The sequence below is a fragment of the Sinohyriopsis cumingii genome, chromosome 4, assembly GCF_028554795.1.
Source record: "Sinohyriopsis cumingii isolate HCF-2022 chromosome 4, ASM2855479v2, whole genome shotgun sequence".
Lineage (NCBI taxonomy): Eukaryota > Metazoa > Mollusca > Bivalvia > Unionida > Unionidae > Sinohyriopsis > Sinohyriopsis cumingii.
The window spans coordinates 92,620,729-92,739,601 of NC_142964.1; the positions used below are offsets into that span (position 1 = coordinate 92,620,729).

Below are 118,873 nucleotides of genomic sequence, written 5' to 3' on the forward strand. Positions count from 1 at the left end.
CGAAAATACAAGGCCTCCCATATGGTACGATCTAAGTGTTCGCCGATGACTTTGAAAGTGTATGAATATGGAGCAGAGATGTTAGAGGTAGCCATAGTGCAAGGAAGATCACTTTTGACACGAAAACAGACAAGACAAGAGGTTTTCTTTTCAGGACATGTTAATTTTAAAATGGAACATCACGAAAGACAAAAATGCATAAAAGTCAAAGGGTTAAATACAGTAATACAAAACACATCAAACACGATCAAAGTGGAATATCAACTAGTAACTGTACAACACGTGTTTGGTAACCATGATGTCATAGGGACAGTGTGTAATGTTCTTAGAGTCTCTATATCGGGGACAGTCACATAGGTGTCCTCCAGGAATGGTCTTTCGGGAATGTCCATGACACTCATGTCCTGAAGGGATTGGTTGTCCTCGGTGACGGGTTCTTCTAAGACAGGTTTAAAAGTGAATGTGTTCCCTGGACGCATGAATTGAGGATCACAATGTTTTGACATAATTGGCATTCATACTCATCTGTCCAGTGAGGGTGTAAGTCACAAGCTACACACACATCGTCATACACATATTCATTACCTAAATGTAGACGAATCTTTTTTCCCATACAGTTGGTATACCAGGTCCAGAGCTTTGAAAAATTCCACACTGATTCATGTTCCCGTCAAGGCCCTTTCTTCTTTGGTGTGCTGACAAGGCTCGTCTTGGTTGCGCGTTTAGGCAAAAGTATGGCACAAAGGAAACATCAGTTTTCCTTTGCAATGATGAGGTAAAACGGGATGGTACAAGTAGGTTGGAGGCAAAACGTTGCGTTTAATCAAGCCTGTGTATTGTCGAATGTTGGCCAGATCGATGTGTTCTGTCAGCAATTGTAGGTGCCCTGTAATATACCAATGATATCGTCAGATTTACAAGCGATGATAGTAATTTTTCCAGTTTTTAAAATATTACAATCATTTGACCAAGATTTTGTTTTTATGTTGTCATTACGTGCACCTATTTAATATTTTGTTATGAGACTTTGAAAAATAAAATACTGTTGGCTTGGTTAACCCTGAATCACATAGAGTGGACCAATAAATATAGTAAGAAAGTTTTATAATAATATGTAGATGACCTCAATACATTTTTAGTATGTTACAGAAAAGTTTCCAATTGTTTTATTGCTTTACGGTTGGGGTCATTTTGAGAGAAAATATAGACTATATACCTGAGGGTGGAGTATATGGTCATTTCAGGCCGAACCTGAGAAGTATGTCCTGTACATATTTGTATAAACTGTCTATATACACAACCGTTGGCTATATAGGTACTTTTAGATGAATATAGTACCTTACGTTTATAGATTTGGTACAGGTTGTAGTTAGTCCTAAAATGAAGGACCTCGACCTGATATTTATACAGGGTCGAGCACAGGCACTTTATTTATGTTAACTGGTAAGTGTACGCATTAGTTTCCCTTAAATTAAGTGCCTACGGGCTCAAGGTCTTACATTGCATGACCAGGGGTATGGTGTATGCATACAACAAAAGAAAAATACCGTAAATAAAATACTTTGCGTGCTGCAAGAGGTGAAAGCGAAACATACCAATTTTTAAGTGAGAACAATCGAATATCAGTAGACATACCAAAATATGCTTGCTTCTGAGCGCAAAGAATATATTTATATGAATTTTTCAATTAGGCCCTAGCTACACACATTTTTTAAACCCATTCACTTAGTACAACATTTGACGAAAGGAGCCACATCACATTACATAAAGTTTCACTTACTATTTTCCCACAAAATAATTAATTTTGATCGACATAATTGTATTATAACAGCACAAAGAAATCATCCGCACACTAACTTGTTTACACTGATACAATACCATTGGCCATTTTGTTTTGGGAACGGTCAAAGTTGACAAATACTCGTACCTTTCGAACCTTAGTCAAAAGTATAACAAGGGACCAGTCTAACCACACACAACATCGAGTCTAAACTGAAAGTAGAATACATGATTTATTGTTCCAAGTTTCAAACTGAGAATTAAATCATGTAAAGCCCTCACATTACTCACTGCAGCAGTTAATCAAGGACACATTTATAAAAAGCTACGTCATATCTATTTTCAGTGCCGACTATTTCAGTAACTAATGGGTGCAATTATATAGAAGTTGATTTTGATGACACATACATTCAAATGTCTTTTACTTACTTTATTTAAATCTTCATACACATTTATTCCTTCCTTGCACACGACCATACACATATATGCGACGGTATCAATGTTATAGTAGTCTGGCCCTTTTTGCCGAGGTCAACCTAAAGGTGTCATCCATAAGAAGCCTTTGTTGTGCACTGTGTAGTCACAGTGAAAGCAAAATGTAGCTGTTGAACAATATTCGTCCTAACCTGGTATGAAATGGTAAATTAAACGTTCTTTCTATTTTGACCCTGTTTAATACCATGCTACTATTGTGAAATTCCATAACAACCAATGAGTTTCCAGGACATTTTGATCATAATTTAAATACTGAGCAATGTATACTATTGAAGAGACTATGGGTAACCTATATAAGCAATAAAGTTTAGAAGAACAATCAATCTTGAATAAAAGGTGAATAAATACGCCTACAAGGCTACATACCAACATTCAAATAGCTGATATGAGGGTGAACAGACCACCTTTTCAAAAAGTCCATTCGCTAAAATAAAGATTCCAACAAAAATGAAAATGCAAGATATATAACGCCAAAAGAAAGACTTCTAACCGACAGAGGTCTCTCTAAATTGGTTATTTTACCTTTCATGCTTGTGCGTTTGCGTCTCGTTTACCTAACCGAACGTTCACTCTTGGACGTCACCTTCCTTGCTGCTATATGTATCGATTTATTAAATCATTATTATATCAATAATGATCCTAACTAACGAAACTCATACAGCTAAACAAAAAAGCATCAAAGAAAGAATTTCACAAGTTTGTTTGAAATGGTGTACAGTGCAATTAAGATTGTGACAGGAAAGGTCTGGTGCGAGACGGTGTCATCGCAGTATTCTAAGAAGTTTTTGTCACTTGGTATTTTGTTTTCCTTGAGGATATATTTTGCAACACTAAACTTTGCATCAGCCGCATGTGGTTTCCATAGAACAAACAGCAAAACACACGCACTAAGTTACTGAAAATAAGCTCATGTAAAAGTCTTATTCCAACCCATTTATATATGTCTTTTCAAAGTAAATTAGATACCAAACATTTACTCAAGGAGGAGGGTAGAGAAGAACAACAAAGATGGACTGCTTTGAGTTTTCATTCAAAACAGGATCATTTATTTTTGTACTCATGTACGTTTTACCTTCCCAACTAAAATTAGAGACAAGTGCGTTTCCAAACAAATCAGACAGCCTATGGTCTAAATCGCTCACTGTTATGGATCACTGCCAACTCACCTCTGTCTGAGTCGGCTCATAGTCTCAGACTCGGAAAATATGGGTATGCGAGATAGCATGCTGTTAGCTTATCATGCGTAAGTGGTTCTTTTTTGGGATTTCCCAGGTTTTTCCTCCACCATTTATACTGACCACCAAGTATAGCAATAATTGTGCTGAAAAATTGAATTAAACACCGTAACAACAGTAAAACAACAAATGATATTATTCTTTCAAGTTATTTCCAAGTCAGTATTTTTTCTCCAAAAGAATCACAAGTTTCCCAATCAAAATTAAATGGATAATCCCAACCACTTACTGAGCAGAACATTCGATTATGTAGAAGTGAATTAATACAATGTCAGCAAAATGTTTGGTTTAGACCAACCAGTGGTGTTTAATATGATTTGAATATGGGTACTAGTTGGATATAGATGATGTTAACAGCTGATGCATAATAGTGTCCATAATGATTCCTCTCAGTATTGCATTGGTAGAGTAAATGGTTATAACACTTCATACATAGAACACAGTCTGATTACGGGAAAATATGGGGTCAAATGTCAAAGTTCCAAAAATGATATTGCTCTCTTAATACCACACAATGTAAAATAGTCCACAATTGTTTGTTTCTTTGTTGCAAACTCAAGTTGGCAATGGATGCACCGATAACACAATACACCACAACGTCAGACAAAGACAATTGGCTAAGAAGTCACTAGCAATTTACCTCTAGGGCTTTTAAGCAAGACCACGTAATGAGCGTTGAGACTGATGATAAGATGAGCTCTACTTTGTTAAAACATGTGAGTACAAAAAGCCATACATACACAAACATATACAAACACTTTGTTATGGGATAGTTTTTCGTTAAGAGAAGAAAACAAACACAAACGCATACTAACGTACACGCACATACAAACAAAAGACACACAAACAAAATACACACACAAACGAACGTGTGTATACAAAAACACATACATACTCTCAGCAGAGACACATTTCCGTTAAGGGAAAAGATGCTTGTTAACGGAAAGAAGCAAACTCCGAAACGTACACACCCAAACAAAATACACACAAACATAGGTGTATTCATATACGTATGAGGACCGTCACATAGGACCATAAGAAAGAATGAAAGTATATGATATAGATTTGAATTTAAGCTTAACTGCAACACAGGCAATATCTGTATTACTTTATTGTTGCCGTATACTTCTTTAAACATTATGCGTACTACTGCCATCATCATGAGGACGTCCTTGTGAGAACTAATTACACACAATCAAAGACAACCATCAACTTGAGAACCCGAATGTGTTTTTCTTATTGCGCCTGTCATGCAAAAATATGATATTTATTTAAAAGCTTAGGAACTAATGTATTCTGCAATTAAACTATAGACATAAATATACATGTAAATATATAAGTTTAAATCTTATTAAAATATAAGTTTAAAATATTTGGCCAAAAACAAAACCTCAGGCACTGTTTTGCAACTTTGTGGCCTATTTTATTGATACAATACAACATTACCATCAAGTTGGGAAAGGTGAAATAGCATTATAGCAAACATATGCATCATGTCTAGATAGTGCAAAATAAAATCTTAAGAATATCAAACATATCTAAATTGTCGATTTCTCTATTAAAACAAAAAATGAGACTTCTAGAAATGTACGTTGACAGCAAAGTAACGCATGTCAATAAGTCAGTTTGCCCAATGCAAATTGACTGAAACTGATGTTGGTGTGTGTGTGTGTGTGTGTGTGTGTGTGTGTGTGTGTGTGTGTGTGTGTGTTTGCCCAATGCAAATTCACTGAAACTGATGTTGGCTTGTGTGTGTGTGTGTGTGTGTGTGTGTGTGTAACTGATACGATACAATATAAATATATAGTACCTGTTGTCAAAACTTGCTTCATATATTCATGCTATGTCACGGATTACAAAATGTAAATTATACATTTTAACAGGGATAGACTGGTTATAGAAACTGTGGGCCATTATGTAAAAGAAGATTGCCATATAGGTAATCATACACAAAGGTGATGATATATGTACTTTTGTGGAGATAGCAAAGTATGAAAATTGAAATCGTAAAGAATTACTAACTGTACACGACATCTCAAGTCCTAATAACAATAATACGAGGGTTTATTATATTCTGCATCAAACTGATGACTTGTGCCAGTAACTGATGGCATTATTTGCAACTATAATAATTATACGAGTTAGGTGTTAGGGTGAGCATAAAATAAGATTCAGTTATTTTTTATTCCTACTTTCTGACCACCTGACATCATCAATATTCCATTGTTTACATGTAATACATTGCATTGAAACAGTTTCAGATCACATATCGTAATAAGTTCATGATCTCTCCTCCAAGAATATGAAACTAACAGGACCAAAGCAACAGTATTCTGTCCATATTAGACATCAGATGAGCACCATTTGTGTTTAGAACAGACTAGACATTATACGTTTTTTCCGTGACGACCCGACGACTATGTAACTTTCTATTATGGGTAACAAAACGATTTTCAAGATGCCTACCATGGTGTCCATATTTAACATCAGATCGGCTACATTTTAACTTAGGACCGAGACATTTGAAAACGTCTGTTGGTGTGAACCTCATATTGGTACGACTATCCACTCAGAAGTAGCGAGAACAATATTGTCAAGATGGATGCTGTGTTGGCCATGTTCAGTGTTTCAAGGGCATGATTTTCATTTAAAACCAATTAGATTACGTGTGGTAAGCTTTCATGGCAATCCTCAAGGTCGAGTCGTACCAGCAGACGATGCTTCTTAACAATGTGTTATCTTCATAGTTTTGTATGATAAATCCAATGAGCATAATGCACTTAAAGTGATCGTGCATATGAATATCTGAACATTTTCGCTGCATTTTATTATAAAATACATACGCGGAAACAATGCATTACCAGAGAAGAATTTGGCAAGTGCTAGAGATTGAGGGTTGAAAAAACCTCGGTGTCCAACTGGGGGTTCACCAGAAATGTGAGGGTCAAACAAGTACTGAAAAATTATATCAGCTTGAAATAGGATGTTGCAACTTGCACAACATTCGCAATCTCTCTTTCTCTCTTTCCAAAAAAAATACAAATAAACTAACACACACAATTATCACACAAATGCATTGTCCATTCAAAGAATTTTGTTCTTAGTTCAATGTTCTTTTAGTTTAAAGTCGTACTTTTAACAGTCTCCTTATAATCTCTTTGTATCAATATTATAGACCAGCAAATAACATAGAAGCCAATACAAAAAGACAATCAAACATTTTCCACCAAATGGCAGTTAATTTATTGCCTGTCTTAATATGTGTACTATCGTCGGTTTCGTTGTACTTCGTCCTAAAACACATTTATCCAAAATCAAAGAGGCTAATCAGTAATCGTCTCTTTATTAAGTTACACCTGAACTGTTAGACCTTTTCGGTATTGCAGAAAAGTTATAAACCAACAACATCTGCAACGGATCTCTTGACTTTGTAATAAAATAAAAAGGCATTTGTCTCTGCAAGTTTACCAATTCCTTTGTTGTGAATGTCTTGGGTGATAATGTATTCTCCAGATATCTTGTGGCAAACAAGGGCAGATTGTTTTTTAATTCTTAAGCCCTGTTATGAAAGGATATTTCACTTTTGCAGTCTTAATAATCACGCAATCAGAAGTCACACCGGTAATCCTTATGGATGGACTGTATTCCAGTCAAGGGAATTATTTTCTATATTTTCCATTAAAGTTAGAGCAACACTCCGTTTCAATCTTAAGATCACATGTTAGTGCAACAATCACTGAGGATAAACATCTGAACGACATCTTGCTGAACTCAATCTAAATAGCATGGGAGATATTTGGAAGCTACTCTGTCATAGCATTGCTTATGGTAATCTGGTTCCGCGTATCGTGTGCTCCATATAGTGGAGAGCAACACAGGGTACATACGAAACAGCCAACCAGATATACATATAATGCTTCATACACGATGCCATCCCTCATCCAAAGCATTGGATATTAAATGAATCCTTATCGCATTAGCAAATCCTTTGCATTAAAAAAAAATGCGCAGCATCAAAACGTGTCCGCCAGTTTTCTCCAGTGTAAATCCCTGACGCACAATTGTGAACAATTGAAAACATTAATGTACTGAATGTCTGCTGTCTGTGACCAGAGAGTCTCTGTTTGTGACCGGAGTGTATGTGTCTGGAGTGACCAGAGTGCCTCTGCCTGTGTCTGGAGAGACCAGATTGTATGTGTCTGAAGTGACCGGATTGTCTAATGTTCGGAGTGTTCCGATTTATTCCGAGTGTCCGTAATCTATAGCGCTGTGAAGCTGGACAGTAGCAGCCGTTGAGCTGAAACACTTTGTACGTAGTGTATCTCCAAACATGTAATTTGTTAGCCGTGGGCTAATTTTGGGGTTCGTAAAACTCAGTGTATCTTATGGGACTGTACAGATAAGTTGTATATCTGTCCCTCTGTTTTATCACCATAATTTCGCTACCTGAGTGAATGCATTTTACTACATGAGTAAAATTTTACATCCCTTACAACCTGAGTAAACTGTACCCATTGTTTCTTTGTAAAGTCTTTGTGAACCATTCATCCCTTGTCTTTGTATTTGCTATATACACCATATGTGTCCAAGTCCCACAAATGATAATTGAATCATCTTGTACAATTTTCTCTGTATGCAAATTGACCTCTTCTTTCCCAACAATTAAAAGTATGTTCATGTACACTTCATATAGTTAAGTGGCATGTGGTTTCCAACTTTGCTCAGGCTAGTTGTTAGTCTGAATGACATTTCTGTCAGCTGGTACAAAATGTGTCACTGGTTCAGAAACTTGCACAAGGAAGCACATGGCATTACATGGTACTGTATTCATAATAAACTATGGGTAGTCCCATTTCCCGATTTGAACTGGTCTTCAGAACATTAGACTGGCTTTAACTGGAACGACTAGACTCGAGCATTGGCGTATTTAAATAGGATGTAAAGAACACTGCAAAGCTGCGTAGGTTTGAGTCTCGGATTCGGCCAATATGGGTATGTGAGAAAGCTTGCCAGTAGCTTCTCGAGGGTCGGTGGCTCGTTCCGGAGATTTCCCGGGTTCGTACGCCACCATTAACTTGCCGCCATGTATAGCCTATCGTGTGCTGGAAAATGGCGTTAAACTCTGCAACAACAACAACAACACAACAAAGATGTTTTGGTCCTGAGACAGGGGTTATCATAATTAAAACTAGACATAATTGTTGACACAATGGTAACAACTGATAATGGAGCGTAGCATTGTATTTGTACAGGAGTTTGATCACTATTGTCAACTAACTTAAAAATACAGATTTCAAATGACATAAACATCTGTACCATAACGTGGCATATTTTATTTTATCATGAGGTGCAAAAAGAAATGGTCTTTGTCTTGGTTAGTCATTTTCTAAAGCACATATATATAATCAAATTAAAACATATAGTACTAGTACATACTGTTTTAGCGCAATTTACATATCATGCACATGACTTTAATGTAGAACATCAAGTCGATATTCAAAATCCTTCTCAATGTCGGCTGCTAATTTTTTACTTTCCAAAATGATAATTATTTGTCACATTATTTTCCATTATTTTGGAGAAATACATATATTTACGTTTTAAAAAAATTACACGATGAACGAGGACACTATTTGAATTACATAATCCATATACATGTCGATTTGGAGTATAACACAAAGCCGAGACTATCTATTCCAAAAGTACCAATTTATAGGGCAGCAAATATGTATGATCTGTTTGCATTTTGCAGATAAAGGCATGAGTTTTTTGTGCTTTAATATAGCTTTTTATTTCGAATTTGTAATATACTTTAATCTGGCTCCATTGATACATTGCCATAATAGGTTTCTTCTTATTTGCCTCTTCACATGCTGCTTTTCCTGGTACTGAATCAGTTCTTCGAAATTGTCCAAGTTGTATTTCCACAGCTACCTTCTCCTCCATGGACCATGGTAATCGAATCATTTTCTTCCTTTTTGCTCTCACACTTGACTTGGAGTTTTTACTTAAAAAATATATTCTCTTTTACTTTCAGATCTTACATTCCTCAAACATTGATACCATTGGAAACAGGAATTCTTCAAATGTTCACCATATAAGGGCTGTTCCATTAAAACATACACAGAACCCAGAGAAGGCACTTTTAAAGTGGTTACTCACCCAAAGGTACAATTTAAATTTTCTTCTCATTTTAATATGAACTCTGTCAAATGAAAGTGTTATGGCATATATTTTTATAACACTGGGTTCCATGTTTATATTTATATTTATATTCAACAACCCTAAGCAATGTAAAGAAACCAATACATTAACATTAGGGTCTTAATTTCACACTGACAAGCATATTATTGTAACACACCATTAACTAAATATGATTATATATATTGGAAAAAATTGTTTTGACATAAGATGAACTCAGTTTAATATTGTGGGAGATAGTAATGACCAATTTTTAAAAAATAATATTGACAGTACAGATGTTGACATTGACAGTGATTTCTTTATTTTCATGTAGAAAGCTTGTAGCTTGCAATAAATATATTTCTGATGGTTCTATAACGTTCTGAATAAAATTATTTTGACACAACAAAAGGTCAAGGCATTCTAGTATTATACATTTGAATAACATGTTATGATCATGTAATTTCAACCTACAGATGTATTACTAAGTGGATATCCTTAATCCAAAAGCTCCTCTTCCGATACAGATTATCACGGGTTCTTGCAATCAGTTCTTTGTGGTAACCATCAAGAAATGCATTCACAGCCTAAGTGGTTTTTCTAATCACTTCTTGTTGTTTGTTTAAAGCATTGTACATCAATTTATTTCATGTGCTAAACTCCAGAGTCAAGACGTTTAATATATTATCTTCACAAAATTCTGCTGTTATGTAAATTTAATTTGCATTCATTTTTAAATTTGTATATTTCATTACACTTTATTGTAATATACCATCGTATGTTGGACTTGACCTTGTCGAAAATTGAGTTTATCATCTGTTTGACCTGAACTGACATTGTTTAATTTTATTGGAAGACAAATAATACATAGTTAAATACTCTGTGCGTGTAAATGCTTTATATCAGGATCATTATTAACAGAATAAGCTTCATTAGGAGCTGTTGTAACAGATTTTCTTAGGTGTTTCGTTGTTACTGTAAATACCTTTATAATACATTTCACAGCTGTGTCAGTGTCCTTTACATATGTTTTATGGTCCCCGATTGGCTAGTGTCTAAAGCACTCACAGTTCCGGGTCACTGCCGTCTCACCTCTGTCTACGTGGGTTTGAGTCTCAGGCTGTGCTAACGTAGGTACTTCAGATAGCTTGCCAACAGCTTATCGTGGGTCGATGCTTCTTCTTAAGATTTCCCAGGGTACTTCTTCTACCAGTTACACAGGCCGTCAGGTATAGCCTATCTTGTACTCCAAATGGCATTTAATCCTTCAAAACCAACATTTGTTATGTATGAAAATAATACGATCTTAAATCTGATGATGAAAGCAATGTTTCTTTAAAAGTCAATTTCCAATAATCTTTCAACAGAATCTTGAAATGTAATATAATCTCACTTATATAATTTAGTTCCTTTGAAGATAATCAAGGTAATGGTAAGAATAATAATACATTGAAATCAAAATCTTCTCCAGTAACTTTCGCTTGAATCGTTACTTACATTTTAACTGTCAGTCACAGTATTTTTGCATCCTATGTGTATGACTCATAGTTAAATTTAAGTAATGAGGTCATGTGCATCAAGCTCATTCATTGGTGGAACGAGATACAAGCAATATGTCACAGAATCAAATAACGAACATTTATTTTGCGCGAAAATAATAAACAATTTTATAAAGAATATATTTGCTTCTTAGCAGTTTGATTAAGTATGTCTTGCCATCTTCCGAGAGTTAGGTGCATTAGGTAGAAGAAATAAAATCAATGCACACATAAAATAACGCGCCACAACATACCTCACTATATCTGCTTCGCCGGGCTTAAAATATCGCACTTTTCGCCGGCGTCACCAGTTTACCATTCTACAAAATTATTTCTTTTTAAAAATCAATCATAATACAAGTAAGTATATATATGAGCCGTATTTATCGGTATACGAATTTTACTGTAACATTGCACATAAGCTAAGTTCTGACAGGATGATCACATGCCTTCTGATAGGCGTATGGTTAGCAATCCAACATACCGATGGAGGAAGCCCGCACATTGTGAGAACTATACATACGGAGGGTAACTGCCTGTCAGACATTAGGGACTTTGTGAGAAATTTCAAAATAACACGTAGATCATTTTCAACCATTTTCCGCAAAATCAGTTTTTGAGGACTGGTGTGTAAGTCCTAATAATGTACTCAATTCCTCAATATATTGGCTTGCTTCGTAGCTCAGGTCCTCGTAAATATGCCAAGACACACACAAACGTACGCGCTCACACATACAAACACAAAAAAGAAGTACACACGCAAACGCACACGCGCACACATACACACACATAAACTAAGTCGTGTATACTAAGACATACATACACACATTTTTCGTTAAGGAATAAGTTGTTTGTGAAATGAAAGAAACAAACACATAATCACATACAAACGTACTTGTGCACACAATTATAATGCACATACAAACAAAATACACACACTCACACACACACAAGCTAATGCGTGCATGCAAAAACACATATATGCACGCACATACACTACCTCTGCGTTTAAGGCCAATTGTTTTTTTGTTAAGGATAAGGAGACATATTCACAGTCAAACGGTACGCTTGCAAACAAACAAAGACAAAAAAACAAACACGAACAAACAACAACAAAAAGCAGCAGAGACTAAGTGACTGACCTGAATACGCCCGACTGTAGGTAGGTGGGTCGGTAGGTAGGGAGGTAGGTAGTAAACTGAATTTGACAGGGAGAAATAGAATTTTATAGGGACAAACAAAGACCAATGCACACACACACCAAATATTGTGCATACCTTCCAATGTAAACGAAGAAGATGACATTTCACAAAATAGACTATCACTTACACCACAAAAGTACCAACCATCTCATTAATTATAACATGTAATACCCCACATAACACTCTATTCCAATTTTGTATATATCTCAGAATGTAAACGAAGAAGATGATATCTTAAAAAAGACAATACGGTATACCATAAACATAGTATCCATCACACCATTATGCTATCTAATATATCATACTCACTATCCAAGATGATTTTTAGTCGCTTAGAATGTAAGAGAAGGAGATGAAATCTCATTAACAAAAATCATATCTTACAAAACAATATACTATCTATTTGACACACAATACCATCCCTTAAATCATATTCATTATCCCAGCGTCCTGTGTTCGCTTAGAGTGTAAGAGAAGTATCTAAAATCTCACATAATAGACTATCTCTTAGACTAATTAAAATAATATGTGGACAAAGGCGTAGTGTCTATTTATAGTCACAATTTGCAGGAAATTCCTATGGAAAAATCCAATACATATGTATGGTCTTAACTTGGGTGACGATTCTGTTTAAAAAACAGTATATATTTACAGCTCGTCCTATGGAAAACCCTAGAAAATATGTATATCCTCAACAGTTCTACCTTTAATGATGTCATTGCACAGGACACTAGGGAGAAATGGAAACAGTTTTTCAAACGGATGAGCTGAATACGCGCTACTGTAGGTAGGTAGATAGGTGAAATTAATTTGATAGGTACAACGGGAGTTTTATAAGGACAAACAAAGACCAAAACATACACGCACGCACGCACACTCTAAACAGCATGTGTTAGCTTAGAATGTAAACGAAGAAGATGAAATTTCACAAAATAGACTATCCGTTAAATAGACTATCCCTTACACCACAAAATTACCATCGATTACATTCACCATAACATCCATTATACTATTATACTCACTATCTAAACGCCCTCGCTCTGTTTAAAAAGTAAGAGAAGGAGATAAAATCTAACAAATTATACATGGATTAGTGTTTTCTGTTATATTGTTCATTTCACATAGCATTGAGACTGTTATCCTACCTATTGCTAAATGTAGCTAACAGTATATAATATGTTTCACACGAAGTATTTAAAACTAGTTAGGTAGCTTTAGCTACATTTAATGACGCTGATTTAAAAAGGCATTGAGCTAGGCCTGCATAAAGGATACAATTGACCATGATGTATGGAACGAACAAGCATAATACCAAAAAGCTCGTCATCATATGCGTTTGTCTTTGTCTCTCTCGAATTGTTTTTGTATTGGATTTAACTTAAGTTACTACGTTTTTGTTATATATTTGTTGATGTTGTTGTTTTTGTTTTTGTTTCATTTTAGTACAAATACGTATACGTCAGGCACAGCAGAATACAGCAAGAGTTTTTTTTTTTTTTAAAGTTGTTCTGAGTGCGTGGAAACCTTGACTGAGACGACTGGTCTGTGATGACTAGACTTAGACAAGAAAAGAAAGGTTAGCAAAACAAGTAGATTTCTCTGTCGCATGGGTGGGAAATAAAACAAAACGGTATCCTCCTTTACACTGATCAGATTTATTCCTGAATTAAATATAATTAAACAGTTTTCTCGGGTGATTACACTACATAGTGAAAAGACATTCCAAACTAGTGTTACTAACAAAATAGACAGTATAAATTTTACTTGTTATAACATTGAAGATGTAGCCAATTACTGTTGACTGAGATATATATGAAAAATGTTATAGCGATGAATGGGTATATACTAAACAATAGTATATGGAATACCACATTATAGAAGGAATCATCAAGAGTGGAAGAAGATAGGACAGGAAAACATTGCCCTATAAACGAATAAAGTTATATAATGCAAGGCATTAAGTTGTTTTGATTCAGATTATATTGTGATAGATTTGATAGAATAATTCATGTACAACAGAGCGGAAGATATTATATCCGGAAATGAATCATAATGAAACTAATTGTAACGTTGAAGAGCTGTAACAACATTAATTAAAACAGATTAATATGACATCAATTCAATCCTAGTGAAGATAATTATATGCGCGATGTAAGTGCTATTAACATAGTACAGCTCGGTCTTCTTCAACTTTCATTTTATGTTGTATCCCTCGAGTCCATTTGTTGATTCTTTAGCTATGAACGTTATAAGCGAATCAATCTCCAGTGCATCCTGGAATAAAAAGAAAATTTATTATTTTGCTTATGCATTTATTTCACGAATTTATTAAGCAAAATGCAATAGAATCATACATTTTAACAATTGCTATAACGGACATTACAGTGATATCCATTGTTCATATTAATGAATCCCCAAAAATTGTAAGATTCTAGTGATGCCTGATATGCGACCTAATATGGCCTTTTGACAAATAAAGCGGAATGCAGTTTTCCCACAAGGACATATTAAAGAGAAAGCCTGATAATACATTCTTCAGAATGTTACCAGTGATATATATTATTCAAAATTCTTTTAAATGTTGGTGGTGATAGTGTATTCTTCAAAATGTTGGCGGTGATAGTGTATTCTAAAAAAATTTTGGCGGTGATAGTGTAGTATTCAAAACGTTAGCGGTGATAGTGTATTCTAAAAAAATGTTGGCGGTGATAGTGGAGTATTCAAAACGTTAGCGGTGATAGTGTATTCTAAAAAAATGTTGGCGGTGATAGTGTATTCTTCACAATTTTAGCAGTAATTGTGTATTATTCAAAATGTTGGCAGTGATAGTGTATTCTTCACAATTTTAGCAGTAATTGTGTATTATTCAAAATGGTGGCAGTGATAGTGTATTCTTCAAAATGTTGGCGGTGATAGTGTATTCTAAAAAAATGTTGGCGGTGATAGTGTAGTATTCAAAACGTTTACGGTGATAGTGTATTCTAAAACAATGTTGGCAGTGATAGTGTATTCTTCACAATTTTAGCAGTAATTGTGTATTATTCAAAATGTTGGCAGTGATAGTGTATTCTTCACAATTTTAGCAGTAATTGTGTATTATTCAAAATGGTGGCAGTGATAGTGTATTCTTCAAAATGTTGGCAGTACAACCCTATAAAATAAGGTTACCCTACTCGCACACAGCTCATTCCGCAAGGCCCGGAACATTAGCATACAGTTATATAGAACCAATTATATATTGCATGTATTTGCTTTGAAAGCAAACTCACCTTTACTAGCAGTTCTTTCAAATAACCGTTTTAAACAATATCACTATTTCACAGTAACTTCATATTAAAGTGAGTTTAGTTTTTTGAAAACGAATGATTGTCTAAACTTCTAACCTATCTGACTATCCAGTAGCCCAGACGATTCTACCTACATAAATACATTGATAGTACATACATGACCTAAAAGGATATTCCGCCAAATGGTCACATGCTAATGGACAATAGATGCCAGATGAGAGACAATGGACCATTACATAAGGTCTTCAAGTCTGTTACCATTGGAGTTTGAATCTGAAGCCAAATTTGGCACGATTGTGTAACGAATGCTACTTACAAACCTCTTATACAAGCGACTAACACTTTAGACATAATGTTTCGAAAACTTTTGCGTGGGATTACATATCACACACCCGTGGAATAGTCGTTATCTTTCTTCTCAAACTCCAGTGCTAAACGATATTTCTGGATCTGCCTTCCTATTATGTACCTTCCATTCCATCCACTATTAAATTTCAAAATCAACCATTAAACCGTGTACTATTGAGGGCTTAACAACAATAAGGAAGGATTTGGTAGTTCTCTTAAGCTTAATACACCAAATAACAATTCCAAAGAATGACATGTCTTGTCTTTTCCACCTATGCATAATAAAAAAACGAAATTGGAGCTTGAAATTAACGCTAGTATGTCATCATATATGTACCCTCTATAACAAATAGACTTATGACATTTCATGACTGTATTATGAAACAGTGTAACACAAGCGTTTATGTCTGTATTTATATAAAAATGTCACACAAGTTTTCATGACAGTTTTAAGTACCAGTGTCACACAAAATTTCAGGAATGTAGTGTACAAAACGTTTCGTGACTGTTATGAAACTGTCACAACTTAATCACTGTATTATGTTATACTGTCACACACGGTTTCATGTCTGTATTATGTAACAATGTCAGAAGCAATTTCATAACGTTATTACTTAACAGTGGCGTAAAACGTTTCTTGACTGTATTATGTAACAGTGTCACACACACTGAAAGTAAGTAATGCAAGAATTCATGTGGACGTCTAAATTAATGACAATTACGTTGGGAGATTGATACCTATATATCGCCACTGCTTCACATGAGAGGGAAAATATGTCACATATTATTACATTCTGAATTAATAATACTTACATTGTAAAGCTTTGGATTTTTCTTATCTCCCTTAGGAACAATATATATGACCGGGAAACTGAAATATGACAGAGATAAGAGATGTTCAAACCAAGCAAAAAGGCAAACAATAATTTCAACTTTGAAATAAAATGAAACCTTTGAGATAACACATTTCAGAAATCCTTCGGATTCACCGTTAACAGGAAATATTCCGCAAAATATTCAATGTGACCATCCAATGGTAGAATACACCTTTCAGAAGCACGAGGCACTAATACAATATGAATAACATAAAATATTTATTTTTGGAAGCCGAGTCAAATTCATTTTGTCTTTAATCAAATGTTTACTATAGGACTTTCATTGTAGAAGGAAGATATGCATAGATTTTCAGTTTCAAACGTCATTATTAAACATGATTTAGAAAGAGATAAGCATGTGCAATATTTCGTACAATATATACAGAGCACACTAAATCTCCACTAAAGAGTAAATTCAATTCCTTAATTTGGTCGATTCATGATCAATAGGTGTCTGAAGACAGTTCTTGAAGAGTTTTTGATTTGTAGTAATGGCAGTTATATTTGATAACACCTTGGCAACAACTGTATCAATTGACATAAAATGTATGGTGCAACACAGTAGATATTATCTACATATTTTTAATCAGAAACTAAACCATTTTACCAATTATAATTTAGTTTCTAAATCAACTTAAATTGCATGATGTTTTTTACATATGTTATCACGTGATCTAATCATATCGTCTGTTGTCAAAACATGATACTCGCCTTAAATATTCATAAGGCTTTGGCAGCTCATTAACCGTGACATCCATTTTGGCAATTGTCAGATTTGTCACATTCTTCAACTGTAAAAAAAATTTAATTAACTGATCTGTACTGTATCGTATTATCTTCTAAACTATAACATGGACTTAAAGTTAAACAAATCAGTCATAGAACAATGTTTATTATTTCACCCGAATTTCATAGCTCCACCGATGATGCATTCACTAAGCAGGCGAGTGTGGTATTGTGAGGACAAAAACGTATGCAGTCTTTCTTCCACACATATTATATTATACGGATTTTCATTATTTTACTTCATTATCATAAGCAGTCTATCTAAACACTATGGTTAATTAATACGCACATTATATTGCTGATAGGCAAATTCATCTCGAATCCTAGTAATGTATAAAGATTCCTGGTTCTCGCAAAATATCTGATTTATATGCGATGATTTCACCTTTATATAGAAATGTAATATGACGTTGATCATATCAGTACGGAACATTCCGATTGTAAAAATCCCTGACAGTCAGACACAAGATTAGCTTATGAATATGCAATAATATTGCCTCGATGATTTTGACAATATGAAAACAAGTACAAAAAGTGTGGTCAAAGTCTGATCAAAAGTAGAGTTTGTAAATTGCTGACAAATGTGATACCATTTTACATCATTAGTGTGCATGCATATCAAACTCGTACTCAACCAATATGCTGATGGCACCGATCAAATTGCAAAGTAAGATCACAGTCTTATGAATATATAGTCTCTAATGTTTACAGTATCTCCATACCAAATATAAACTAATCACCTATTGATGCATAAGTCTTGCTGATAGAAAGAATCAAGCAACATCACTACGCCTTTTTACAATTGTACAAGTATGATTACAGTCTGGTGAGAACACAGTATATTCCTTTGGTAAGAAGCTCGTCCAGTTATATGCAAAATCACCTCTCTAATATATGTAGATCGTGTTCATAATAAACATTTCATATCAGAGGTAAAGCTAAATTATTAATATGCCTGGCTACCTTGCATAACTGTACTCATCCCAGACCTTAATGGCTTAAGAATATTGACCATGATTGATCAAATATAGGACCAGAGGGACAGTTAGGAAATTGGTAATACGACTAGTCACTCTCATAAAAATCAAGTATTTAGTATATACAGATTACGTGCATTAGCAAGTTCATGCAGGTTCTTGCTCATATAAAGCTATATCTTTTTAATCTTGAGCACAATATAAAAACTATGGCTACGAGATTTCTGTCAATCTGAAATAAGATCACCTCACAATTATGTGTGGATCCTAGTCACATTCGAAAGTGTCCGATCTCTTGATGGATTCAGTACTGCATGAAAATTACGTTTTTACTGTGGTTACAGCTTAACGAAGTTGATGCAAGACCATCACATTAGTAATCGTGAAACTCATTCATGTTAATTTATCATCTTAACAAATCCTTTACGATTATTCAAAATCGGGCTAGCATTCTGGCCTATACAGTTGCATCAAAGTCAAACAAAGAGGCAGAATATCTCATTGCTGGAGAAATGTCCAACTTGGTTCATATAGCATGATATAAGCAAACGGTTCAATGTCCTATCCAAGCAAAAAGGATAAGAAATATAGCTTTCTGGGTGAAGACAAGCTCTACAAATTACATGATATACCACCTTATTATTGTGCAGGATCTTGTCAAACATGTGAATGATATTAAATCATAATGCATGTTTGATTGCATATCAGAAAAATAGGTTCTAGTCTTTTAGAAATCAGCTATTGATGGACTAACGATATAAGATGAACAGACCATAGACGATGTACGCAGACCTGTTTCATAAGCACTTTTAACCTCATAACCAGTGCAGCTAATTACATAGGTATATGTACAACATCCAAAAGAACATGTACCCTGATTATCCACATGCTGATCAAGTGGCATATTATGTACATATTTGTCTCATTACAGTTTGACCATGTACACCACATGGTACACACGAGTGCATTCTCCAACATTGATGATGACAGCATAGTTCAAATGTGACGAAAATCTCCAATATTTCTTGCAGCTATATTATCGAAATAGAGACTGTGTTCCCTAATAAACTAGAATTATAGCTTGCAACAACCATTTATACTGTAAACAAGAATTGTGTTCATCTCTTATGTTGCACATGCTGGTACGACATACTTTGTAGTTCGAAAGATAAATCTGTCTCGACCATACACTACTTCGTAACCTACCCATCATTATTCATATACTTTAAAACCCTTATTCGGGATTTACGTTTCGAAACATGAGAATATAATAAATGATATTAGGCTCGTCATTAATAGGTGATACACAAATCATCTGTTAGTAAAATGTTTGAGTACAATAAGAAATGTAACTAAGTGATTTGACTTTATAAATTGCTTGTAATCTGTTCATAATTTGACAAAAATGTGTTCGATGCATGAAAAGATTTTTCAAACATTGGCTACCTGGTATGTTCATTTTCCAACTGATTTGCAACACTAATATCCTCTACACTCAATTGTATACTAGCATTAATATCAAACAAGTTTTAAAATCCATGCATCAAAATCATTTTGCAATTTTTGGTATGTGAACAAAAACTACATTTTTCAAAGATTAAAAATCGTTACGTGTCTCACTTATTTCCAAATATTGTATGCTTGTAGAAAATTCAGTAACTGTTGTGTATTCAGTATCTTCATACCTTTTCAGCCAGTTCCTGGTATTTAGGTTCGAAGGACCTGCAAAGTGGACTCCATGGGGCATAAAGCTGTATCAGAACATCCTTGTCCTCATTATTGACTATTTCATCAAAGTTTTTAGCAACTGTCACCTGGAAACAAAACCGTCCAAATGCAAAGTATTGTGCCATAAGATAAAGGCTGATTCCTTTATAGAATAATATCTATCTATATATATGTATATGTATAATGTTCAATTATTTGAATAACGACATACATTTACAGTCCACCTCCCATAATAATCACACAAATACCTCTTGTATCCAGTTAGGTTTTGAATTTACCTCCATTTTAACACCCACTTCCATCATGCAAACAAAGTTGTTAGAGACAAGATTGGTCTAAATATTAATACCGGTATAACTTGTTTATTAACTTTTGAAGTCTCCTTATGACAAATAAAGAGGTGGCCAACACTACAGTCGATTTCAGATAATGAAATGATACCAATCAGAAACTTGATGCGACACTCACACCAATAAACATGATACATATGAAGTGGTCTTCATCATTATGGCTTATTTCTTTTTACATCCCAATGCAAAAATATTGAGCACTAGAAAAGAGAGCAATGTATATTTGGCGATAATGCTTAAAATGTTTATGAAGGTGTGCATTGTAAGGTCTTTGGGTCCCATCGGACCACAAGTTTTCTTCTCCGAGATCTCAACCTGACACTCAAGCATTAAAGTCCAGAAAACTTGTTAATTATTAACAATTCAGATTTCGAAGAACATCAGCTAGAATTTACGCATCTAAATTTAGTAATACGTTTTGATGTTGTGTGTTGTTAAAACCTTCAAAATTTAATTTCCTTAAAAGGATTAAAATATTCTAGCAGGAGATATAATGATACGCATTTGCATTCTGTTATGATGGACCCAAGCTTGATTTGTATCATCTAAATTTCATTCCGTCTGTGAATCGACATTTTCTCCGCTACGAAGATTTAAGTCCTGTGAATATACAGTTGCTATGTTTAATTGCATTTCTTGAACAATCAAGGTAAAGTCATTGATACCTTAGTATAAAGTTCGAGAACGTACCATCATTCTTGGAGTGCAGCCCCATTAATATGACTGAACGACTTCTATGAATTGAGATAATATATATATATATATATATATATATATATATATATATATATATATATATATATATATATATATATATATATATATATATATATATATATATATATGTGTGTGTGTGTGTGTGTGTGTGTGTGTGCTTTGAGATTATAAATATGAACCCTTCATCCTAATTTAAACACAATCAATGCCGAGACGGTAAGCCACAATTCAATATATCACCATCTCTAGTTATATACAATGCTTTTAGGATTAACAAAAGGTTAAATGACTAACATTTTTCAAATGCGACATAATACAAAATTTTGTTTATCCAAATTATATAAGAACTTAAGAAACGACTTCCTTGAACTTAACCTTTTTACCTCCAGACCTAGAAGAATAATTATACAATTCACGTATCTTTAGTCCATGTATACATGGCAACAAAAGATAGAACAGCCATGTACGAATAAACAGAGTATAAATGGGGTTGTCTGGCCAGGATTGATTGATAATATAAGACTTATTTAGGAATATATCTTTTGAAAGCTTATCCGAGCTGTAACTGAAATAACAGAAGCTATTTTATTGCTGAGATTTCAGTCCTTTAACATATGTATATAAATCACAAGCAATCAGATATTAAAAGTTATTGAGTTGTTAATTTGGTGTTTGCCTACGTTTACTATTGGAACAGATAATTGTAACGTGAGTCAAATACCTTTTTGATCTTAACTGAGTAGTGATATTCGTTCACTTCTGAAGAAATCAAACTCCGTTGATGATCCTCTGATGACGAGATGAGATACTACTCTTTCAACATCCTTTGACCAAACGTTTGTTTGGAAGTATGAATGGATATTATGAGCGCTATATATTGCGTGATGATGAGTCGATAATATATCTGCACAGTAATGCCAACGTGGCAAGAAAATATTAAAACTATGAACAATTATTGTCTTGGATCAAAGTTGTGCTGCGAAATGACATATAATTAAATCAGAGGAAATCATTTCTGTAAATTTCATGAAAAGCTGGAAATCAATATGGTTTCACACAATTTACGGTATATACTGATATTTCGTTGTGCTTTAATTTAACTTTTTTTTGTAACAAACGACTTTAAGATTTGACTCGCATTAATGATGAGAAAGCCGATCAATTTCTCCAACGGTGATCCATAAATGGTTATCACTCCATTTTAGACGTGTTTCTAATATCTCGTTCAATGAAATCGGTAGAACATTGACCCTCGTTCGGTATCAGCTTGATCACATTATAGGCAATTATAACATGTTGTCCAAATATGGTTTATAATGCAGATTGTTTTATATTGCATGGAAACAGATTTTTGTCGGGCTATAGAAGAATATTTTGATGCATAATGTAACCTGATTTGCCCATTGTACTAATGTTTTTCTTCTACCTATCTCTAGCAATGATTATTAGATTTGAAACAAACTGGGAAATCTTGCAATTATGACAATCTGGTTTTTGTGGGCGTAATAAATTGGAATATCTAAGATGTCGTATGTGCTCAGTAAAACGTTAGTATCCCTGCTGTTATTAATTAATACGCACACCATGTCATATATATCGAAAGTGAGACATTGTGTTTTCGAAATGCATGAGCCAATAACAGCAGGGAGCAGTCGGAATTTAACAGGTGAAACCTTGGAGCTCAGCACATATAATATACTATACACCTGTAAGAAACGCGTTATCATTTTCGAGTACTGAGCTTGATTTCTAGTTTGTTTTGCTTTGTACCTTGACAGGCCCGTCATTTGAAGCAGGAATAGGCTCAGATAACAAGTATTGTTCTAATTTTTCATCCAGCAGGTCGTTTACAAACTTTTCTAGATTCTCCTCTCTGTAATAATGATAATAAAATAATAATAATAATAATGATAGGTCAATACGAAGACTGATGTAGAAATGACATGACTGTCTAAAAGGCTTAACATAAAATGTTAAAATGTTCAAGACGATATAGCTGCCAAAAATAGTGAAATATATCTCGATAATCACATATGAGATTAAATGCTCATGAAATCAGGTATCATTTTAGAAAAGTCAAATAAAATTGGAATAATCGTTTTCAAACGGTTGACAAGAAATTCAAGAAGTACTAGCCTTTAGTACATCACGGTTCAATAAACAATGTTCACATAAATTTGCACTGAAGTATGCTACGTGATTCATGAGTCAGGCTAATTAGAGTAACATTCCATCCGAAAATATGAAGTTGATTCACAGGGTCATGACGTATAAAACACCTCACAAGACCATTTCTAGATCTAAGATACAATTTTGTTTCAGAATTTCATGGAAATATTTTGAATTATTCTTGAGCTGTGCTTATTAGAAGCAACATTTTCAGTTTCCACCTGCGTAAACAATTTGCCTAGAGAAAGGCATACGAATGTTCAAACTATGTAAAACCCCATTAAAACTATTTCGACAGTATTCATGCCAAATAAAATCATCTAAGCACATTTGACAAACAGTATTTATACCAGATAACATTATCTAAGCACTTTCAACAAACAGTAGTCATAACAAATAGCATCATCTAAGAACATTCGACAATCATCATCATCATCATCATCATCATCAATCCTTAACGCAAGTGATTGTTTTGGCACCACAATTGACTTTACAACCAAATGTCTTCATCTGTCCCTGTTCTCTACTGCCCTTTAATAATATACATATCCCATGTCTTTCCCCTCTTTAATGTTGTCTTCCCACCTATGTTTATGGCTGCCTCTTCGCCTCAACTCTCGTACTGTGCCTTGCAAGACTGGTTTTGCCAGTCCAGAATAGTATGAGACATGACCGTACCACTTTAGTGTAAGCTTTTTCACAGTGGTCAAGTGGCCTTCGTATGATACGATGGCTCGTATGATCTTGATGTGACCTTGCTTGGGTAACTGATCAGATTGATGGGTAGGTAGTTTTGGCATAGATGTAGGTTTAATTTATTGGGGAGCACGAAGACCAATGATTGAGCCTAATTATCGATTGCTATGGGCATTTACAATTTTAGCCAAGGACTAGACTTAGTAATGAAGAGAACACGTCGAGTCTAATGGCCACGATATATATAGGAAATGCGAACTTGTTTATCAACATGCGTAGCTTTCGCCGTGACATCACAGCGCACACCATTAAATCTGGAAGTTACTGATCACACCGTTCGGTTGATATCGTCCAAACATGTCAACATACATGTGAACAACGACCTTCCAAAGAAATATAAATGAATGAGGATCCAAATAAAGTAAATAATTACCATTTAAAGGTATGTAGAATTAAATTCTTAAAGCAATGATATCCATTACTGATATAATTCCTGTTAAACGCATACGTGACCCATATGAACATAATACGGTTAATGTTCACGAGCCATAACTATAAGCAAAATACGGCTGAGAAAAAAACACAATTAAACCCACATCTAGGTCAATGATAGACCCTACATATCAAGTTGTTTCAGAGTATAATAATATTAATGAGCTATGTTGGTTATAAGGTTCTTCTTTAGTGAAAATTTAAATTTGGTGAAAAAAGGGCAGTGTCCCTGTCATAATCAGTCCTTACTAGATACGATCGTTAAAAGAGATATCTAAGTATCACCGGAAATTCAATTACTAAACAACACCCACTTATTTCTAAATCTGGTTAAGCTATGCTGAGTAAAAGAAATATGATGAAGTATGGAAGATGGAGGGACATGAATATATATTACTATAGAGCTTTCCGGTTTTGATGTATACTCTAAGTACAACTATAACTAAAATAGCATTGTCAAGTCCATTCTCGATCCACTCAACTGAAAGAATGCGCTTGACTACTATGATTTGTCTTTGAGCAGGTATTTTAGTTCTTTGCTTAGAAACGATGTAAGCTATACGTCGTGTCACTGTATCACTAACCTTATCTAAAATCATAAACATTGTCGAGACAATTAGTTTTATAGATAGTAGGGTAGGTGTAAGGAAGTTCATACAACTGTGAATGATCTGCAAATTTAATATCTGGATAATCAGTGTTTAGCTGTATTAAACACAATCAATCGTCACATTCTACCTTTAGACTCTAAATCAGGTTCTGATGGTGAGTAAAATGCTTACGTGAACTCATCAGACATGACATATTTTCTGTCCCTTGTGTCTCTGGCAGTAACAACTGGTTTGTCTCGTGGAGTAAACACCGGCCTGTTGTTTCTAAGTTCAGTGAGTCCAAACGTCCCAAGCTCATGAACCCAAACCTTGTGGTTGCTGATGGCAAAAGTAACCTCTTTCCCTTCATCCTGAAAGTCCTTAGCCACTTTCAGTACTCTTTAAGTCCAACAAACAACATGTTAAAACCTTTTTGAAATATACTTATATAGTCAGCTGTTCAAAAGTACAAACATGATGATGGTTAAGTAATTGGCATGTTAGACCTGTCTGAATGTTTAATACATTAATATCGAGGTTTAAAAAATGGTTATTTATTTTAATATGTATGTATGTATGTATGTATGTATGTAGACATAGTATGTTCTTCACTTTGTCCTTGATCGTTAGATTGTAATGTAAGATAATTATGATTTATAAACAATGTGTTGACACTGCCTTTTGAAATGAGAATGTGCTTGGAGCAAATATATTTAAAATTTATTGTAATTTTCCATTTGAACGACTAATAGCTAGGTCAGGTGATCATTTGTATATAAATAGGGTCTTATAATATTACGTACGATCTGACTATGACATCATATTTATTTGTATTCAGTTATAATTGGAGAGGAATTACGTGTCTAAATTTAATATAACATGGAATTATAAGTGCTCATTGGCATTTTGACTGAAACACTGCTTTTGGATTATCGTTTCTACATATTGTGTATGTCACAATACAAATATCAGCGTGGAGAAACACTTCTGATAGTAGATTTTAATTAGCTTCACAGTGTCCTATCGGTGGCTGGGTTGTTTATATATACTATTATTATAGGTTTCAATATATATCGATGGGAAAGATTAATTATGATATCACTTGTTTACAGAACTCTATTTGGTAAATCAACGCGTTATAATTGTCATGGAATTGAGGTCTTTAAATGTCTTTCAGGGTGAAGCTTTAGTGCCAAAAAAAAGGATTGGCTAATAATTCAAATATTTTGTTAAAACAGTCCATGATCTAATATTAGTTTTAACAATAATGTGAAAGACATTAAAAATAGTGTTGATTAAAAATTCCAAAGTGTATGAGCAATAACATTTTATACAGCGAACAAAGATGTATACAAACCTGTTTCTCCAATAGATCGTATCATTTTCTTTCTCAACGAAGTTCACATCATAATATACCACAACAAGAGGTTTCTTAAATTTTTCGGCATTTTTCTCAGTACGCTCAGAGCATAGACCAAGGCTGCAAGAAGTAAATAAACTAGAGTTAGTACATCGAAACAGATATTGCTTACTGAGGTTGTCGGGGACAATAGCCATGTCCATAACGGAGTAAATGAGATAAACCCATAACACCATAAAATACGGATAGGTATAAGATGCCATGCTGTTACCACATTCATCATAATACATTAAATGCATGTTATATATCTATATTTTGTTTGTTTTTGATTGATTCAGATACATTTCTGATAGTGTCAATGTTTCATTTCAGACTGTTGCTGCATCAGTAAATTCAGGATATGGAATTGATTCGGTACATGCTATTCATTTGTACTGACATTTGAACCCTTAAAACAGTTTTCATTTAATTGACAATAATGTAAGTTACAAGGTAATTGGGAGTCTTCGGGATAATATTCATGGTGTCTTCAATTCACGATGACTGGTCTGAGATATGCCATTCCCAAACAAAATCAAATGTGTTGATATTATGCTGATATTATGATGATATTAATTAAATTTACTGTCTAAAGTTGGGATAAGATGAAACTTTGAAGTAAAATTTAAACATAAGGTACTACATTGAGAAATGTATCCTAAGAATTAAAATATGCACATGGAGTTCAAAGATGTGAAAAAAGTATCAGAAGAAAAAACAATATAAATGACATGAAATGCTGGCAAATGTTCCTCGTTGAAAAGGTTTTGACATTTCGTCAAAACGGAGAAAGTTCGCGAAGAATAAAAATAGTTCCGTGCGTAATAGTGTAAAACTGAAATATGACTTTGCATAATTTGTTCCCTTTCTTGGTAGGTAACGTTTGCCAGTCAAATTCATTCCAGATCAACATTTGGCACGTGTATCTTTAATAAGTGGAGTCTAGCGTATTTAGGACTATCTGTATATACCAAGTAAAATCAATAAACCATTGAATAAGATCGTTACACCTTATTGTCTTAATCTCTGCGATTACATTTATTTCTTTGTTTATTAGCTTTATGATATCATAAGATTGTTGTCTTCCATGACCGTTGTGTAATCCGAATTTGTTTTTGCTTCCTTATTTCTATAATTGTTGATTGTACCGGTTTGGCCGGTATTTCTTAGGTATTATATTTGGTTTTGTTGATGTTAGCAGTAATGAAGATTCTACTGCTTTTTTACTCTTCTTTCCTTCTCCTAATTTTATGTTTTACTTATTCATCGTTTTCGTTTACTTCTTTGCTGCTTCTATTTTCTTTACATTTTCCTTAACGGCATTGTCCTTGCTGTTTTTTCTTCTGCCATATTTCGTACTCTTTCATCTTTATTTGTTTTCTTTTTATGCTGTTTCCTTTGTTTTTTCTGCTATTAGGATAGCATTCTTATCCTTTCTTCTCTGTTTTCTTTATCTGCCTTTTCTTCATTTTGTTTTTCTTCCCTTTGTTAATCGAGGTTAGATTTTATTCTACTTATGATACTGAAACAATGTTAATATCTTTATCGAAGTCTACGATATTGGAAAGTCATTCTCGTTAATCCGATTGTCTTCCATCCGCTTGCGATGCACTAGATATGTAGCTAGTTTAAAAGTGTATACTTCTTTGCTATCTGATTAGATGGAACCATATCCAATTCACAGCTGGCTAAAGCAAGCTAAATTTTGAAATGAATGAAACACTTGAAGAAAACAAATCATTGCAAGTAATAAAGGTTAATCATATTACTCATACGACGCGATCTGACACTGGATCTGTCTATCATCCTAAATGAATCCCTTATGTACACAGGATACATACCACACGTTTTTCGTAAATATAAGGGAGCAGCATAAATCTTGAAAAGGTTCAAATACAATATTTTACCCCCTCCCAATAAATCTCTAAATTCTTGAGAGATAGAGAGCTATAGCCCTCCCCTTAAGGAATAGGTAGATGCGCCCCTTAAGGGAGTAGGTACAAATTCCCTTAACGGAGTACGTACTCGATAGCGGTCTCGCATACAACAATATGACACAACTAAATTCTATCTTTCTATTTCAATTTTATAGTCAGTGATGTTTTCTATTTCCGAAAAAAAAACGAGAATCTGGGAGAAACGGAATGTCCACAATAACGCGGACTCCATTTAATTTCTAACGTTTTCCTAACATAAACAGTTTTTGTTTATTTTCATCGTGAAAATAAAATAGAAACAGATTTTGAACATGACATGATAATTCCATGGGTGAGTTTGACTGTGCAATCAAGATGAGAAAAACACCTATAAAAATGGCATGAGCAAATGTCTTGCAGCTCTTATTAGTCATACGTATGATGCTGCTTGACTCTTTTGCCCATTTTGTGAGCTAAAACACTGTAAATATGTCTATGAGATATTTTCCGATTGCTAATAAAGTGGTTATTTAAAACCTGAATACCTTTCCTTTTGAATCCAAGCTGTAATATTGTGCACAGATGCAACATCATCATACTTTCTCGCAGGTTCTTCAAACTCATTTTGCAAAATCTTTGGCTGGAACAATACAATTTCACTGAAAAACAGAGTAGTTATCAGTTACAAAATTAATGAGTTGTTAGAATGTGCACGTTAAAGATATGTCTCAAAAAAGTGATAATGCAGGCGAAAGAAGTATTGTCGTAACTGTTCAATGGAAGCCAAAGATTCAAGGTAAAATTTACTTTTTAATTTGAGGCAAGATCTTTTCCAAAGCCGGGAGCTACCCAAATGAATACGAATCCACTATTTAGTCCGGTAAGTACTAAAATATGTTTTGCTGACAATTATGATGTCTAACTCAGTACTAGATATACGTAGTCTTTATATTACACATGTCTGCTAATCAGTAAATAGTGAAAGTTAATGACTAGCACGAACTACAAATGTAGTGTAAAAACAAAGAGAAAAGGGAGGAAAGACTTTTTGAGTAAGGGCTCTTCGTGGGTATTTAACTTTGAAATGTATGATTCTTCAGATGATCATAGCTTACTCTGCATATTTCCAATTTAATTTGTAAATACGTTCAATACTAATCTTTAATTTAGGTCTCTCGAATCATTTGACAGTGACCCTATCTAACTACCACCTAGATTGGCAGATAACTTTAAGCATAGTAGACGAACATTGTAGCCTGAGTGGTCTGGATTTGCGAGGTGGTATTATAATGCATTAGGTATTATGATCGGGTGACGTATTTGAATAAGGATAATTGGAATGTATCAGTGGTCAAGAAATCGCTATTTAAAACGAATTACAATGTTATTAGAATAGAATGATTGGATATAATTATACCCTGGTAACAGTTTAGATTGTTGAATATATTCTTTACTGAATGCACTGTAAGATAAATTTCGTTTCTTGTCATTTGCCGTAACTGGCCAACAAAGACATGTTCATGATTTACTGGAAATTGGGCATCAACAGAACTCGAAGTTTGAAAGAAAACTGAAAGTACCATGTTCGTTATTTGAGAGGCGAGACTGAAGGCTTGCAGGGATCCAGTCTAAACTTATATCAGGATCTGTAATACAACCAAACTGAGCTTAATCAGTTCTTGCTGCAATTGAATTAAATCCCTTCCTGCTCAATGTGGACCGACACAATTGTGTAATTTTGCAATTATAACTTTCTATTATATAGGCTATATGATTCGCTATAAATAAATTCACGGGTACATGGTTAATGAAGACAAAAGGGTTAAATTGTCATTAAGTGGAAAGTTCTACACTTACTCGTTATAACTATAATTGTTTCTGATAGCTTGTTCTGTGGTATGGGAAAATAATATTTCACCCCTTATAGCGTGCGCTACCTTCAGGTAGATTTTTGCCAATTCACTCTCGCTATTGCTGAAGAAACCTGCAACATAAAATTTAAAAAACAAGACCTATTAAATCTTAAACATTTCAATCACTCTGTTGTTTTTTTACGTGGGTTCTTATTGTATAAATATGTTTACATATTTTAAGATAAACCTATGTAAATAACAGGCTGCATAAAATGCTAAAGAACATTAATTATGGACACTTCCTCTGTGTTTAGAAAAGTATACTTTAAAGTAACCCGTAGTCTATTATATTTTCTGCACAACGGATATACTAAATACAGACGAAAACAAATGTATTGGATGAACTAAAATTGTAGATGTGTATTAGCCAGCAGAATATAATTATCAGTTTTAATAAAATATAACCCTAGTTGACTTTTGTAATTAGAGAAACATAACCGTGGTAATACGAAATAGATGATATGGCGCTATGATGCTGTTGATAGGAAACGCCTTATATAAATATAGGTCGCATTTTCACATTTCAACTTCACTTAAATGTTTTCAATATAAAGTCTGATAATATATATATTTTGTTGTAAATATGGACCACCAGCAAATGCTATCACTGTTAAAGGTGTGCTCATCGACTGCTTTACATTATCATTAATAGGTCGCCGGTCTTTTGGGATTAATTTCAAGCATGTCATATTCGTTGTGCTTTTCTATGTCCCAATTTTATGAAGATGAATCGACTCTGGTTACCTCTTCACTGTCGATCAATTGTGCACGTAAATCTGTATCACAAGCAAACTTAAACAGCTTAACACATGTGAGGATAAACAGCCAATGTAACTCTATATACACCTTCTGTATTAATAGAGGGTCATAACACGTGTATCGTGAAAGGTACATTATGTACATCTTGCCAATGTTCAATAGTCATATCTGTATAGAAAGTTGGATAGCTGAAACCACTTTTCTTCAGCTTGTCACAGTGACCGTTAAGTTTGAGATTTTCATCCCTAATGCAAAACCTTCTTTCTTACTGTATGTGGAAGCATTACAAACATTTATACAGGTATGTGAAATTAGGAGAGTGTTAATGTGCGGAGAACATTTGCTTCTTTCAATCAAAATGATATTGACAATTAAGCTACTGGTCATAAATTAGAAGGATTTTGTCAGTTAAATTAAAAAGATTTTGTCGTGCCCCACTGTTCATTAATGGGTCAGTGATGGTATCCTGCAGATACTAAATTAATTATTCAAAGACACTTATGATACACAGACTACAGCAATCATAATATAAACGTTCTGCCTGATGGAGGGCATGTAAAATATAGCTATCACACGGAGGTCATTTAGAAGTTAACAGTCTCCGATATAGCACCTATTGTTTTGTCAATATAGGTGAAATTCGCTCACACAGATACCAACTATAATTATGTACATACCTATCACTGAAAAGGCGTTATGTTTTAATAGGTTCTCGACAGCTTCAACAGTTTTCAGTTCTGTAGATGCAGGAATGGCCTTGTTTTGCATGTTCTTCACAATCAAATCTGATAATAAAACGTAAATATAACGCTATGATAACATTTCTGATATGTTGAAATTAAAATGCTGTATAAATATTTGCGTATTGATTACAATCCGAAGAAAATCTAACGATCCAATAATAAATAAAGTGCTTGTCTTGAACACGAAAAACAATTAAAGTATTGTTACGAGCATATGCTCTTAAAATGAATTATAAAAAAGAGCGAAAAGCAACAAGCTTTGTAAAATAAAACAAATACTTTATTTCCCTACTCTATAAAATAAAAATGCAATATCTAGGAACGTACGGTATTACGAATTAAATCCCAAATAATCCTAGAACACAGATACCGAGTCCTAATAATCTATAGTCCTAAATAAAAGATATCTGAAGGTGATTAGTGTCGCCTATATTAAACAGATAATGTGGCACAACTACTAACGAAGCCCAGTTTATGACAAGGTCAAGTACAACAATGTTACATTACAATAGAATTTAATGAAATAAAAACATATAGTAAAAACTAACACAAAATGCAAATCAAATATAATAGTATGCAGATATAAACTGTAGTAATTATGCAAAATACTACAGTTAGAACGACTTTGCAATATGTAGATAACGCGCAGATAAAATATACTGCAAATGTAATACAGCTACAGAAAACAAGGGAGTTTTAAATTACCAAAAAGGAGGTGGAAATTTAACCAATGATTAATCGGCCATACGATAAAACAATTGTTGTTGGTAAAGCTGCCCGCTTTGACGCCATTTTTTTCAGCACATAATTTGCTATACATGGCGCTAGTATATTTGGTGTAAAATCCTAGGTAGAACCACCACGACCATGGGAAGTTATTGGGAAGCTGTCTTAGATTCCCACGTTGGCCAAGCAGAGACTCGGACCCAGGCAAACATAGGTGAGATGTGTTAGTCATCTATAAAGTTTAGCCCAGTTGGTAAAAGTTGTTTTCATGATTTACGGCATGATCCAAATGCATAGACATGTAAACCCTTTCTTCAGGAATGTTGTCAAAAATTTATTTTAGACATTCTATCATAAAATAAGTATTGTGAAGAATTCAAAAAACTTAAATTCTTCAAGTCTCATTTTGACTGTTATTTTGAAAGAGATAGAGATGTCTGTATCGATATTTGTGTAACTAATGCATAAACTTCTAATGTAATAAGTTAATCATTAAAATAATGATGAGTATTAACTGTGAAAATATTCTAAAGAAAATATTTGACAGGCTGGTAGTTGATAATATTATGGCTTTTTCGTGTTTTCCTTAAACTTTAAAATTAATGATTAGTTTCAACATGTCTTTAGTCCAGTAGTCTACCACTCATGTCGTCATCAATAAAATGGTATATTCGATCATTTTATATCGAAATACGCTTGGTAAATTCCAAAAAGCGCCTAAGAATAAAAAGCAATACAAACAAAAACAAATCTTTTCTAGAGATAAATCTCTAAATGTAGAGAAGTTACATAAAGACATATTGCGCAAAATATGTACTAAATGCGCACATGAATTAATCAAAATTTTATCCGATTTTGTTTGCAAGAAGTTATTTCCTGCAGTTTCAGATATACGCTTTGATAACTTGATAATATTAATTTGGTAAAATAATTTTTTATGGATTAAAGTTTCTATTTATACAGACCTTAAATAGTTTTAGCAATACAAATGTCAAAATATTAGACGAATTAAAATTAAAAAGATAAGAGAAACGGTAACACTTTCTGCCTCTCTACCTGTGGTAACTTCGCCGTTATAATCCTCTACATCACCGTTTCTAAACACTTTAAAAGTGGGATAGTTCTGAACACCAAATTGTTCACAGGTTGCAGTATCTACAGTACAGTCCACCTATAAAACAATAATTCAACATGTAATGATATGTATCGATAGTCCACCTACAGAACAAGGATTGAATATGTGACGAATAATCATTCAACATCTAATGATATGTCTTAACAGTACATTCCACCTATAGAACAATGGTTCAACATGTGAGGATGTGTATGGATATAATATTCCACATATAGAAAATGATTCAACATAATTACTGACCAGTCTTCGGGGATCCTATTTGTATTTTAGACAAAAAAAACAATTTGCATTATATCATATCATCAATCTACATATACAACAATGACAAATTGAGCATTTGGATGAACACCGACATTATCTAGGAGTTATATTGCAGAGAATGCTGTAAACAACTGTAGTTTATTAACTGTGCCTCCTCGGTTTAATAGAACCAGCTCTCTCATTTACGTATTTTACGTAGTCAAATAAATCAATACAGCAAAGTGAAAGTCACCAGAATACAAGGTCTTTTCTTCCAGCCAGGTTAGAGATATTACCTATATACCCAGAAGGTCAATCATACAGAGCTGAGCAAAGTTACATTTTGTAATATCGTGACGTGGTCAACATTTCCTTAGAGACAAAACTTAACAAACGATTATCAAGCAGAATAACCGATCATCATTGGAAACAAATCAAATGATTCACACTAAACATTCCTAACATTCCTTGTTGTGGCCTATAATATCTGGCAACAACCGATCGACACGAAATAAAATCTTTGCAAAGATTGAATTAAATACATTAAATGATGTGGGTCACATTTAACCGTTTTCAGTAAATGCATAATGCTTAAACTCCACAATGAAGATGTGATTACTACTACAGTTGCCATACAATGCATCTCTGCATCATCACTCACATAAGAGAACAATTCCATTTCGATCTTAGTGGCAGTACAGAATACAGAATACTTTAGAAAATTAAGTATTGTAACAAGGAGCAATAACAATCCAGTTTTACTACAGTTACATGGAACTGTAATGTATAATAAAGGATAAGGAAATACAAAATGAATATATACGCGGTGCAAACTGAATGCAAACGAAACTATATATTCGAGTTAAACAAATGAAACATATATATGTAAAACATTAAGTAATGAATTTTGAGCAAAACTAAAGCGAAATGAAAGTGCAGGATATGATTGATATTTAGGATACTCATGATTAATACATTGACAATAAGACACATTTTTGTCATTACAGTCTCTTTTTTTAAATAATAAATGTCATAGATACCATTGACAATAATTACCTATGTACTATAAATCAGTAGTGATTTTAAATGTCGTTGAGGGTATAATTTTTATTTATTTGTACATTGACCAATATATTTTAACTGTATGCATTTTTATTTCAATAGGGTAAACAGAAACCATAATTTCAATTCGATAGTATTGAAAATGGAAGTGTTGAAAAGTAATGTAATATAACGAAAATAACAGGAAGCAATCAATGGAATCAATACACAGAATTTGCTACTGGCAGAAGGAGCGACAATATCAAATTATAGCATAATATATCTTATGGTGGAAACATAAAGATTAGCTTACATATAAGTGTCGAACTGTTACATTTCTATTTGTGTAACAAAGCAAACGAAATCTTCAGTTTCAGTGTATGCGTCGTAAAGTATGTTTGCATTTCTCACAGTGACTACGAGCCCCACAAGCACCAGTTACCTTGATAAAATAAACAGTTACACACCACGCAAAGACCTGCCTCGCTGCAATTGAAGAGAACTAAACGCTTCAGTGGAAAATAAAAGTTCACGCCGGACTGGTGATGCTAGTGTTAAAAGGCATACAAAAATGATGACAAACAAACGTGCTTTAGTGTAACATAGTACAAGGAAAGTGTCAAAGAGGTCCAATATTTTTTTTTATATTTAGGAAAATAGTATTTACCTTGATGAGAGGAATTGGCGGGTCATTGTCTTTCAGTATTCTTGCGGCTGCTTCGTACGTTGGATCTAGTTCTTTACATTCCTCAGACCTATAGTAGAGACAAGGTTGAGATTAGAAACTGTATGTTGCATATGTCCTTAGTAAGAGTTGCCCATGCCAGTATATATCAAAGGAACAGCAGTGGTTTTCTCCATGCTAAATGGTGTATCATGCCATTAACTAGACGACCAGTAAAGTACTTAAATCGTAAATGGAGTCAAGATTGCAAAGTACTTTCTTTTGTTCTTATATAAGCTATATGTGGCTAAATGCGTCCACAGTTTAATATTCCTTGCAATGAATTAACAATCGGGACACGATTCAAACGGAGCAAGTTCGTCATCTTGTATTTTGTCGTAGGAGCAGAAAGGTTGCTATGAAACGTTCTCTCTTATTCGTCGTGATTAAATAAAAGGGAACGATAATTCTAAGTCCCTTTGCAAATATAATATTAGACCCATCGGGTAACAAAAGATCCTATAACACAATTGCAGTCAATCCGATTAATCTGCAACAATATACGCCCAACGCATCAATGTTTAAAGAAAAACGACATTTTACTTTGCAATTATTAGACAAATATATCTTGAAACATTTATATGATGGGCCTTGCCCCCCCCCCCCAAACTACAATACGCATAAATTGGATCATTCACAAAAATTACAAATTGAAAATATTGCAGCTTACCATGCACGAAAAGGGCCGAGAGTAAAACAATCAGTTCAGATTAGGAGCGAATTTGACTACTCTGAGTCCTAAGCGATAGTCCCACCTATTCAGCGTTAAACACAGTGTCATTTTTAAACAGGTGCTGGGAAGATTACTCATTATATTTTAATTTAGTTCTGTGTTTTTCGGAGCAATAACGGTATAGATCTGCTCCTTGTTAATAACAAAACCATTTAATTTGGGAATTTAATCTGTGCAATGGGATATATTAATGTGTGTGTGTGTGTGTGTGAGAGAGAGAGAGAGAGAGAGAGAGAGATAGAGCGCGAACCAATGGATATCTCCACATTCAGATCATACTCTTTTGGTGCATTAGATGAAAAGATATAAGCTTCATTTCGGGTGGGTCTCTGTTACGTTTGTGTGGGCAGCAATGATGAGGAAACGTGACGAAAATATTACATGAATATTCATGATATATTTGTGCGTGTCTAAATTCGTTCGCTTGGGCTAGCGTTCGGTTAAATATCACCAAAATATAAACAAGATGCTTTAAATTAGTGAGGATCTATGTTCGACGGATTATCAGCCGAGGAAAAAGGCTTCACTGGCGAAACACATATATATCGACGATTGTACCGAGGACAGTGACTCGTAAATCAAACCTTAAATTGGATAAAGGTAATAATTGTTTAAATAATATTGGAAATATGGATTTATCATAAATCTTTAGGAAATACGATTAATATATCAATTATGTTTAACGTTTTAATTACACTTATATGTGCAATATCTATATATGTGTTCTTCATGCTAGTCGTGTATTGAAATGGCTGACAAATAGTAATATGTAGTACTGAGTGTTATATAAAACCCAGAGATACACACTACTCTCAGAAGCCAAATATTTCAAAACACATTGTGCATACTTATACTTGGCGTGTTTATACATTTGTGACAGTTTCTATACACGTAAATGATACCAAACGTAACAGCGCATCGTCGGCCTCTGATTAGTCCAAATATTCGCCATTACTAAGTTGTAAAGTGTCATGTAAGTAATATATAAGCTGGGCCTATATCTAGACAATACATTGGAAAAACCTTAAGTCTGATCAGCATTAATAGACGGGTCCCGCTATAACTATATTTTACAAGCATTTCGACATTATCTTCGTTAGCAAAAAAATAAAAGGCACAACATTCTTTAGCCTTAGAGGAAGCGCACAGACATATAGAGAGTGAGAACAACACATGGACATATCTTAATTTACAATCGAACTGCATTCCCGTATGCGTAGATTTAAACTATATTTGGGTAGTCGCGTGCATCATCTTTGTGGTCAGTACTGTCGTGTGAATGTCTGAAAATAATTCATGAAAATGCATGGTACATTTGTGCCTGTTTATGAGTTTGTTTGATTTGTTTACCGTCTGGTCAAATATTGACGCAGTATTAATACCTTTAAAAATTATAACCTTTTCTCAAAGGATAATCAGCGGAAATCATAATAATAAAACTTCATTGGCAAAGCAAACTTATATGAAATAAAACCTAATAAAAGGCAAAATGGATTGATGATGGAAATATGGATTTTCATAAATGTTTAGAAAAATACAATTAATTTACAAATTATCTTTAACTTATTTTAAATTGCACTTAGATGTTTGATATCATTATTAGTTTCAGAAGTAAGATTTTATTGAGCAAATGTTGCTTTTATATTTGAATAAGCAAGGAATACTAGGTAAAGAATATATTCCATTACCGAAACTTTTCAGTTCAATCATAATTAACAGCACCATGTAACATTTATCGATTAAGACAGCTGATCAAAGTATTTTTAGTTCACCTTTTCCTGCAGCTGGGATATTGTACTGTGCCAAATTCTAATCAATGTACCATTTTGTCATTTCATGTTTGACTTGTGTAAATACTAAATTAAATGCCAATTTATTTTCAATACTTCCTTTTGATATTTACCGCTAAAATAACCTTACGACTAGTAGGACACAGAAACCAGCATTATCTTTAAAGGTTCAAAACTTTAAAAGATACATCGCATTTTTCCCTTTAAAAGGAAAATATTTTAGACACGATTATTGATTACGCAGGTTAATCAAGCCATCTTTATAATAGATATGTGAACTTATTACGGCGCGAAGAATTCAACTAGAGCCCAGTCATGTGTCTGACCCTTGGATGCAATATCACTTTTGGAATGCGGTAATTCATCACCAGCAAATATTAGCGAAATAAAATTTGCTTAATAAACTATACGTTTCAAGCTTGTATGGGCGTGGTTCCAAGTTTGTGTGAGCTTCTATTCACTTAAATGTTACCTAACTAGTGTCATATCATTGCGATGACACCTTCTGATTGGTCCACAAATTCCTCCCTACTGAGTTGTAACGTCTTGTAAAAGCTGGGCATAAGACTAGACAACAAACTTAAAAGGCTTAAATCTAACTTACGATAACACGAAGGGTCACGCAATCAATACGCTTTTTCAATCAAGAGTCTTTCGACACTCTCCTGTTAAAAAACAAACACAAATTTATTTATTCTTAAGAGAAGAAGTAGTAGGACTGTGATATGGACTTTTGTTTAACGTAGTTTTAACAATTTCTGAGTCATATCGCAACGATGTCTGCAGTGTGGCAGTTTATAATGATGTCTAGCACTGGGGCATCATGCCGCAGACATGTAGCACGATGTCCCACCCAGTCACATTATCCTGACACTAGGCCGACCAGTCCTAACACTAACCTCTTAATGATGAGCCCCAAGCGATGCAGATGTTAGTACCATTTTTATAAGTCTTTGGTATGGGATCGAACCCACGACCTCCCGCGTCCGAGGCAGACGCTCTAGCCACTAGGCCATATATATATATATATATATATATATATATATATATATATATATATATATATATATATATATATATATATATATATATATATATATATATATATATATATATATATAGCGAGAGAGAGAGAGAGAGAGTGAGCGAGAAAGAGAGACGGAGACAGAGAGGTCAAAATTGAAGATTCAGTTAGATATTTTCGTGTTCCGTCATAGTGGTTAGTATTTACGTGTGTAAAATCCTAAATTAATTCATAAATATTCTTGATACATTTATCAATGCGAATATGTTTCTTTAGCTTTGGTTACCTATGGTAAAATAGCACCTCATTTTCAATATGGGGTCTTTAATGAATGAAAATCTATTTTCGAAGGATTTTCAGTCCGGGAATAATAAGAAAAAATACATTGGCTAATGAGCCATAAATCGATAATTGTATCCAGGTTAATTAGTCTTATATGAAATCTACCACTGAATTGAAGGCAAAAGCAGTTGAAATAATTTTGGAAATATGGATGTTTCATAAATGATTAGCAAATACAATTAAATTACACACTGCCTTTCACTTCTTTTCAATTGAACTTAGATGTTTTACATTGCTAGTTTAAAATCTACAATAACCCAGCAACTAGTAGGAGCCAGAAATCAGTATTCATTTAAAAAGGCTCAAAACGTAGCATTACGTTTAAGCTTCCCTTTAAAAGGAAAATATATTGAAAACTAGATAATGTCCCGTCTTCAAATTGATATATGTCTTATGGATGCTAATTTTCTTTTCATTGTTCTTAAACAGCCATCTTCACTATCCATATATGTGCTCCTCGTGCTAATCGTGTATTGAAATGGCGGAAAATAGTACTAAGAAATATTTAGTCTTAAATAACTCCTACGTGACTATCCATAAAGGAAATGACAAATGTTTTACTTAACAATACAGTTTTGGTGTGACAAAAGAAACCCAGGCTATTTTTACAAGAAGTATGAGAGCTTACCAAGGTGAGAAGAATTCAACCAGAGCCAAGTCATGTGTCATAATCTTGGATGCAAAGTCATTGTTGGAATACTGTAAAACATCACCAGCAAATACTAGCGAAATAAAACTTGTTAAACAAAGTAAAAGTGTCATGCTTGTACGTGCGTGTTCCAAGTTTGTGACAGCTTCTCGTCTTATATGCTACCTAAGGATGACAATATCAAAGCGTTGTCGGTTTCTGATTGGTCCAATCATTCTTCCTTACTGAGCTGTACAATCTGGCATAAGTTCTTTATAATCTGGGCCTAAGGCTAGACAAATAAATATATCTGCTTAAGTCTGACCTGCTACGAACAGGTCACACAGAAAATACGTTTTCGACTCACGGATGCAAAAATATAAGTTTCATTTGATTGGTCGTTTGTTACGTCCTAATCGGCAGTAATGACGAGTGAAAGGTGCGAAAATAATTCGTGACCATTCATGATACATTTGTGCCTTTGTATAGTTTTCTTGGCTTGGGTTACTGTCCGGTCAAATATCTAAACATTATCAATATGGTGTCTTCAAATAGTGATCTTGGCAAAGCAAACAGATATTGGCGACTGTACCCATGTTAATGCTTCTTATATGAAAACTATGTCTTAATTAAAGACATGCATAGTTTCAATAATGTTAGAAGTATGGAATTATCATAAATGTTTAGCAATAACATTAATTTACAGACAACCTTAAATTGCAGTTAAATCCCATTTATGTGTTAGACTTTGTTAGTTTAAGAAGTAAATTTAATCTTCAGAAAACGTTGCCTTTAAATTTGAATCAAAAATGATTATTATGCAAAGAATATATTCGCTTACAGAGATATTTAAGTCCAATCCCAAACAACAGCACCATATAAAATGCACGGATTTCATCAGTATGTCAAATGGTCAAAGTATTTTATTTTTTTCTTGCAGCTAGTGGTCTATATTGTATCAACGTTTGATTTGTGCAACTATTACATTAAATGCATATTTCTAATCAGTATAGCCTTTGTCATTGAACATTTCAATAACCCTACAAATAGTACTAGACAAAACTCAGTATTATTTTTACAAGGCTCAAAACTTTTAATTAATTTTCATTATTCCATTAAAAAGAAAAATATATTAAAATTGAAGACATTCCCGTCTTCAAATTGATATGAATCTTATGGAAGCGAGTTTTCATTTATTTTTGCTTAAACAGTCATGTTCAATATCTACATATGTGCTCTTCATGGTAGTCGTGTATTGAAATGTCGGCAAAATGTAACATGAAACCATGAGTCTTATATAAGTATTTGTTCCTAGTCGTTACACAGAAACTTCTGAAATAGTTTTGAACAGTGAATATATTGATCAATATATTGACATAAATCATAATGACCGTTTGCTATATTGATTCATAAAGATAAAATGGCATCATTACAATAGGTAGGTGACCAGTGTTGAATTGTTTATGAGTGATAAAGCGTATTTATTGCGTGACCCGTCGTGTTGCGGCGGGTCAGAGGTAAACATTTGCACATGTTCTTCTAGGCCCAGCTGAAGTAGTACTTATACAAAACTCTACCAATCCAGTGGGGTTGCATTATTGAGCCAATCGGAAGCAGACAACACCTTGATTTCTTCCTCTTTAGCTTGTTAAGTCTTAAGGGGGCAGGGGCCAGTTTCTATGTACAAATTCAATGCCTCAATTAGAGACCTAATATATAAAATCATAAAAAATCAAATATACAAGTGACATCATTGACTTTATGAGAAGAAATGCCCAGACGACACGATTCAATAATGTGAAATTACAAGGCACAGATTCCATGGTGTGTGGACAATATTGTGTGTATTTTCTTCATCAACGCAGTCTTTGATATTCTTTAGAACATTTAGTGACATAATTTGATCGTCACTCCTCCAGAAACGATGACAAAGTAGATAGATGGTTTTGTGACCATTATGGTTATATTTTGTCTTTAGGTAGGAAACGTAGTGCACATCAATGGCACACTGACTTTCCGTTTCTGGACGTCTAGCTTTACTTCACAACGTTGTCAACCTTGTCAAAAAGAGATTTATATATGAAATATATTTGTTTGTTTTCTTGTTAATTCTTAAATATTGTTTGCATTTGGACATGTGGTTGCAATGCAATAATTGCTGCACGGGGTGGATATCAGCAAGTGACTGAATCGTAGGAGTGCCGCTTGTGATCAGAATGGCCTCAGTTTTATCATCATTGCTTTAAACATGAGTGAGAATAGTCGCACCACACACTGATGCCTCTTAGTTGGATTGAAATGCCCCAGCTGCATGGATCATACTTAGAGTACCACGATCAGAGCACACCTCCCCGCTGCTCTGTACCCTACACTGGCTATCCATTCGATCCAGAATCAAACACAAAATTTGTTCTCTGTGCTACATTTCACTGTTGAACTCTAGTCCAACATACCTATCCGATCTCACCCACGTGTACATACCAGCAAGATACTTACTCTTCTCTTCTGACAATCGTATACTCATTATTCCCACTATGAAAACAAAGTCATATGGACAGCGTTCTTTTGCATACCAAGGCCCAGCAACGTGGAATGAATTGCCCACTGAACTTAGACACAAAGACACAGTGATCACATTCAAGAGGGCTCTCAAAATTCACTTATTTCGACAGCAAGAACAAACTTAAAGACCTAATAATGTTTCCTAGCATGTTTTTTATTTTTTGATGTTTTTCTAATTTCATGGTGTTTGTTTTTGTAATAATCTTATTATATGTTTTTTTTATCTTAAAGGTGTTGTCTAATGTTGTAAAGCGCTTAGCGCTTCTAAAGATTAGGCGCTATACAAAGTCCTCATTATTATTATTATTATTATTATTATTATTATTATTACATGCTCTAAGAGAGCGAAAATCACTATAATTTAACTGATGATGATGGTGATGAAGTCTGACTATCATGCAGTATTTAGTAACCGAACAGAGCGGCCGTGGGTTTAGCCGCTCTCAAGAAGTGGCTGACCCAATTCCTCGATACTAGTTTGCTAATCTGATGCGCGTGACCCACTGCCAAATCCAAAATCCAACCACAACAACAACAAAACATATACAGGAATCCGCAGCCCGCCAAGGAGCCCGCCAAGCAGTTTCGACCTGCATAAGTGGTCCAACAGCCCGCTATCCAGCCCGCCAAGCTGTTTCGACATGCAGAAGAGGACTAGCAGCCCGCCAAGCGGAAACCTTCATTACGTTACACACCATAATTTCACCACAGTTAGTCAGGAAATTTAAGGTAAATCAATTATTGGTATTAAGCCTTCGGGTATACATCTATTTGTGCTATTTGAAAATCACTATTCTTTCTATCTCTTGCTCTTAATCTTTTAACAAATACGTTATTGCAATTGTTTATAATTGTCAACTTGTAGGAAATACACAGATAGTACAGACCCACCATATTACAGTCACACTCTCGATAGTTACTAGATCTCAGATTAAGATGAACATAAATAGATACACAATAAGGAAAGCCAAAAACTTGCTAAAGAAAATTATCAAGCTCAACAACTCCAATGTAAGCAGTCCAGACATTTCAGGCAAAATTGGCGAAAATAAAGCAAGCAATGGCACCAGTACCACTCCAAATACCAGACAAGACTGCCCTCTTAATTTCCATACGATCCTTGGTCATTTTACTTCCAGTCTTATTGCATGTCTAGTTGTAGAGCGCCCATTGGATGTTGGGAGTCGCATCTGGGGTCAACAAACATCTAGAACGGGACGGAATTAACGAACTGTCCCAAATTTCCCAAATATCCCAGGGTTGCCGGACCTTTCTAATTTTTTGCTGGATTTCATTACAACAGACAGAACCCTGACCGCCCGTCTTACGCAATTGACCCACACACACTCTTACCCGCTACTCCACAACTGACTCACACTTATCAAAATCCGCGCAGTTATCCTCACCCACTAACTTGACTCCAAGTTATATTAAATATAGGAAATATTAAAGATCAAGAAAGGCAAAACACTCATAAATGGAATACCTAAGGCCAACAAAACAACAGTAGAAACAAGCAAGCCAGCAACAATAATCATAAAACCAACGAAAACTACAATCAAGCCACAAAGAAAGAATCGATATCGACCCAGGCAACAAGAGGAAATAAAAACGTAAATGAAGGGACAACCCATCATACCAAACCGAATATCCAGATAGAAGGGGAGACAAAAACACAACATAGAATTAACCGTATTCATCAACAACAACAGCTCCAAACAACTGAACATAAGCACATCTAGTATGTTGCAAGTCCTAACAAAATCCCACGATGGAGTCTTTGAAATTATTTGACCTAAAACCAACTACATCATAGTCAGATGCAGCACATCAAAACAATTTGTCAATTATGTGGAACTAAACCAAAAAGGACCGACTAAAGTGAATGTCACAAGACACAAAGCACTCACCAAAAGAACCCCAAATACCATACCACAGGCCTGCACAAAGACTGAGAAAAAGAAGGATAAACCCAATGCCACTCCAAAAAGCAGCAGTCCACAAAAATCAAAGACTGGTTATAAATCAAATACGACTTACAAAAAAGGTTATCAAACTACATCAAACATTCAACCTTTTCAAGTAACAACGACATTGCATTGGAATTAACAAACCGGGAGCCGACATAACAGGTCCCTCCAGTTTTGATCAAGCAAAGGACACCCGACCAACATTATCTTACTCGATTTTATTTCAACTACACCACTCCTAGTCTATATTGATGGGCACCCGCTACTGCCATATAACTTCAACCCACGATTCTGTAGCCACTGCAAATCATGGGGACATCAAGCCAACAGCTGCAAAAACAAAAAAGGATGTGACACTTGCGGCGGAAATCATAGCAGCAAATGCACATACACTGGTCAAACATGTGCTAACTGCAACGGCCCACATCACCCGATCTCCAAAGATTGCCCCGCACACCAAAATGAAGAGACCATTATAAGACTCATGATTGAAAATAATTTGGCAAAAGCAAATGCGAAAACCGTTCTGCTATCGAATCTCCCAAAGCAGGAAAAGAAGTTCAAACCACACAACCTGCTATATAGTTCTGGTGCGTTGTAGCCGATGTGGGTTAACTCAGGTTTGTTTAGGGCGTTTTTGGCTGCTTGATCTGCAATTTTGTTCCTTGGGTTGTTAATGTGAGATGGGACCCCCAAGAATTGTAACGTTTGACCTTGACTTTTCATGTTGTTAATTATCAAGTAGGTTTCTCTAAGAAAGTTGTCACGTCCCTTAGAGTTACCTGTTTCAAGTGTTCGGAGTACTATAAGTGTTTCCCTTACTATTAGTATTTTCTGGGTTTCCTGTTTGTGTGCTATATTTACTGCTTCGAGTATGGCCCAGAAGTCTGCTGTGTATACTGAACATTTGTCTGGGAGTCGGTATCCTATTTCATTCTTCATTTCCGGTATGGTTAGTTCTGCAGCAGTTTTGTCTGGGTTATTTGATTTAGACCCGTCTGTGTATATTTTGACAGTCTGTGTATGAGTTGTCCAATATATCGAGGATGTTTTATCGTATTTCTAATGGAAATTCTTCTTTGCATCCGAATGATGTTGCTATAGTGTTGACCGTTGGTTTGTCCCTTGACCACGGGGCCAGGTCCGGATATCGTATTGGTTCTGCGTACGGATAATCGAGTTGTAGTTCTTTGCATAATGTATGGATACTATTTCCAGATGGCCGGAGCGGGACGAGTCTCCGGCTAGTGGGATATTGTATTTGTCGATGATGTTTCTTGTTGGATGGCTTCAATTATGTATCGACATGCTGGCGGAGTATTTAAGTATAAATTCTTCTCTCCCTAGTCTTAGTGGTGTTTCACCTGTAAGGATTTGTAGTTCTTCTTTTGATGTGTTTTTGAGTCTAGCTGTGCATTTTTGTAATGCTTTTGATTGGATTCTATCAGGGCGTTTTAGTAATGTTGGTGTAGCCGATGCGTAGATTTGGCATCCATAGTCCATTTTAGATCTAATTAGGGTTCTGTACAGCGTCACCAACGTGCCTTGGTCTACACCAAATTGTGAGCCGTTCATTTTTTCAAAAGATTTAGGTCTCCACAGAATTTCCGTATTAGGTCTGTTATGTGATGGTTCCATGTAAGCTGTTGATCATAATACATGCCTGAAACGTTTGCGAATCTTTCAAATTTCATTTGTTAGCCTTGGATATATAGGTTGGGTGGTTCTATTTTATAGCCCTTATGGGTGGGGGATAGAATTCCAGTTGTTTTCTCTTTGATAGATTAAACACCCATTTATCGGCTCCTTATGCCGATCTTGTGTAGGTTATCTTGTAGTAATGTTAGTAGTTGTTGGCTGTGTGGGTTGCCTGCTTTCCATAGACCATTGTCGTCAGCAAATTGTGATAGGTCTATTTTTCTGAGATTGGTGGAACATTCTAGATGGTTTATCATAATGTTGAATAGGGTCGGACTCATTACACTTCATTGTGGGGTGCCGTTCTCTAGCACGTGTTCTTCTGAGTACTGAGCTCCTATTCTGGTTATGATGTGTCTATCTTTTAAAAATGTTTGTATCCATTTATGCATGTTGCCACTGATTCAATAACGGTTCAATTTGATAATGAGACCATCAGTCCAGACTGAGTCAAAGGCTTTCTCAAGGTCTAAGTCTATATCGTTTTTCCTTTTAGAATTAAAGGCTAGTTTGATACTAGACTCAATCCTTATTAGTTGATCTAAAGTGAATATTTTATTCTGGAAGCCACTTTGGTTTTCTGAGAAGATTATTACTTTCAAGGTGATGTTTGAGTCTGTTGTTGATCATCGTTTCCATCAACTTGCATGTTGTATATGTAAGGAATATCGGTCTGTAGAATGATATTTCAGTGGGATCCTTGTCTGCCTTGGGGATAGGGATGACTATAGCCTGTTTCCAGTTTAGGGGGATTCGTCCAGTCTGCCATGATTGATTTATGAAGTTTAGTATGACTTGTTCCATATTTGCTGGTGTTTTCTTATATATCTCGTATCCGAGGTTGTCTTCCCCCGGGGAGTGGATTTTTTTAATATATATCTAATTGCTGTTTTCCATTCGTCCAAGCTGTATGGGTTATTTAATCGATGTTCATTGGATCCAATTCGGTAAAGAGGTGCGAATTTTTACACTCTGTTGTTTTTCTATGTTCTTGGAATTTAGCTGAGTGGTTATTGTTTTTACTCATTCCAGCGAAGTGTATTGCTAGCTTTTTAGCTTTGTCTTTTTCAGTTATTGCACCTTTAATGTTTGGAATGCTGTTACTATTTGCGCCTCGCATTGCTTTTAGTTTCTTCCAAACTTGTTTCGAATTACTTTGATTAATTTCAACGGTAGAGCAATATTTTTGCCAAGATATGTCCTTTTGCTCTTTTAATGATGTTCTTTACTTGTTTAGCTATTGTTTTATAATCAGATGAAAGACCGGTATGGCGAAATTTGTTAAGGGCTTTCTTTTATTCCTTGATTTTGTTTGTGCAGTCGTCGTTCCACCAAGATACTGGTTGTTTATTGATAGCAGCATTTTTGGTACCAGTGGTGGGTATACTTTGAGTTCCGGCTGTGTTCATTTTTTCAAGGATATTTTTAATATATACATCGATGTGGTTGTCCCGTATGCTGGCTATAGTCACTCCGGTAAGTAAAGAGTTAAATGAGTGCCAATTGGCTTTATCTAGTCTCCATTGGGAGACTTTAGATGACGTAGTAACATGGGTAACACAATTTATAGTGATAATAATGGGAAACTGGTCGCTGCCCAACGTGGTATCTCCATATACTTCCCATTTAGACACAGATGCTAGTTTGGTTGTGCAGATTGTTAAATCAATTGCAGATATTGAACCGTCTTCTGGTGAAATTCTGGTTTTTGTACGATCCTTAAATATAACCAGATTTATGTTGGTGGTCCATTCTTCGACCAGTTTGCCTCTTTTGTTTAAGTGCTTTCCTCTCCATCTTTTTATATGGGCGTTAAAATCGCCGCATATCATATACTCTTTTGTTGTGCTGATGAGTTGAGCATAATTGAGAGGGGAGACGCTAAATGGTTTGCCGGGTCGTAAATATTAAAACTTTCAAAGATGGATTGCCCGGTATGGACGAGTATTGATTGATACTCAAGGGTAGTATGTTTATTCCGGTCATTAGTGGTTATGGGGTGTTGCTGAAATGATGTATTCGGGAGTAAATCGCTGACACAGATGGTTACCCACTTTTTTTATTTTCTTTCATTGCGAAGTTACTGGCTGAATATCCCGGGATATTTGGTATGTTTTTAGTTTGTTGATGGATAAGTGTTTCTTGAATTAGTATCAGATCTGATTTAATTTTGGTTTTTGTATTTTGATCATTAATACTGTTTTATTGGTGTTTAATCCCCGACTATTCCTTTGCCAGATTACTATATTTTTTTCTAGTTGTATCCATTTATGTTGTTAGGTTTTATTGATGTAGATTCTTATAATTTCAAATCAGTGTTTGGTTTGGAGGTGTTTTTCCAATAAGTCCGATAGTAACATAAAGAATGGAATACAAGGTATGTGGTGGTTTCGAAAGACATTGGAGATCCCCACCATGAGGTCTTTAAATAGTGAATAATTATATCTTGGGTGAATTCATCATGTTGTGGCGTGCTTTTGTTCCTGCATTGCTTTTTTTCCCCGCTACTTGCATTGCCTGGTGGAAGTGGATTTGTGATCTCCGATTTGGATTGATTTCGAGCTTCTTATCTAATTTTATTATTAGTGATGTTATCTGGAGCCACTTGTTTTGGTTTAGTTTCTACATGTTTTTGGTTTGTGTTTGAGGGCAGACGGGTGGTTTTAGTTCTCAGCTGGTTTATCGTGTGTGTAAGGGCATGGGTATGGATAGGTTTAGAATTTTCCTCCATTATAGCAAAATGCCTCAGTTCCCTTGATGATGAAGACGTTAGGCATGAGGCATGTTTTCAACATATGCCCAAAAATTGACGAACAAAGAATAAAATTGATTGATTAATGCTCTTTAATCAATTAATTCGCCATATACCTACCCCGAACACCTCCACCAATTTAACCCAAACCGCAACCAGACGATTGATGCCATGTTGATTTTCCTTAAGGAAATTGAAACAATCATTAAGTTATAAGCCTAATTACATACCTCCACACACCTAGACTGACCGAAATTATAATGAGTGCATAAGGAATAGAAATTGAATAATATTAATAATAAAATTAATTTAAAAAAAGTATACATTATGTACCACGCACGGCCGCCGGGCTGTACGCTACCACTCTTAGTGCGGGTGGGTGAGTAAGTGTGGACAGGATTAGCATACGGTTTACTACCCAATCGGGGTCAGTACCTTCAGTGCGCGGGCCAATGCTACACCTGCACCTATCACCTACCTCAGGGCATGAGCTGTCCAGATGTTTGGGCCATCGGACGGTGTAATGGGTGGCTTATTATTATGACTTAACTTACTACTAACAACTTTTGCTATATTTCTATTCTACTACTATTTCACTGCTTTTACTTAAAGCATGATGAATCACAATAACAAGTAGTGATTACAAATAGCCTACAACATTAAAGATATAAGGTGGCTTAAATCCCAGCCATCAGGACCCGCTGCAGAAGGCGGCAACAAAAGGATTATAAATTTTTGGAAAATTAAAAATAATACCCCCAACTTATACCTATAAGGTGGCTAAAATCTCAAGCCATCATGACCAGTTACACAATGTGGCACCAAAATATATATAATTAAGAACTAGGACCCAAAATAGTGAACTATAAGGTGACTAAAACCCAGTCATCAGGCCCCTTCCCCCGAACATGATGGAAATAATAATTATTTTCTTAGATATCCCAAATCAAAATAACGCAACGCAGTCTGACTCTCAATTGATAACTCATCCTTCTATGAAGATGTGATCAAGACTAGCCAAGCTGACAGAAGCTCACGTGAATTTACATCGTGTCATGCAAAATCTGATACCGAAGCCTGAAGAGATAGAGAATTTCATAATGTTAAAGGTGAATGAAAACCTGATACAAGAGCTCTTCAGAGAGGAAATCAAGAAAGAAATGGAAGAATGGACGGAGTAGTACAGACTTCAGAAGCAGAGAGAACAACAGCAACAGCAGTAGGAATCAGACAGTGGTTTTGTCGACTGCCGTGTAGACACAAAACAGATCTCCTTCTCTTTCAGAAGAAGCAGACCCTATTTTGTTGTAAAGCTTGTCAACATACGAGTACGCAATCTTAACCAATAAAAGATTCACATATCTCCTCCTCCACAAAAGCAGCCCTTTTCAGGGCTTCCTAATACACTAGAAAAGAGATACCAATTCAATAGCCAATGGCATATTAGTAAATTAAAACATAGAACATATGAACATTGTATACAATTAAAATATGTTAATAAAATATATTATGTTGGGAATCCTTTTTAGAAAAGATATAGAGAACTATTAAGTAGATAGGTGTAATGGAAGAAGGAGAAAATGGAAACAAGTTTTAAAACACAAATGCACAAGTTAATTTGACAAAGGAAAACATATTATCAACTCGTTAGGTATGCCTTACACAAACACGATGAAATCGCCTTGACTTTCTCGCAAGAGGCTGTACCTGTCGATTGCCACGCTTTATAACACCACATGATCTTTTTAGGTGGACGATCTATCAAATGATGTTTATGTTCGATCAGTCGTTTGATAACGGTTTTGCCTTAACCACTAGGCTCAGCCATTAACATATTAAAGCGATGGCGAAAATACAAGGCCTCCCATATGGTACGATCTAAGTGTTCGCCGATGACTTTGAAAGTGTATGAATATGGAACAGAAATAGTAGAGGTAGCCATAGTGCAAGGAAGATCACCTTTGACACGAAAACAGACAAGACAAGAGTTTTGTTTTGTTTTTTTTCTTTTCAGGACATGTTAATTTTAAAATGGAACATCACGAAAGACAAAAATGCATAAAAGTCAAAGGGTTAAATACAGTAATACAAAACACATCAAACACGATCAAAGTGGAATATCAACTAGTAACTGTACAACACGTGTTTGGTAACCATGATGTCATAGGGACAGTGTGTAATGTTCTTAGAGTCTCTATATCGGGGACAGTCACATAGGTGTCCTCCAGGAATGGTCTTTCGGGAATGTCCATGACACTCATGTCCTGAAGGGATTGGTTGTCCTCGGTGACGGGTTCTTCTAAGACAGGTTTAAAAGTGAATGTGTTCCCTGGACGCATGAATTGAGGATCACAATGTTTTGACATAATTGGCATTCATACTCATCTGTCCAGTGAGGGTGTAAGTCACAAGCTACACACACATCGTCATACACATATTCATTGCCTAAATGTAGACGAATCTTTTTTCCCATACAGTTGGTATACCAGGTCCAGAGCTTTGAAAAATTCCACACTGATTCATGTTCCCGTCAAGGCCCTTTCTTCTTTGGTGTGCTGACAAGGCTCGTCTTGGTTGCGCGTTTAGGCAAAAGTATGGCACAAAGGAAACATCAGTTTTCCTTTGCAATGATGAGGTAAAACGGGATGGTACAAGTAGGTTGGAGGCAAAACGTTGCGTTTAATCAAGCCTGTGTATTGTCGAATGTTGGCCAGATCGATGTGTTCTGTCAGCAATTGTAGGTGCCCTGTAATATACCGATGATATCGTCAGATTTACAAGCGATGATAGTAATTTTTCCAGTTTTTAAAATATTACAATCATTTGACCAAGATTTTGTTTTTATGTTTTCATTACGTGCACCTATTTAATATTTTGTTATGAGACTTTGAAAAATAAAATACTGTTGGCTTGGTTAACCCTGAATCACATAGAGTGGACCAATAAATATAGTAAGAAAGTTTTATAATAATATGTAGATGACCTCAATACATTTTTAGTATGTTACAGAAAAGTTTCCAATTGTTTTATTGCTTTACGGTTGGGGTCATTTTGAGAGAAAATATAGACTATATACCTGAGGGTGGAGTATATGGTCATTTCAGGCCGAACCTGAGAAGTATGTCCTGTACATATTTGTATAAACTGTCTATATACACAACCGTTGGCTATATAGGTACTTTTAGATGAATATAGTACCTTACGTTTATAGATTTGGTACAGGTTGTAGTTAGTCCTAAAATGAAGGACCTCGACCTGATATTTATACAGGGTCGAGCACAGGCACTTTATTTATGTTAACTGGTAAGTGTACGCATTAGTTTCCCTTAAATTAAGTGCCTACGGGCTAAAGGTCTTACATTGCATGACCAGGGGTATGGTGTATGCATACAACAAAAGAAAAATACCGTAAATAAAATACTTTGCGTGCTGCAAGAGGTGAAAGCGAAACATACCAATTTTTAAGTGAGAACAATCGAATATCAGTAGACATACCAAAATATGCTTGCTTCTGAGCGCAAAGAATATATTTGTATGAATTTTTCAATTAGGCCCTAGCTACACACATTTTTTAAACCCATTCACTTAGTACAACATTTGACGAAAGGAGCCACATCACATTACATAAAGTTTCACTTACTATTTTCCCACAAAATAATTAATTTTGATCGACATAATTGTATTATAACAGCACAAAGAAATCATCCGCACACTAACTTGTTTACACTGATACAATACCATTGGCCATTTTGTTTTGGGAACGGTCAAAGTTGACAAATACTCGTACCTTTCGAACCTTAGTCAAAGGTATAACAAGGAACCAGTCTAACCACACACAACATCGAGTCTAAACTGAAAGTAGAATACATGATTTATTGTTCCAAGTTTCAAACTGAGAATTAAATCATGTAAAGCCCTCACATTACTCACTGCAGCAGTTAATCAAGGACACATTTATAAAAAGCTACGTCGTATCTATTTTCAGTGCCGACTATTTCAGTAACTAATGGGTGCAATTATATAGAAGTTGATTTTGATGACACATACATTCAAATGTCTTTTACTTACTTTATTTAAATCTTCATACACATTTATTCCTTCCTTGCACACGACCATACACATATATGCGACGGTATCAATGTTATAGTAGTCTGGCCTTTTTTGCCGAGGTCAACCTAAAGGTGTCATCCATAAGAAGCCTTTGTTGTGCACTGTGTAGTCACAGTGAAAGCAAAATGTAGCTGTTGAACAATATTCGTCCTAACCTGGTATGAAATGGTAAATTAAACGTTCTTTCTATTTTGACCCTGTTTAATACCATGCTACTATTGTGAAATTCCATAACAACCAATGAGTTTCCAGGACATTTTGATCATAATTTAAATACTGAGCAATATATACTATTGAAGAGACTATGGGTAACCTATATAAGCAATAAAGTTTAGAAGAACAATCAATCTTGAATAAAAGGTGAATAAATACGCCTACAAGGCTACATACCAACATTCAAATAGCTGATATGAGGGTGAACAGACCACCTTTTCAAAAAGTCCATTCGCTAAAATAAAGATTCCAACAAAAATGAAAATGCAAGATATATAACGCCAAAAGAAAGACTTCTAACCGACAGAGGTCTCTCTAAATTGGTTATTTTACCTTTCATGCTTGTGCGTTTGCGTCTCGTTTACCTAACCGAACGTTCACTCTTGGACGTCACCTTCCTTGCTGCTATATGTATCGATTTATTAAATCATTATTATATCAATAATGATCCTAACTAACGAAACTCATACAGCTAAACAAAAAAGCATCAAAGAAAGAATTTCACAAGTTTGTTTGAAATGGTGTACAGTGCAATTAAGATTGTGACAGGAAAGGTCTGGTGCGAGACGGTGTCATCGCAGTATTCTAAGAAGTTTTTGTCACTTGGTATTTTGTTTTCCTTGAGGATATATTTTGCAACACTAAACTTTGCATCAGCCGCATGTGGTTTCCATAGAACAAACAGCAAAACACACGCACTAAGTTACTGAAAATAAGCTCATGTAAAAGTCTTATTCCAACCCATTTATATATGTCTTTTCAAAGTAAATTAGATACCAAACATTTACTCAAGGAGGAGGGTAGAGAAGAACAACAATGATGGACTGCTTTGAGTTTTCATTCAAAACAGGATCATTTATTTTTGTACTCATGTACGTTTTACCTTCCCAACTAAAATTAGAGACAAGTGCGTTTCCAAACAAATCAGACAGCCTATGGTCTAAATCGCTCACTGTTATGGATCACTGCCAACTCACCTCTGTCTGAGTCGGCTCATAGTCTCAGACTCGGAAAATATGGGTATGCAAGATAGCATGCTGTTAGCTTATCATGCGTAAGTGGTTCTTTTTTGGGATTTCCCAGGTTTTTCCTCCACCATTTATACTGACCACCAAGTATAGCAATAATTGTGCTGAAAAATTGAATTAAACACCGTAACAACAGTAAAACAACAAATGATATTATTCTTTCAAGTTATTTCCAAGTCAGTATTTTTTCTCCAAAAGAATCACAAGTTTCCCAATCAAAATTAAATGGATAATCCCAACCACTTACTGAGCAGAACATTCGATTAGGTAGAAGTAAATTAGTACAATGTCAGCAAAATGTTCGGTTTAGACCAACCAGTGGTGTTTAATATGATTTGAATATGGGTACTAGTTGGATATAGATGATGTTAACAGCTGATGCATAATAGTGTCCAGAATGATTCCTCTCAGTATTGCATTGGTAGAGTAAATGGTTATAACACTTCATACATAGAACACAGTCTGATTACGGGAAAATATGGGGTCAAATGTCAAAGTTCCAAAAATGATATTGCTCTCTTAATACCACACAATGTAAAATAGTCCACAATTGTTTGTTTCTTTGTTGCAAACTCAAGTTGGCAATGGATGCACCGATAACACAATACACCACAACGTCAGACAAAGACAATTGGCTAAGAAGTCACTAGCAATTTACCGCTAGGGCTTTTAAGCAAGACCACGTAATGAGCGTTGAGACTGATGATAAGATGGGCTCTACTTTGTTAAAACATGTGAGTACAAAAAGCCATACATACACAAACATATACAAACACTTTGTTATGGGATAGTTTTTCGTTAAGAGAAGAAAACAAACACAAACGCATACTAACGTACACGCACATACAAACAAAAGACACACAAACAAAATACACACACAAACGAACGTGTGTATACAAAAACACATACATACTCTCAGCAGAGACACATTTCCGTTAAGGGAAAAGATGCTTGTTAACGGAAAGAAGCAAACTCCGAAACGTACACACCCAAACAAAATACACACAAACATAGGTGTATTCATATACGTATGAGGACCGTCACATAGGACCATAAGAAAGAATGAAAGTATATGATATAGATTTGAATTTAAGCTTAACTGCAACACAGGCAATATCTGTATTACTTTATTGTTGCCGTATACTTCTTTAAACATTATGCGTACTACTGCCATCATCATGAGGACGTCCTTGTGAGAACTAATTACACACAATCAAAGACAACCATCAACTTGAGAACCCGAATGTGTTTTTCTTATTGCGCCTGTCATGCAAAAATATGATATTTATTTAAAAGCTTAGGAACTAATGTATTCTGCAATTAAACTATAGACATAAATATACATGTAAATATATAAGTTTAAATCTTATTAAAATATAAGTTTAAAATATTTGGCCAAAAACAAAACCTCAGGCACTGTTTGCAACTTTGTGGCCTATTTTATTGATACAATACAACATTACCATCAAGTTGGGAAAGGTGAAATAGCATTATAGCAAACATATGCATCATGTCTAGATAGTGCAAAATAAAATCTTAAGAATATCAAACATATCTAAATTGTCGATTTCTCTATTAAAATAAAAAATGAGACTTCTAGAAATGTACGTTGACAGCAAAATAACGCATGTCAATAAGTCAGTTTGCCCAATGCAAATTCACTGAAACTGATGTTGGCGTGTGTGTGTGTGTGTGTGTGTGTGTGTGTGTTTGCCCAATGCAAATTCACTGAAACTGATGTTGGCTTGTGTGTGTGTGTGTGTGTGTGTGTGTGTGTGTGTGTGTGTGTGTGTGTGTGTGTAACTGATACGATACAATATAAATATATAGTACCTGTTGTCAAAACTTGCTTCATATATTCATGCTATGTCACGGATTACAAAATGTAAATTATACATTTTAACAGGGATAGACTGGTTATAGAAACTGTGGGCCATTATGTAAAAGAAGATTGCCATATAGGTAATCATACACAAAGGTGATGATATATGTACTTTTGTGGAGATAGCAAAGTATGAAAATTGAAATCGTAAAGAATTACTAACTGTACACGACATCTCAAGTCCTAATAACAATAATACGAGGGTTTATTATATTCTGCATCAAACTGATGACTTGTGCCAGTAACTGATGGCATTCTTTGCAACTATAATAATTATACGAGTTAGGTGTTAGGGTGAGCATAAAATAAGATTCAGTTATTTTTTATTCCTACTTTCTGACCACCTGACATCATCAATATTCCATTGTTTACATGTAATACATTGCATTGAAACAGTTTCAGATCACATATCGTAATAAGTTCATGATCTCTCCTCCAAGAATATGAAACTAACACGACCAAAGCAACAGTATTCTGTCCATATTAGACATCAGATGAGCACCATTTGTGTTTAGAACAGACTAGACATTATACGTTTTTTCCGTGACGACCCGACGACAATGTAACTTTCTATTATGGGTAACAAAACGATTTTCAAGATGCCTACCATGGTGTCCATATTTAACATCAGATCGGCTACATTTTAACTTAGGACCGAGACATTTGAAAACGTCTGTTGGTGTGAACCTCATATTGGTACGACTATCCACTCAGAAGTAGCGAGAACAATATTGTCAAGATGGATGCTGTGTTGGCCATGTTCAGTGTTTCAAGGGCATGATTTTCATTTAAAACCAATTAGATTACGTGTGGTAAGCTTTCATGGCAATCCTCAAGGTCGAGTCGTACCAGCAGACGATGCTTCTTAACAATGTGTTATCTTCATAGTTTTGTATGATAAATCCAATGAGCATAATGCACTTAAAGTGATCGTGCATATGAATATCTGAACATTTTCGCTGCATTTTATTATAAAATACATACGCGGAAACAATGCATTACCAGAGAAGAATTTGGCAAGTGCCAGAGATTGAGGGTTGAAAAAACCTCGGTGTCCAACTGGGGGTTCACCAGAAATGTGAGGGTCAAACAAGTACTGAAAAATTATATCAGCTTGAAATAGGATGTTGCAACTTGCACAACATTCGCAATCTCTCTTTCTCTCTTTCCAAAAAAAAATACAAATAAACTAACACACACAATTATCACACAAATGCATTGTCCATTCAAAGAATTTTGTTCTTAGTTCAATGTTCTTTTAGTTTAAAGTCGTACTTTTAACAGTCTCCTTATAGTCTCTTTGTATCAATATTATAGACCAGCAAATAACATAGAAGCCAATACAAAAAGACAATCAAACATTTTCCACCAAATGGCAGTTAATTTATTGCCTGTCTTAATATGTGTACTATCGTCGGTTTCGTTGTACTTCGTCCTAAAACACATTTATCCAAAATCAAAGAGGCTAATCAGTAATCGTCTCTTTATTAAGTTACACCTGAACTGTTAGACCTTTTCGGTATTGCAGAAAAGTTATAAACCAACAACATCTGCAACGGATCTCTTGACTTTGTAATAAAATAAAAAGGCATTTGTCTCTGCAAGTTTACCAATTCCTTTGTTGTGAATGTCTTGGGTGATAATGTATTCTCCAGATATCTTGTGGCAAACAAGGGCAGATTGTTTTTTAATTCTTAAGCCCTGTTATGAAAGGATATTTCACTTTTGGAGTCTTAATAATCACGCAATCAGAAGTCACACCGGTAATCCTTATGGATGGACTGTATTCCAGTCAAGGGAATTATTTTCTATATTTTCCATTAAAGTTAGAGCAACACTCCGTTTCAATCTTAAGATCACATGTTAGTGCAACAATCACTGAGGATAAACATCTGAACGACATCTTGCTGAACTCAATCTAAATAGCATGGGAGATATTTGGAAGCTACTCTGTCATAGCATTGCTTATGGTAATCTGGTTCCGCGTATCGTGTGCTCCATATAGTGGAGAGCAACACAGGGTACATACGAAACAGCCAACCAGATATACATATAATGCTTCATACACGATGCCATCCCTCATCCAAAGCATTGGATATTAAATGAATCCTTATCGCATTAGCAAATCCTTTGCATTAAAAAAAAATGCGCAGCATCAAAACGTGTCCGCCAGTTTTCTCCAGTGTAAATCCCTGACGCACAATTGTGAACAATTGAAAACATTAATGTACTGAATGTCTGCTGTCTGTGACCAGAGAGTCTCTGTTTGTGACCGGAGTGTATGTGTCTGGAGTGACCAGAGTGCCTCTGCCTGTGTCTGGAGAGACCAGATTGTATGTGTCTGAAGTGACCGGATTGTCTAATGTTCGGAGTGTTCCGATTTATTCCGAGTGTCCGGAGTCTATAGCAGCCATGAAGCTGGACAGTAGCAGCCGTTGAGCTGAAACAGTGTACGTAGTGTATCTCCAAACATGTAATTTGTTAGCCGTGGGCTAATTTTGGGGTTCGTAAAACTCAGTGTATCTTACGGGACTGTACAGATAAGTTGTATATCTGTCCCTCTGTTTTATCACCATAATTTCGCTACCTGAGTGAATGCATTTTACTACATGAGTAAAATTTTACATCCCTTACAACCTGAGTAAACTGTACCCATTGTTTCTTTGTAAAGTCTTTGTGAACCATTCATCCCTTGTCTTTGTATTTGCTATAGACACCATATGTGTCCAAGTCCCAAAAATGATAATTGAATCATCTTGTACAATTTTCTCTGTATGCAAATTGACCTCTTCTTTCCCAACAATTAAAAGTATGTTCATGTACACTTCATATAGTTAAGTGGCATGTGGTTTCCAACTTTGCTCAGGCTAGTTGTTAGTCTGAATGACATTTCTGTCAGCTGGTACAAAATGTGTCACTGGTTCAGAAACTTGCACAAGGAAGCACATGGCATTACATGGTACTGTATTCATAATAAACTATGGGTAGTCCCATTTCCCGATTTGAACTGGTCTTCAGAACATTAGACTGGCTTTAACTGGAACGACTAGACTCGAGCATTGGCGTATTTAAATAGGATGTAAAGAACACTGCAAAGCTGCGTAGGTTTGAGTCTCGGATTCGGCCAATATGGGTATGTGAGAAAGCTTGCCAGTAGCTTCTCGAGGGTCGGTGGTTCGTTCCGGGGATTTCCCGGGTTCGTACGCCACCATTAACTTGCCGCCATGTATAGCCTATCGTGTGCTGGAAAATGGCGTTAAACTCTGCAACAACAACAACAACAACACAACAAAGATGTTTTGGTCCTGAGACAGGGGTTATCATAATTAAAACTAGACATAATTGTTGACACAATGGTAACAACTGATAATGGAACGTAGCATTGTCTTTGTACAGGAGTTTGATCACTATTGTCAACTAACTTAAAAATACAGATTTCAAATGACATAAACATCTGTACCATAACGTGGCATATTTTATTTTATCATGAGGTGCAAAAAGAAATGGTCTTTGTCTTGGTTAGTCATCTTCTAAAGCACATATATATAATCAAATTAAAACATATAGTACTAGTACATACTGTTTTAGCGCAATTTACATATCATGCACATGACTTTAATGTAGAACATCAAGTCGATATTCAAAATCCTTCTCAATGTCGGCTGCTAATTTTTTACTTTCCAAAATAATAATTATTTGTCACATTATTTTCCATTATTTTGGAGAAATACATATATTTACGTTTTAAAAAAATTACACGATGAACGAGGACACTATTTGAATTACATAATCCATATACATGTCGATTTGGAGTATAACACAAAGCCGAGACTATCTATTCCAAAAGTACCAATTTATAGGGCAGCAAATATGTATGATCTGTTTGCATTTTGCAGATAAAGGCATGAGTTTTTTGTGCTTTAATATAGCTTTTTATTTCGAATTTGTAATATACTTTAATCTGGCTCCATTGATACATTGCCATAATAGGTTTCTTCTTATTTGCCTCTTCACATGCTGCTTTTCCTGGTACTGAATCAGTTCTTCGAAATTGTCCAAGTTGTATTTCCACAGCTACCTTCTCCTCCATGGACCATGGTAATCGAACCATTTTCTTCCTTTTTGCTCTCACACTTGACTTGGAGTTTTTACTTAAAAAATATATTCTCTTTTACTTTCAGATCTTACATTCCTCAAACATTGATACCATTGGAAACAGGAATTCTTCAAATGTTCACCATATAAGGGCTGTTCCATTAAAACATACACAGAACCCAGAGAAGGCACTTTTAAAGTGGTTACTCACCCAAAGGTACAATTTAAATTTTCTTCTCATTTTAATATGAACTCTGTCAAATGAAAGTGTTATGGCATATATTTTTATAACACTGGGTTCCATGTTTATATTTATATTTATATTCAACAACCCTAAGCAATGTAAAGAAACCAATACATTAACATTAGGGTCTTAATTTCACACTGACAAGCATATTATTGTAACACACCATTAACTAAATATGATTATATATATTGGAAAAAATTGTTTTGACATAAGATGAACTCAGTTTAATATTGTGGGAGATAGTAATGACCAATTTTTAAAAAATAATATTGACAGTACAGATGTTGACATTGACAGTGATTTCTTTATTTTCATGTAGAAAGCTTGTAGCTTGCAATAAATATATTTCTGATGGTTCTATAACGTTCTGAATAAAATTATTTTGACACAACAAAAGGTCAAGGCATTCTAGTATTATACATTTGAATAACATGTTATGATCATGTAATTTCAACCTACAGATGTATTACTAAGTGGATATCCTTAATCCAAAAGCTCCTCTTCCGATACAGATTATCACGGGTTCTTGCAATCAGTTCTTTGTGGTAACCATCAAGAAATGCATTCACAGCCTAAGTGGTTTTTCTAATCACATCTTGTTGTTTGTTTAAAGCATTGTACATCAATTTATTTCATGTGCTAAACTCCAGAGTCAAGACGTTTAATATATTATGTTCACAAAATTCTGCTGTTATGTAAATTTAATTTGCATTCATTTTTAAATTTGTATATTTCATTACACTTTATTGTAATATACCATCGTATGTTGGACTTGACCTTGTCGAAAATTGAGTTTATCATCTGTTTGACCTGAACTGACATTGTTTAATTTTATTGGAAGACAAATAATACATAGTTAAATACTCTGTGCGTGTAAATGCTTTATATCAGGATCATTATTAACAGAATAAGCTTCATTAGGAGCTGTTGTAACAGATTTTCTTAGGTGTTTCGTTGTTACTGTAAATACCTTTATAATACATTTCACAGCTGTGTCAGTGTCCTTTAAATATGTTTTATGGTCCCCGATTGGCTAGTGTCTAAAGCACTCACAGTTCCGGGTCACTGCCGTCTCACCTCTGTCTACGTGGGTTTGAGTCTCAGGCTGTGCTAACGTAGGTACTTCAGATAGCTTGCCAACAGCTTATCGTGGGTCGATGCTTCTTCTTAAGATTTCCCAGGGTACTTCTTCTACCAGTTACACAGGCCGTCAGGTATAGCCTATCTTGTGCTCCAAATGGCATTTAATCCTTCAAAACCAACATTTGTTATGTATGAAAATAATACGATCTTAAATCTGACGATGAAAGCAATGTTTCTTTAAAAGTCAATTTCCAATAATCTTTCAACAGAATCTTGAAATGTAATATAATCTCACTTATATAATTTAGTTCCTTTGAAGATAATCAAGGTAATGGTAAGAATAATAATACATTGAAATCAAAATCTTCTCCAGTAACTTTCGCTTGTATCGTTACTTACATTTTAACTGTCAGTCACAGTATTTTTGCATCCTATGTGTATGACTCATAGTTAAATTTAAGTAATGAGGTCATGTGCATCAAGCTCATTCATTGGTGGAACGAGATACAAGCAATATGTCACAGAATCAAATAACGAACATTTATTTTGCGCGAAAATAATAAACAATTTTATAAAGAATATATTTGCTTCTTAGCAGTTTGATTAAGTATGTCTTGCCATCTTCCAAGAGTTAGGTGCATTAGGTAGAAGAAATAAAATCAATGCACACATAAAATAACGCGCCACAACATACCTCACTATATCTGCTTCGCCGGGCTTAAAATATCGCACTTTTCGCCGGCGTCACCAGTTTACCATTCTACAAAATTATTTCTTTTTAAAAATCAATCATAATACAAGTAAGTATATATATGAGCCGTATTTATCGGTATACGAATTTTACTGTAACATTGCACATAAGCTAAGTTCTGACAGGATGATCACATGCCTTCTGATAGGCGTATGGTTAGCAATCCAACATACCGATGGAGGAAGCCCGCACATTGTGAGAACTATACATACGGAGGGTAACTGCCTGTCAGACATTAGGGACTTTGTGAGAAATTTCAAAATAACACGTAGATCATTTTCAACCATTTTCCGCAAAATCAGTTTTTGAGGACTGGTGTGTAAGTCCTAATAATGTACTCAATTCCTCAATATATTGGCTTGCTTCGTAGCTCGGGTCCTCGTAAATATGCCAAGACACACACAAACGTACGCGCTCACACATACAAACACAAAAAGAAGTACACACGCAAACGCACACGCGCACACATACACACACATAAACTAAGTCGTGTATACTAAGACATACATACACACATTTTTCGTTAAGGAATAAGTTGTTTGTGAAATGAAAGAAACAAACACATAATCACATACAAACGTACTTGTGCACACAATTATAATGCACATACAAACAAAATACACACACTCACACACACACAAGCTAATGCGTGCATGCAAAAACACATATATGCACGCACATAGACTACCTCTGCGTTTAAGGCCAATTGTTTTTTTTGTTAAGGATAAGGAGACATATTCACAGTCAAACGGTACGCTTGCAAACAAACAAAGACAAAAAACAAACACGAACAAACAACAACAAAAAGCAGCAGAGACTAAGTGGCTGACCTGAATAGGCCCGACTGTAGGTAGGTGGGTCGGTAGGTAGGGAGGTAGGTAGTAAACTGAATTTGACAGGGAGAAATAGAATTTTATAGGGACAAACAAAGACCAATGCACACACACACCAAATATTGTGCATACCTTCCAATGTAAACGAAGAAGATGACATTTCACAAAATAGACTATCACTTACACCACAAACGTACCAACCATCCCATTAATTATAACATGTAATACCCCACATAACACTCTATTCCAATTTTGTATATATCTCAGAATGTAAACGAAGAAGATGATATCTTAAAAAAGACAATACGGTATACCATAAACATAGTATCCATCACACCATTATGCTATCTAATATATCATACTCACTATCCAAGATGATTTTTAGTCGCTTAGAATGTAAGAGAAGGAGATGAAATCTCATTAACAAAAATCATATCTTACAAAACAATATACTATCTATTTGACACACAATACCATCCCTTAAATCATATTCATTATCCCAGCGTCCTGTGTTCGCTTAGAGTGTAAGAGAAGTATCTAAAATCTCACATAATAGACTATCTCTTAGACTAATTAAAATAATATGTGGACAAATGCGTAGTGTCTATTTATAGTCACAATTTGCAGGAAATTCCTATGGAAAAATCCAATACATATGTATGGTCTTAACTTGGGTGACGATTCTGTTTAAAAAACAGTATATATTTACAGCTCGTCCTATGGAAAACCCTAGAAAATATGTATATCCTCAACAGTTCTACCTTTAATGATGTCATTGCACAGGACACTAGGGAGAAATGGAAACAGGTTTTCAAATGGATGAGCTGAATACGCGCTACTGTAGGTAGGTAGATAGGTGAAATTAATTTGATAGGTACAACGGGAGTTTTATAAGGACAAACAAAGACCAAAACATACACGCACGCACGCACACTCTAAACAGCATGTGTTAGCTTAGAATGTAAACGAAGAAGATGAAATTTCACAAAATAGACTATCCGTTAAATAGACTATCCCTTACACCACAAAATTACCATCGATTACATTCACCATAACATCCATTATACTATTATACTCACTATCTAAACGCCCTCGTTCTGTTTAAAAAGTAAGAGAAGGAGATAAAATCTAACAAATTATACATGGATTAGTGTTTTCTGTTATATTGTTCATTTCACATAGCATTGAGACTGTTATCCTACCTATTGCTAAATGTAGCTAACAGTATATAATATGTTTCACACGAAGTATTTAAAACTAGTTAGGTAGCTTTAGCTACATTTAATGACGCTGATTTAAAAAGGCATTGAGCTAGGCCTGCATAAAGGATACAATTGACCATGATGTATGGAACGAACAAGCATAATACCAAAAAGCTCGTCATCATATGCGTTTGTCTTTGTCTCTCTCGAATTGTTTTTGTATTGGATTTAACTTAAGTTACTACGTTTTTTTATATATTTGTTGATGTTGTTGTTTTTGTTTTTGTTTGATTTTAGTACAAATACGTATACGTCAGGCACAGCAGAATACAGCAAGAGTTTTTTTTTTTTTAAAAGTTGTTCTGAGTGCGTGGAAACCTTGACTGAGACGACTGGTCTGTGATGACTAGACTTAGACAAGAAAAGAAAGGTTAGCAAAACAAGTAGATTTCTCTGTCGCATGGGTGGGAAATAAAACAAAACGGTATCCTCCTTTACACTGATCAGATTTATTCCTGAATTAAACATAATTAAACAGTTTTCTCGGGTGATTACACTACATAGTGAAAAGACATTCCAAACTAGTGTTACTAACAAAATAGACAGTATAAATTTTACTTGTTATAACATTGAAGATGTAGCCAATTACTGTTGACTGAGATATATATGAAAAACGTTATAGCGATGAATGGGTATATACTAAACAATAGTATATGGAATACCACATTATAGAAGGAATCATCAAGAGTGGAAGAAGATAGGACAGGAAAACAATGCCCTATAAACGAATAAAGCTATATAATGCAAGGCATTAAGTTGTTTTGATTCAGATTATATTGTGATAGATTTGATAGAATAATTCATGTACAACAGAGCGGAAGATATTATATCCGGAAATGAATCATAATGAAACTAATTGTAACGTTGAAGAGCTGTAACAACATTAATTAAAACAGATTAATATGACATCAATTCAATCCTAGTGAAGATAATTATATGCGCGATGTAAGTGCTATTAACATAGTACAGCTCGGTCTTCTTCAACTTTCATTTTATGTTGTATCCCTCGAGTCCATTTGTTGATTCTTTAGCTATGAACGTTATAAGCGAATCAATCTCCAGTGCATCCTGGAATAAAAAGAAAATTTATTATTTTGCTTATGCATTTATTTCACGAATTTATTAAGCAAAATGCAATAGAATCATACATTTTAACAATTGCTATAACGGACATTACAGTGATATCCATTGTTCATATTAATGAATCCCCAAAAATTGTTAGATTCTAGTGATGCCTGATATGCGACCTAATATGGCCTTTTGACAAATAAAGCGGAATGCAGTTTTCCCACAAGGACATATTAAAGAGAAAGCCTGATAATACATTCTTCAAAATGTTACCAATGATATATATTATTCAAAATTCTTTTAAATGTTGGTGGTGATAGTGTATTCTTCAAAATGTTGGCGGTGATAGTGTATTCTAAAAAATGTTGGCGGTGATAGTGTAGTATTCAAAACGTTAGCGGTGATAGTGTATTCTAAAAAAATGTTGGCAGTGATAGTCTATTCTTCACAATTTTAGCAGTAATTGTGTATTATTCAAAATGTTGGCACTGATAATTTATTCTTCACAATTTTAGCAGTAATTGTGTATTATTCAAAATGTTGGCAGTGATAGTGTATTCTTCACAATTTTAGCAGTAATTATGTATTATTCAAAATGTTGGCAGTGATAATTTATTCTTCACAATTTTAGCAGTAATTGTGTATTATTCAAAATGGTGGCAGTGATAGTGTATTCTTCAAAATGTTGGCAGTACAACCCTATAAAATAAGGTTACCCTACTCGCACACGGCTCATTCCGCAAGGCCCGGAACATTAGCATACAGTTATATAGGACCAATTATATATTGCATGCATTTGCTTTGAAAGCAAATTAACTTTTACTAGCAGTTCTTTCAAATAACCGATCTAAACAATATCACTATTTCACAGTAACTTCATATTAAAGTGAGTTTAGTTTTTTGAAAACGAATGATTGTCTAAACTTCTAACCTATCTGACTATCCAGTAGCCCAGACGATTCTACCTACATAAATACATTGATAGTACATACATGACCTAAAAGGATATTCCGCCAAATGGTCACATGCTAATGGACAATAGATGCCAGATGAGAGACAATGGACCATTACATAAGGTCTTCAAGTCTGTTACCAGAGGAGTTTGAATCTGAAGCCAAATTTGGCACGATTGTGTAACGAATGCTACTTACAAACCTCTTATACAAGCGACTGACACTTTAGACATAATGTTTCGAAAACTTTTGCGTGGGATTACATATCACACACCCGTGGAATAGTCGTTATCTTTCTTCTCAAACTCCAGTGCTAAACGATATTTCTGGATCTGCCTTTCCATCATGTACCTTCCATTCCATCCATTATTAAATTTCAAAATCAACCATTAAACCGTGTACTATTGAGGGCTTAACAACAATAAGGAAGGATTTGGTAGTTCTCTTAAGCTTAATACACCAAATAACAATTCCAAAGAATGACATGTCTTGTCTTTTCCACCTATGCATAATAAGAAAACGAAATTGGAGCTTGAAATTAACGCTAGTATGTCATCATATATGTACCCTCTATAACAAATAGACTTATGACATTTCATGACTGTGTTATGAAACAGTGTAACACAAGCGTTTATGTCTGTATTTATATAAAAATGTCACACAAGTTTTCATGACAGTTTTAAGTACCAGTGTCACACAAGATTTCAGAAATGTAGTGTACAAAACGTTTCGTGACTATTATGAAACTGTCACAACTTAATCACTGTATTATGTTATACTGTCACACACGGTTTCATGTCTGTATTATGTAACAATGTCAGAAGCAATTTCATAACGTTATTACTTAACAGTGGCGTTAAACGTTTCTTGACTGTATTATGTAACAGTGTCACACACACTGAAAGTAAGTAATGCAAGAATTCATGTGGACGTCTAAATTAATGACAATTACGTTGGGAGATTGATACCTATATATCGCCACTGCTTCACATGAGAGGGAAAATATGTCACATATTATTACATTCTGAATTAATAATACTTACATTGTAAAGCTTTGGATTTTTCTTATCTCCCTTAGGAACAATATATATGACCGGGAAACTGAAATATGACAGAGATAAGAGATGTTCAAACCAAGCAAAAAGGCAAACAATAATTTCAACTTTGAAATAAAATGAAACCTTTGAGATAACACATTTCAGAAATCCTTCGGATTCACCGTTAACAGGAAATATTCCGCAAAATATTCAATGTGACCATCCAATGGTAGAATACACCTTTCAGAAGCACGAGGCACTAATACAATATGAATAACACAAAATATTTATTTTTGGCAGCCGAGTCAAATTCATTTTGTCTTTAATCAAATGTTTACTATAGGACTTTCATTGTAGAAGGAAGATATGCATAGATTTTCAGTTTCAAACGTCATTATTAAACATGATTTAGAAAGAGATAAGCATGTGCAATATTTCGTACAATATATACAGAGCACACTAAATCTCCACTAAAGAGTAAATGCAATTCCTTAATTTGGTCGATTCATGATCAATAGGTGTCTGAAGACATTTCTTGAAGACTTTTTGATTTGTAGTAATGGCAGTTATATTTGATAACACCTTGGCAACAACTGTATCAATTGACATAAAATGTATGGTGCAACACAGTAGATATTATCTACATATTTTTAATCAGAAACTAAACCATTTTACCAATTATAATTTAGTTTCTAAATCAACTTAAATTGCATGATGTTTTTTACATATGTTATCACGTGATCTAATCATATCGTCTGTTGTCAAAACATGATACTCGCCTTAAATATTCATAAGGCTTTGGCAGCTCATTAACCGTGACATCCATTTTGGCAATTGTCAGATTTGTCACATTCTTCAACTGAAAACAAAATTTAATTAACTGATCTGTACTGTATCGTATTATCTTCTAAACTATAACATGGACGTAAAGTTAAACAAATCAGTCATAGAACAATGTTTATTATTTCACCCGAATTTCATAGCTCCACTGATGATGCATTCACTAAGCAGGCGAGTGTGGTATTGTGAGGACAAAAACGTATGCAATCTTTTTTCCACACATATTATATTATACGGATTTTCATTATTTTACTTCATTATCATAAGCAGTCTATCTAAACACTATGGTTAATTAATACGCACATTATATTGCTGATAGGCAAATTCATCTCGAATCCTAGTAATGTATAAAGATTCCTGGTTCTCGCAAAATATCTGATTTATATGCGATGATTTCACCTTAATATAGAAATGTAATATGACGTTGATCATATCAGTACGGAACATTCCGATTGTAAAAATCCCTGACAGTCAGACACAAGATTAGCTTATGAATATGCAATAATATTGCCTCGATGATCTTGACAATATGAAAACAAGTACAAAAAGTGTGGTCAAAGTCTGATCAAAAGTAGAGTTTGTAAATTGCTGACAAATGTGATACCATTTTACATCATTAGTGTGCATGCATATCAAACTCGTACTCAACCAATATGCTGATGGCACCGATCAAATTGCAAAGTAAGATCACAGTCTTATGAATATATAGTCTCTAATGTTTACAGTATCTCCATACCAAATATAAACTAATCACCTATTGATGCATAAGTCTTGCTGATAGAAAGAATCAAGCAACATCACTACGCCTTTTTACAATTGTACAAGTATGATTACAGTCTGGTGAGAACACAGTATATTCCTTTGGTAAGAAGCTCGTCCAGTTATATGCAAAATCACCTCTCTAATATATGTAGATCGTGTTCATAATAAACATTTCATATCAGAGGTAAAGCTAAATTATTAATATGCCTGGCTCCCTTGCATAACTGTACTCATCCCAGACCTTAATGGCTTAAGAATATTGACCATGATTGATCAAATATAGGACCAGAGGGACAGTTAGGAAATTGGTAATACGACTAGTCACTCTCATAAAAATCAAGTATTTAGTATATACAGATTACGTGCATTAGCAAGTTCATGCAGGTTCTTGCTCATATAAAGCTATATCATTTTAATCTTGAGCACAATATAAAAACTATGGCTACAAGATTTCTGTCAATCTGAAATAAGATCACCTCACAATTATGTGTGGATCCTAGTCACATTCGAAAGTGTCCGATCTCTTGATGGATTCAGTACTGCATGAAAATTACGTTTTTACGGTGGTTACAGCTTAACGAAGTTGATGCAAGACCATCACATTAGTAATCGTGAAACTCATTCATGTTAATTTATCATCTTAACAAATCCTTTACGGTTATTCAAAATCGGGCTAGCATTCTGGCCTATACAGTTGCATCAAAGTCAAACAAAGAGGCAGAATATCTCATTGCTGGAGAAATGTCCAACTTGGTTCATATAGCATGATATAAGCAAACGGTTCAATGTCCTATCCAAGCAAAAAGGATAAGAAATATAGCTTTCTGGGTGAAGACAAGCTCTACAAATTACATGATATACCACCTTATTATTGTGCAGGATCTTGTCAAACATGTGAATGATATTAAATCATAATGCATGTTTGATTGCATATCAGAAAAATAGGTTCTAGTCTTTTAGAAATCAGCTATTGATGGACTAACGATATAAGATGAACAGACCATAGACGATGTACGCAGACCTGTTTCATAAGCACTTTTAATCTCATAACCAGTGCAGCTAATTACATAGGTATATGTACAACATCCAAAAGAACATGTACCCTGATTATCCACATGCTGATCATTACAGTTTGACCATGTACACCACATGGTACACACGAGTGCATTCTCCAACATTGATGATGACAGCATAGTTCAAATGTGACGAAAATCTCCAATATTTCTTGCAGCTATACTATCGAAATAGAGACTGTGTTCCCTAATAAACTAGAATTATAGCTTGTAACAACCATTTATACTGTAAACAAGAATTGTGTTCATCTCTTATGTTGCACATGCTGGTACGACATACTTTGTAGTTCGAAAGATAAATCTGTCTCGACCATACACTACTTCGTAACCTACCCATCATTATTCATATACTTTAAAACCCTTATTCGGGATTTACGTTTCGAAACATGAGAATATAATAAATGATATTAGGCTCGTCATTAATAGGTGATACACAAATCATCTGTTAGTAAAATGTTTGAGTACAATAAGAAATGTAACTAAGTGATTTGACTTTATAAATTGCTTGTAATCTGTTCATAATTTGACAAAAATGTGTTCGATGCATGAAAAGATTTTTTAAACATTGGCTACCTGGTATGTTCATTTTCCAACTGATTTGCAACACTAATATCCTCTACACTCAATTGTATACTAGCATTAATATCAAACAAGTTTTAAAATCCATGCATCAAAATCATTTTGCAATTTTTGGTATGTGAACAAAAACTACATTTTTCAAAGATTAAAAATCGTTACGTGTCTCACTTATTTCCAAATATTGTATGCTTGTAGAAAATTCAGTAACTGTTGTGTATTCAGTATCTTCATACCTTTTCAGCCAGTTCCTGGTATTTAGGTTCGAAGGACCTGCAAAGTGGACTCCATGGGGCATAAAGCTGTATCAGAACATCCTTGTCCTCATTATTGACTATTTCATCAAAGTTTTTAGCAACTGTCACCTGGAAACAAAACCGTCCAAATGCAAAGTATTGTGCCATAAGATAAAGGCTGATTCCTTTATAGAATAATATCTATCTATATATATGTATATGTATAATGTTCAATTATTTGAATAACGACATACATTTACAGTCCACCTCCCATAATAATCACACAAATACCTCTTGTATCCAGTTAGGTTTTGAATTTACCTCCATTTTAACACCCACTTCCATCATGCAAACAAAGGTGTTAGAGACAAGATTGGTCTAAATATTAATACCGGTATAACTTGTTTATTAACTTTTGAAGTCTCCTTATGACAAATAAAGAGGTGGCCAACACTACAGTCGATTTCAGATAATGAAATAATACCAATCAGAAACTTGATGCGACACTCACACCAATAAACATGATACATATGAAGTGGTCTTCATCATTATGGCTTATTTCTTTTACATCCCAATGCAAAAATATTGAGTACTAGAAAAGAGAGCAATGTATATTTGGCGATAATGCTTAAAATATTTATGAAGGTGTGCATTGTAAGGTCTTTGGGTCCCATCGGACCACAAGTTTTCTTCTCCGAGATCTCAACCTGACACTCAAGCATTAAAGTCCAGAAAACTTGTTAATTATTAACAATTCAGATTTCGAAGAACATCAGCTAGAATTTACGCATCTAAATTTAGTAATACGTTTTGATGTTGTGTGTTGTTAAAACCTTCAAAATTTAATTTCCTTAAAAGGATTAAAATATTCTAGCAGGAGATATAATGATACGCATTTGCATTCTGTTATGATGGACCCTAGCTTGATTTGTATCATCTAAATTTCATTCCGTCTGTGAATCGACATTTTCTCCGCTACGAAGATTTAAGTCCTGTGAATATACAATTGCTATGTTTAATTGCATTTGTTGAACAATCAAGGTAAAGTCATTGATACCTTAGTATAAAGTTCGAGAACGTACCATCATTCTTGGAGTGCAGCCCCATTAATATGACTGAACGACTTCTATGAATTGAGATCATAGTTATAAAACCACCACATTACTCAGGTAATGTGTGACCAATGTAAGATATATATATATATATATATATATATATATATATATATATATATATATATATATATATATATATATATATATATATATATATATATATATGCGTGTGTGTGTGTGTGTGTGTGTGTGTGTGTGTGTGTGCTTTGAGATTAAAAATATGAACCCTTCATCCTAATTTAAACACAATCAATGCCGTCACGGTAAGCCACAATTCAATATATCACCATCTCTAGTTATATACAATGCTTTTAGGATTAACAAACGGTTAAATGACTAACATTTTTCAAATGCGTCATAATACAAAATTTTGTTTATCCAAATTATATAAGAACTTAAGAAACGACTTCCTTGAACTTAACCTTTTTACCTCCAGACCTAGAAGAATAATTATATAATTCACGTATCTTTAGTCCATGTATACATGGCAACAAAAGATAGAACTGCCATGTACGAATAAACAGAGTATAAATGGGGTTGTCTGGCCAGGATTGATTGATAATATAAGACTTATTTAGGAATATATCTTTTGAAAGCTTATCCGAGCTGTAACTGAAATAACAGAAGCTATTTTATTGCTGAGATTTCAGTCCTTTAAGATATGTATATAAATCACAAGCAATCAGATATTAAAAGTTATTGAGTTGTTAATTTGGTGTTTGCCTACGTTTACTATTGGAACAGATAATTGTACCGTGAGTCAAATACCTTTTTGATCTTAACTGACTAGTGATATTCGTTCACTTCTGAAGAAATCAAACTCCGTTGATGATCCTCTGATGACGAGATGAGATACTATTCTTTCAACATCCTTTGACCAAACGTTTGTTTGGAAGTATGAATGGATATTATGAGCGCTATATATTGCGTGATGATGAGTCGATAATATATCTGCACAGTAATGCCAACGTGGCAAGAAAATATTAAAACTATGAACAATTATTGGCTTGGATCAAAGTTGTGCTGCGAAATGACATATAATTAAATCAGAGGAAATCATTTCTGTAAATTTCATGAAAAGCTGGAAATCAATATGGTTTCACACAATTTACGGTATATACTGATATTTCGTTGTGCTTTAATTTAACTTTTTTTGTAACAAACGACTTTAAGATTTGACTCGCATTAATGATGAGAAAGCCGATCAATTTCTCCAACGGTGATCCATAAATGGTTATCACTCCATTTTAGACGTGTTTCTAATATCTCGTTCAATGAAATCGGTAGAACATTGACCCTCGTTCGGTATCAGCTTGATCACATTATAGGCAATTATAACATGTTGTCCAAATATGGTTTATAATGCAGATTGTTTTATATTGCATGGAAACAGATTTTTATCGGGCTATAGAAGAATATTTTGATGCATAATGTAACCTGATTTGCCCATTGTACTAATGTTTTTCTTCTACCTATCTATAGCAATGATTATTAGATCTGAAACAAACTTGGAAATCTTGCAATTATGACAATCTGGTTTTTGTGGGCGTAATAAATTGGAATATCTAAGATGTCGTATGTGCTCAGTAAAACGTTAGTATCCCTGCTGTTATTAATTAATACGCACACCATGTCATATATATCGAAAGTGAGACATTGTGTTTTCGAAATGCATGAGCAAATAACAGCAGGGAGCAGTCGGAATTTAACAGGTGAAACCTTGGAGCTCAGCACATATAATATACTATACACCTGTAAGAAACGCGTTATCATTTTCGAGTACTGAGCTTGATTTCTAGCTTGTTTTGCTTTGTACCTTGACAGGCCCGTCATTTGAAGCAGGAATAGGCTCAGATAACAAGTATTGTTCTAATTTTTCATCCAGCAGGTCGTTTACAAACTTTTCTAGATTCTCCTCTCTGTAATAATGATAATAAAATAATAATAATAATAATAATGATAGGTCAATACGAAGACTGATGTAGAAATGACATGACTGTCTAAAAGGCTTAACATAAAATGTTAAAATGTTCAAGACGATATAGCTGCCAAAAATAGTGAAATATATCTCGATAATCACATATGAGATTAAATGCTCATGAAATCAGGTATCATTTTAGAAAAGTCAAATAAAATTGGAATAATCGTTTTCAAACGGTTGACAAGAAATTCAAGAAGTACTAGCCTTTAGTACATCACGGTTCAATAAACAATGTTCACATAAATTTGCACTGAAGTATGCTACGTGATTCATGAGTCAGGCTAATTAGAGTAACATTCCATCCGAAAATATGAAGTTGATTCACAGGGTCATGACGTATAAAACACCTCACAAGACCATTTCTAGATCTAAGATACAATTTTGTTTCAGAATTTCATGGAAATATTTTGAATTATTCTTGAGCTGTGCTTATTAGAAGCAACATTTTCAGTTTCCACCTGCGTAAACAATTTGCCTAGAGAAAGGCATACGAATGTTCAAACTATGTAAAACCCCATTAAAACTATTTCGACAGTATTCATGCCAAATAAAATCATCTAAGCACATTTGACAAACAGTATTTATACCAGATAACATCATCTAAGCACTTTCAACAAACAGTAGTCCTAACAAATAGCATCATCTAAGAACATTCGACAATCATCATCATCATCATCATCATCATCATCAATCCTTAACGCAAGTGATTGTTTTGGCACCACAATTGACTTTACAACCAAATGTCTTCATCTGTCCCTGTTCTCTACTGCCCTTTAATAATATACATATCATATGCCTGTCCCCTCTTTAATGTTGTCTTCCCACCTATGTTTATGGCTGCCTCTTCGTCTCAACTCTCGTACTGTGCCTTGCAAGACTGGTTTTGCCAGTCCAGAATAGTATGAGACATGACCGTACCACTTTAGTGTAAGCTTTTTCACAGTGGTCAAGTGGCCTCCGTATGATACGATGGCTCGTATGATCTTGGTGTGACCTTGCTTGGGTAACTGATCAGATTGATGGGTAGGTAGTTTTGGCATAGATGTAGGTTTAATTTATTGGGGAGCACGAAGACCAATGATTGAGCCTAATTATCGATTGCTATGGGCATTTACAATTTTAGCCAAGGACTAGACTTAGTAATGAAGAGAACACGTCGAGTCTAATGGCCACGATATATATAGGAAATGCGAACTTGTTTATCAACATGCGTAGCTTTCGCCGTGACATCACAGCGCACACCATTAAATCTGGAAGTTACTGATCACACCGTTCGGTTGATATCGTCCAAACATGTCAACATACATGTGAACAACGACCTTCCAAAGAAATATAAATGAATGAGGATCCAAATAAAGTAAATAATTACCATTTAAAGGTATGTAGAATTAAATTCTTAAAGCAATGATATCCATTACTGATATAATTCCTGTTAAACGCATACGTGACCCATATGAACATAATACGGTTAATGTTCACGAGCCATAACTATAAGCAAAATACGGCTAAGAAAAAAAAACACAATTAAACCCACATCTAGGTCAATGATAGACCCTACATATCAAGTTGTTTCAGAGTATAATAATATTAATGAGCTATGTTGGTTATAAGGTTCTTCTTTAGTGAAAATTTAAATTTGGTGAAAAAAGTGCAGTATCTCTGTCATAATCAGTCCTTACTAGCTAAGATCGTTAAAAGAAATATCTAAGTATCACCGGAAATTCAATTACTAAACAACACCCACTTATTTCTAAATCTGGTTAAGCTATGCTGAGTAAAAGAAGTATGATGAAGTATGGCAGATGGAGGGACATGAATATATATTACTATAGAGCTTTCCGGTTTTGATGTATACTCTAAGTACAACTATAACTAAAATAGCATTGTCAAGTCCATTCTCGATCCACTCAACTGAAAGAATGCGCTTGACTACTATGATTTGTCTTTGAGCAGGTATTTTAGTTCTTTGCTTAGAAACGATGTAAGCTATACGTCGTGTCACTGTATCACTAACCTTATCTAAAATCATAAACATTGTCGAGACAATTAGTTTTATAGATAGTAGGGTAGGTGTAAGGAAGTTCATACAACTGTGAATGATCTGCAAATTTAATATCTGGATAATCAGTGTTTAGCTGTATTAAACACAATCAATCGTCACATTCTACCTTTAGACTCTAAATCAGGTTCTGATGGTGAGTAAAATACTTACGTGAACTCATCAGACATGACATATTTTCTGTCCCTTGTGTCTCTGGCAGTAACAACTGGTTTGTCTCGTGGAGTAAACACCGGCCTGTTGTTTCTAAGTTCAGTGAGTCCAAACGTCCCAAGCTCATGAACCCAAACTTTGTGGTTGCTGATGGCAAAAGTAACCTCTTTCCCTTCATCCTGAAAGTCCTTAGCCACTTTCAGTACTCTTTAAGTCCAACAAACAACATGTTAAAACCTTTTTGAAATATACTTATATAGTCAGCTGTTCAAAAGTACAAACATGATGATGGTTAAGTAATTGGCATGTTAGACCTGCCTGAATGTTTAATACATTAATATCGAGGTTTAAAAAATGGTTATTTATTTTAATATGTATGTATGTATGTAGACATAGTATGTTCTTCACTTTGTCCTTGATCGTTAGACTGTAATGTAAGATAATTATGATTTATAAACAATGTGTTGACACTGCCTTTTGAAATGAGAATGTGCTTGGAGCAAATATATTTAAAATTTATTGTAATTTTCCATTTGAACGACTAATAGCTAGGTCAGGTGATCATTTGTATATAAAGAGGGTCTTATAATATTACGTACGATCTGACTATGACATCATATTTATTTGTATTCAGTTATAATTGGAGAGGAATTACGTGTCTAAATTTAATATAACATGGAATTATAAGTGCTCATTGGCATTTTGACTGAAACACTGCTTTTGGATTATCGTTTCTACATATTGTGTATGTCACAATACAAATATCAGCGTGGAGAAACACTTCTGATAGTAGATTTTAATTAGCTTCACAGTGTCCTATCGGTGGCTGGGTTGTTTATATATACTATTATTATAGGTTTCAATATATATCGATGGGAAAGATTAATTATGATATCACTTGTTTACAGAACTCTATTTGGTAAATCAACGCGTTATAATTGTCATGGAATTGAGGTCTTTAAATGTCTTTCAGGGTGAAGCTTTAGTGCCAAAAAAAAGGATTGGCTAATGATTCAAATATTTTGTTAAAACAGTCCATGATCTAATATTAGTTTTAACAATAATGTGAAAGACATTAAAAATAGTGTTGATTAAAAATTCCAAAGTGTATGAGCAATAACATTTTATACAGCGAACAAAGATGTATACAAACCTGTTTCTCCAATAGATCGTATCATTTTCTTTCTCAACGAAGTTCACATCATAATATACCACAACAAGAGGTTTCTTAAATTTTTCGGCATTTTTCTCAGTACGCTCAGAGCATAGACCAAGGCTGCAAGAAGTAAATAAACTAGAGTTAGTACATCGAAACAGATATTGCTTACTGAGGTTGTCGGGGACAATAGCCATGTCCATAACGGAGTAAATGAGATAAACCCATAACACCATAAAATACAGATAGGTATAAGATGCCATGCTGTTACCACATTCATCATAATACATTAAATGCATGTTATATATCTATATTTTGTTTGTTTTTGATTGATTCAGATACATTTCTGATAGTGTCAATGTTTCATTTCAGACTGTTGCTGCATCAGTAAATTCAGGATATGGAATTGATTCGGTATATGCTATTCATTTGTACTGACATTTGAACCCTTAAAACAGTTTTCATTTAATTGACAATAATGTAAGTTACAAGGTAATTGGGAGTCTTCGGGATAATATTCATGGTGTCTTCAATTCACGATGACTGGTCTGAGATATGCCATTCCCAAACAAAATCAAATGTGTTGATATTATGCTGATATTATGATGATATTAATTAAATTTACTGTCTAAAGTTGGGATAAGATGAAACTTTGAAGTAAAATTTAAACATAAGGTACTACATTGAGAAATGTATCCTAAGAATTAAAATATGCACATGGAGTTCAAAGATGTGAAAAAAGTATCAGAAGAAAAAACAATATAAATGACATGAAATGCTGGCAAATGTTCCTCGTTGAAAAGGTTTTGACATTTCGTCAAAACGGAGAAAGTTCGCGAAGAATAAAAATAGTTCCGTGCGTAATAGTGTAAAACTGAAATATGACTTTGCATAATTTGTTCCCTTTCTTGGTAGGTAACGTTTGCCAGTCAAATTCATTCCAGATCAACATTTGGCACGTGTATCTTTAATAAGTGGAGTCTAGCGTATTTAGGACTATCTGTATATACCAAGTAAAATCAATAAACCATTGAATAAGATCGTTACACCTTATTGTCTTAATCTCTGCGATTACATTTATTTCTTTGTTTATTAGCTTTATGATATCATAAGATTGTTGTCTTCCATGACCGTTGTGTAATCCGAATTTGTTTTTGCTTCCTTATTTCTATAATTGTTGATTGTACCGGTTTGGCCGGTATTTCTTAGGTATTATATTTGGTTTTGTTGATGTTAGCAGTAATGAAGATTCTACTGCTTTTTTACTCTTCTTTCCTTCTCCTAATTTTATGTTTTACTTATTCATCGTTTTCGTTTACTTCTTTGCTGCTTCTATTTTCTTTACATTTTCCTTAACGGCATTGTCCTTGCTGTTTTTTCTTCTGCCATATTTCGTACTCTTTCATCTTTATTTGTTTTCTTTTTATGCTGTTTCCTTTGTTTTTTCTGCTATTAGGATAGCATTCTTATCCTTTCTTCTCTGTTTTCTTTATCTGCCTTTTCTTCATTTTGTTTTTCTTCCCTTTGTTAATCGAGGTTAGATTTTATTCTACTTATGATACTGAAACAATGTTAATATCTTTATCGAAGTCTACGATATTGGAAAGTCATTCTCGTTAATCCGATTGTCTTCCATCCGCTTGCGATGCACTAGATATGTAGCTAGTTTAAAAGTGTATACTTCTTTGCTATCTGATTAGATGGAACCATATCCAATTCACAGCTGGCTAAAGCAAGCTAAATTTTGAAATGAATGAAACACTTGAAGAAAACAAATCATTGCAAGTAATAAAGGTTAATCATATTACTCATACGACGCGATCTGACACTGGATCTGTCTATCATCCTAAATGAATCCCTTATGTACACAGGATACATACCACACGTTTTTCGTAAATATAAGGGAGCAGCATAAATCTTGAAAAGGTTCAAATACAATATTTTACCCCCTCCCAATAAATCTCTAAATTCTTGAGAGATAGAGAGCTATAGCCCTCCCCTTAAGGAATAGGTAGATGCGCCCCTTAAGGGAGTAGGTACAAATTCCCTTAACGGAGTACGTACTCGATAGCGGTCTCGCATACAACAATATGACACAACTAAATTCTATCTTTCTATTTCAATTTTATAGTCAGTGATGTTTTCTATTTCCGAAAAAAAAACGAGAATCTGGGAGAAACGGAATGTCCACAATAACGCGGACTCCATTTAATTTCTAACGTTTTCCTAACATAAACAGTTTTTGTTTATTTTCATCGTGAAAATAAAATAGAAACAGATTTTGAACATGACATGATAATTCCATGGGTGAGTTTGACTGTGCAATCAAGATGAGAAAAACACCTATAAAAATGGCATGAGCAAATGTCTTGCAGCTCTTATTAGTCATACGTATGATGCTGCTTGACTCTTTTGCCCATTTTGTGAGCTAAAACACTGTAAATATGTCTATGAGATATTTTCCGATTGCTAATAAAGTGGTTATTTAAAACCCGAATACCTTTCCTTTTGAATCCAAGCTGTAATATTGTGCACAGATGCAACATCATCATACTTTCTCGCAGGTTCTTCAAACTCATTTTGCAAAATCTTTGGCTGGAACAATACAATTTCACTGAAAAACAGAGTAGTTATCAGTTACAAAATTAATGAGTTGTTAGAATGTGCACGTTAAAGATATGTCTCAAAAAAGCGATAATGCAGGCGAAAGAAGTATTGTCGTAACTGTTCAATGGAAGCCAAAGATTCAAGGTAAAATTTACTTTTTAATTTGAGGCAAGATCTTTTCCAAAGCCGGGAGCTACCCAAATGAATACGAATCCACTATTTAGTCCGGTAAGTACTAAAATATGTTTTGCTGACAATTATGATGTCTAACTCAGTACTAGATATACGTAGTCTTTATATTACACATGTCTGCTAATCAGTAAATAATGAAAGTTAATGACTAGCACGAACTACAAATGTAGTGTAAAAACAAAGAGAAAAGGGAGGAAAGACTTTTTGAGTAAGGGCTCTTCGTGGGTATTTAACTTTGAAATGTATGATTCTTCAGATGATCATAGCTTACTCTGCATATTTCCAATTTAATTTGTAAATACGTTCAATACTAATCTTTAATTTAGGTCTCTCGAATCATTTGACAGTGACCCTATCTAACTACCACCTAGATTGGCAGATAACTTTAAGCATAGTAGACGAACATTGTAGCCTGAGTGGTCTGGATTTGCGAGGTGGTATTATAATGCATTAGGTATTATGATCGGGTGACGTATTTGAATAAGGATAATTGGAATGTATCAGTGGTCAAGAAATCGCTATTTAAAACGAATTACAATGTTATTAGAATAGAATGATTGGATATAATTATACCCTGGTAACAGTTTAGATTGTTGAATATATTCTTTACCGAATGCACTGTAAGATAAATTTCGTTTCTTGTCATTTGCCGTAACTGGCCAACAAAGACATGTTCATGATTTACTGGAAATTGGGCATCAACAGAACTCGAAGTTTGAAAGAAAACTGAAAGTACCATGTTCGTTATTTGAGAGGCGAGACTGAAGGCTTGCAGGGATCCAGTCTAAACTTATATCAGGATCTGTAATACAACCAAACTGAGCTTAATCAGTTCTTGCTGCAATTGAATTAAATCCCTTCCTGCTCAATGTGGACCGACACAATTGTGTAATTTTGCAATTATAACTTTCTATTATATAGGCTATATGATTCGCTATAAATAAATTCACGGGTACATGGTTAATGAAGACGAAAGGGTTAAATTGTCATTAAGTGGAAAGTTCTACACTTACTCGTTATAACTATAATTGTTTCTGATAGCTTGTTCTGTGGTATGGGAAAATAATATTTCACCCCTTATAGCGTGCGCTACCTTCAGGTAGATTTTTGCCAATTCACTCTCGCTATTGCTGAAGAAACCTGCAACATAAAATTTAAAAAACAAGACCTATTAAATCTTAAACATTTCAATCACTCTGTTGTTTTTTTACGTGGGTTCTTATTGTATAAATATGTTTACATATTTTAAGATAAACCTATGTAAATAACAGGCTGCATAAAATGCTAAAGAACATTAATTATGGACACTTCCTCTGTTTAGAAAAGTATACTTTAAAGTAACCCGTAGTCTATTATATTTTCTGCACAACGGATATACTAAATACAGACGAAAACAAATGTATTGGATGAACTAAAATTGTAGATGTGTATTAGCCAGCAGAATATAATTATCAGTTTTAATAAAATATAACCCTAGTTGACTTTTGTAATTAGAGAAACATAACCGTGGTAATACGAAATAGATGATATGGCGCTATGATGCTGTTGATAGGAAACGCCTTATATAAATATAGGTCGCATTTTCACATTTCAACTTCACTTAAATGTTTTCAATATAAAGTCTGATAATATATATATTTTGTTGTAAATATGGACCACCAGCAAATGCTATCACTGTTAAAGGTGTGCTCATCGACTGCTTTACATTATCATTAATAGGTCGCCGGTCTTTTGGGATTAATTTCAAGCATGTCATATTCGTTGTGCTTTTCTATGTTCCAATTTTATGAAGATGAATCGACTCTGGTTACCTCTTCACTGTCGATCAATTGTGCACGTAAATCTGTATCACAAGCAAACTTAAACAGCTTAACACATGTGAGGATAAACAGCCAATGTAACTCTATATACACCTTCTGTATTAATAGAGGGTCATAACACGTGTATCGTGAAAGGTACATTATGTACATCTTGCCAATGTTCAATAGTCATATCTGTATAGAAAGTTGGATAGCTGAAACCACTTTTCTTCAGCTTGTCACAGTGACCGTTAAGTTTGAGATTTTCATCCCTAATTCAAAACCTTCTTTCTTACTGTATGTGGAAGCATTACAAACATTTATACAGGTATGTGAAATTAGGAGAGTGTTAATGTGCGGAGAACATTTGCTTCTTTCAATCAAAATGATATTGACAATTAAGCTACTGGTCATAAATTAGAAGGATTTTGTCAGTTAAATTAAAAAGATTTTGTCGTGCCCCACTGTTCATTAATGGGTCAGTGATGGTATCCTGCAGATACTAAATTAATTATTCAAAGACACTTATGATACACAGACTACAGCAATCATAATATAAACGTTCTGCCTGATGGAGGGCATGTAAAATATAGCTATCACACGGAGGTCATTTAGAAGTTAACAGTCTCCGATATAGCACCTATTGTTTTGTCAATATAGGTGAAATTCGCTCACACAGATACCAACTATAATTATGTACATACCTATCACTGAAAAGGCGTTATGTTTTAATAGGTTCTCGACAGCTTCAACAGTTTTCAGTTCTGTAGATGCAGGAATGGCCTTGTTTTGCATGTTCTTCACAATCAAATCTGATAATAAAACGTAAATATAACGCTATGATAACATTTCTGATATGTTGAAATTAAAATGCTGTATAAATATTTGCGTATTGATTACAATCCGAAGAAAATCTAACGATCCAATAATAAATAAAGTGCTTGTCTTGAACACGAAAAACAATTAAAGTATTGTTACGAGCATATGCTCTTAAAATGAATTATAAAAAAGAGCGAAAAGCAACAAGCTTTGTAAAATAAAACAAATACTTTATTTCCCTACTCTATAAAATAAAAATGCAATATCTAGGAACGTACGGTATTACGAATTAAATCCCAAATAATCCTAGAACACAGATACCGAGTCCTAATAATCTATAGTTCTAAATAAAAGATATCTGAAGGTGATTAGTGTCGCCTATATTAAACAGATAATGTGGCACAACTACTAACGAAGCCCAGTTTATGACAAGGTCAAGTACAACAATGTTACATTACAATAGAATTTAATGAAATAAAAACATATAGTAAAAACTAACACAAAATGCAAATCAAATATAATAGTATGCAGATATAAACTGCAGTAATTATGCAAAATACTACAGTTAGAACGACTTTGCAATATGTAGATAACGCGCAGATAAAATATACTGCAAATGTAATACAGCTACAGAAAACAAGGGAGTTTTAAATTACCAAAAAGGAGGTGGAAATTTAACCAATGATTAATCGGCCATACGATAAAACAATTGTTGTTGGTAAAGCTGCCCGCTTTGACGCCATTTTTTTCAGCACATAATTTGCTATACATGGCGCTAGTATATTTGGTGTAAAATCCTAGGTAGAACCACCACGACCATGGGAAGTTATTGGGAAGCTGTCTTAGATTCCCACGTTGGCCAAGCAGAGACTCGGACCCAGGCAAACATAGGTGAGATGTGTTAGTCATCTATAAAGTTTAGCCCAGTTGGTAAAAATTGTTTTCATGATTTACGGCATGATCCAAATGCATAGACATGTAAACCCTTTCTTCAGGAATGTTGTCAAAAATTTATTTTAGACATTCTATCATAAAATAAGTATTGTGAAGAATTCAAAAAACTTAAATTCTTCAAGTCTCATTTTGACTGTTATTTTGAAAGAGATAGAGATGTCTGTATCGATATTTGTGTAACTAATGCATAAACTTCTAATGTAATAAGTTAATCATTAAAATAATGATGAATATTAACTGTGAAAATATTCTAAAGAAAATGTTTGACAGGCTGGTAGTTGATAATATTATGGCTTTTTCGTGTTTTCCTTAAACTTTAAAATTAATGATTAGTTTCAACATGTCTTTAGTCCATTAGTCTACCACTCATGTCGTCATCAATAAAATGGTATATTCGATCATTTTATATCGAAATACGCTTGGTAAATTCCAAAAAGCGCCTAAGAATAAAAAGCAATACAAACAAAAACAAATCTTTTCTAGAGATAAATCTCTAAATGTAGAGAAGTTACATAAAGACATATTGCGCAAAATATGTACTAAATGCGCACATGAATTAATCAAAATTTTATCAGATTTTGTTTGCAAGAAGTTATTTCCTGCAGTTTCAGATATACGCTTTGATAACTTGATAATATTAATTTGGTAAAATAATTTTTTATGGATTAAAGTTTCTATTTATACAGACCTTAAATAGTTTTAGCAATACAAATGTCAAAATATTAGACGAATTAAAATTAAAAAGATAAGAGAAACGGTAACACTTTCTGCCTCTCTACCTGTGGTAACTTCGCCGTTATAATCCTCTGCATCACCGTTTCTAAACACTTTAAAAGTGGGATAGTTCTGAACACCAAATTGTTCACAGGTTGCAGTATCTACAGTACAGTCCACCTATAAAACAATAATTCAACATGTAATGATATGTATCGATAGTCCACCTACAGAACAAGGATTGAATATGTGACGAATAATCATTCAACATCTAATGATATGTCTTAACAGTACATTCCACCTATAGAACAATGGTTCAACATGTGAGGATGTGTATGGATATAATATTCCACATATAGAAAATGATTCAACATAATTACTGACCAGTCTTCGGGGATCCTATTTGTATTTTAGACAAAAAAAAACAATTTTGCATTATATCATATCATCAATCTACATATACAACAATGACAAATTGAACATTTGGATGAACACCGACATTATCTAGGAGTTATATTGCAGAGAATGCTGTAAACAACTGTAGTTTATTAACTGTGCCTCCTCGGTTTAATAGAACCAGCTTTCTCATTTACGTATTTTACGTAGTCAAATAAATCAATACAGCAAAGTGAAAGTCACCAGAATACAAGGTCTTTTCTACCAGCTAGGTTAGAGATATTACCTATATACCCAGAAGGTCAATCATACAGAGCTGAGCAAAGTTACATTTTGTAATATCGTGACGTGGTCAACATTTCCTTAGAGACAAAACTTAACAAACGATTATCAAGCAGAATAACCGATCATCATTGGAAACAAATCAAATGATTCACACTAAACATTCCTAACATTCCTTGTTGTGGCCTATAATATCTGGCAACAACCGATCGACACGAAATAAAATCTTTGCAAAGATTGAATTAAATACATTAAATGATGTGGGTCACATTTAACCGTTTTCAGTAAATGCATAATGCTTAAACTCCACAATGAAGATGTGATTACTACTACAGTTGCCATACAATGCATCTCTGCATCATCACTCACATAAGAGAACAATTCCATTTCGATCTTAGTGGCAGTACAGAATACAGAATACTTTAGAAAATTAAGTATTGTAACAAGGAGGAATAACAATCCAGTTTTACTACAGTTACATGGAACTGTAATGTATAATAAAGGATAAGGAAATACAAAATGAATATATACGCGGTGCAAACTGAATGCAAACGAAACTATATATTCGAGTTAAACAAATGAAACATATATATGTAAAACATTAAGTAATGAATTTTGAGCAAAACTAAAGCGAAATGAAAGTGCAGGATATGATTGATATTTAGGATACTCATGATTAATACATTGACAATAAGACACATTTTTGTCATTACAGTCTCTTTTTTTAAATAATAAATGTCATAGATACCATTGACAATAATTACCTATGTACTATAAATCAGTAGTGATTTTAAATGTAGTTGAGGGTATAATTTTTATTTATTTGTACATTGACCAATATATTTTAACTGTATGCATTTTTATTTCAATAGGGTAAACAGAAACCATAATTTCAATTCGATAGTATTGAAAATGGAAGTGTTGAAAAGTAATATAATATAACGAAAATAACAGGAAGCAATCAATGGAATCAATACACAGAATTTGCTACTGGCAGAAGGAGCGACAATATCAAATTATAGCATAATATATCTTATGGTGGAAACATAAAGATTAGCTTACATATAAGTGTCGAACTGTTACATTTCTATTTGTGTAACAAAGCAAACGAAATCTTCAGTTTCAGTGTATGCGTCGTAAAGTATGTTTGCATTTCTCACAGTGACTACGAGCCCCACAAACACCAGTTACCTTGATAAAATAAACAGTTACACACCACGCAAAGACCTGCCTCGCTGCAATTGAAGAGAACTAAACGCTTCAGTGGAAAATAAAAGCTCACGCCGGACTGGTGATGCTAGTGTTAAAAGGCATACAAAAATGATGACAAACAAACGTGCTTTAGTGTAACATAGTACAAGGAAAGTGTCAAAGAGGTCCAATATTTTTTTTTTATATTTAGGAAAATAGTATTTACCTTGATGAGAGGAATTGGCGGGTCATTGTCTTTCAGTATTCTTGCGGCTGCTTCATACGTTGGATCTAGTTCTTTACATTCCTCAGACCTATAGTAGAGACAAGGTTGAGATTAGAAACTGTATGTTGCATATGTCCTTAGTAAGAGTTGCCCATGCCAGTATATATCAAAGGAACAGCAGTGGTTTTCTCCATGCTAAATGGTGTATCATGCCATTAACTAGACGACCAGTAAAGTACTTAAATCGTAAATGGAGTCAAGATTGCAAAGTACTTTCTTTTGTTCTTATATAAGCTATATGTGGCTAAATGCGTCCACAGTTTAATATTCCTTGCAATGAATTAACAATCGGGACACGATTCAAACGGAGCAAGTTCGTCATCTTGTATTTTGTCGTAGGAGCAGAATGGTTGCTATGAAACTTTCTCTCTTATTCGTCGTGATTAAATAAAAGGGAACGATAATTCTAAGTCCCTTTGCAAATATAATATTAGACCCATCGGGTCACAAAAGATCCTATAACACAATTGCAGTCAATCCGATTAATCTGCAACAATATACGCCCAACGCATCAATGTTTAAAGAAAAGCGACATTTTACTTTGCAATTATTAGACAAATATATCTTGAAACATTTATATGATGGGCCTTGCCCCCCCCCCCCCCCCAACTACAATACGCATAAATTGGATCATTCACAAAAATTACAAATTGAAAATATTGCAGCTTACCATGCACGAAAAGGACCGAAAGTAAAACAATCAGTTCAGATTAGGAGCGAATTTGACTACTCTGAGTCCTAAGCGATAGTCCCACCTATTCAGCGTTAAACACAGTGTCATTTTTAAACAGGTGTTGGGAAGATTACTCATTATATTTTAATTTAGTTCTGTGTTTTTCGGAGCAATAACGGTATAGATCTGCTCCTTGTTAATAACAAAACCATTTAATTTGGGAATTTAATCTGTGCAATGGGATATATTAATGTGTGTGTGTGTGTGTGTGAGAGAGAGAGAGAGAGAGAGAGAGAGATAGAGCGCGAACCAATGGATATCTCCACATTCAGATCATACTCTTTTGGTGCATTAGATGAAAAGATATAAGCTTCATTTCGGGTGGGTCTCTGTTACGTTTGTGTGGGCAGCAATGATGAGGAAACGTGACGAAAATATTACATGAATATTCATGATATATTTGTGCGTGTCTAAATTCGTTCGCTTGGGCTAGCGTTCGGTTAAATATCACCAAAATATAAACAAGATGCTTTAAATTAGTGAGGATCTATGTTCGACGGATTATCAGCCGAGGAAAAAGGCTTCACTGGCGAAACACATATATATCGACGATTGTACCGAGGACAGTGACTCGTAAATGAAACCTGAAACTAGATGAAAGGTAAAAATTGTTTAAATAATATTGGAAATATGGATTTATCATAAATCTTTAGGAAATACGATGAATATATCAATTATGTTTAACGTTTTAATTACACTTAAATGTGCAATATCTATATATGTGTTCTTCATGCTAGTCGTGTATTGAAATGGCTGGCAAATAGTAATATGTAGTACTGAGTGTTATATAAAACCCAGAGATACACACTACTCTCAGAAGCCAAATATTTCAAAACACATTGTGCATACTTATACTTGGCGTGTTTATACATTTGTGACAGCTTCTATACACGTAAATGATACCAAACGTAACAGCGCATCGTCGGCCTTTGATTAGTCCAAATATTCGCCTTACTAAGTTGTAAAGTGTCATGTAAGTAATACATAAGCTGGGCCTATATCTAGACAATACATTGGAAAAACCTTAAGTCTGATCAGCATTAACAGACGGGTCCCGCTATAACTATATTTTACAAGCATTTCGACATTATCTTCGTTAGCAAAAAAATAAAAGGCACAACATTCTTTAACCTTAGAGGAAGCGCACATACATATAGAGAGTGAGAACAACACATGGACATATCTTAATTCACAATCGAACTGCATTCCCGTATGCGTAGATTTAAACTATATTTGGGTAGTCGCGTGCATCATCTTTGTGGTCAGTACTGTCGTTTGAATGTCTGAAAATAATTCATGAAAATGCATGATACATTTGTGCCTGTTTATAAGTTTAATTTGATTTGTTTACCGTCTGGTCAAATATTGACGCAGTATTAATACCTTTAAAAATTATAATCTTTTCTCAAAGGATAATCAGCGGCAATCATAATAATAAAACTTCATTGGCAAAGCAAACTTATATGAAATAAAACCTAATAAAAGACAAAATGGATTGATGATGGAAATATAGATATTCATAAAAGTTTAGAAAAATACCATTAATTTACAAATTAACTTTAACTTATTTTAAATTGCACTTAGATGTTTGACATCATTATTAGTTTCAGAAGTAAGATTTTATAGAGCAAATGTTGCTTTTATATTTGAATGAACAAGAGATACTAGGTAAAGAATATATTCCATTACTGAAACTGTTCAGTCCAATCATAATTAACAGCACCATGTAACATTTATCGATTAAGACAGCTGATCAAAGTATTTTTAGTTCACCTTTTCCTGCAGCTGGGATATTGTACTATGCCAAATTCTAATGAATGTACCATTTTGTCATTTAATGTTTGACTTGTGTAAATACTAAATTAAATGCAATTTATTTTCAATACTTCCTCCTTTTGATATTTACCGCTAAAATAACCTTAAGACTAGTAGGACACAGAAACCAGTATTATCTTTAAAGGTTCAAAACTTTAAAAGATACGTCGCATTTTACCCTTTAAAAGGAAAATATTTTAAACACGGACGAATTAACCGTCTTCATATTGATTACTCAGGTTGCTCAAGCCATCTTTATAATAGATATGTGAACTTATTACGGCGCGAAGAATTCAGCTACAGCCCAGTCATGTGTTTGACCTTTGGATGCAACCTCACTTTTGGAATACGGTAATTCATCACCAGCAAATAGTTGCGAAATAAAATTTGCTGAATAAACTATACGTTTCATGCTTGTATGGGCGTGGTTCCAAGTTTGTGTGAGCTTCTATTCACTTAAATGTTACCTAACTAGTGTCATATCATTGCGATGACACCTTCTGATTGGTCCACAAATTACTCCCTACTGAGTTGTAACGTCTTGTAAAAGCTGGGCATAAGACTAGACAACAAACTTAAAAGGCTTAAATTTCACTTACGATAACACGAAGGGTTACGCAATCAATACGCTTTTTAAATCAAGAGTCTTTCGAAACTCTCTTGTTAAGAAACAAACACAAATTTATTTATTCTTAAAAGAAGAAGTAGAAGGACTGTGATTAGGACTTTTGTTTAACGTAGTTTTAACAATTTTTGAGTCATATCGCAACGATGTCTGCAGTGTGGCAGTTTATAATGATGTCTAGCACTGGGGCATCATGCCGCAGGCATGTAGCACGATGTCCCACCCAGTCACATTATCCTGACACCAGGCCGACTAGAACCCACGACCTCCCGCATCCGAGGCGGACGCTCTAAAAACTAGGCCACCGGTGCGGGTAGAGGTAGAAGGATATATATATATATATATATATATATATATATATATATATATATATATATATATATATATATATATATATATATATATATATATATATAGATAGATAGATAGATAGATAGATAGATAGATAGTCAGAGAGAAAGAGAGTGAGCGAGAAAGCGAGAGAGAGTGAGAGAGAGACAGACAGACAGAGAAAGAGAAACAGAGAGATCAAAATTGAAGATTCAGTTGGGTACTTTCGTGTTCCGTCATAGTGGTTAGTATTTACGTGTGTAAAATCCTAAATTAATTCATAAATATTCTTGATACGTTTATCAATGCGACTATGTTTCTTTAGCTTTGGTTACCTATGGTAAAATAGCACCTCATTTTCAATATGGTGTCTTTAATGAATGAAAGTCTATTTTCGAAGGATTTTCAGTCCGGGAATAATAAGAAAAAATACATTGGCTAAGGAACCACAAATTGTATCCAGGTTAATTCCTCTTATATGAAATCTCCCACTGAATTGAAGGCAAAGCAGTTGAAATAATTTTGGAAATATGGATGTTTCATAAATGATTAGCAAATACAATTAAATTACACACTGCCTTTCACTTCTTTTAAATTGAACTGAGATGTTTGACATTGCTAGTTTAAAATATACAATAACCCAGCAACTAGTAAGAGCAAGAAATCAGTATTCTGTTAAAAAGCTCAAAACGTAGCATTACGTTTCAAGCTCCCCTTTAAAAGGAAAATATATTGAAAACTAAATAATGTCCTGTCTTCAAATTGATATATATATCTTATGGATGCTAATTTTCTTTTCCTTGTTCTTAAACAGCCATCTTCATTATCCATATATGTGCTCCTCGTGTTAATCGTGTATTGAAATGGCGGAAAATAGTACTAAGAAATATTGAGTCTTAAATAACTCCTACGTGACTATCCATAAAGGAAATGACATAAATGTTTTACTTAAACAATACAGTTTTGGTGTGACAAAAGAAACCCAGGATATTTTTACAAGAAGTATGAGAGCTTACCAAGGTGCGAAGAATTCAACCAGAGCCAAGTCATGTGTCAGAATCTTGGATGCAAAGTCACTGTTGGAATACTGTAAAACATCACCAGCAAATACTAGCGAAATAAAACTTGTTAAACAAAGTAAAAGTGTCATGCTTGTACGTGTGTGTTCCAAGTTTGTGACAGCTTCTCGTCTTATATGCTACCTAGGGATGACAATATGAATGCGTTGTCGGTTTCTGATTGGTCCAATCATTCTTCCTTACTGAGCTGTACAATCTGGCATAAGTTCGAAATATTCTGGGCCTAAGGCTAGACAACTAAATATATCTGCTTAAGTCTGACCTGCTACGAACAGGTCACACAGAAAATACGTTTCTCGACTCACGGATGCAAAAATATAAGTTTCATTTGATTGGTCGTTTGTTACGTCCTAATCGACAGTAATGACGGGTGAAAGGTCCGAAAATAATTCGTGGCCATTCATGATACATTTGTGCCTATGTATAGTTTTCTTGGCTTGGGTTACCGTCCTGTCAAATATCTCAACATTATCAATATGGTGTCTTCAAATAGTGATCTTGGCAAAGCAAACATACTGGCGACTGTACCCATGTTAATGCTTATTATATGAAAACTAAGTCTCAATTAAAGACATTCATAGTTTCAATAATGTTAGAAATATGGAATATCATAAATGTTTAGCAAAAACATTAATTTACAGACAACCTTAAATTGCAGTTAAATTCCATTTATGTGTTAGACTTTGTTAGTTTCAGAAGTAAATTTATTCTTCAGAAAACGTTGCCTTTAAATTTGAATAAACAATGATTACTATGCAAAGAATATATTCGCTTACAGAAATATTTCAGTTCAATCTCAAACAACAGCACCATTTAAAATGCACGGGTTTCATCAGTATGTCAATTGGTCAAAGTATTTTATTTTAATTTTTTCTTGCAGCTAGTGGTCTATTTGTATCAACGTTTGATTTGTGCAATTATTAAATTAAATGCATATTTCTAATCAGTATAGCCTTTGTCACTGAACATTTCAATAACCCTACAAATAGTAGTAGACAAACTCAGTATTATTTTTCCAAGGCTAAAAACTTTTAATTACTTTTCATTATTCCATTAAAAAGAAATATATATCAAAAGGGAAGACAAATTGATATGAATCTTATGGAAGCGAGTTTTCATTTCTTTTTGCTTAAACAATCATGTTCAATATCTATATATGTGCTCTTCGTGGTAGTCGTGTATTGACATGTCGGCAAAATGTAACATGAAACCATCAGTATTATATAAGTATTTGTTCCTAGTCGTTACACACAAACTTCTGGAATAGTTTTGAACAGGGAATATAGTCATCAATATATGGACATAAATCATAATGACCGTTTGCTATATTGATTCATAAAGATAAAATGGCATCATTACAATAGGTAGGTGACAAGTGTCGAATTGTTTGTGAGTGATAAAGCGTATTTATTGCATGACCCGTCGTGTTGCGGCGGATCAGACGTAAACATTTTCGCAAGTTCTAAGGCCAAGCTGAGGTAGTACTTATACGAGACTCTACCAATCCAGTGGGGTTGCATTATTGGACCAATCGGAAGCAGACAACTCCTTGATTTCTTCCTCTTTAGCTTGTTAATTCTTAAGGGGGCAGGGGCCAGTTTCTATGTATAAAGTTAATGCCGCAATTAGTGACCTAATATATAAAATCATAACAAATCAAATACACAAGTGACATCACAATTTTCCATAGTTTTGGATACCTATATTACAACAAAGCATACGATTAGTATTCACTTGACCAGGGAAGTTAAACGTAGATCATAACAGACGTTGATGCACTCCAAACTCAAATTTGTACCTGCATTTTTCATATATGAAGGTCGTTTTTGACACCATGTGATGATCACAGCGAAAACAATCCCTTTTCGTAGATGACAATTCGGCAAAATAATGTGTACTAAACAGGCTGATGTAATTGAAAATAGTTGTCATCCAAGCCGTTGTTTTAGATATTCTACTTGACCCAAACCAATGCGTTTACTGCTATGGGAGGCAAGGTCTTCTTCCTAGCCAACTATTGGTATTTCAATAGCAACAAACGGCAGAGTAACTTTGGAATGTGTACATGCCTGACATAGATTTCAAGAGCAACTCATGCCCGAAACACCTAGGTCAGAAATATATATATATATTTAAATAGTAAACAACAATAGCTGAAAGAGTAACATCTAGGGGCCAATTTAGGATACTGGACCCTGTCACCATAAAAGAGTTGTCACAATCAAGGAAACACATGTGTACAAGCATGAAGTTTTTTTTATTAGTAAACAAGTTATATTTCTCTAGTATTTGCAAATGATGTTTACGTTATTCAAACAGATACAGATTCTTGGAGCTAAATGTGAGAGCTGAGCACCAAGTGGGGACCAAAAGTGGTGTACCTACCCCAAAACAAGTACGACTGCTACCCCCACTATAGCTACTACCCCTCCATGAGAGCCACATGTCAGCACTCTCATAAGCGAGAAGGAGAAGACACTGGATCGCTGGGCGGAACACTTTGACTATGTTCGCAACAAACCCTCTTCTATCAACGATGAAGCGATCAACCGTCTACCCCAAGTGGAGATCAACACGAGATAGGCTGACACTCCAACAGTGCTCGAAATTCACAAGCCCACTGAGCTCCTCTGTAGTGGAAAAGCTCCAGGAACCCACACCATTCCAGCTGAGATCTACATGTCTGGTGGGCCCAACCTAGTAGGAAAACTAACATAAATGTTATTTGGGATGTGGAAGCATAAACGCATACACCAGGAATTCGAAGATGCATCCATCGTCCGCATTCACAAACGCAAATGCAATCGTAAATCCTGCGACAAGCATAGAGGAGTCGCCCCTGCATCAGAGGCAAGATCCTCGCCAGGCGACTGCTGACTGTTGAACAGATTCACAGGGCACCTTGATCATGGCCTACTGTTAGAAAGTCAGTTTGACCTCAGAAAGGAGAGAGGCACCATCGATATGATTTTTGATGCTAGGCAGATGCAAGAAAAGTGTCTTGGACAGGCACCTATCACGTTCACCGCAAAGTTGTACATCTTCAGTATTTAGCAGTCAACATTGCTATAAAAGGAGATCTGGTACAAAATATTCCTTTCATCAAAGGGAAATTCACGGTGAAACTCTATTTTCGAAAACGATTTTCTTACGACTGGTAAGTCATGTATCCAGTGTACCGAGGCGTCGATCGTCAGCGCGAACATGGTTTAGGAGATATGTTGAAATCGGTCTTTCGTTCGGTGGCTCCTGTTGTGGTGACACGAGGATACCACGCATTGAAAGATGCCGCTTTGACGCACGGTAAAGAATTTCTCCAAAATGTCATCATCGACAAACAAAACCCTAAGCTGTCTTGAGAGCAGGCAAAAATGTCTTAGGCCAAACCGGCAAATACATTCTGGGTCGGTGACAAACTATAATAAATGCCTTGGACATTACTGAGTCAGACATTCCTGCTTCCCTGACGCCATATCAAGGAAAACGCAGAAAGAGACGACGAAAACAGCGCTTCAGAAGCCTTGACACTGATAACATTAGAAAGACAAAGAATAGAATAACCGTCCCAGACTTTGACGATTTGGATTATTAAAAAGTCACAGAAATAAATAAAATGATGCGCCGAGAGTCTAGCGCATGTTCCAAGTCGGAACTGGATCTGTTTGCCATGCCACCAACCATGATGACGATACAAGGAACCCAAAAGGTCGAATTTCATCCCGTCTGCTCTTTGACGGAATCATCTCGCATCGAGTATGAAATCAAAGGACAGCCTGACGATAGCATCGATCTGAAAAGTAGTTACTTGTATTTGAAAGTCAAAGTGATAAAAATGTACAACACCACTCCAGGAACCAATGCTAGAGTAACTCACGTCAACAATTTAATGTATTCCTTGTTTAGCGGAGTGGATTTGTACTTGAATAACAAACTCCTAAGCATTAGCATGGATACTTACCCTTACCGAGAGTACCTGGAAAATCTCTTGACGTACGAAAATGAGGTCAAGAGAAATCATCTGGATGATTGCTTGGTATGGAAACCTGACAGAGTGGGTAAGAACAAGTTTAACGACACAGCAAATGCAGCAGATGATGACGAAGATCATCACAATGTGGCCTTTAACAACCGTCGAAAGGAAATCCTGCAAGGACGTAGTTAAGAACTGTTGGATCATTTGCATTTGGACATGTGGTTGCAATGCAATAATTGCTGCACGGGGTGGATATCAGCAAGTGACTGAATCGTAGTATTACCGCTTTCCATTTGACGGCTAATTTGCAGAGTACAAAACCATCAGTATCTGGACGACGCATGGAGTCTCATCTCGGAAGAAGCCCTATTGCATCAGTGGTATAAAGACTTGCGTGATCATTCCGCTCCTCCATTGATGCCCCTACAGATCCATCCCATCGAAGCTCTCTTGGCTTAGAGTGCGGAGACGAAACGAAGAAACGGTTACATGTCAGACATTTTCAAGCAAACAGTCAGGATTGAATGGATAACGTATCATTACCTGTAAACACAAACAAGAAAAAAACAAAAAAAAAAACACAACCTATGGATATCTGGGAACTTAATTGCCTTCTGAACCACAGTTCGTACACTTCTTTTTGGAATCGTGAAATGTGTGAAAAAGATGAACTGCCTCTTCGCAAGATTCAAGACTATGAAGCTTATGTCATCAAAACGGACGACAGTCATCTTCCAGAAACACACAGGGTAGCTGCCTACTTTCCTAAACTTTCGTATGGGTTACCACATTTGGAAGACGACATCATCGACTTTATGAGAAGAAATGCCCAGACGACACGATTCAATAATGTGAAATTACAAGGCAAAGATTCCATGGTGTGTGGACAATATTGTATGTATTTTCTTCATCAACGCAGTCTTGGATATTCTTTAGAACATTTAGTGACATAATTTGATCGTCACTCTTCCAGAAACGATAACAAAGTAGATCGATGGTTTTGTGACCATTATGGTTATAGTTTATCTTTCGATAGGAAACGTAGTGCACATCAATGGCACACTGACTTTCCGTTTCTGGACGTCTAGCTTTACTTCGCAACGTTGTCAACCTTCTCAAAAAGAGATTTATATATGAAATATGTTTGTTTGTTTGTTTTCTTGTTAATTCTTAAATGTTGTTTGCATTTGGACATGTGGTTGCAATGCAATAATTGCTTCACGGGGTGGATATCAGCAAGTGACTGAATCGTAGTAGTGCCGCTTGTGATCAGAATGGCCTCAGTTTTATCATCATTGCTTTAAACATGAGTGAAAATAGTCGCACCACACACTCATGCTTCTTAGCTGGATTGAAATGTCCCAGCTGCATGGATCATACTTAAAGTACCACGATCAGAGCACACCTCCCCGCTGCTCTGTACCCTACACTGGCTATCCATTCGATCCAGAATCAAACACAAAATTTGTTCTCTGTGCTACATTTCAGTGTTGAACGCTAGTCCAACATACCTATCCGATCTCACCCATGTGTACACACCAGCAAGATACTTACACTCCTCTTCTGACAATCGTATACTCATTATTCCCACTATGAAAACAAAGTCATATGGACAGCGTTCTTTTGCATATTCACAGCATGCTTTTTATTTTTTGATGTTTTTCTAATTTCATGGTGTTTGTTTTTGCAATAACATTATTATATGTTTTTTATCTTAAAGGTGTTGTCTAATGTTGTAAAGACCTTAGAGCTTCTAAAGATTAGGCGCTATGCAAAGTCATTATTATTATTACTATTATTATTATTATTATTATTATTATTATTATTACATGCTCCAAGAGAGCGAAAATCACTATAATTTAACTGATGATGATGGTGATGAAGAAGTCTGACTATCATTCAGTACTTAGTAACCGAACAGAGCGGCCGTGGGTTTAGCCGCTCTCAAGAAGAGGCTGACCCAATTACTCGATACTAGTTTGCTAATCTCATGCGCGTGACCCACTGCCAAATCCAAAATCCAACCACAACAACAACAAAACATATACAGGAATCCGCAGCCCGCCAAGGAGCCCGCCAAGCAGTTTCGACCTGCATAAGTGGTCCAACAGCCCGCTATCCAGCCCGCCAAGCTGTTTCGACATGCAGAAGAGGACTAGCATCCCGCCAAGCGGAAACCTTTATTACGTTACACACCATAATTTCACCAAAGTTAGTCAGGGAATTTAAGGTAAATCAATTATTGGTATTAAGCCTTTTGTATACATCTATTTGTGCTGTTTGAAAATCACCATTCTTTCTATCTCTTGCTCTTAATCTTTTAACAAATACCTTATTGCAATTGTTTATAATTGTCAACTTGTAGTAAATACATAGATAGAACAGACCCACCATATTACGGTCACACTCTCGATAGTTACTAGATCTCAGATTAAGATGAACACAAATAGATACACAATAAGGAAAGCCAAAAACTTGCTAAAGAAAATTATCAAGCTCAACAACTCCAATGTAAGCAGTCCAGACATTTCAGGCAAAATTGGCGAAAATAAAGCAAGCAATGGCACCAGTAGCAGGTTCATTCCAAATACCAGACCAGACTGCCCTCTTAATTTCCATACAATCCTTGGTCATTTTACTTCCAATCCTATTGCATGTCTAGTTGTAGAGCGGCCATTGGATGTTGGGAGTCGCATCTGGGGTCAACAAACATCTAGAACGGGACGGAATTAACGAACTGTCCCAAATTTCCCAAATATCCCAGGGTTGCCGGACCTTTCTAATTTTTTGCTGGATTTCATTACAACAGACAGAACCCTGACCGCCCGTCTTACGTAATTGATCCACACACACTCTTACCCGCTACTCCACAACTGACTCACACTTATCAAAATCCGCGCAGTTATCCTCACACACTAACTTGACTCCAAATTATATTAAATATAGGAAATATTAAAGATCAAGAAAGGCAAAACACTCCTAAATGGAATACCTAAGGCCAACTAAACAACAGTAGAAACAAGCAAGCCAGCAACAATAATCATAAAACCAACGAAAACTACAATCAAACCACAAAGAAAGAATCGGCATCGACCCAGGCAACAAGAGGAAATAAAAACGTAAATGAAGGGACCACCCATCATACCAAACCGAATATCCAGATAGAAGGGGAGACAAAAACGCAAATAGGCAAGAACACAACATAGAATTTCCCGTATTCATCAACAACAACAGCTCCAAACAACTGAACATAAGCACATCTAGTATATCGTAATTCCTAACCAAATCCCACGATGGAGTCTTTGAAATTATCCGACCTAAAACCAACTACATCATAGTCAGATGCAGCACATCAAAACAATTTGTCAATTATGTGGAACTAAAACAAAAAGGACCAACTAAAGTGAATGTCACAAGACACAAAGCACTCACCAAAAGAACCCCAAATACCATACCACAGGCCTGCACAAAGACTGAGAAAAAGAAGGATAAACCCAATGCCACTCCAAAAAGCAGCAGTCCACAAAAATCAAAGACTGGTTATAAATCAAATACGACTTACCAAAAAGGATATCAAACTACATCAAACATTCAACCTTTTTAAGTAACAACGACATTGCATTGGAATTAACAAACCGGGAGCCGACATAACAGGTCCCTCCAGTTTAAATCAAGCAAAGGACACCCGACCAACATTATCTTACTCGATTTTATTTCAACTACACCACTCCTAGTCTATTTTGATGGGCACTTCTACCCGATACTGCCATATACCATCAACCCACGATTCTGTAGCCACTTCAAATCATGGGGACATCAAGCCAACAGCTGCAAAAACAAAAAGGGATGTGACACTTGAGGCGGAAATCATAGCAGCAAATGCACATGCACTGGACAAACATGTGCTAACCGCAACGGCCCACATCACCCGATCTCCAAAGATTGCCCTCACACGAAAATGAAGAGACCATTATAAGACTCATGATTGAAATAATTTGGCAAAAGCAAATGCGAAAACCGTTCTGCTATCGAATCCCCCAAAGCAGGAAAAGAAGTTCAAACCACACAACCTGCTATATGGTTCTGGTGCTCTGTAGCCGATGTGGGTTAACTCAGGTTTGTTTAGGGCGTTTTTGGCTGCTTGATCTGCACTTTTGTTCCTTGGGTTGTTAATGTGAGATGGGACCCCCAAGAATTGTAACGTTTGACCTTGACTTTTCATGTTGTTAATTATCAAGTAGGTTTCTCTAAGAAAGTTGTCACGTCCCTTAGAGTTACCTGTTTCAAGTGTTCTGAGTACTATAAGTGAGTCCCTTACTATTAGTATTTTCTGGATTTCCTGTTTGTGTGCTATATTTACTGCTTCGAGTATGGCCCAGAAGTTTGCTGTGTATAGTGAACATTTGTCTGGGAGTCGGTATCCTATTTCATTCTTCATTTCCGGTATGGTTAGTTCTGCAGCAGTTTTGTCTGGGTTATTTGATTTAGACCCGTCTGTGTATATTTTGACAGTCTGTGTATGAGTTGTCCAATATATCGAGGATGTTTTATCTTATTTCTAATGGAAATTCTTCTTTGCATCCGAATGATGTTGCTACAGTGTTGACCGTTGGTTTGTCCCTTGACCATGGGGCTAGGTCCGGATATCGTATTGGTTCTGCGTAGGGATAATCGAGTTGTAGTTCTTTGCATAATGTATGGATAATATTTCCAGATGGCCGGAGCGGGACGAGTCTCCGGCTAGTGGGATATTGTACTTGTCGATGATGTTTCTTGTTGGATGGCTTCAATTATGTATCGACCTTCTGGCGGCGTATTTAAGTATAAATTCTTCTCTCCCTAGTCTTAGTGGTGTTTCACCTGTAAGGATTTATAGATCTTCTTTTGATGTGTTTTTGAGTCTACCTGTGCATTTTTGTAATGCTTTTGATTGGATTCTATCAGGGCGTTTTAGTAATGCTGGTTTAGCCGATGTGTAGATTTGGCATCCATAGTCCATTTTAGATCTAATTAGGGTTCTGTACAGCGTCACCAACGTGCCTTGGTCTACACCAAATTGTGAGCCGTTCATTTTTTCAAAAGATTTAGGTCTCCACAGCATTTCCGTATTAGGTCTGTTATGTGATGGTTCCATGTAAGCTGTTGATCATAATACATGCCTAAAACGTCTGCGAATCTTCAAATTTCATTTGTTAGCCTTGGATATATAGGTTGGGTGGTTCTATTTTATAGCCCTTATGGGTGGGGGATAGAATTCCAGTTGTTTTCTCTTTGATAGATTAAACACCCATTAATCGGCTCCTTATGCCGATGTTGTGTAGGTTATCTTGTAGTAATGTTAGTAGTTGTTGGCTGTGTGGGTTGCCTGCTTTCCATAGACCATTGTCGTCAGCAAATTGTGATAGGTCTATTTTTCTGAGATTGGTGGAACATTCTAGATGGTTTATCATAATGTTGAATAGGGTCGGACTCATTACACTTCATTGTGGGGTGCCGTTCTCTAGCACGTGTTCATCTTAATACTGAGCTCCTATTCTGGTTATGATGTGTCTATCTTTTAAAAATGTTTGTATCCATTTATGCATGTTGCCACTGATTCAATAACGGTTCAATTTGGTAATGAGACCATCAGTCCAGACTGAGTCAAAGGCTTTCTCAAGGTCTAGGAAAATACCTACGAAGTCTATATCGTTTTTCCTTTTAGAATTAAAGGTTAGTTTGATACTAGACTCAAGCCTTATTAGTTGATCTCAAGTGAATATTTTATTTTGGAAGCCACTTTGGTTTTGTGAGAAGATTATTACTTTCAAGGTGATGTATAAGTCTGTTGTTGATCATCGTTTCCATCAACTTGCATGTTTTATATGTAAGGAATATCGGTCTGCAGACTATTTCAGTGGGATCCTTGTCTGCCTTGGGGATATGGATGACTATAGCCTGTTTCCACTTTAGGGGGATTCGTCCAGTATGCCATGATTGATTTATCAAGTTTAGCGTGACTTGTTCCATATTTGCTGGTGTATTCTTATATATCTCGTATCCGAGGTTGTCTTCCCCCGGGGAGGTGGATCTTTTTAATATATATCTAATTGCTGTTTTCCATTCGTCCAAGCTGTATGGGTTATTTAATCGATGTTCATTGGATCCAATTCGGTAAATAGGTGCGAATATTTACACTCTGTTGTTTTTCTATGTGCTTGGAATTTAGCTGTGTGGTTATTGTTTTTACTCGTTCCAGCGAAGTGTATTGCTAGCTTTTTAGCTTTGTCTTTTTCAGTTGTTGCACTTTTAATGTTTGGAATGCTGTTACTATTTGCGCCTCGCATTGCTTTTAGTTTCTTCCAAACTTGTTTCGAATTACTTTGATTAATTTCAACGGTAGAGCAATATTTTTGCCAATATATGTCCTTTTGCTTTTTTAATAATGTTCTTTAGTTGTTTAGCTATTGTTTTATAATCAGTTGAAAGACCTGTGTGGCGAAATTTGTTAAGGGCTTTCTTTTATTCCTTGATTTTGTTTGTGCAGTCGTCGTTCCACCAAGATACTGGTTGTTTATTGATAGCAGCATTTTTGGTACCAGTGGTGGGTATACTTTGAGTGGCGGCTGTGTTGATTTTTTCAAGGATATTTTTAATATATACGTCGATGTGGTTGTCCCGTATGCTGGCTATAGTCACTCCGGTAAGTAAAGAGTTAAATGAGTGCCAATTGGCTTTATCTAGTCTCCATTGGGAGACTTTAGATGACGTAGTAACATGGGTAACAAAATTTATAGTGATAATAATGGGAAACTGGTCGCTGCCCAACGTGGTATCTCCATATACTTCCCATTTAGACATAGATGCTAGTTTAGTTGTGCAGATTGTTAAATCAATTGCAGATATTGAACCGTCTTCTGGTGAAATTCTGGTTTTTGTACGATCCTTAAATATAACCAGATTTGTGTTGGTGGTCCGTTCTTCGACCAGTTTGCCTCTTTTGTTTAAGTGCTTTCCTCTCTATCTTTTTATATGGGCTTTAAAATCGCCGCATATCATATACTCTTTTGTTGTGCTGATAAGTTGAGCATAATTGAGAGGGGAGACGCTATATGGTTTGCCGGGTCGTAAATATTAAAACTTTCAAAGATGAATTGCCCGGTATGGACGAGTATTGGTTGATACTCAAGGGTAGTAGGTTTATTCCGGTCATTAGTGGTTATGGGGTGTTGCTGAAATGATGTATTCGGGAGTAAATCGCTGACAAAGATGGCCACCCACCTTTTTTTATTTTCTTTCATTGCGAAGTTACTGGCTGAGTAGCCCGGGATATTTGGTATGTTTTAAGTTTGTTGATGGATAAGTGTTTCTTGAATTAGTATCAGATCTGGTTTAATTTTGGTTTTTGTATTTTGATCATTAATATTGGTTTATTGGTGTTTAATACCCAACTATTCCTTTGCCAGATTATTATATTTTTTTCTAGTTGTGTCCATTTATGTTGCTAGGTTTTATTGATGTAGATTCTTATAATTTCAAATCAGTGTTTGGTTTGGAGGTGTTTTTCCAATAAGTCCGATAGTAACATAAAGAATTGAATACAAGGTATGTGGTGGTTTCGAAAGACATTGGTCATCCCCACAATGAGGTCCTTTAAATAGTGAATAATTATATTTTGGATGAATTCATCATGTTGTGGCGTACTTTTGTTACTTGCATTGCTTTTTATCCCCGCTACTTGCATTGCCTGGTCGAAGTGGATTTGTGATCTCCGATTTGGACTGATTTCGAGCTTCTTATCTAATTTGACTTTTTTTATTATTAATGATGTTATCTGGAGCCACTTGTTTTGGTTTAGTTTCTACATGTGTTTGGTTTGTGTTTGAGGGCAGACGGGTGGTTTTAGTTCTCAGCTGGTTTATCGTGTATGTAAGGGCTTCGGTATGGATACGTTTAGAATTTTCCTCCATTATAGCAAAATGCCTCAGTTGCGTTGATGATGAAGACGTTAGGCATGAGGCATGTTTTCAACATATGCCCGAAAATTGACGAACAAAGAATAAAATTGATTAATACTCTTAAATCAATTAATTCGCCATATACCTACCCCGAACACCTCCACCAATTTAACCCAAACCCCAACCAGACGATTGATGCCATGTGGATTTTCCTTAAGGAAATTGACACAATCATTAATTTATAAGCCTAATTACATACCTCCACACCTAGACTGACCGAAATTTTAATGAGTGCATAAGGAATAGAAACTGAATAATATCAATAATATAATTAATTAAATAAATATACATTATATACCACGCACGGCCGCCGGGCTGTAAGCTACCACTCTTAGTGCGGGTGGGTGAGTAAGTGTGGACTGGATTAGCATACGGTTTACTATCCAATCGGGGCCAGTACCTTCAGTGCGCGGGCCAATGCTACACCTGCACCTATCACCTACCTCAGGTCATGAGCTGTCCAGATGTTTAGGCCATTGGACGGTGTAATGGGTGGCTTATTATTATGACTTAACTTACTACTAACAACTTTTGCTACTATTTCTATTCTATTACTATTTCACTGCTTTTACTTAAAGCATGATGAATCACAATAAAAAGTAGTGATTACAAATAGCCTACAACATTAAACATATAAGGAGGCTTAAATACCAGCCATCAGGACCCGCTGCACAAGGCGGCAACAAAAGGATTATAAATTTAGAAAGTTAAAAATAATACCCCCAACTTATACCAATAAGGTGGCCAAAATCTCAAGCCATCAGGACCAGTTACACAATGTGGCATCAATATATATATAATTAAGAAGTAGGACCCAAAATAGTGAACTATAAGGGGACTAAAAATCCAGTCATCAGCCCCCCATCCCCGAACATGATGGAAATAATAATTATTATCTTAGAAATCCCAAATCAAAATAACGCAACGCAGTCTGACTCTCCATTGATAACTCATCCTTCTATGAAGATGTGATCAAGACTAGCCAAGCTGACAGAAGCTCACGTGAATTTACATCGTGTCATGCAAAATCTGATACCGAAGCCTGAAGAGATAGAGAATTTCATAATGTTGAAGGTGAATGAAAACTTGATACAAGAGCTCTTCACAGAGGAAATCAAGAAAGAAATGGAAGGATAAACGGCGTAGTACAGACTTCAGAAGCAGAGAGAACAACAGCAACAGCAGTAGGAATCAGACAGTGGTTTTCTCGACTACCGTATAAACACAAAAAAATCTCCTTCTCTTTCAGAAGAAGCAGACCCTATTTTGATGTAAAGCTTGTCAACATACGAGTACGCAATCTTAACCAATAAAAGATTCACATATCTCCTCGTCCACAAAAACAGCCTTTTTCAGGGCTTCCTAATACACTAGAAAAGAGATATCAATTCAATAGCCAATGGCATATTAGTAAATTAAAACATAACATTGCATACAATTAAAAATATGTTAATAAAATATATTATGTTGGGGATCCTTTTTAGAAAAGATATAGAGAAATATTAAGTAGATAGGTATAATGGAAGAAAGAGAAAATGGAAACAAGTTTCAAAACACAAATGCACAAGTTAATTTGACAAATGAAAACACATCAATTCGTTAGGTATGCCTTACACAAACACGATGAAATCGCCTTGACTTTCTCGCTGTACCTATCGATTGCCACGCTTTCTAACACCACATGATCTTTTTAGGTAGACGATCTATCAAATAATGTTTATGTTCGATCAGACATTTCATAACTTCGGTTTTGCCTGAACCACTAGGTCCAGCAATTAACATATTAAAGCGATGGCGAAAATACAAGGCCTCCCATATGGTACGATCTAAGTGTTCGCCGATGACTTTGAAAGTGTATGAATATGGAACAGAAATAGTAGAGGTAGCCATAGTGCAAGGAAGATCACCTTTGACACGAAAACAGACAAGACAAGAGTTTTGTTTTGTTTTTTTTCTTTTCAGGACATGTTAATTTTAAAATGGAACATCACGAAAGACAAAAATGCATAAAAGTCAAAGGGTTAAGTACAGTAATAGAAAACACATCAAACACGGTCAAAGTAGAATATCAACAAGTAACTGTACAACACTTGTTTGGAAACCATGATGTCATAGGGACAGTGTGTAATGTTCTTAGAGTCTCTATATCGGGGACAGTCACATAGGTGTCATCCAGGAATGGTCTTTCGGGAATGTCCATGACACTCATGTCCTGAAGGGATTGGTTGTCCTTGGTGACGGGTTCTTCTAAGACAGGTTTAAAAGTGAATGTGTTCCCTGGACGCATGAATTGAGGATCACAATGTTTTGACATAATTGGCATTCATACTCACCTGTCCAGTGAGGGTGTAAGTCACAAGCTACATCGTCATACACATATTCATTACCTAAATGTAGACGAATCTTTTTTCCCATACATTTGGTATACCAGGTCCAGAGCTTTGAACAATTCCACACTGATTCATGTTTCCGTCAAGGCCCTTTCTTCTTTGGTGTGCTGACAAGGCTCGTCTTGGTTCCGCGTTTAGGCAAGAGTACGGCACAAGGGAAACATCAGTTTTCCTTGCCAATGATGAGGTAAAACGGGATGGTACAAGTAGGTTGGAGGCAAAACGTTGCATTTAATCAAGCCTGTGTATTGTCGAATGTTGGCCAGATCGATGTGTTCTGTCAGCAATTGTAGGTGCCCTGTAATATACCGATGATATCGTCAGATTTACAAGTGATGATAGTAATTTTTACAGTTTTTAAATTATTACAATCATTTGACCAAGATTTTGTTTTTATATTTTCAATACGTGCACCTATTTAATATTTTGTTATGAGACTTTGAAAAATAAAATATTGTTGGCTTGGTTAACCCTGAATCACATAGGTTGGACCAATAAATATAGTAAGAAAGTTTTATAATAATATGTAGATGACCTCAATACATTTTTAGTATGTTACAGAAAAGTTTCCAATTGTTTTATTGCTTTACGGTTGGGGTCATTTTGAGAGAAAATATAGACTATATACCTGAGGGTGGAGTATATGGTCATTTCAGGCCGAACCTTAGAAGTATATCCTGTACATATTTGTATAAACTGTCTATATACACAACCGTTGGCTATATAGGTACTTTTAGATGAATATAGTAACTTACGTTTATAGATTTGGTACAGGTTGTAGTTAGTCCTCAAATGAAAGACCTCGACCTGATATTTATACAGGGTCCAGCACAGGCACTTTATTTATGTTAACTGGTAAGTGTACGCATTAGCTTCCCTTAAATCAAGTGCCTACGGGCTCGAGTTATTACATTGCATGACCAGGGGTGTGGTGTATGCATACAGCAAAAGAAACATACCGTAAATAAAATACTTTGCGTGCTGCAAGAGGTGATAGCGAAACATACCAATTTCTAAGTGAGAACAATCGAATATCAATAGTCGTACCAAAATATCCTTGCCTCTGAGCGCAAAGAATATATTTGTATGAATTTTACAATAAGGCCCTAGCTACACACCTTTTTAAAACCCATTTACATTGTACAACATTTCACAAAAGAAGCCACAGCACATTACTTAAAGTTTCACTTACTATTTTCCCACAAAATAATTAATTTTGATCGACATAATTGTATTATAACAGCACAAAGAAATCATCCGAACACTAACTTGTTTACACTGATATAGTACCATTGGCCAAAGTTGACAAATACTCGTACCTTTCGAACCTTAGTCAAAAGTATAACAAGGGACCAGTCTAACCGCATACAACATCAAGTCTAAACTGAATGTATAATACATGATTTCTTGTACCAAGTTTCAAACTGAGAATTAAATCATGTAAAGCCTTCACATTACTCAATGCAGCGATCTGATATCAAGATTAACTTCATATTTTGTCTCTTACTATACAAAAGTGAGCAGTTAATGAAGGACACATTTATAAAAAGCTACATCATATCTACGTTCAGTGCCGACTATTTCAGTAACTAATGGGTGCAATTATATAGAAGTTGATTTTGATTACACATACATTCAAATGTCTTTTACTTACTTCATTTAAATCTTCATACACATTTATTCCTTCCTTGTACACGCCCAGACACATATATGTGACGGTATCAATGTTATAGTAGTATGGCCTTTTTTGCCGAGGTCAACCTAAAGGTGTCATCCATAAGAACCCTTTGTTGCGCACTGTGTAGTCACAGTGAAAGCAAAATGTAGGTATTGAACAATATTCGTGCTAACCTGGTATGTAATGGTAAATCCAACGTTCTCTCTATTTTGACCCTGTTTAATACCATGCTACTATTGTGAAATTCCATAACAACCAATGAGTTTCCAGGACATTTTGATCATAATTTAGATACTGAGCAATGTATACTCATGATTGAAGAGACTATTGGTAACCTATATAAGCAATAAAGTTTAGAAGAACAATCAATCTTGAATAAAAGGTGAATACATACGCCTACAAGGCTATATACCAACATTCAAATAGCTGATATGAGGGTGAACAGACCACCTTTTTAAAAAGCCCATACGCTAAAATAAAGCTTCCAACAAAAATGAAAATGTAAGATATATAACGCCAAAAGAAAGACTTCTAACCGACAGAGGTCTCTCTAAATGGGTTATTTTACCTTTCATACTTGTGCGTTTGCATCTCGTTTACATACGCGAACGTTCACTCTTGGACGTCACCTTCCTTGCTGCTATATGTGTCGCTTTATTAAATCATTATTATATCAATAATAACGTAAACTAAGGAAACTCATACATCTAAAATAGCAATAATCAAAGAAAAAAATTCACAAATTTGTTTGAAATGGTCTACCGTGCAATAAAGATTGTGACAGGAAAGGTCTGGTGCGAGACGGTGTCATCGCAGTATTTTGAGGAGTTTTTGTCACTTGGTATTTTTTTTCCTTGAGGATATGTTTTGCAACACTAAACTTTGCATCAGCCGCATGTGGTTTCCATAGAACAAACAGCAAAACACACGCACTATGTTACTGAACATAAGCTCATGTAAAAGTCTTATTCCAACCCATTTATAGATGTCTTTTCAAAGTAAATTAGATACCAAACATTTACTCAAGGAGGAGGGTAGAGAAGAACAACAAAGATGGACTGCTTTGAGTTTTCATTCAAAACAGGATCATTTATTTTTGTATTCATGTACGTTTTACCTTTCCAACTAAAATTAGAAACAAGTGCGTTTCCAAACAAATCAGACAGCCTAGTGGTCTAAATCGCTCACTGTTATGGATCACTGCCAACTCACCTCTGTCTGCGTCGGCTCCTAGTCTCAGACTCGGAAAGTGTGGGTATGCGAGATAGCATGCTGTTAGCTTATCATGGGTCGGTGGTTCTTTCTTGGGATTTCCCAGGTTTTTCCTCCACCATTTATACTGACCACCAAGTATAGCCTTAATTGTGCTGAAAAATTGAATTAAACACCGTAACAACAATAAAACAACAAATGAGATTATTCTTTCAAGTTATTTCCAAGTCAGTGTTTTTTCTCCAAAAGAATCACAAGTTTCCCAATCAAAATTAAATGGATAACGCCAACCACTTACTGAGCAGAACATTCGATTAGGTAGAAGTGAATTAATACAATGTCAGCAAAATGTTTGGTTTAGATCAACCAGTGCTGTTTAATATGATTTGAATATGGGTACTAGCTGCATATAGATGATGTTAACAGCTGATGCATAATAGTGTCCAGAATGATTCTCCTCAGTATTGTATTGGTAGAGTAAATGGTTATAAGACTTCATACAGAGAACACAGTCTGATTACGGGAAAATATGGGGTCAAATGTCAAAGCTCCAAAAATGATATTTCCATCCGAAGAAGTCTAAACATAAAGCTCTCTTAATACCACACAATGTAAAATAGTCCACATTTATTTGTTTCTTTGTTGCAAACGGAAGCTGGCAGTGGATGCACCGATAACACAATACACCACAACGTCAGACAAAGACGATTGGCTAAGAAGTCACTTGCAATTTACCTCTAGGGCTTTTAAGCAAGACCAAGTAATGAGCGTTGAGACTGATGATAAGATGGGCTTTACTTTGTTAAAACATGTGAGTACAAAAGCCATACATACACAAACATATACAAAGACTTTGTTATGGGAAAGTTTTTCGTTAAGAGAAGAAAACAAACACAAATGCATATTAACGTACGCGCACATACAAACAAAATACACACAAACAAAATGCACACACAAAATACACACAAACAAAATGCACACACAAACGAACGTGTGTATACAAAAACACATACATACTCTCAGCAGAGACACGTTTCCGTTAAGGGAAAAGCTGCTTGTTAACGGAAAGAAACAAACTCCGAAACGTACACACCCAAACAAAATACACATGAACATAGGTGTATTCATATACTAATGACGACCGCGACATAGGACTATAAGAAAGAATGAAAGTATATGATATAAATTTGAATTTAAGCTTAACTGCAACACAGGCAATATCTGTATTACTTTATTGTTGCCGTATACTTCTTTAAACATTATGCGTACTACTGCCATCATCATGAGGACGTCCTTGTGAGAACTAATTACACACAATCAAAGACAACCATCAACTTGAGAACCCGAATGTGTTTTTCTTATTACGCCTGTCATGCAAAAACATGAAATGATAGTTATTTAAAAGCTTAGGAACTAATTTATTCTGCAATTAAACTATACACATATATACATGTAAATAAATATATGTTCAAATCTTATTAAAATATAAGTTTAAAATATTTGGCCAAAAACAAAACCTCAGGCACTATTTTGCAACTTTGTGGCCTATTTTATTGATACAATACAAAATTACCAATAAGTTGGGATATGTGAAATAGCATTATAACAAACATATGCATCATGTCTAGATAGTGCAAAATAAAATCTTAAGAATATCAAACATATCTAAATTGTCAACTTCTCTATTAAAATAAAAAATGAGACTTCGAGAAATGTACGTTGACAGCAAAGCAACACATGTCATAAGTCAGTTTGCCCAATGCAAATTCACTGAAACTGAAGTGGGCTTATGTGTGTGTGTGTGTGTGTGTGTGTGTGTGTGTGTGTGTGTGTGTGTGTAACTGATACGATACAATATAAATATATAGTACCTGTTGTCAAAACGTGCTTCATATATTCATGTTATGTCACGGATTACAAAATGTAAATCATACATTTTAATGGGGATAGACTGATTATAGAAACTGTGGGCCATTATATAAAAGAAGATTGCGATATAAGTAATAATACACAAAGGTGATGATATATGTACTTTTGTGGAGACAGCAAGTGCTAGAGATTGAGGGTTGAAGAAACCTCGGTGTCCAACTGGGGGTTCACTAGAAATGTGAGGGTCAAACAAGTACTGAAAAATGATATCAGTTTGAAATAGGATATTGCAACTTGCACAACATTTGCAATCTCTCTTTCTCTCTTTCCAAAAAATACAAATAAACTAACACACACAATTATCACACAAATGCATTATCCATTCAAAGAATTATTTTATTAGTTCAATGATCTTTTAGTTTAAAGTCGTAGTTTTAACAGTCTCCTCATAATCTCTTTGTACCAGTATTATAGACCAGCAAATTACATAGAAGCCAATACAAAAAGACAATTAAATATCTTCCACCAAATGGCAGTTAATTTACTGCCTGTCTTAATATGTGTACTATCGTCGGTTTCGTTGTACTTCGTCCTAAAACACATTTATCTAAAATCAAAGAGGCTAATCAGTAATCGTCTCTTTATTACGTTACATCTGAATTGTTAGACCTTTTCGGTATTGCAGAAAAGTTATAAACCAACAACATCTGCAACGGATCTCTTGACTTTGTAATAAGAAAAGGCATTTGTCTCTCCAAGTTTACCAATTCCTTTGTTGTGAATGCCTTGGGTGATAATGTGTTCTCCAGATATCTTGTAGCAAACAAGGGCAGATTATTTTTTAATTCTTAAACCCTGTTATGAAAGGATATTTCACTTTTGCTGCCTTAATAATCACGCAATCAGAAGTCACACCGGTAATCCTAATGGATGGACTGTATTCCAGTCAAGGGAATTATTTTCTATATTGTCCATTAAAGTTAGAGCAACATTTACTATTTTGTTTTATACTTCTTTTACTCTCTTGGCTAATGATTCCTAGTGCACTCCGTTTCAATCTTAAGATCACATGTTAGTGCAACAATCATTGAGGATAAACATCTGAACGACATCTTGCTGAACTCAATCTAAATAGCATGAGAGATATTTGGAAGCTACTCTGTCCTAGCATTGCTTATGCTAGTCTGGTTCCACGTATCGTATGCTCCATATAGTGGAGAGCAACACAGGGTACATACGAAACAGCCAACCAGATATACATATAATGCTTCATACACGATGCCATCCCTCATCCAAAACATTGGATATTAAATGAATCCTTATCGCATTGGCAAATCCTTTGCATTAAAAAAAAATGCGCAGCATCAAAACGTGTGCGCCAGTTTTCTCTAGTGTACATCCCTGACGCACAATTGTGAGCAATTGAAAACATTAATGTCCGGAATGTCTGCTGTCTGTAACCAAAGAGTCTCTGTTTGTGACCGGAGTGTATGTGTCTATAGTGACCAGAGTGTCTCTGCCTGTGTCTGTCTCTGGAGAGACCAGACTGTATGTGTCTGAAGTGACCGGAGTGTCTAATGTTCGGAGTGTTCCTATTTATTCCGAGTATCCGGAGTCTGTAGCAGCTGTGAAGCTGGACAGTAGCAGCCGTTGAGCTGAAACAGTGTACGTAGTGTATCTCTTTAGTTGACAATAATGTTAAGTTACAAGGTAATAGGATGTCTTCGGGACAATATCCATACTATCTCCGATTCACGCTAACTGGTCTGATATATACCATTTCCAAACAACATCAAATGTGTTGATATTATGCTGATATTATGATGATATTAATTAAATTTACAAGACTGACCGCATTGTCTACAGTTGAGATAAGATAAAACATTGAAGTAAAATTGAAACATAAGGTATTAAATTGTGAAATGTATTGTAAGAATTAAAATATGCAAATGAAGTTCAAACATCTGAAATAATATCCGAAGAAAACACAAGAGATAAATAACATGAAATCCTGGCAGATGTCCCTCGTTGAAAAGGTTTGGAGATTTCGTCAAAACTGAGGACGTTCGCGAAGAGTAAAAATACTTCCGTGCGTAATAGTGTAAAACTGAAATATGACTTTGCATTATTTTTACCATTTCTGGGTAGGTAATGTTTGCCAGTCAAATACATTCCAGATCAACAAATGGCACGTGTACCGTCAGTAAGTGGATTCGTGCGTATTTAGGACTATCTGTATGTACCAAGTAAAACCGATAAACCATTAAGTGAGATCGTTACACCTTATTGGTTTGTTGAATATGTAAATAAGGGATTTATTTAGGATGATAGACAGGTCCAGTGTCACATCGGCTCACATGAGTAACACGAGGAACCTTTATTACTTTTAATGATTTGTTTTCTTCAGGTGTTAGATTAATTTCAACATTTAACTTGCGTTTACCAACTGTGAACTGGGTTGTTTTCCATCTAATCAGATAGCAAAGAGGCATACACTGTTAAACTAGGTACATATCTAGTGCATCACAAGTGGATGGAAGACAATCGGATTAACGAGAATGCCTTTCCAATATCATCGTAGACTTCGATAAAGATATTAACATTGTTTGAGTATCATAAGTAGAATAAAGTCTGACCTCGATTTACAGACGACATTTGAGTCAAATGATTGTTTATCCTACGTAAAATGATTTGCTGATACAATATGGTAGTCGATCTGGATCCATGATGCTCACAGTTAGGTGTGTAGGTATTGTTTGATTAAAGAATATGTTACTATCATCTTAATTATAAATAATGATTTTCATACCTTACAAGTTTTAGATTGTCTCCTGATCATGATATACACAAACAGAAACAACACAGACACATGAATATCGACACAAAACATTCCATTCTAACAAACATACAATCATACACACAAACACATAAATATATATATGCTTCGGGTACACATATTAGTATTTCAGTTTTATGGACTCAAGAAGTGTAATTTGCCATGACTTCTGTTATAAAACCATCTACCAACTAAGTATTCATTTTTAGACCCACATCTATGTTTCCTTCAGAGTCCATGTTAAAACTCGATCTTCTGCGTGTGCATTTAAACTCAACAAACGTGTATGTAAGCATCTCATAAACAAAAGGAAGCAAAGGAAAATGAAAAAAGGCATGAAAAGAAAACAGGCAAGGAAGGATAAGAATGTTGTCCTAATAGCAAAAAACCCAAAGGAAACAGGATACAAAGAAAACAAATAAAGAAGAAAGAGTACGAAATATGGCAGAAGAAAAAACAGCAAGGGCAATGCCGTTAAGAAAAATATAACGATAATAGAGGCAGCAAAGAAGTAAACGAAAATGATGAATAAGTATTAGGAGAAGGAAAGAAGAGTAAAAAAGCAATAGAATCTTAATCACTGCTAACTAACATCAACAAAACCAAATATAATACCTAAGAAATACCGGCCAAACCGGTACAATCAACAATTACAGCAATAAGGAAACAGAAACAAGTTCGGATTACACAACGGTCATGGAAGATAACAATCTTATGATATCATAAAGCTGATAAACAAACAAATAAATGTAATCGTAGAGATTAAGACACACGTTTTTCGTAAATATAAGGGAGCAGCATAAATCTTGTAAAGGTTCAAATCATTTTTTACCCCCTCCCAAAAAATCTATAAATTCTTGAGAGATGGATAGCTATAGCCCTCCCCTTACGGACTAGGTAGACGCGCCCCTTAAGGGAGTAGGTACAAATTCTCTTAAGGGAGTAGGTACAAATTCCCTTGAGAAAGTACTTACTAGATAGCGGTCTCCCGTACAACAATATGACACAACTAAAATGTATCTTTCTATTTCAATTGTATGGTCAATGATGTTTCTATTTCCGAAAATGAAACTAGAAACTGGGAGAAGCGGAATGTCCACAATAACACGGATTTCACTATATTTTTGTAACATAAAAAGTTTTTGTTTATTTTCATCGCGAAAATATATTAGAACCCCATTTTGAAGATAACGTGAAAATTCAATGGGTGAGTTTGAGTGTGCAATCAAGATGAGAAAATGGCATGGACAATTGTCTTGCAGCTCTTATTTGTCATACGTATGATGCTGGTGGGGGATGGCATATAAAATATAGCTATCACAGGTGGTTATTTAGAAGTTAACAGTCTTCGATATAGCACATGTTATTTTGTCAATATAGGTGGAATTCACTCACACAGATACCAACTATAACTATGTACATACCGATCACAGAAAAGGCGTTATGTCCTAATAGTTTCTCGACAGCCTCAACAGTTTTCAGTGCAGGAATGGCCTTGTTTTTCATGTTCTTCACAATAAAATCTGATAATAAAACGTAAATATAACGCTATGGCAGCATTTCTGATATGTTGAAATTAAAATGCTGTACAAATATTTGCGTATTGACTACAATCCGAAGAAAATCTAACGATCCAATAATAAATAAAGTGCTTGTCTTGAACACGAAAAACAATTAAAGTATTGTTACGAGCATATGCTCTTAAAATGAATTATCAAAAAGAGCGAAAAGCAACAAGCTTTGTAAAATAAAACAAATACTTTATTTCCCTACACTATAAAATAAAAATGCAATATCTAGGAACGTACGGTATTACGAATTAAATCCCAAATAATCCTAGTGCACAGATACCGTGTCCTAATAATCTAAAGTCCTAAATAAAATTTAGCATTAGTCCAAATTATATCGAATCTGAAGGTGATTAGTATCGCCCATATTAAACAGATAATGTGGCACAACTACTAACGAAGGTCAAGTACAACAATGTTACATTACAATAGAATTTAATGAAATAAAAACATGTAGTAAAAACTAACATAAAATGCAAATCAAATATAATAGTGTGCAGCTATAAATTGTAGTAATTATGCAATAAACTACAGTTAGAACGACTTTGCAATATGTAGATAACGCGCAGAGAAGATATACTGCAAATGTAATACAGCTACAGAAAACAAGGGAGTTTTAAATTATCAAAAAGGAGATGGAAATTGAACCAATGATTTCTCGGCCATGCGATAAAAAAGTTGTTGTTGTTAAATCTGCCCGCTTTGACGCCATTTTTTTCAGCACATAATATGCTATACATGACGCTAGTATATTTGGTGTAAAATCCTAGGTAGAACCAGCAAAGTTATTGGCAAACTGTTTTACATTCCCACGTTGGCCAAGCAGAGACTCGAACCCAGGTAAACATAGGTGAGATGTGTTAGTCATCTATAAAGTTTATCCCAGTTGGTAAAAGTTGTTTTCATAATTTACGGCATGGTCCAAATACACAGACATGTAAACCCTTTCTTCAGGAATATTCTCAAAACTTTTATTTTCGACATTCTTTCATAAAATAAGCATTGTGAAGAATTTAATAAACTTAAATTCTTCAAGTCTCATTTTGGCTTTTATTTTGAGAGATAAAGAGAGAGATAGAAAGAGGGAGATGGCTGTATCGATATTTGTGTAACTAATGCATAAATTCAAATGTAATAGGTAAATCATTAAAATAATGATAAAAACTAACTGTGAAAATATTCTAAACCAATTACGTTAAAGAAAATGTTTGACAGGCTGGTAGTTGATAATATTATGGTGTTTGGTGTTTTCCTTAAACTTTAAAATTAATGATTACTTTTCAATATATCCTTAATCCAGTAGTTTACCACTCGTGTCGTCATCAATAAAATGTTATATTCGATCATTTTATATCGAAACATGCATGGTAAATTCCAAAAAGCACCTATGCATAAAAAGCGGTACAAGCAAAACAAATCTTTTCTACCAGCCAGGTGAGAGATGTTACCTATATGCCAAGCAGCAGGGAGGGCGAATCCTACAAAGGTCTAGAGACCGCCAAATGATAAAATAAGCCTTAAAAAAAGCTAATCCTACAACAGCAACGAGACAAAAAAACGCGACCCCCCCCCTCAACTTGTTGTCGCCCCCGGGGCTGCTCTCTTCGAGTTTCTCACGTTAACCATATAATGTATCAAGTCCAATACGGTATCGTGTCCGCGGGTCGTGTAAATTTATTGTCACAAATCCATGAGGCTTTCTTTGAGCGCGACTAAAGAAATTTTTAAATTTATTTAAATCCATATCGCCACCACACCAGGTTTGATGAATATTTCTCAGCGTGTGAACATCAACTCCATTGAATATCGCAAGAAGATTACAGTTATCCCTGATTACTTTTGGTATTTGTGTGTAACGTTGAGTAACATAAATGACATCGGTGTTTTTATGACGACCTCGTGAAAATATTCTTGCAGGATTTTTTTGCTTGTCCAGCATCACATCATCATACACTACTAGGTTATTTATTTCCCCGTCGAGGTCTTCCACGGACGGAGCTTCTTCAATATCAGTTATAAATTCAACAACATCCTCGCCGTCTTCACTCAGCGCTTTTGCACTCTCATTAAAATCTTTTATAACATCATAACAACGTTGATCATCCACAGACGGAGCTATCAAGTATAGTTTGTCCCATTTCATCCACTTCATTATCATGTTCAGTAGCAGTTGCGTTTTACCTGATCCTGACGGTCCTATGATGATCATTCTGATAGAATTTGGTAGCGCGGAATTATGCTTGACTGGTTCTTTCCTTCGCGTCGCAGAAAAATCAGTGATCTCCATTTGTATATAAGGAATAATAATTATGGATCTATATTGTGTGAAGTGTAAGGCACAAACCCCTACGAATGATCTAACAACCATTACAACAAAAAATAACAGACAAGCACTTTCTGGTAAGTGTGCGCGATGTGGCACAAAAAAATTTAGATTTCAAAAAAAAAGCCTGACAAAGTCGGCGGAGGTGACATCGCAGCAACCCTCGGACGACTTCCAGGTACCCCTTGGGCAAAGTATCCCGGAGAAAAACATCTCCCAGGATACAATTACTGCGGTCCAGGGACCCGACTAGATATCAGACTTGATGAACAATCTAAACCAAAACCGGGAGAGTATCCGATAAACGCTATCGACGCAGCGTGTCACATACATGATGTTGCTTATCGAAGTAAAGATCTGCAAGACAGGCATATCGCGGATGTGAAATTAATTCATGCACTAAGCGCCATAAAAAATAAATCATTTAAGGAGTCACTCGCTAATTGGTTAATAAGATCAGCGATGAAATCTAAATTAGTAATCGGGGCTGGATAATTAATAACAATGGAAGCGATTTATTATTCCCCGGCCGGATACTGGAGAGGTAATGCAGCAATTAATAAACTCGCCAACGCGGCATCAGTAACACGCGAGGTTGCCAAAAAATGGCTGTCAAAACAAGCAATATGGCAAATCTACCTACCACCACCTCGACAAATCAACTTTGCACATTTTGATGTTAGTATCCCCAATGAAGTTCATCAGGCTGACATACTATTCCTGCCTCATGATACTGTCCGTAGAAAAACATACAAATACGCGCTAACAGTAGTTGATGTTGCCAGTAGATACAAAGAAGCAGAACCGTTAGCGACTAAAACAGCGTCCGAAGTTGCCTCTGCGTTTTCGCGAATTTATCAAGGAGGACCTCTAAACTGGCCACGATTATTACAAGTTGATCCTGGTAAAGAATTTCAGGGCGCGGTGTCATCACTGACAAAGCAGCATAACGTTACCATACGACGAGGACATACTGAAATTCATCGGGATCAGGCAATTGTTGAGCGATTTAATAGAACACTCGCTGAGAGATTATTCGGATACCAGTACGCGAGGGAATTCATTTACGATACGAGATCTCGTGAATGGGTTGCAAGACTGCCAAACGTGATCCACGCACTGAATAATGAAATTACCAGAACAACAAACA

At 35.0% G+C, this 118,873-nt stretch overlaps 2 protein-coding genes across 2 annotated transcripts; both read right to left on the reverse strand.

The window, feature by feature from the left end:
* Positions 1-17,616: 17,616 nt before the first annotated feature.
* On the reverse strand, positions 17,617-46,034 carry LOC149801682 (protein disulfide-isomerase A3-like). Its single transcript, XM_089956831.1, has 12 exons — positions 45,875-46,034; positions 40,561-40,654; positions 35,987-36,074; positions 33,960-34,074; positions 32,112-32,219; positions 30,620-30,746; positions 29,308-29,421; positions 26,805-26,927; positions 25,640-25,846; positions 23,271-23,373; positions 20,391-20,519; positions 17,617-17,733 (listed from the first exon to the last, which is right to left on the reverse strand). The coding sequence occupies exons 1-12, from the start codon at positions 46,032-46,034 to the stop codon at positions 17,617-17,619; spliced, it is 1,485 nt and encodes a 494-aa protein (XP_089812957.1).
* A 22,812-nt stretch (positions 46,035-68,846) lies between these two features.
* Positions 68,847-106,161, reverse strand: LOC149801683 (protein disulfide-isomerase A3-like). Its single transcript, XM_089956832.1, has 13 exons — positions 105,933-106,161; positions 100,129-100,344; positions 91,815-91,908; positions 87,236-87,323; positions 85,206-85,320; positions 83,358-83,465; positions 81,868-81,994; positions 80,556-80,669; positions 78,053-78,175; positions 76,900-77,106; positions 74,523-74,625; positions 71,592-71,720; positions 68,847-68,963 (listed from the first exon to the last, which is right to left on the reverse strand). Exons 1-13 carry the CDS (start codon positions 106,159-106,161, stop codon positions 68,847-68,849), a joined length of 1,770 nt encoding a protein of 589 aa, XP_089812958.1.
* Positions 106,162-118,873: the final 12,712 nt, after the last annotated feature.

What these genes read in the sequence shown, in the direction of transcription:
- LOC149801682 (XM_089956831.1), bottom strand. Translation starts at nt 46,034, where the DNA reads ATGAAGAATGAAATAGGATACCGACTCCCAGACAAATGTTCAGTATAC. An exon ending in ACTCCGAACACTTGAAACAG is followed by an intron (nt 40,655 to 45,874) that starts GTAACTCTAAGG and finishes TTATTTCGCTAG; the next exon opens with TATTTGCTGGTGATGTTTTA. An exon ending in CAAATGACGGGCCTGTCAAG is followed by an intron (nt 20,520 to 23,270) that starts GTACAAAGCAAA and finishes TTTTGTTTCCAG; the next exon opens with GTGACAGTTGCTAAAAACTT.
- LOC149801683 (XM_089956832.1), bottom strand. Translation starts at nt 106,161, where the DNA reads ATGTCAAAACATTGTGATCCTCAATTCATGCGTCCAGGGAACACATTC. An exon ending in ATGGTTTCCAAACAAGTGTT is followed by an intron (nt 100,345 to 105,932) that starts GTACAGTTACTT and finishes AAATATACACAG; the next exon opens with ACGGGTCTAAATCAAATAAC. An exon ending in CAAATGACGGGCCTGTCAAG is followed by an intron (nt 71,721 to 74,522) that starts GTACAAAGCAAA and finishes TTTTGTTTCCAG; the next exon opens with GTGACAGTTGCTAAAAACTT.